The sequence below is a fragment of the Lepisosteus platostomus genome, chromosome 5 (genome assembly GCF_059453375.1).
Source record: "Lepisosteus platostomus isolate fLepPlt1 chromosome 5, fLepPlt1.hap1, whole genome shotgun sequence".
NCBI lineage: Eukaryota > Metazoa > Chordata > Actinopteri > Semionotiformes > Lepisosteidae > Lepisosteus > Lepisosteus platostomus.
The window spans coordinates 23,677,418-23,802,560 of NC_142615.1; the positions used below are offsets into that span (position 1 = coordinate 23,677,418).

Below are 125,143 nucleotides of genomic sequence, written 5' to 3' on the forward strand. Positions count from 1 at the left end.
GGCTTGATTTCACAATTAAAGAACATGTCAGAAGCTGAAACGAGAGCCGTGCGTGAACTAACAGTTTTAATCTAGTAAACCCCTCTGTAGCCTTCCTAAATTTATCTCAGGATTTAAATAAAAGTGAAATAATCTTACAGTGTGCAGTAACTGGGGGACACAGGAGCACAGCTGTCCTGTTTTTAGACTAAAACAGCATAAAGATGTGATATAAAGTTTTCTAACGGGTAACAGGAGGCTACAGGAGAAGGGGTGCAAGGGTTGTGTTTAAAGCAAATATAAGCTGTCACAGTCTGCTTGGGAAAAGATGTACAGTTTCAACTACTGATGTGGGTGGGGGACACCCCAGACCTATTTTAGGCCCAGACCGCAGCATTTTATAAGGAATTACTGCATGAAATAGCATTTATGTAAACTAACTCAATAGAGTTATGTGATATTGTGATTGTTTTACCTAATTACGGAATCCATAAGGCCGGGCTACTCCAAGTATTGGATCTAAAGAGGAAAAAAAGGAGTATAAAACCAACTACATGATAAAGCCAGGGTGAATGCCTTCTCAGAACGAGCTTGTCCAGTGACGTATTGGTTTAAGGGGGGTAGTGCAGTCTAAAGACAAAATTGCCTTGACCCCTGCAGCACAAACTGTTTTTGATGTTTTGAAACAAGCTTTCTTGCAGACACTGGCCCTGGACTGTATTCCCTCAGACTGATCATCTGCATGTAATCTGTCTGTAAGTGAAAGAAATGGGTTGTGAGCCGTTGTGCTGGTGCAGGAGCATGGAGATAGGCATCGTCTGGTGGGTTATTATTATTCAGGACCCCTTGATGCGGTGGCCAAGGGGCCGTGTTTATGTGTTGTGCAGGCTACCTGCCTGGCTGTATAAACTGTGAATAATCTGGTGTAGAACTAGCAGACCGAATGAAAATATTTAATTGAAACTTGTAAATATGCTAAATGGAAAATTGTAGCAATTTATATAGACTGTATATATACATTTGGTGTATGCCACAATTTTGGATGGCAGTGAAGGAATAGGGATTTCCCCAACATGGAAGGGACTCCAATCAAGAATGCTGGGTTTGTCTCTGAACTGTTAGAAGCTTTGCAGCTACTGACTGAAGTAGCTGTGGTAAAGTATAAATCACATAATAAAGAAATGTTTCCAGTACCTCGAGGGAACAACTTTGCAGATGTAGCTGTCAGGTGCACAGTCCTGGTAGAACAGGAGTCTGAGACCCCTGTGAGACCTCTGTTGGTGAAAAGGGGACAGCTACAGGATATTCAGGCTGAGGCCTCTAAAGCAGAGAAAAGGACATGGTTAGAAAAGAGTGTGGTGCTGCCAGCACACTGGACGCTCTGCATGCCCTCACAGCCTAATGCCCTTTGTAGCTCGACTAATGCACTGTGTCGGACACCTGGGTGTGAGTCAAATGGTGTGCTGGTTACCCAAACCTGGGTGGGGACCGTGTTTGAAGCAGTAGCCACTTATGTGGCATCTCAATGTGATGCTTATCAAAGGAACTCAACTACAGTTCAGGTGCAGGTGCTACAGCTCAAAAGGCCTGCTCCTGAGAAACCTTTCATGCAGTACCAAATGTTTACAACCTTGGCTCTTATAATCTGTTTTCCCAGTGGGTTGCTGTCACTGCCTCTGTGTCTACCAAACACTTGATGATGGAGATAAGCCCTTGGTGGGCACTGCCCTACCGCATGTATTATGATCAAGGGACAGGCTGTGGCTGGATTATTCGGGGTGAGATGGACTGAGATCACCCTCAGTCTGCTAGAACAGTGGAATGAAGGAACAGAAAAGATTGACTAGACATCAGACTGAAGGAACACCATGGGATGCGGGCTGGATCAAACAGAACTGTGTAATAGAGCCTGTTTGATATCATCACAGGCCAATCAACGAAACTTCCTAGAGGGATGAATTTGGCTAATGGATTGTTGAATTTGCTAATTCTCTATTGTAGTATTGTAGGTTGTTAATTGAAGTGGTGCACGGGGCTGGTGAACAGGTGCTGGACACTTGGAGACCTCCAGTAGAGGGAAGACACGACCTGATACCTGGCGAGTGGGTGTGGGTGAGGAAGATATACCCTGCCAGATGTTGCAACCCTGCTGGGAAGGACCATATCAAGTGCAACTGACTACCGACTCTGCCATCTGAGTGACAGGATGAGATCGCTGGATCTACGCATTGCGCTGACACCGAACCACTGCACCAGAGACTGAGTGAACATTATTATATTGTCACTGTTTCTGTGTTTGTTGAGCTTCCTGAGGGGGGGTGACAGTGTACCTGTTAAGTGTAAGGAGTTTTACTTTAATAAATGGGGATATGGAATCAATACTTTATCAGTCAGCCACAAATAATAATCAGAGCTCCTGTTGGGATTGTATTGCTATAAAAGATGCTCATGGGAGTAATCCCCTTTGGTAGAGGTGATTATTTAGGTTAATTGGCATGGGTAAATAGCCCTGCTTTTAGTCTGAGTGTAACTCAGATGTATTAGAATGGAAATAACTGTATGCTCCTCGCTATAATCACAGTTTTAGGCCATTCTCTATTAGGGTGATAGACAGCTGTTTAGGTGAGCAAAGACTAAACAGTACTTGTATTCTAGACAATTATTAGCAAATTAATGACTTAGCAAAGCACATCTATGATGAAGAAAAATATATAACATAATTATAATCCAGATGATTGGGGCATTGGTGCATGGCTACAGTCTGTGCTAGGATCCTGGATAGGGTCTCTGGTTCAATGCATATTTGTGTGTCTGGTATTATTCGTTATAATCATACTGTTAATATCCTGCTGGAAAAACATGTGGACTAAAGCTGCTGCTTCTGTGCTAATTGTACGCCCTGAAGGGATCATGAAGGTCAAAAAATGATTTCATGAGAAAGGTTCTCTTATCTAGTGGCAGAACCTGATGGGTAGAACAATATAGTTTTAAGGGGGGGTTACCCTTGGGAGTGATTCCCCTAGATGCACATTATTATTATGATTTGTTTGTTCATAATAAGATGTTTTGCAGGAACGGGCCAATGAGAAATTTTACAACTTCAGCTACAATTGTTCTGCAAAATGGCACAGCTGAGGCAGTGGAACAATGTGTAGATTTTTCTAAGAGTTATTACTCTTCTGGTGAAAGACTTCAGGAAAAAGAAGTGGTGTTCACTCAGGTGGAGGGGGCCGTACCAAGGCTGCTGACCACTGCGACTGCTGTGAAAGTCACGGAAAGGGTGCCCTGAATTCATGCCTCCCACTGTAAAAAGGTCACAAACGAACTGAGCAAAGCGCAGGAGTGATGTCTCCACAGGGATAGATGGGGATCACATGCTTGGGACTGATGTGCCCAGCCTTTTTCCTTTTTATGTGGAAGCCTGTCACCACCCAGAAAGAGGAAGAATCTAAATGCGAAGCCTCTTTGTATACAAACTGGCTGAATGAAACTGATAATGAGGGGGATATGAGTAATTTGTGGTATAAACTTATAAATCATACTGTAAAGTTAAAGAAATTTAATGCATCTTGTTATGTATGTGCTTTAATGCCTCATTCTACAGCTTCACCCATTTCTCTCCTGGTTAGAATCACTGTTTGGGCCAGGGGGAATGTTTTTCTTTAAGTTACTAACACCGATTATAGTAGCTGTGATACTTGTTTCCTGTTTTTGTGTTGCTGTACGACATATTATTCCAATGCTTTGAAATATGGTAATGAATATGTTTGCATATCAGTATGTTCTGATAAGAACGCAAGAATCCGAAGTATGGGAGCCCCCTGGGAGTCCATATTGTAACGCCCTCGCCTGGTGGTGAGGAGGAAGCGCCCCTAGGCGCTCGTAGTACCGCTGGGCATGCTGGGAGTGGTAGCCGGGGAGAGTCTGAGGGTCAGCACGATGACCAGCGGCTGACCCTACCTGTGTAAATAATGTCCTAGTAATTCTAGTGCCCTGTGTAGTCCTGTAAAAGTATAGTGTGTTGTTAGGTAATTACCACCCTAAAGAAACAGAACCCATCGGCAGCGCACATAGGGAGCCTGAGCAACTCCTGGGTGCGACAGGTGGCCACAGCCCTTACCATGGCTATTCAATAGTGGTTCTGCCGGTAGAATTGGGGCGACTGGCCGCTACTCCTGGTCAGCGAGCACCCCAGATAGAGGATACTCTCCCTGCCGGAGCCGATCAGCGATTCCCATACCCATCAGCGCGGGTGCGACCAGGTCGCTACAATGGGGAAGCGCCGTGGGAAATCTACGAGGCGCAGTTCCAGCTCGCGGCCTGGACGAATGGCTGGAGCCGGGCGGAGATGGAAGGAGTGGCCTGCCAGGTGCTCCTGGACGTCCCGGAGGAGGACAGAGGCGAATACACGGCGCTGGCGGCGGCTCTCCAGCTGCGTTTCGGTGTAGAGGAGGCGCCGGACTTGATACGGGAGAGGCTGGCCCTGCGGCGGCGCCGACCAGGAGAGCGACTGGGCCCGGTTGCCGCTGATGTCGCGTTCCTTGCCCGCTGAGGATACCCAACTTTCCCCCGGGAGGCGCAGCGGGAGATGGCTCTCCAGGCTTTTCTCAAGGCCCTCTCACCCGAGGAGCTGCGGCGCCACGTGCAGCTGGCCGCGCCAACATCGCTGGAGCAGGCCTTGGCCCTTGCTACATGGGCTGAGGCCGTGTTCGGGGTGACTGGAAGTGCCAGCAGACGCAGTGCGCCCTGCCGGCTGACCGAGACGGCGACGGAGGAATCCAGCGAGGGGGAAGAGGAGCCAGCCCGGGCAGCGACCCCCGCGGAACAGCCCCGCACGCTGATTTGCAACCGCTGCGGGAAGAGAGGACACCGAGCCCGGTTCTGCCGGGCACCCGAACCTCGCACTCCTCGATCGGGGAAACGGGAATGGGGCGACACCGCGTGGGGAAGGCCGCCCCTCGAACACCTCAACCCCCGCTCCGGAGAGCGCTGTTAAGACCGGCGCCCCTCACGCCACCGTGGGGCGAGTCGGCTGTAGCCGGGGCCTGTACCTCCACTGCAAAATCGAGGACCAACCCTGCCTGGCCCTGCTCGACACCGGTTCATCGGTAACCCTACTCCGGCCGGGCGTCCTCCCCGACACCAAGGGCACCAACCCCCCAGGATGGGAGGCCTCCAGCCTGCGGCTAAGGACCGTGACGGGCCAGCTCGCTGCAGTCCGGGGGAAACAGGTGCTTGCCTTCCGTCTAGGTGCAGCGATGGTGTGCCACCCCTGCTACCTCGCACCCATCCAGGAGGACTGCATTCTGGGGCTGGACGTACTGCAGCGAGTGGGGGCCAGTTTGGACTTGAGCCGGCAGGAGTTGGTGTGGCAGGGGGAGCGACTGCACCTGGTGGAGGGCAGGCCCGGCGAAGGCCGAGGGACGCGGGCTTGCCGGAGCCGGGAGAAAAAGAGGCAGTGGCGGCGGCGGCGGCGGCAGTCGCCGGGGCAGACCAGGCCTGTGAGCCGGGGAGCGAGCGTGCTGGATCCTGCTTCCGAGTCAGCCGGGGGGCCAGACAAGGCGGCGGCGGTGGGAGCCGAGCGTTGCGTGGAAGCGAGGCACGCCGTTGAGGATCTCTACCAGCGGAGCTGCGAGGGCCTCGATCAGGACCAGCGGCAGCGGCTCCAGGCGCTACTCGCCCAGAACGAGGATCTCTTTGCGGCGATAGATGAGGACTGCACCCGCACTGCCCTGGTCCAACACGAGATCAACACTGGCGACGTTCGGCCCATCCGCATCCCACCGGGACGCATGGTTCACGCCAAGCGGACCGCCGCCGAGGAAAAGATCCGGGAGATGGCCGCAGCGGGGGTGATTGAGCCCTCCGCGAGCCCGTGGTCGGCGCCAGCTGTACTGGTAAAAAAAAAGACGGCTCGTGGAGGTTCTGCGTCAACTACCGCAAGCTGAACGAGGTCACCCGGAAAGATTCGTACCCCCTGCCAAGGATAGATGACGCCCTAGACTACATCACCGGGTCGACCTGGTTCAGCTCCCTGGACCTCCGCTGCGGCTACTGGCAGGTACCGCTTGCTCCCGATGCTCGCCCGAAGACGGCCTTTTCTATCGGCCAGGGCCTCTGGCAGTTTACTGTCATGCCTTTTGGCCTGTGCAATGCCCCGGCGACGTTCGAGAGGCTGATGGAGAGGGTGCTGGCATCTGTCCCGCAGAACCAGTGTGTGCTGTATCTGGACGATCTGCTGGTTCATGCCCGGGGCTTCGACCAGGCCTTGACGAACCTCCAGGCGGTGCTGGCCTGCATCCGCCGTGCTGGCCTGAGGCTCAACCCCCGCAAGTGCGAGCTCCTGCGGCGGGAGGTGAGCTTCCTGGGACATGTTGTTGGACCGCGAGGGGTGGCTACGGACCCAGGTAAGGTCGCCGCAGTGAGGGACTGGCCGACTCCACACACCGTCGCGGAGCTCCGCAGCTTTCTGGGGTTGGCCTCGTACTACCGGAGGTTCGTCTGGGACTTTGCCAGCATCGCTGCCCCGCTGCACCGCCTCACCGACAAGGGCCGCCGTTTTGACTGGGACTCGGGCTGTGAGACTGCCTTCGGCCGGTTGCGTGAATCTCTGGTGGGGGCCCCCGTGCTGGCCTACCCCGACCCGCGGTTGCCGTATGTTCTCGACACCGACGCGAGTGACTCGGGGGTGGGTGCGGTGTTGACGCAGGAGGGACTGGATTGGGAGCGCGTAGTGGCCTACTATAGTCGGGCTTTGACTAGGGCTGAACGGAACTACTGCGTGACCCGTCGCGAGCTGCTGGCGGTGATGGCGGCGGTCCACCACTTCAGGCCGTACCTGTTCGGGACCCGGTTCTGGTTGAGGACCGACCATGCGTCCCTCACCTGGCTGCTCCACTTTAAGGAGCCAGAGGGGCAGATGGCGCGATGGATAGAGATCCTGCAGGAGTACGACTTAACTGTCGTGCACCGTGCGGGGTCTCGCCATCTCAATGCCGACGCTCTCTCGTGGCGCCCCTGCGAGGCCGCGGACTGCCACCACTGCGCCCGGCGGGAGCAGCGTGAGGAGGCTGTCCGCACCGCGGCAGGGGTGAGCACCGCGGCCACGGCCCGGGAGGGCGCAGCGTCAGGCAGCTGATCCTGACGTGGGGCCGGTGCTCCGCTGGAGGGCAGCAGGAGTGCGGCCTACGCGAGAGGAGCTCGCCCCGCACCCGAAGTCCGTCAAGGCCCTCTGCGCCCTGTGGGAGGCCTTGGAGGTAAAGGACGGGGTGCTGCGCCGGGGGTGGCGGGTACCCTCCAGTGGCGAGGTACGGTGGCAGCTGGTGGTGCCTCGGTCGCTCCGGGGGGCGGTGCTCCGAGCGGTGCACGGCCAGCCGGGCGTGGGGCACTTCGGCGGTAAAAAAACCCTGCAGCGTCTCCGAGGCCGTTTTTATTGGGGTCTTTGCCACCGGGACGTGCAGCGGTACTGCCGAACGTGTGCGGTGTGCGTGCCGCAGAAGGGTCCCCCCGAGCGCTCCCGGGCCCCCCTCCAACAACACCAGGTGGGGGCTCCTATGGACTGGGACCGCCACCTCCCCCTTGCGCTCTGGGCGTACAGGACCGCGGTCCAGGAATCCACCGGGTGCACCCCGGCCTCGCTCATGCTGGGCCGGGAAATGCGAACCCCGGTGGACCTGGTCTTCGGCCCGCCGCCCGGAGACGGGTCGGCACCGCCGGCTGGACTGGAGTACGAATGGGACCTGCGGCAGCGGATGCAGCGGGTGCACAGCTTTGCACGGACCCACCTGACACAGGCGGGGGTCCGGCAGAAGCGGTACTACGACCTGCGCTGCAGGGGGCCTGCCTTCCAGTCCGGGGACTGGGTTTGGGTGTACAACCCGCGCCGCCGCAAAGGCCTCAGCCCTAAGCTCGCGCCATCATGGGAGGGGCCCGCTGAGGTACTCGGGGTGGTGGGCGAGGTCTGCTACCGTGTCCGGTTGCGAACGCGGGGGAGAGTGGTGGTCCTGCACCGAGACCGCCTGGCCCCCTACCGGGCCCGGGAGGAGGAGCCGTGTGGGGAGGCTCTAGAGGAGCAGCCGGGACTGGAGCCGACCGATAGTGGGGCGTCCGTGGGTCGCCAGCCGTCACCGCGGCGCAGCGGCCGCTCACGCAGGGTTCCGCAGCAGTTGGCCGAATATGAGTACAGCCTGAGGGGGGTGTTCGACGTCGGCGAGACGCCAGACGCTTCAGGTGGGGGCAGTGTAACGCCCTCGCCTGGTGGTGAGGAGGAAGCGCCCCTAGGCGCTCGTAGTACCGCTGGGCATGCTGGGCATGCTGGGAGTGGTAGCCGGGGAGAGTCTGAGGGTCAGCACGATGACCAGCGGCTGACCCTACCTGTGTAAATAATGTCCTAGTAATTCTAGTGCCCTGTGTAGTCCTGTAAAAGTATAGTGTGTTGTTAGTGTGTTGTTAGTGTGTTGTTAGGTATTGTTAGGTATTTACCACCCTAATTATGTGTATGTGTTCCGTCAGTCTCCTCATGTGTGTGTAGACCCTGTGTTTGGTTTTGTGTGGTTGTTAAATAAAGCTAGTGCTTGGTTGGTTAATCGCGTCTCCACTGTTCTTTAGTTCTGAAAAGAACCTGCAAACGCTACAATATATATATATATCCCATGTTTTTACCTTATTCTGGAGCATGATATATATCCAAAATAAACCAGACGTTTATCTCAAGAGCTAGAGACTAGTAAACGTTACTGATTACGTAGTAAATGTTTGAAGAACGAGCGCCAGAAATAAGACGATTTGATTGGTAAAAACCGCTGTCATTCTTTGTATTTTCAGCCATTCAGAGCCCTTAGGGGGTGAGACTTTCTCTAGAAGCTTCAGGCTGCATTTTTAGCTGTCAATCATTGACTCAGAAGGGATAATCAATCAGTTTTTTATCAGTTTCTTATCAGTGCTCCTTTTTTTCACACCAGAAGGCAACTCTGAGGTTTTTTTTCATTGCATAACAGCAGATAAAGGCTCTCTAGCAGTGTCTTAAGGTTTTTATAGCAATTGCAATGGTTTTTATTCTTATTATTTTCTATATTTTTATGATTTTTTATTATAGGCGTGAAATTTCATTCCAGGTCCAGTCTTCACAAAACATGATGTAGAATTTTTTCTAATTGATCAATTTGTCCCAAATTTTATCCAAGCTAGTAGCCACCTAGAACAAGGTTTTCAAATCATTCCCAGGCCCTTGACATGCATATAGTTGAAAAATCTGACATCTGAAGACCAAAAAAAAAATGTTCGCCAGCTTTTTTTTTTTCATATGTTTGTCTGCTGAGTGGACACATTAAGAAATACAAGACATTTGTATTCACACTCAAAGCCATGGGGGTTAGCTTCAATTTAAGACCTGAACCAGGCTCCTGCTATGTTCTGCTGCAGAGATATAACAAATGTTTAAGGGGGAGGAAATTCCAGGCAGACATTGGCTAAATATGTCACTGGTAGTAAAAGGTTAAGTATTCTTGCCATTTTTAGCATATTGTAAGTGGATTTTTTGCAAACATTTTATTTTTTAAATCACATGAAACACAATCAACCCATTGTAACTTCACATTGATAATTCCTGAGCTTTATAACTGTGTATTATTTCTTTTTACCTTGTTTTAATATTTTTTATTATTTTTGCATTTTACAGAGCTTTTTAATATATTGTGAGCATTTTAGTGTCATTTTAAAATAGGACGATCAATGCTCCTGACTTTTAAACCTGTATTTATTCTGACATTATTCTCTCCACCTGCAGATGAGGGAGGTATTTGATTTCAAATTTGTTGATTTGGGGGGAAAATATACATTCATTTCCTTGTATGTATCACCAGTGGGAAACTTGGCATTTTTGGATGAATTGCAATCTTTACTGCAAGGCCTTCAGACTGATATAGAAATGACTGGAGATTTAAATGACACATTTGATAAATCAGACAGGAACTGCATAACATCTAAAATGGCAAAACCCTCTAAAGTACTGAAAACTTTCCGGCACTTTCATAATAAATAAAATTTAATTTAAAGCATAAAATTTGCTTTAAAAAGAAAACCACAATTTTTACGATATCATATTTCAATATCGACGTTCAGATGAAGATTTTGAGGATTTGAATATCAATGGAGAGTACATTGATTTTGGGACAATGTTTGCATCTGAATAATCCTTCCTCCTGGAAAGAAGGAAAAAAAAAAGTTTTGAGTCTCAGTCTTCAGGATCCCCCACAAAAAACGTGCAAATTTGTTTCCGATGTATTTGGATAAAGATATAACTCTCATAGAAGATACATTTTATCAGTTGAATGCAGTCGATACTTTCGACTTTTTATATGATGATAAGACCTACTGTACATTTAGGGCTCAGTACTGATAACACTGCTGCTATTGATGGAGTAGAAATAAGTGATGTACTGGCAGTTTTTTTTCTGAGGCAAGAGGTCCTAGAACACCTCCTATAAAAATGTTAAGATTCAGAGCAAGAAATATTTTTCCACCTCACCTAATGCTATTGCATTAACGAGGCTGAAGTTGGCTTCTTATTCGCCAGCTGCTGCTTTGTGTTTTTCGTTCCATCTTAAATGCTACTGCTGTGATGTTATGTCGTCTTTCGCCTGTAGATGGCTCTCTACAGTCATTTTTAAAAATACTTATCCGGATGTATTATTGTACATTTCCTCAGTAAAGGGGAATATGTAAGTAGAGACTGTCCAAACACATTTCAGAAACACAACTCACAATAAAACAAACTGGCATGTTATACCACGAGTAAATAAGACAAAGGCAAAACGTAAATTCACTGGCACTTCCTGCATATTTTCCACGACCTTGCCTTCTGATCATAAAAAGTCTCAAACTCTTGCATTTTACAAGAAATTTTAATATAGCAGTTTTAAATGGGACATTTAGAACATGCCATATGAGACTATATGGTTAACTGAGGATGAGCAGAGGGTGATCGAACCTACCTCCTGGTTATAAAAATGTCTAAAAATTCTGACACAGATGTGTGAGAGACAATGGAAAAGACTATCAAAATCCTGAACCTCAGGACATTGTACTGTACCGTTTTTTAAATACAACCCTCTGAACATGGCATGAGAGAATACATTGTCAAATGGTAAATGCAATGTTTGCTATATTTCTAGGGCCCTCCCTCCTGATTTTAAAATCGTCTCATATTTCTGACATCAAGGTGTGAGACACAATATAACAGACTGTCAAAATCCTGAACTTCAGGACATTTTATGATACCATTTTAAAAATATGACCCTCTGAGCATGGCATGTGAGAATGCATTGGGAAAAGATGAATGCAATTTCTGCTGAATTGCTATGGCCCTCCCTCCTGATTACAAACTCGTCTCACAATTCTGACACTGAGGTGTGAGACACAATGTAACAGACACTATTAAATCGTGAAGTACAAGAGATTATACTGTTACATTTTTTTTTTAATATTGACCCTCTGGCATGTGAGGACTTCTAGTCAACAATATAGCACACATTCTGCCAATTTACTTTGTCCCTCCTTCCTCGTTACCAAAACATCTTAGTATACCGACACTAAGGTAAATATCTCTAAATCCAGAAGTTAAGTTGTGAAAGTATATTGGAGTCAACCGATACTGATCAGGTTCTGCTGATGCTGAGCCCGCAGCCTTCACCATAAGGTCCAATTCCCCAAGCCTGCTGACCTTATATGTCCATCCCTTTGCAGTATAGAATGAAAAAAAACTCCAATAAACATCGGCCACTGTTGGCGATTTTCCTTTAAGATGGAGTGTATCACTTTCACTGAGATCGAGAAGTGTTAAGCTGTACATGAGTCTTTGTGGCTCGGTTGTTAACCAAAAGGGTGGTGGTTTGAGACCTCCCTGGGACGCTATGAGCCTTTTAATGAACACACCCTCTTCACTTCATTTCTCCATGGCCGGTCTTGTACCGCAATCAAATACAGAGCCCGTAGGGGGCAGTAAGCCCGTATATATAGCTCACTGTGTATATAATGAAGAAGCGGAGGTTAGTTTCTCATCTGCATGTTGCAGAGCCTTACGCAACTCATACCAACAGTTGGGGTTTGATCCCTGCACGGGCTATTAGTTGAAAGACCATTGTAAATGACGTGTAACAGATTTATCCAGCTGGCTTTTATGTTTCATACTAAATTGCTATCTTGAAACCAAAATAATTAGAAATATGGAACACAACCGTTGTTCCCCATGAAGGAAAGCTGTTTTACACTGACGTCACTCCTATTTATTTAATCCAGATTTTAAAAACAACTCCGACCTATCAAAGGAAAATGTTACACAAAAGTTGGAAAGCACACTCTGAATCCATCTGTATATTTGATTTCCGCAATCCGTTCAAGGCTGCCTATGTTAATCGTAAGTGTATAGATGAAACATTTAATATATTGTTCAGTTTAAATCAAAATGCTTTACTACTACAAGAGAGAAGTATAGTATGGAGGATGCGACAAATGTGTGATTTCTTGGAAGAAAACTACTTTTCTTTGCGTTCGAAATTAATTCGAAACAATTGACACACAAACCCTTTGTCTTTTTTAAAGAGATTATATCTTTAAACAGACAAATGTATAAAATGTGTTTTTTTACCTAGAGATTTTGGACAGGGGCGATGTATTACTAGTAGAGGCTGCTGACTAACACTGTACCGTCTGGAGATCAGCTCCATTTGCAATAAAAAAACGTGCGTAACAAAGCTGGAGAGCAGCTGAACTTGTGCTCAGTAGTCAGTATGGTGCTGAGGGTTCAATACTGTCGTTGTTGTATTAGCACGAGCTGCACAGGCTCTGAATCAGACCATTTCAATTAGTCTGATCAGTGCAGGACAAGTTAATGTAGAATTATTGCTTTGTCTGTCTCTTGTTTGTATATAAATGGATGTCTCTGATAACTTAATGTTAGTTTTTATTTTAGTTTTACGATGTAGGTCATGCGTTGATATATGACATGTCTCATTCCTGATTCAGCTCATGTTCCATAGGAGAGAAGAGATTCCTCCTGTTTCTCGTACAACCATATCAGAACAGAAGCCCATGTCACCCAGCTCTGATTCAAGATCGAGTTGCATCTTCAACATTTTGTTTTTGTTTCTGATCATAATTTTCTTTAGTTATGATCAATATTGAACTTTTTCTAAGTAAAACAAAACTAATCAAACATGCAGGCAGATTTTTGAAAAGTATTAGGAGTTGATAGGGCGCTCCTTCGGAATAGTCGTCAGAAAATGTGAGAAAAAGAAAAGTTACGTAAACTCTCACACAGAGCATTAAAGACTGGAATCTGATCATAAAAAAACTAGCTGTCTCCCCGTCGGTAATCAAACCCCGGTTTCCCGCGTGACAGGCTGGGACACAAACAACTTTACTAACTAGGAGCGCTTGCTACCTATTAGGAGGCATTTACTCTTAAATATGTTACTGTTTTGGGTTTCGACTTTAATTTTCCCGATACCAGTTTTTTACAAAAGTAAAGGCACATGGCACGTCCGAGTTTAGTGACAACTACCTCAGAGATTGTAAGCTGGGTAGTTTCAGATCACTTTTTTTTAAAGGTTCAAGCAAACCCGAATACCTTTGTGTAATTGTTTTTCATAAAGTGTCATTGTATTATAGCATGTGCCCTTAATGATTTTCTTGATACGTTATATGTGCTCTTGTTTGTATTGTATGTAGTTTTGTTGTTCAAATAAAACGTAAAAGACACAACTTTCCGGATGCGGCTGCTGTAAAAATAAAATGACATCAAGGGTGCTGTACGCAGAGGTCTGAAACCTGCTCCACAGAAGATCTTTATCCAGAGGTGTTAAAGAAGTCGAGATCTCGCCATGAGAGGGGAAGCATCTCAGAAAAAGCAGGTGCAGTCGGTTCCACGGTCATAACGCCACTAATTCGGGCGACAAGAGCAAAACCCACCTGGCTTCCTCCGGGCAAGTAATGAGACAAAGAGACAGTGCACAGCGGGTAGCGTGGCCGAGCGGTCTAAGGCGCTGGATTAAGGCTCCAGTCTCTTCGGGGGCGTGGGTTCAAATCCCACCGCTGCCAGGTGCTTCTGTTGAGTCCCCCTTTCAGCTGGCTTCAGACGAAGGAAACTGCTTTTTGGCGGTCTCTCGAGAAACTAAGCAAAGTGTTTAAAGATACTTTCTCAGCTTGACATCAAGGCACAAAACAAAAACCTTCTTGCGTCCTCTCAACCCAAAAGCGCTTTGTCACTTTTTGCGTTATGCAGGGAACGATGTCTGCCCAGATCACTTTTGTGTCAATGCAAATCGTAGTGTGCCCTCCGTTTTAATGTTGGCTGTGCTGGCATGCTGCTTCTGTCTGTGAAACTTGAATGTTCTGCTTCTTCACACCAAATCTTCGGCGGGGGTTGAGCTTGTTAAATCTTTGCGCATAGCGCTCCTTTGGAAGTACTTTGTCCAAGTTCAAAAGCAATCGTGGGATTTACTTCATGCGTGCAAAAAGCATGCCTCGCACGACAGATTTAAATGGGGAATGGAGCCTGCTTCTTGCTGTTTTTCCTGTGGTTGCAGTTACAAAGTTGATCGTGCTTTCACATTCTGTTAACAGTATTCACTGGCTGAGCTTCATCAGTTGGTTCGTAAAGGAATCTCTGCTTCGGTTCCAGAAATGTCATCTGTAGTGTGTTTTTTTCCGTGCCCATGGCAGTCTTTTAAAGCTGGTAGTAATGGCGGCGAAGTTAATTTTTTATCCTCTTTAAAAGAATAAGGACGGGCTGGGGCGAGCTCCATTTACCACTCTTTCAGCTAACCGCCGAACTCGCGAACTGATTACACTGCAGAGCCACAGGCGCCTCGCTTTTCTCCATTCTCTGGGTTAGGGTGAAAAAAAAACTTTGCTGGTATTAGCTGGCCTGCTGGGAGTACCTCTTCTTCACTGATAAGCAAGATTTGTGTTTCATCTTTCGCAAGCTGTATAGATTTCTTTCAAAACAAGTTGTTCCAGAAAGGAAACGAACACTTGCATTCACCTGAATTAAAAGGCATGGGATTTGCCCATAAGGATAAATTCTGTACAGTAAGACAGGAAGAAAGGCACCGCTGGGAATCGGACCCAGGATCTCCTGTTTACTAGACAGGCGCTTTAGCCAACTAAGCCACGGCGCCGGCAAAGTGCTGTCCTTTGACAGCCACTTGGACACGTCTCAACTGCTCTGAGACATCTGCGTTCGGTGTGCACCGAGCCTGCTCGCCTTGCAAGTTGCCTCATTTACATGCGATAGTTCCACCACTAAGAGAAAGGATGAGAAATGGCTTTTATCTGTCACTTTTCATGTCAGAGGATCTCAATCTGCTTTCCCTGTACAAGAGGATGTCCAACTCATGTAGCTAAAGACGTAGACGACAGTGCTCCACTGAAATCTTGATCTCACAACCCTCGGCATGACTCCGCTGTGTTCTGCTTTAGACAAAGGGGGGAAAAGACTTCTTTCATCACACGTTTTGCACTCTTTACGGTGTTTGCAGTGCTCTTTCTTAAATGAAAACCAGGAATCGGCACCATATGAGGTGAGACTAGATAATATTGGATCAAGTAGCCTCGCCATTCCATGCGTGATGTGAGCAAAGTGTTATTCCTGTCTTTATAGTGTGCTTGTTAGAGACATAGCTGGCACCCAGAGCGCTTTAAATCCGGGAGTCAGCAGCCCAAGACAAGAGAGTTTCCTTCGTCTATGTTTCTTGCGTGAAGGGGGAAACCATGCGTGTGCTGCAAACGATCTTAGTATCGAAGTGCCGTCCCACATAACCGATCCGAACAATCTGCTTTACAGAGGAGCACTTCCGGAGCTTATCGTTGGCAAACTGAAGACCAGGCTGACCTCTTCTGTGACTCTTGAACACTGAGTCTCATGGTTGTGAATTCAAACTCCACGCTGGTGGGAAATTCCATAGGTAATGATCACATTTTCTTGCATGCTTCTGTAGGGTTTGGTTATTTACTTGGACAATTATTAATTGTAGCAGTAAATCACAAAATTGATTCATTTGATGGCTTTAGAATCCAACCATGCAATATAACTCAAACAACGCACACACACAGGTACTAATACACGAGGATACATTTATTAATACATAGAATATGCATATAAACAGATCTTATCGAGAGGGTTATCAGAATACAAAAGGTATATATTCAGTCAGTTACAAAGAGTTACATATATCAAGAGGACATACATTCAGTATATCATTCATTTAGACCGTTTCGTAATTGAACTTGGTTATAACTTCTACATTAGATACTCAAAACAAGTACATAACTCTTGTTGGGATAACAATTGAATTCTCGAGCAGTAATGCAGTGAAGTTGAATACTCATCCAATCTCTGGGGATTCAGATCTCCTGCGGGCACAAAGAAACAGTTGCAGGCTGTTGCTGTCCAATCCGCGCTCTCTGGCTCGGTGCCAGGCTGTGCTGTGTGGCTTGCGACGGTGCGCTGCTGATGCTCACTGACCGGCTAGTTAGTGTTGGCTTTAACTAGCAAAGTTTGCACACAGGAGAAAAGATGACTGTGAGTCCCAGCAAGTCAGGAAGAGGACCGGTTCGTTCCTGATGAAGAGGTAGTTCTGAATAGTGATTCAGCTGTCCACAGTTCCGACCTGTTCACGAGGCCTGCTGCTGGTGCTAACCTCGGGTGGATCCTCTGGTTATTCTCTGGCAACCTCCGCTCTCGACTCTTAGAACAAAGAAAAGTTCTGGCACTCGGACACACTGGCCGTTCCGTGGTTGTCCGGGCTGAGTCTCAGGATGGTCAGGAGGCGCGCTGCGAGAATGTCCTGCCCTTGGGAGCCTTCTGCTCCTGGGCCGTCCTGCCCTGGAATTCTCCTTTGAATTCCCTTTAGAAAAGTCCACAGAATTCTACACTTAAGGCTCTCTGTGTTGCCTGTTTTTACCTGGAAGAACTTCAGCTCGTTGATTGGCTGAAAGTTCCATGGGCATCAGAGTCCCACGTGGGTTACTCGGCCCTACCAGTCCCTGATTGGTTGATCAAGGTGAGATATGAGTCACTTACTCCTGACACTTAGGAATGCAATCCAGATGTCCATCTGGCACTCCCTAGACAGATAGGCGCCAATGGATGCCTATTGATCATGATAGCCAGGCTTAGCTAAGTGCACCCCCCTTTGGGAGCTGTCCCTTATCAAAAGAAAACATCTTTAAATCAGCCTGCATGAATAGTTTCTCTGTGGCTGCACCACAGAGATGAACAGAGAGATGAGGCCTCATTTGGGAAAGCACTGAAACACTTAATTCTGTCTTATTAACAAGCATTGCCGCTACACTGGGATAGGACATTCCACACTGGAGTATTATTATTGAGAGACAGGATCACTGTCTGTTCCCCAGGCTGGGGCAGGAGATCCCACACTGTATTATTATTACTGAGAGACAGGCTCACTGTCTGTTCTTCAGGCTGGGGCAGGAGATCACATTGTATTATTATTTTTGAGAGACAAGCTCACTGTTCCTCAGGCTGGAACAGGAGATGACACACTGTATTATTATTATTGAGATACAGCCTCAGTGCTCCCCAGGCTGGGTCAGGAGATCACACACTGATCTATTATTATTGAGAGACAAGCACACTTTTTGTTCCTCAGACTGGGACAGGACATCCCACACTGGATTATTATTATTGAGAGACAGTATCACTGTCTGTTCCTCAGGCTAAGAAAGGAGCTCACACACTGGATTATTATTATTGAGAGATAGGTTTACTCTCTGTTCCCCAGGCTGGGACAGGAGATCACACACTGTATTATTAATATTGAGAGGCAGGCTCACTGTCTCTTCCTCAGGCTGGGACAGGAGGTAAGACACTGTATTATTATTATTACTGAGATACAGGCTCACTGTCTGTTCCTCAGACTGGGACACGAGATCACACACTGTATTTTTATTATTGAGAGACAAGCTCACTTTTCCTCAGGCTGGGACTGGAGATCACACACTGTTCTATTATTAGTGAGAGACATGCTCACTGTTTGTTCCCCAGACTGGGACAGGACATTCCACACTGGATTATTATTATTGAGAGATAGGTTTACTGTCTGTTCCTCAGGCTGGGACAGGAGATCACACACTGTATTATTATTATTGAGAGACAGGTTCACTGTCTGTTCCTCAGGCTGGGACAGGAGATCACACACTGTATTATTATTATTGAGAGACAAGCTCACTGTTCCTCAGGCTGGGACAGGAGATCACATTGTATTATTATTATTGACAGATAAACTCACTGTTCCTAACTGTTATTATTATTGAGAGTCTGGCTCCCTGTTCCCCAAGCTGGGACAGGAGGTCACACACTGTATTATTATTATTATTGAGAGACAGGCTCGTTGTCTGTTCCTCAGGCTGGGACAGGAGATCACACACTGTACTATTATTATTGAGAGACAGGCTCAGTGTTCCCCAGGCTGGGACAGGAGATCACACACTTTATTATTATTATTGAGAGACAGGCTCACTGTTTGTTCCTCAGGCTGGGACTGGAGATCACACACTGTTCTATTATTATTGAGAAACAGGCTCGCTGTCTGCTCCTCAGGCTGGGACAGGAGATCACACACTGTATTATTATTATTGAGAGACAGGGTCACTGTCTGTTCTTCAGGCTGGGATAGGAGATCACGCACTGTATTATTATAATTGAGAGACAGGCTCGGTGTCTGTCCCTCATGCTGGGAGAGGAGATCACACACTGTATTATTATTATTGAGAGACAGGTTCGGTGTCTGCTCCTCAGGCTGGGACAGGAGATCACACACTGTTGTAGTGTGCTCTCACGAGGCACCAGTTCTGTAGGGGTTTGGGCATTTACTGGGACAATTATTAATTGTGGCAGTTAATCACAAAATTGATTCTTTTAATGGTCTCAGAATCCAACCATGCGAGATAACTCAAACAACGCACACACAGGTACTAATACACGAGGATACATTCATTAATATATATAACATGCATGTAAACCAAACAGATCTTATCGTAAGGGTTATCAGAATACAAAAGATATATATTCATTCAGTTACAAAGAGTTACACATATCAAGAGGACATACGTTCGGTATATCATTCATTTAGACCGTTTCGTAATTTAACTTGGTTACAACTTCTGCATTAGATACTCAAAACAAGTACATAACTCTTAGGAATTACATTGATATCAACTGGTTGGGATAACAATAGAATTCTGGAGCAGTAATGCAGTGAAGTTGAATACTCATCCGATCTCTGGGGATTCAGATCTCCTGCGGGCACAAAGAAACAGTTGCAGGCTTGTTGCTGTCCAATCCGCACTCTCTGGCTCCGTGCCAGGCTGTGCTGTGCGGCTTGTGACGGTGCGCTGCTGATGCTCTCTGAATACTGGCTAGTTAGTTTTGGCTGAAACTAGCGAAGTTTGTGCACAGGAGAAAAGATGACTGTGAGTCCCAGCAGGTCAGGAAGAAGACCAGTTCGTTCCTGATGAAGCGCTAGTTCTGAATAGTGATTCAGCTGTCCACAGTTCTGACCTTTTCACCAGGCCTGCTGCTGGTGCTAACCTCGGGTGGATCCTCTGGTTACTCTCTGGCAACCTCCGCTCTCGACTCTTAGAACAAAGGAAAGTTCTAGCACTTGGACACACTGGCCGTTCCGTGGTGGTCCAGGCTGAGTCTCAGGATGGTCAGGAGGCGCGCTGCGAGAATGTTCTGCCCTTGGGAGCCTTTCTGCTCCTGGGCCGTCCCGCCCTGGAATTATCTCACAGCCCTGGAATTCTCCTTTGAATTCCCTTTAGAATAGTCTTGGAGCTCTGTGTTGCCTGTTTTTACCTGGAGGAACTTCAGCTCGTTCATTGGATGAAAGTTTCATGGGCATCAGAGACCCACGTGGGTTACTCTGCCCTACCAGTCCCTGATTGGTTGATCAAGGTGAGATATGAGTCACTTACTCCTGACACTTAGGAATGCAGTCCAGATGTCCATCTGGCACTCCCTAGACAGATAGGCGCCAATGGATGACCATTGATCATGATAGCCAGGCTTAGCTAAATGCATCCCCATTTGGGAGCTGTCCCTTATCAAAAGAAAACATCTTTAAATCAGCCTGCCTGAATAGCTTCTCTGTGGCTGCACCACAGAGATGAAGAGAGAGATGGGGCCTCATTTGGGAAAGCACAGCAACACTTTATTCTGTCTTATTAACAAGCATTGCCGCTACAATTAGTAGAAAGAAAGATACAATGTTTTGAAAATGTAATATGTTTTAAAGGATTAAAGGGAAAATAAATACTTTATATACGCAAACTAATTCAACTGAGCTCCTCTTAACAATATCGCCTGAAGAATTGCCAAAGCACAGTGTATCAATTTGGGTGACACTGGGGGAAAAGGATCACAACATTCTACACATTCTCACAATATTACACGCACGGAAACCAATATTTACCACTAGGATAGAATGCAGCATAGAACAGTTGGATAGAAGGTTAGTGTAACTCTATAGTGCATCACAGAGGTCAGTCTCTTCCCCCTCATTATGCAGGCTGACTTCACTGTCCTCCAGCGATAGTCAGCTGTAATCACTGATGCAGACATGATGTTAATACTCTGACAGCATCTTGGCTGATTTGGTTAAAGTGTTTTCCTATTAAACAGGAGATTCTGCGCTCAAATCCCAGCAGTGTCTTTCTTCTTGTCTTGTCTTACAAAATGTATCACTATGGATGATTACATGCAGCTTGATTTTGTTTAATGCAAGTTTTCATTCCCTTTCTGATGGCTCTCTACAGTAATTTTTAAAAGTACTAATCGGGATGGATTACTGTACATATCCTCAGTAAAGGGGAATATATAAGTAGTGACTATCCAAATTGCATTTTTGTGTGAAACACATTTCAGAAAATTGAAAACCAATTTTCAAAACTCACAATAACAAGACAAAGGCAAAACATAAGTTCACTTTCACTTTATGCATATTTACCACAACCTTGCCTTCTGATCATAAAAAGTCTTAATTTTAATATAGCAGTTTTAAATGGGACATTCAGAACATGGCATATGAGAATATATGGTTAACCGAGGATGAGCAAAGGATGATCGCACTTTCTGCTTATTGCTATGAACCTACCCCTGGTTATAAAAATGTCTCAAAATTCTGACACTGAGGTGTGAGACACAATGTAACAGGCTCTCATAATCCCGAAATACAAGAAATTTTACTGTAGCGTTTTATAAATTTGACATTGCATGTCCCTCCTTCCTCATTACCAAAACATCTCAATGTCCCGGCACTATGTACATTTGTAATTACAACACTTCACTGTTTCATTTATGAGTTGTGACATTGTGAACATGGCATGTTAAAGTATATAGAAAATCTAGATCAGAACAGGCTAAATGCAATTCCTAGTGATTTATCATTTTCTTACTTTCTAAATGAAAAAAATATTTTTTCAGTGATTATGACACTTCAGTATGACATAAAATATGCTTCAATGACAGAATAAATAATAATAATAAATAATCATGGAAAAAATACCCAAAGTGGACATTCATAGTTGTGATTATAGAATGTTAGATATCGGGTGGGTAGCTGCGTCAGCATGCGTAGGCTGCAAAGGAACAAGTAAAGGACTATTCCAGCTGAAAAGAGAAGAAAAGAATCACAATGTTTCGGCTGTGGAGCCTTCTTCAGGTGTGAGAAAGACAGGGCAGTAAGCAAAGATAATTTTCTTTTTATCTTTGCTGAATGCAGTTTATCGCTGATGACAACATCAAAGACATTAAGGACATTAAGGAGTTTTTACGGCTAACAGCTCCACATCAACTTCCTTTCATAACTTTCATAACTAACCTCATCAGATCCTTCAACTCTTTTCTTGGGTGAATATGGTTTTCTGGGGAGTTGCGATGTTGGGCATACAGTAACTGGACATTTCCCGGTGATTCTGACACGTGTTAAGCACTCGCATTTCCTGCAAATATTAAAATGGTAAAGGTTTCGCTGAGAAATCCAATCGACCTTTGCGAAGACAATGTTTACATCGCAACAGAAACCCATCCTTTGGTGGACTCAAACCACCGACTTTTCAGTTAACAACCGAATGCGCCACACAGACGGAATGGTGGGTTCGTGTCTCACATCACAACTTTCCGGTTAAAAAAAAATATTTTTTTGCCAGCTGGCAATATTTCTTCTGCACTGATAATCAAGAATTGAATTGAATTTCTCGCAAGCTGTGTGAATTTCTTGAAATACAAGTTTTCCAGAAAGGAAATGAATACATGCATTTAACGAAATCAAGCCCTTTGTGATAGTCCGAAATGGTACGTTATGTACCACAAGATAGGAAGAAATACACGGCTGGGATTTGAACCGCGGTTCTTTTGTTTAATAGAGAAGCGCTTTAACCAACTAGGCTACGGTGACAGGACAACCATCACCTTTTACAGCCGCTTGGACACACCGCTCTGAGACATCTGCGTTCAGTAAGCGCTGAACCTGCGCTCAGAGCAAATTGCCTCTTTTACATACAGTAGCAGCCCCGACACTGAGAAACGAAGAGAACTGGCTTTTATCTGCCATTTTCATGTCCAATGCGTTTGACATCTCCCAAGGGCGACAGAGTTCTTTTGCGACACTATTTCTTCTTCTTTTTTATTTCTGTACGCTTTGATAGAAAACGAGAAATCGTGCAACGGAAAAATATCTTTTTTTCATAGAGAAAACGTGCACCAGGAAATGTTGTGTTGAGAAGAAATGATTTAACATGATACGTGACCTAATTTATCGGAGCAATTGCTCGACCAGCAAGATCTGGAGAGGTTGGAGAGTCTGGTGGATGTGATAATTATACGGTGTTGTGGAAGAAAACAGTCTTTCTTTGAATTCTCAGTCAATCGGAATTTCAGTGCGAAACATAAACCCCTTGTCTGATTTAAAGAGATTATATTTTAAAACTCATAAAAAATCAGAAAACACATGTTTCTCACTTTGAAATTTTAGACGGAGCGGTGCATGACTAGTAGCGGCGCTGAGCACACTTTGGGGGAATTCAGGTCATGTGAAATGCCAGCGGTTTAATAAACAACGCGTCTGATTTCGGATCATAAGATTGTAGGTTCGACTTCTACCTGGTTCGTGTAAATTTTATTCAAGCTCCTCAGTAATAGATGTATATTATGTAATGAACCGCACCTGAAAGCAAACGTTGGGTCTGTTTCCTTTGTTTTCCAGCATGAAATAGCAAATCGTTACAAAAAGCACCTGCTAATGTCCAATAGCGGGTTTTGTTCTCAAATTACAGTTTCAGGCTTCAGACACTTTTTAATAAAACAAAAGTGTCCGGAAACTCATTAACTTTCAGGTTTGCTTGAACCTGTATTAAAAAAAGTTATCTGAAACTTCTGGGATTCCATTATCTGATGTAGCTGTCTCTAAAGTTGGACGTGATGTTAAGCAGATGTGAACTGTGCCTTTTCTCTTAAAAAAAAAAAAAACAAAGTTCTTTTTTCCCCTCCACTCCAATGCTGGAGACTGTAAGCCTGTGTGAGCTCCACACTGCGTGTCCTGTACTGCTCTATTTTGTTTTGATTATCTATGTGGTGTACAGATAGAACTCAACTGCATGGGGTGAATTCCGTGTTCAGGACCAGCAGAACCTGAAAAAGTAACAGCTGACCTCGACATGATTTGAACACGCAGCCTTCTGATCTGGAGTCAGGCGCGCTACCGTTGCGCCACGAAGTCACGGTTGTCAGAACTGTTGAATTTCCCAAAGGAGACAAATCAGCTTCACAAAAAAAAAAATCTCCTGTGAAGAGCGCAGCTCTCCGAAGAGAGTCTCTTCTTCACAGACCACATTTTATTCTTCCTGCGCAGCTCTTGTGCAGGTGTTGTTCTCAATTACAGATCCAGGAACACTGATTTTTTTTCTATTTTTTTTAATTAAGTACCCCATGGTGCAACGGTAGCACGTCTGACTCTAAATCCCCAAGTTCATTTTCAAAGTATATCGGAGTCAACTGATACTGATCAGGTTCTGCTGCTACTGAACCCGCAGTCTTCACCTTAAGGTTCAATTCCTCAAGCCTTTTGACCTTATATGTCCATCCCTTCTCGTCAAAACTCGTATTTTCACAGAGTACCCTTCAGAAATCGCAGTATAGAATGAAAAAACTCCAGTAGATCTCGGCCGCTGTTGGTGATTTTCTCTGGAAATTTTACGGAGTGTATCACTTTCACTGAGACCGAGAAGTGTTAAGCTGTACATGAGTCTTTGTGGTTCGGTTGTTAACCAAAAGGGTGGTGGTTTGAGCCCTCCCAGGGACACTATGAGCCTTTTAATGTACACACCCGTCTCACTTTATCTCCACGGCCGGTCTTGTACCGCAATCAAATACAGAGCCCGTAGGAGGCAGTAAGCTCGCATATATAGCTCACTGTGTATATAATGAAGAAGCAGAGGTTAGTTTCTCATCTGCGCGTTACAGAGCCTTACGCAACTCGTACTGTACCAACAGCTAGGGTTTGATCCCTGCACGGGCTATTAGTTGAAAAGCCATTGTAAACGACGTGTAAGAGATTTATAGATACTGTAGATCAGTAGTTCTCAAACTGTGGTACGCGTACCGGCAGTGGTACGTGGAGTGCCACCAGGTGGTACGCCAAATGACCCTGGAACTGTGTAGTGTGCACTGAAAAATCGGGACGGGTTTTCATATTTTGTATTTTAATACTTGTCGAATACGCAGCCTACATACTACGATACAGTGCGTGCTAATACTTCAGTGGACACAAGAGATACTCTGTAATTCTATACCACTCTATAGGAATGCGTGCTACGGATGCAAGTGACCAATTGTATTTAAAAAAAGCTATTGTATCTCCAGCAAATAGGGAGAAAGGAGAATTAGCGTGATTTTGGAACAATGCCAACATTGTAAACACAGGAATGCATAGAAATACGTGCTACGAACGCAGGCAATCTTGTGAGCACACGAAAGCGTGATAGAAAAATATTTAAGAACTGTTCGAATTTGAGAAAAATACACCGAGCGTCTCTGTGTTTCGCTCCCATGCGCATGAAATAAAAACTTTAAATAAATACGGAAATAAAAACGGAAACGCGGAAAAAGCTTGCGGATTGCTAAAGCAGGTAAGCTACACTATTTTTGAAGAACCTTATTTACAGTTGGCAAAAGAGCTGACACGTATTATGTGTGGAAAAAAAGCTGCTAAACAGCTCGACCTGCTGCCCCCCTCCCCCTGAAAGACACAGTCATTTATAGAATTATTGAAATGAAGGATTATATCAAAAGTACACTGATAGAGCGCGTTAAGATGAGCAGATGTTTTTCACTGCAATTAGATGAGTCTGTAGTCGATTTGGCCAATTTGCTCGTTTACGTTAGATACGAGTTTGAGGGTATGTCCCATGAAGACTTTCTGTTCTGTAGGAGAGCACATATTTCAGCTTCTGAATGAATTTATCGAAGAGAATGACCTCGACTTGATAAAATGCATCTGAGTTTGTACCATTGTTCTCCAAGAAGGAAAGCTGTTTAACACTGACGTCACTCCTTTTTATTTAACCCAGATTGTGAAGACAACTCCACCCTATCAAAGGAAAATGTTGCACAAAAGTTGGAAAGCACACTCTGAATCCATCTGTACTGTATATTTGATTTCCGCGATCCGTTCAAGGCTGCTTGGTGCTTCGTAAGCAAGTCATGTTCAGGGAAGAAACTCAGCTTAGAGAACTACTGGTGCATTTTCACTCATTGAATTTGATCTTTGTACTCTCTTTTCATTCTCAGCTATAATATTTCAAAATTACAGTTCGGATTTGTTGGAAAACTTCACAGGCATTATTAAGTTAGGACTGTACAATTGTATTTTAATATCTTGGTATATTTACCTTCATTTTAATATGGATGTAACCATAAATGTTGTACTTTTGTCGTACATTTTAACTGAGGACGCACGACGACTATTATACCTTGTGATACATGCAAGACATCTGTAAACGAAGATGTAATTAGTCAAATTGGCAATTAACAGAAAACCACAATTGTATAATATTATTTCTCTATGTCGATGATCAGTTGAAGGATTTGAAGAAACTATATATTATTCCTCGATATCGATGATCAGTTGAAGGATTTGAAGAAACAGCAGTGATAGCAGGTGATTTTGGTTTTGAACCCATCTTTACACCTCAATAATCCATTTGTCCTCGAAAAAAGAAAAGACAGGAATGTTTTGAGTCTCATAATGATCATCTTCTCGATCCAAAGAAACATATAAATTTGATTCCTTCCGTAGTATTTTGGATTTTCTTACGAAGATCTCACGAAGTATTGCCAGGATCTATATTTAGCGTTCGGTAGCGATAACACTGCTGATATTGATTGAGTAGAAATCTATGATGTATTGACAACTTTATCTGAAGTGAGAAGTCCTAGAACGCTGTCTATGAAGTGTTAGGATTCATACCAAGATATACTTTTTGTTTTCAACCCAAAATGCTGCTATTGCATTACACATTATATGAACATTACCAGTTTTGGTAGCTTCTCTGCATGATTTTTCAAAACTGAAACTAATTACAAAATTATTTAAGATCAACCATGACAAAAAAATTATAAATCAGGACTAATATTAATATCAACTGATGTTACTACAGAAAAAAAGATTTAACTGAAATATTAATAAGACTATGCAAGCCTAAAAAGTAGAACAATTCAATTTATATAACTTTTTTTTTTTAGAAATGGGCTCACACACCGGAAGACACTAACGTTTCTCTTCGTTAGAGTATGTGCATAACAGTTTAACCCAAAATATTTGGAGTCCAGAGGGAGGACTTGCTCGCTGAATGATCTCTCAAGAAATCCCTGGTGAGATTCAACAGGTGTTTTCTTCAACAGCCACTAAAAGTCTGATGACCTTCTCTGGATTTCCTGAATATGACGTAAAATTAGTTCAAATCATTTGGTAGTTAACACAACGAAATGCTTTGGAGGTACATTTAAAACAGCAGAGCAAGACTGTAGCACTTCGTGTGTGACTGAATTTAATTGTGTAAACCTGGCTCTCTATGAACACGAGCAAAGAGTTCTTACTCAACAGAAGATTGCGATGTGAGCACAATAATATAAGACATCTGGAGACGCCAGAGATTGAACTCAGGACTTCATACATGAAAAGCATGCACTCTACCACTGAGCTACATCCCCTATGGCACAGATGGTGGAACTGACTTAAAGATGTGCATATGTTTACTGACCACAATCCACCCTTCATGAATAATTGAAATGAATAATTTATTTTTATATCCAGTCACATGGGCGACGGTGGTTGATTCTTCAATGGGGGAGTGCGTTTTTCTACCTCCTTACTCGACTGTCTTTCAATTATGTTTTCTTTGAAACCTTTTTGCATCTTTTAAGTGCTTGCAATTAAATTACGCATAGAAAAACAGCAGTACAGTTGATGTTCATGGACTGATGCACACAACTCCAGTGATAAAGCCCTTTTGTAAATATTGTAGAAGAATGTTAAAGGGCGAAACAACGCTCCAACCACGTGAATGGTAACAAGAAGGATCGTGTTCTTATTTAATATGTGCTTTTGAATTGCCTAGTCAATACACACAGGCTTTAGAGATGGACAAATAATTGAGTGAATCAAATTAGTTTTTGTTGGTCGTCTGTGTCTTCATAACTTTGTAGGTGAGAGAGAGGATTGCGAAAATGTGCAGGTGCTTCTCAGAAGTGCGTTGGTGGTATAGGTTCCTTCAAATAACTGAGCCAGTGCATCCCAAATCTTTTCAAGATGATCTGTGATCTGGTAACACATCTCCTGAAACTAACATTCGAGGTAGGAAGTGTGCTCTTAAACACCAAAACACTCAAAAAGGAAGAAGCAGATCTCTGTACACAAGACGGTAGTGCGATATTAGAATTTCAGAGTTCTTGACGGATTCAGGCTCCTTCTCAGAGGTCCTTGCTCGCCAAATAACTTTGCATCTGAGGAAGAGCACCACGGAAAAAAACCCAAATCAACAAGAGAGCGCGTTGGTTGCTCTTGCTCTTAATGCAAGGAGCTGTTTTTTTTTCCTCGCAATAATAATTATTAACCAGAAACAGCAGCACAGGTAGGTCGCATTTGTGATTATGTCACTTCTCTGCTTCAGCAAGGTCAATAAAAGACTCTGAAAGTAGTAAAGCAAAACTGAACTCAAAATCATATTAGGAATTCTGAGCGATATCTCCATACAGGTATTCCAATAAGAACGTTAAAATATTTGAATATCATCTCTCTGTAGATTGCGCTGCTTTTTACCCAGAGTAAAACTATTGGATTGAAGGAATGCTAACCGCTGGGTTAAAATGTATAGTTGTTATTTGGAGAAATCTGTAAACTCGTGATCGACAGTGCTGATTATTTTCCGGAGACGGAGCACCGATGACCTATCCGAGCTAATTGATAAAGCTCACCCAGTGGATACTCTAGCAGAACGTCAAAGAACATTCACCTTTGTATCCAAAGAAACCACAGGAACAACATCAGGAAGCACAATCAATTCCCCTTTTAAATCTTTCCTGTAAGGTATGCTATGTGAATTCATGAAGTTAATCCTCTGATCTCTTTTGATCACGAACAAAGTACTTCTGATGGAGCGCTATGTTCAAAGATTTAATAAGCTTTACCCCTGCCAACAATTCGGCGTGAAGAATTAAAAGTTTCACAGACAAAAGCAGCTCACCACCACAGCCAATATTAAATGTACTGTACTTGCCGGTACACTATCATGTGCACTGCCTCAAAAGTGATCTTGGCAGATGTTGTTCCCTACATAAAGCTGAACGTACCAAAGAGAATTTCTGTTGAGAAAACAAAATTTTTTTTCTGCCTTGATGTTAAGCCTGTCTTTTAGAAAGTCTATCTCTTAACACCTCCTGCAGCCTAACAAAAAGCACTTTTACTGATCGTATTGCAGGTCTTAAAACACTAACATTTGGCAGCGGTGAGATTCGAACCCACGCCCCCAGAGCGACTGGAGCCTAAATCCAGCGCCTTAGACCGCTCGGCCACGCTACCTTCCTCCATGTCCATCTTCCTCACATTGCTGGCTTGGACTGGGGGGCTTCAGCTCTTGTCGTCGGATCTAATGATATCATGACATGTGGAAGTGACTGCACCTTCACCTTCCGAGATGCTTTCAATAGCACAAACGCTACTTTCACCGGCACAAACATAGCAATAACGAAGGAGGTGGGTTTCATCCTTTGTGCTGTTTGTAGGGGCGCAACTCTACGTCGATCTACTGACTTGAAGAGCAAAAATCAAAATCCTCTCCTACTACTATTGCTTTTTACATAGTTTCTTCAAATCCTTCATTTGAACGTCGATTTTGAAGGATATTGATGATAATACCACATAAATTGTGGTTTTCTTGTGATCGCCAATTTTATTCAAATATCAGCCTTTTTTACGGTTCCTTGCGTGTTTCACAAGGTATAATAGCCCCCCTCGCATCCTCAGCTAACATATTTTAAAATTACAATAGCTTATAAAGCATGCATGTTTACATTTATATTAAAATTAAAGTAAATATACAAGAATACATACAGTACTAACCCAATAATTCTTGTCAGGTTCTCCAACAAATCTGCGTTGTTATTTTAACATGTTTCAGCTGAGGGTGCAAAAGGAGTATAAATGAATTTTCCCGCCAGCCATTCAAAGACCAAATTCCATGAGTGAACATTATTTTCTCAGAAGTTGCCGGCATTGGACTTTGCCGGTGGTATTGAATTATGTTCAAACTGTTGTAGTAGTTCCTTCTTGAAATTCGACACGTGCAAAGCACTCGTAATATCATAGGTGTTAAAGTTCGCTGAGTCTATTCGAGTCATGGTGTGTATCCCTGCCTATCATTGGGAGACAGTTAGCTTTTTTACACTCAGATTCCAATCTTCAATGCTTTGTGTGAGAGCTTACATAACTTTCATTTTCTCACATTTTCTGACGACTGTTCCAAAGGGGCACCCTGTCAATTCCGAATACTTTTCAAAAATCTGCCTGCATGTTTGATTATTGTCATTTCATTTAAAAAAAGTTCAATATTGATCATAACTAAAGAAAATAATGATCATGAACAAAAAAGGGATAAAGATGCGAGTCGATCTTGAATCACAGCTGGGTGACACGGGCTTCTGTTCTGATATGGTTGTATGAGAAACAGGAGGAATCGCCAATCTCCTATAGAACATGAGTTGAATCAGGAGTGAGACATTTCGTATACTCGTGCATATGTCAACGTCTGACCTACATCGTAAAACTAACATTAAGAGACAGAGTCAGAGACATTCATTTATATACAAACAAGAGACAGACCAAGTAATAATTCTACATTAGTTCAGGTGGGTAAACCTGAACTAACTAACTAATAAACCTATTAAAACCTATTAATAATTCTACATTAACGTGTCCTACACTGATCAGACTAATTGACATGGTCTGATTCAGAGCCTGTGCAGTTCGTGCTAATTACAACAACGACAGTTCTGAACCCTCATCACCGAACTGAGCACAAGTTCAGCTGTTCTCCAGTTTTGTTACGCATGGTTTTTCATTGCAATTGAGTTCAGAGCTGGAGCTGATCTCCAGACAGTACAGTGTTTTGGGTAAGTTGTCAAAATTCACATGAGGCTGCAGACAACTTACCCAAAGTGTTTTCTATAGCTTTCAGGTGCAGTTCATTTATATAAAAGAATGTAAGTGGTATAAACTCAACAAGCCAGATGGCAGTCGAACCCATAATTTTCTGACACGAGGCCTAACGCGTTATTCATTACGCCACTGACCCTGCTATTATAGTGTTAAAAAAACGCGTTTTCTACGTCTGTTTAAAAATCACTAAAAAAGACAAAGGGCTTGTGTGTTGCGCTAAAATTCTGCTTCATTTCGAATGCAAATAAAAACCGTTTTGTTCCGTGAAATCATACATTTGTCACATCCTTCATACTATACTTCTCTCTTGTATTAGTAAAGCATTTTGATTTAAACTGAACAATATATTGTAACGCAACAAGGGCGCATTAGGTCGGCCCCCCACCGTCGGGGGCTCGAACCCGGGACTCCCATGTCTCTCTGCAGCAACCCAGCCCGGTGAGCTGAAGAGAGATCTCCCCACATCCCACGGGCTGTGGTCCTGCTATCACAGGGAAGGGCAGTGACGTCACCTGCTCTGGTACACCGGCTCTTACACAGTGCCTGTCGGCCGTAAGCGTTACACTATGAAAGGTTTCATCTATACACTTACACATAATAAGTATACGAATAAATACTCGGAAGAAGCCGCAGCTCAGGTATTAGAGAGATTTAAAATCGGATCGGAGGATTTAGAGTCCAGACTGCAAACCAACAGCTGACACAGGTCTTTTATAGAACTGTTTTGATTTCCTCTACTTTGTCCCCGTGACGTCATTGTCCTGCTCGCAGCCGAGCCCGACACACGTCTGGTTTCTGTCGCTGGGCGCATACCCTGCGGTCCATGCGGGTCCTGATACCCCAGTACAATGACGGGGACGCTAAACTGTAAACAGGTGCCGTCCTTCGGCTGAGACGTAAAACCAAGGTCCTGACTCTCTGTGATCATTCAGGAGAATGGTGGTGGTGGCGGGGAGTCCCCATTACCTGTAAAGCGCATTGAGTGGAGTATCCAGAACAGCGCTATATAAGTGTAAGCAATAATGATTATTATTATTATGTAAAATGCAATAAAAAATAAAACAAAATATCAAACTTTGATTCAAAATAGATTAATATAAAACTGATAAAGCTAATGCTTTTTTCAGGGCTATATCTACTTTTTTTTTTTTTAAAGCGAAGTCTGTCGCGACTGAAAGTTAGAGAAGGTATACCAGCGGGTGCCTTCATATCGTGAGCGTCAGTCTCGCCCGTAGCTGCGAGAAGGTTAAAAGCGCACAAGTGATTTGTCTTTCGTCAAAGTAACTGCCGGAGCAGTAAGATGCAGAGCACAATCCAGCAGCTGTAGACGATGTTCGGGGAAGAGCTTATTCTGTTTTCAGCACAGGGAGTGAGAATGAGCTCAGTCCGGCTCCCAGCAGAATCCATCCTGGTTTGGTTACAGTGAGTCTGAGGCTCTTTGGATCGTAACGTAAAAAAAACAATTGCTCACATCGTGTGACTTCCACGACAGGAAGGAAAGATATCACTTAAAAAAATCAGAATTGAAGATTTGGATCCGGGGCCTCATACTTATAAAATTATTAAAATAATAATTATCAAAATATCAGATTGTGTTTCTGCAAAATTTCGTGCACAGTACGCCATTTTTATCTAAAACAGTCACAACGAGGGCTTTACACGCAGTCTGGGGTATTTTCCCCTTTTATATTTTTGCCACTTTAAATCGAACCTGTTATACTCCCAGAAGTGCACAGTAGCTAGTACTTAATAAAAATGTACAATTCACCGCTGGTATAAACAGATGTGTGCCGTGTTTGCCTTTGTAAGCATTTGTTTAAAAAATAAGTTCACAATACGATAAAAACACAGAAAGCACAAACTTTATAATACAACGATACAAAATCAATACCAAATCATTATGCCAATTAAGTAACTATCCTTTGAAAACAGAGAACACCTTTATATCTACAAAAAACTTGACATTTGTATGTATTTTTGAATTACAAAGCAGACAGTGTAGTCCCTTAATTCAAAGATCAGATCTTGGCAAAAAAAAGACAATCAGACGTGGGCTGAATTCGGAACAGGAGCCTTTGCTTAGTCGATTATTGAGCTTTTGATCAATGTCTGAATAAAACAGAGTCGCTTTTTTAACTCTTTGATTAAATTACATGAAAAGCACCTTCCTTCGAGCCGGAATCAAACCAGCGACCTAAGGATTCCCTGTTGACTCCACTACAGTCCTCCGCTCTACCAACTGAGCTATCGAAGAGATGCGGTGGCATTGCTCTCTGGCACATACTGCCCAATGAAGTAAAATGTGAAATGGGTGATTTAAATCCCACTTCGACATCAAGTTTCCAACTCGTTTCCTTAGTCTCATTTACCTTGAATTTAAGCCACCAACCAGGATTCTACTGTATAAACTTCCAGGGATATTACAAAATGTTTGATGGGGCATCAATCATTCCAGGCGGAAATTGATTCCTTTTTTTTCTCGAGGGATCATATTAAACATTTCATTAGTATCGAGAGGAAGATCACCAGTAGACACAAAACAAACAGTTTCTTTCTGTCTTTATTAGAAAGTAGCGTTTGTGCTACATAATATTTTCGTGGAAATAAAGAAGTTGTAAATTTTAAAAATTTATATTTGAATTGAAATGTGGTTTTGAGTTAAATATTAGCGTGTTCATGTAATTAGTTTGTGTTTGTCATTACTATATATATTGCCATGTTACTAGAATTTGTAACTGAAGTTTACTAGTTGTGTTTTTTATGATGATTAGACATTTGAATACAATATTGTATATAATGTATAATTTGAACTACATATTGTTCAGGTGTGAATAATTGTATATTTTAATAATACATTTCTAAAACAAATCATTGGCTTTATTTACTAGTTTCTACACCTATAAAAATCTTTCTTTGATGTATAATAGACATCAAAGAAAGATGTCTATTATACATCAAAGATGAGCAGTGTGTGTCGTGTTCACAGCTGATAACTAGAAGATGTCTGGAAGAGGCAAAGGCGGAAAGGGACTCGGGAAAGGAGGTGCTAAGCGTCACCGTAAGGTTCTCCGCGACAACATCCAGGGAATCACCAAGCCCGCAATCCGCCGCCTGGCTCGCCGTGGGGGAGTGAAGCGGATCTCCAGGCTGAACTACGAGGAGACCCGCGGGGTGCTGAAGGTGTTCCTGGAGAACGTCACCTACACCGAGCACGCCAAGCACGCCAAGAGGAAGACCGTCACCGCCATGGACGTGGTGTACGCGCTGAAGCGCCAGGGCCGCACCCTGTACGGCTTCGGGGGCTAAACAGGAGCGGAGCTTCACTACCGGACCCCGACGTATAAACCCAAGTGACCCAGTGACATTTGTCACTGCTGAGGTTGCTTTATGGGTCTATTTTCTATACTGTGCTGATCAATTGGAAATCAAATGGCAAAAAAGACCCGTTCCCACACCTAAGGTCAAATATTAGGAATCAAAACTGCTTGAGTGTATGGAAGCACACAGCTTTATCAAGATTTCCAAGTGCAAGATCTTTTTATTCATAAAAGACCCTATTTATGTTGTATGAGAAATATTAATATTAATACAGAATCCTTTTTCACCAAATAAATGGGGTTCCTGACTTCAGAAAGCCTTCTAGACAAATACTAAAAGAGCAAAAATTCAATTTGGTAAATGAAATGAAAACACATACCCTACCAAACCTTGAGTACAGGCCATTCAGGATGATAATACAAAACCATTTATAATTCAACAAATAAAACCTGTCAACTGGTAATCACCACTTATCATAAAAAAATAAGTAGCAATACACAGTAGGGGACTCTTGGGTGCAAGTTAAATCCATGCAAGAAGGGGTTTAGTGTTATATTTCCAAATCAGATATGCAAATGAGAGATCTGGCCCAGCCAATCTCAAAGCTCCCATGGTATGGAATGGAGCTGCTCCCCTCTTCTAGTTATTCACACTGGAGTTAGGTTACATATTAGCACAATTCATCTAACAGTTGAAAAGTATGAGGCCCCGGATCCAAATCTTCAGTTCTGATTTTTTTAAGTGATATCTTTCCTTCCTGTCGTGGAAGTCACACGATGTGAGCAATTGTTTTTTTTACGTTACGATCCAAAGAGCCTCAGACTCACTGTAACCAAACCAGGATGGATTCTGCTGGGAGCCGGACTGAGCTCATTCTCACTCCCTGTGCTGAAAACAGAATTAGCTCTTCCCCGAACAGAATTAGCTCTTCCCCGAACATCGTCTACAGCTGCTGGATTGTGCTCTGCATCTTACTGCTCCGGCAGTTACTTTGACGAAAGACAAATCACTTGTGCGCTTTTAACCTTCTCGCAGCTACGGGCGAGACTGACGCTCACACCGGGGTAAAGTTAGCTCGAAGTTCGAAAACGATTTTGGCACGCCTGTAGCGCTTTCACGAAATCTCTTAGAGTTACAAAAACACTTGCTTTGTGTATAAAATACATTGTGGATGCTTTCTCAGCCTTTACTTTTTCGTTTTTATGACATTTTTTTGACCAAGCACGAATATGCTTTTGTCCATATCTCCGCAATGGAAGCACAGAACGCCTTCAAACCAAAAGCATTTTAAAGACCACGACTTGTGGATATTTCCACAGCCTTTACATCAATCTATCGGTGAGCTAATTATCTTTTTTTAAACCTCCGGTTTTTCATCGATGCGTAATTACGCACGAACTGGAACCCGGGGGACCGCTGTGTGCACACGTTCACAAAGCGAGAAATACTGTTCAATACGGCTTCATGCGAAAAACCCGTATATGACCATAGGAAGCAGAACAGCGCGGTCTCCAATTACCCAGACTGTAAGCACGGGAATAAAGCTTTGTTTGATTTCTGAAACCCTTCCTTTACGTCCTGTTTTCATTCAGGTAAGGGTCAACTATATTCACAATACTACTGACAGCAGGAAGATTAAAATATTCTTTACTCAGCAGCTTATTAAAAACAGCTCCCATGATGTTCAAACCGATTTTTTACACAGAACACTGACACAGCTTTGTGTTCTGAATCTCTTTTTCTCTTGCTTTTATTTAATGTGGCACAATGCACTGGTTCACAAACCAATAGCATTTAAACCACAGCACCCACAATGCTGCAGGTAAGTGTTTTGCACACTAAGCAGGTCATCTGACTATTCCCAGCTTTGTTTTGGGTTATGGAACCTTTATTTTTTTATGATTTTCTGAAGATAACACTACAGGTGGGATGGGTGGGTTGTCTTCATGGCTCAATAGCATTTCAAATACAGCACCCACACTGCTGAAACCAAGTGTTTTACACACCAGACAGGCCCCCGAACCTCATACAACCTTACTGTGGCTGTGGCCCCTTTCTTTATTTTGTAATGAGTTTCTGAAGGTAACACTACAGGTAATACACTGGGACGGGTGGGTCGTCTTCATGGCTCAATAGCATTTCAAATACAACAGCCACACTGCTGAAACCAGGTGTTTTACACACCAGACAGCCCCCAGAACCTTATACAACCTTGCTGTGGTTGTGGCCCCTTTCTTTATTTTTTTATGAGTTTTTCAATATGGCACCATTAGACAGGCGGTACATGGGGATAGTACATCGTGCTCTTCACGAGTCAATAGCTCTTCAAGCACAACAGCCACAGTGCTGCAACCAGGTGTTTTACACACCAGACAGCTCCCCTAACCTTATACAACCTCGCTTTGAGTTGTTTAACATTTCTTTCAAATCACTTGGGTTCATCAATCATTTGATCATTTTTCAGCGTGGAATAAACCTATTACTTGTTCCTTGGAGATTACCATCTGCTGATAAGATATGATCGCTATATTGACCATATACAATTTCTTGCATAAGGAATTCATATTTTGCATACACCGATCCCCCCGGAGTCCCAAGTGATTGTGGTTTTGGAAAGCTAAAGGACAATGAGCTTCACGATACCAGGGGGACAGTGGGTGGTCAAGTCTCCCCTAAACAATGGATCTTGTCAGATTATGATGTCAGTGCATTTAATAAATGTTGTTGAACTCTCTTTAGCCCAAATACAGAGGAGCCCAGACCCAGAATGTTACACATACTGACAGAGAGTGATCTCATTATGTGTGTTTGGATTTTAACAACTATTTTTATTGTTTGCTAGAACCAAAACAATCTATGTTAGACATTTTCATCTTCAGCCAAAAATACAAACCTGTTTACGTAGTGTGGTGCAGGTTCTTGTCCCATCCTGCTCTTGGTCCAGGTTGGAGGGTTGCACCGATTCTGAATCTTGTTAGCTGGTATGGATGGGTTTGGGGGTGTTGATACCAGAGTGGTCCAGGAGGGTGATTCAGGTGTCTCGGGGGCATTCTTGTTTTTCTATGAGTTCAGGTTGATTCTGTTGGTTCTGTCATGAATCTCCCTCAAGCAGGCAAGCGCTCCCGCATTCCCTCGAGCTCTCCCCATACCAAACGTGCACATGTCAATCAGTCCTCTACTTAAACCCTCATCTGTCCCCCGGTCATTGCTCACGATTGAGATTCTCTCCCGGAGCTTACCTACTAACTACGCCTTTGCCTTACTATGACTTCTCCCCTGGACCTCGACCCCGCTTTTCCGACAACTGCTTTAGCCACTCGATTTTGTACCTTCGCCTGTTTTACGCTTTCTCGGATCCTGACCCCAGCCTCTCTCTTCATTTACGCCTCTGCCTACCGACGCAACTTCTACGCCTTCCCGGACTCGGGCCCCTGCCTGCTTACTCCGACTACGCCTGCGTCTCGCGCCAACCCTACCAAGGGCACCGCATTGGATCCCTATCCTCAGCAGTCAGCCCCTGCGTGACAGGTTCTGAGTGTCTTGGTTACATCCGTTTGTGTGTATAGATGAAAAAGCTATTGAAGAGCACCCCCACACCCCCCACCCGTCTCGGTGGAAGTTGCCATGTTCAAAAAATCCTAAAAAGATAATTAAAGTTGCACACAACAAAGCATGACTGTGAAAGGTCAGGAGGCCTGCCTAGTGAGCACAACACTCGATTACAGTCAAAAAAAACATTAAAAAATAAAGAAATGTTCCACAACTCAAAGCAAGGTTGTATAAGGTTAGGGGAAATGTCTGGTGTAAAACACCTGGTTGCAGCACTGTGGCTGTTGTGCTTGAAGAGCTATTGACTCATGAATAGCACCCCCCAATCCCCATGTACCGCCTGTCTAATGGTGCCATATTGAAAAACTAAAATTCTTATTAAAAAAATAAATAAAGGGGCCACAACCACAGAAAGGTTGTATAAGGTTAGGGGACCTGTGTGGTGTGTAAAACACTTGGTTTCAGCAGTGTGGTTGTTGTATTTGAAATGCTATTGAGCCATGAAGATGACCCACCTATCGCACTGTGTTACCTGTAGTGTTATCTTCAGAAAATCATAAAAAAATAAAGAAAGGGGCCACAGCCACAGCAAGGTTGTATGAGGTTCTGGGGCCTGTTTGGTGTGTAAAACACTTAGTTTCAGCAGTGTGGGTGCTGTATTTGAAATGCTATTGAGCCATGAAGACGACCCACCTGTCCCAGTGTATTACCTGTAGTGTAATCTTCAGAAAATCATAAAAAATTAAAGAAAGGGGCCACAGCCACAGTAAGGTTGTACGAGGTTCTGGGGCCTGTCTGGTGTGTAAAACACTTAGTTTCAGCAGTGTGGGTGCTGTATTTGAAATGCTATTGAGCCATGAAGATGACCCACCTGTCCCAGTGTATTACCTGTAGTGTTATCTTCAAAAAATCATAAAAAATTAAAGAAAGGGGCCACAGCCACAGCAAGGTTATATAAAGTTAGGGGGCCTGTCTGGTGTGTAAAACACTTGGTTTCAACAGTGTGGGTGCTGTATTTGAAATGCTATTGAGCCATGAAGATGACCCACCTATCCCAGTGTATTACCTGTGTTATCTTCAGAAAATCCTAAAAAATATAAAGAAAGGTTCCACAACCCAAAACAAAGCTGGGAAAAGTCAGAGGACCTGCTTAGTGTGCAAAACACTTCCTGCATTGTGGGTGCTGTGGTTTAAATGCTATTGGTTTGTGAACAGAATACCCCTATCCCAGTGCATTGTGCCATATTAAATAAAAGCATGAGAAAAAGAGATTCAGAACACAAAGCTGTGTCAGTGTTCTGTGTAAAAAATCGGTTTGAACATCATGGGAGCTGTTTTTAATAAGCTGCTGAGTAAAGAATATTTTAATCTTCCTGCTGTCAGTAGTATTGTGAATATAGTTGACCCTTACCTGAATGAAAACAGGGCGTAAAGGAAGGGTTTCAGAAATCAAACAAAGCTTTATTCCCGTGCTTACAGTCTGGGTAATGGGAGACCGCGCTGTTCTGCTTCCTATGGTCATATACGGGTTTTTCATATGAAGCCGTATTGAACAGTATTTCTCGCGTTGTGAACGTGTGCACACAGCGGTCCCCCGGGTTCCAGTTCGTGCGTAATTACACATCGATGAAAAACCGGAGGTTTAAAAAAAGATAATTAGCTCACTGATAGTTTGATGTAAAGGCTGTGGAAATATCCACAAGTCGTGGTCTTTAAAATGCATTTGGTTTGACGGCGTTCTGTGCTTCCATTGCGAAGATATGGACAAAAGAATATTCGTGCATGGTCAAAAAAATGTCATAAAATCGAAAAAGTAAAGGCTGAGAAAGCATCCACAATGTATTTTATACACAAAACAAGCATTCTTGCAACTCTAAGAGGTTTCGTGAAAGCGCTACAGGCGTGCCAAAATCGTTTTCGAACTTCGAGCTAACTTTACCCCGGTATTATGCACTTACTGGAACCCGGGGGACCGCTGTATACATATACTGTATAACTTATGCCGCTGTATAAGTTCACAACGTGAGAAATACTGTTCAATACGGCTTCATGCGAAAAACCCGTATATGACTATAGGCAACAGAATAGTGCAGTCTCCAATTATTCAGACTGTAAGCAAGCGAATAAAGCTTTGTCTGAATTCTGAAACCCTTCCTTTATGTCCTGTTTTCATTCAGGTAAGAGTCAACTATATGCACAATACTACTGACAGCAGGAAGATTAAAATATTCTTTACTCAGCAGCTTATTAAAAACAGCTCCCATGATGTTCAAACCGATTTTTTACACAGAACACTGACACAGCTTTGCGTTCTGAATCTCTTTTTCTCGTGCTTTTATTTAATGTGGCATAATGCACTGGGATAGGGGTATTCTGTTCACAAACCAATAGCATTTAAACCACAGCACACACAATGCTGCAAGTAAGTGTTTTACACACTAAGCAGAGAGCGATGTCTTCCTCGTTAGTATAGTGGCAAGTATCCCCACCTGTCACGCGGGAGACCAGGGTACATCAGGACGCGCATTGAAGTGAAAGCAGGATGCGCTGCGACATCCACTGTGCAGATCCCGCCACACTCAGAGGTGAGTGGGTCTGTTCGATCACAGCGCTAGGCGAATCCCCAAACAGTGTGGGTGGCAACAAACGAAACGGGCCTGTTTCCGCCCGGTTTCGATCTGGGGAAATCGGGCCCAGTAGTGGCGGGATCTGTACAGTGCATGTCGCAGCGCTTCAATGTGCTCAACATTCACTCCTACCCCGAGTGCAGAAAAGACAGCTTCCGCAGCAACAACAGCTCAGGTCTCTGCACAGGAGCTAAGCTGCCCCCATCTCCTCTGCTCTGCGGCTCCTGCGGAGTGGAGTCCTGCCTGGAGCCGTGTTTGCAGGCGGCGGCTCCCCACGCCCTGTCTGGGCGTCGTGTCCAAGAGCTCCTGGGAGGAAGAGAGAGCCCTCCCACTCGGGGGCTTTTCCACGGTCTGTGTGAGGAGGGGCGGGTGTGTCCAGTAGCTTATCGAGCGGAAGCCTGGGGCGGCAGAGAGCTGTGATCGTGCAGACCTTGAGGTGTCACCTCTTTGTCTGCTTTCCCGCCCCCCCTCCGCCCAAGCTCTGCTCCAAAGTAGCCCGGCAACCTCTCACACCTGCAAGTGTCACAACCTAAGGTGCGGTCATGAGACACCCATGGGGTGTCGTTCTGTTCTTGCTAATTGTTTCCTGCCCGTCACAGGCAGGAGTCCATGCGAGGAAGATGCGCTGGACAGAGCTCAGAGGGCGCAGCTGGGTGGCTTTCCTTCTGAGTGACGTTCCTGCAACACTCTCCCGGTACTCTTGGTGCGCTCATGCCACAACACAGGAAGGCTGGAGCAGGTGGCTGTGGGCTTTGCGCACTGCTGAAATAGCTCAGTTGGGAGTTCGTTAGAGTGAAGATCTAAAGGTCCCTGGTTCGATCCCGGGTTTCGGCATTTTGTTTCATCGCGCCCTTTGTTCCTCTCTCCAGCGCCCCCTTCCTAAAGTGACGCGTCCCTTTCTCAGCCCGAAACGCAAGCGAGACACCAGCAGCGGTCCCTGCAGGTTTCCGTAGTGTAGCGGCTATCACGTTCGCTTAACACGCGAGAGGTCCCTGGTTCGAGACCGGGCGGAAACAGCCTCGTTTTGCACGCTCCTGTACTTCACAGAGGTCTTGAGCGACCGGTCATTTGTTCCCAATGTATTTCCGGTGCTTTCGTGCACTCTTGTACCAAACTTACGTTCCTTCTGTATGCGGAGCCGATCATTTGCAATTGGGCTGTGCCGTCAGACCAGGACGAGCTCTGTCGGCTCAAAAGCAGCACAGGACCTGCAAGAACAACAGAAAGATTAGCATCCAGCGAGGGCCTCTTAGTGAGCCCAAGAGCTCATCAAGAATCGGCTCCAGCAACAGGGCTGGGCGCATTGTTCCATTCTCTGCCCACTCTCGGTGTAAACAAGTCCCTCCTGGTCTCTGCTTGAAATGCACTTTCCTGCGTTTGCTTTGGTGTAACTGGCTTCCCCTGCATGGGCGAATGTGAAGAAGATCCTTAGTAAGTCATTGAAGAAAACCGAGAAGAGGTCGGAGTGGCCTCTGTCGTTCATCAACGATCCAGTCAGGCAGTACTCCTCTGTAAAGTGCCGTTCATTCACATCGATTGGCTTTTTTTTGCCTTCATTCGTGCGAGTAGTAAAAGCAGACGCCCCTATTCTGCCGTGACCCGGATTCGAACCGGGGTTCTTGCGGCCACAACGCAAAGTACTGACCACTATACGATCACAGCGAGTTACCGAGACACACGCGGCAGGGTGGAAAGGGCTGTGCTCTCTTCGTGTGACATAATTCGGAAAAGTCCTGACGTTGCATTTCAACTGAGTATACATCGACCCTTCGACACTCTGAGTGACAACTCTCTTGCGTGTTTTCTCATATTTATGTAGTTTGCTTGCATGATGCCGGTGAAGTGGAAATCTAATAAGTAAATTGATTCTTAAAAATGTAGAGAGCTTTGAAAAAATATATTGGTGCTTTTAGATAATATATTTCAAGGATGTAACTGCTGTGCTACAGTGCGTGCAGAATTTTAGAAAACAGTTCGTCAACAAAGTACACTGTGTAGATTAGTTTAGAAGACAATGTACCAAAACAATATATGCTGTCTGGGTCATTAGAATTAGCTGAAAGTAACTGATAAGCTTTGAATAACAAATCTAGTTTTTCTTCTCTCGCTCTATGATGTAATCTGTTTTCTCTTAGAGAAAGGGGAAGTTTTAGAAGGGACCAAGTGCTGAACTTTTTTACAGCGCAACGTCTTATAAAAACCCTGTACTGCTTGTAACAAATTGAGTCTCTGGTTGCACTTTGCAGGGCTCCCAATATTGCAATATTGAAATAAAGACCTTACTCAGGTGAGAACTCTCTCTTGTGGCTTCCTTGATAGTTATATTTCCATGACAATTTGGGGGCTCGTCCGGGATCACAAACCTGAGCGCGAACGGCTGCTGAAACTCCATCCGGACCCGGACAATTTTAGCAAATTGGACGAACCTCGGAGGATAAACTGTTTATCCTTCCAGAGACACGTCTGGAGAATTGGCAGCTGTCTGACGTCAGTAAGTGATCCTTTAAAATTAATAGTTATATTTCCATGACAAGAGAAAAACCATCAACACCCCTACCACCTCCACCAATCCTAACCTTGTTTTTACTATACCCTCTGACCTTTCCCTTTCACCCCTTTGCATCCTCAGCTAACATATTTTAAAATTACAATAGACTGTATAGTATTTATGTTTAAAATTAAGGTAAATATGTCAAAATATCAAAATCCAACTGCACAGTGCTATTGTAAGAATGCTTGTCAAGTTCTCAAACAAACCTGCATTGTATTTTTAAAATATTTCAGCAGAGGATTCAACTGGAGTATAAATGAAGATTCGACGATAATTTTTTTTGAGTGAATATGGTTTTCTGGGGAGTTGCAATGTTGGGCATTATTGGACATTTCCCGGTGACCCTGACACGTGTTAAACACTCGCATTTCCTGCAAATATTAAAATGGTTAACGTTTCGCTGAGAAATCCAATCGACTGAAGACAATGTTTATATCGCAAAAGAACCCCGTCCCTGGATGGACTCGAACCACCAACCTTTCGGTTAACAGCCGAACGCGCTAACCGATTGCGCCACAGAGACTGACTGGTAAGGTCATTTCTCGAATCACAAGTTTTCGGTTAAAAAAAAATATCTTCCCGTTTATTTTGCCAGCCTGTAATATTTCTTCTGCACTGATAACCAAGAATTGAATTTCATTTTTCGCAAGCTGTGTGAATTTCATCAAAAACAAGTTTTCCAGAAAGGAAATGAACACATGCATTTAACGAAATCAAGCCCTTTGTGATTGCCCGAAATGATACGTTCTGTACTACAAGATAGGAAGAAAGACACGGCTGGGATTTGAATCTCGGTTCTTTTGTTTAATAGAGAAGCGCTTTAACCAACTAGGCTACGGTGACAGGACAGCCTTCACCTTTTACAGCCGCTTGGACACACCGCTCTGAGACATCTGCGTTCAGTAAGCGCTGAACCTGCGCTCAGAGCAAATTGCCTCTTTTACTTAGCAGCCCCGACACTGAGAAACGAAGAGAACTGGCTTTTATCTGCCATTTTCATGTCCAATGCGTTTGACATCTCCCAAGGGCGACAGAGTTCTTTTGCGACACTATTTCTTCTTCTTTTTTATTTCTGTATGCTTTGATAAAAAACGAGAAATCGTGCAACGGAAAAATGTCTTTTTTTCATAGAGAAAACGTGCACCAGGAAATGTTGTGTTGAGAAGAAATTATTTAACATGATACGTGACCTAATTTATCGGAGCAATTGCTCGACCAGCAAGATCTGGAGAGGTTGGAGAGTCTGGTGGATGTGATAATTATACGGTGTTGTGAAAGAAAACAGTCTTTCTTTGAATTCTCAGTCAATCGGAATTTCAGTGCGAAACATAAACCCCTTGTCTGATTTAAAGAGATTATATTTTAAAACTCATAAAAAATCAGAAAACACATGTTTCTCACTTTGAAATTTTAGACGGAGTGGTGCATTACTAGTAGCGGCGCTGAGCACACTATGGGGGAATTCAGGTCCTGTGAAATGCCAGCGGTTTAATAAACAACGCATCTGATTTCGGATCATAAGATTGTAGGTTCGACTTCTACCTGGCTCGTGTAAATTTTATTCAAGCTCCTCAGTAATAGATGTATATTATGTAATGAACCGCACCTGAAAGCAAACGTTGGGTCTGTTTCCTTTGTTTTCCAGCATGAAATAGCAAATCGTTACAAAAAGCACCTGCTAATGTCCAATAGCGGGTTTTGTTTTCAAATTACAGTTTCAGGCTTCAGACACTTTTTAATAAAACAAAAGTGTCCGGAAACTCATTAACTTTCAGGTTTGCTTGAACCTGTATTAAAAAAAGTTATCTGAAACTTCTGGGATTCCATTATCTGATGTAGCTGTCTCTAAAGTTGGACGTGATGTTAAGCAGATGTGAACTGTGCCTTTTCTCTTAAAAAAAAAAACAAAGTTCTTTTTTCCCCTCCACTCCAATGCTGGAGACTGTAAGCCTGTGGGAGCTCCACACTGCGTGTCCTGTACTGCTCTATTTTGTTTTGATTATCTATGTGGTGTACAGATAGAACTCAACTGCATGGGGTGAATTCCGTGTTCAGGACCAGCAGAACCTGAAAAAGTAACAGCTGACCTCAACGTGATTTGAACACGCAGCCTTCTGATCTTTAGTCAGACACGCTACCTTTGCACCACAAGGTCACAACTTCCAGCTCATTTGAATTCCCCAAAGGAGACAAATCAGCTTCACAAAAAAAAGATTTTTTTTTCCTCCTGTGAGGAGCGCCGCTCTTCTGAAGAGAGTCTCTTCATCCCTGACCACATTTTATTCTTCCTGCGCAGCTCTTGTGCAGGTGTTGTTCTCAATTACAGATCCAGGAACACTGATTTTTTTTTCCCTATTTTTTTTTTAATTAAGTACCCCATGGTGCAACGGTAGCACGTCTGACTCTAAATCCCCAAGTTCATTTTCAAAGTATATCGGAGTCAACTGATACTGATCAGGTTCTGCTGCTACTGAACCCGCAGTCTTCACCTTAAGGTTCAATTCCTCAAGCCTTTTGACCTTATATGTCCATCCCTTCTCGTCAAAACTCGTATTTTCACAGAGTACCCTTCAGAAATCGCAGTATAGAATGAAAAAACTCCAGTAGATCTCGGCCGCTGTTGGTGATTTTCCTTTAAAAATAAATGAATCTCTGGAAATTTTACGGAGTGTATCACTTTCACTGAGACCGAGAAGTGTTAAGCTGTACATGAGTCTTTGTGGTTCGGTTGTTAACCAAAAGGGTGGTGATTTGAGCCCTTCCAGGGACACTATGAGTCTTTTAATGTACACACCCGTCTCACTTTATCTCCACGGCCAGTCTTGTACCGCAATCAAATACAGAGCCCGTAGGAGGCAGTAAGCTCACATATATAGTTCACTGTGTATATAATGAAGAAGCAGAGGTTAGTTTCTCATCTGCACGTTACAGAGCCTTACGCAACTCGTACTGTACCAACAGCTAGGGTTTGATCCCTGCACGGGCTATTAGTTGAAAAGCCATTGTAAATGATGTGTAAGAGATTTATAGATACTGTAGATCAGTGGTTCTCAAACTGTGGTACGCGTACCGGCAGTGGTACGTGGAGTGCCACCAGGTGGTACGCCAAATGACCCTGGAACTGTGTAGTGTGCACTGAAAAATCGGGACGGGTTTTCATATTTTGTATTTTAATACTTGTCGAATACGCAGCCTACATACTACGATACAGTGCGTGCTAATACTTCAGTGGACACAAGAGATACTCTGTAATTCTATACCACTCTATAGGAATGCGTGCTACGGATGCAAGTGACCAATTGTATTTAAAAAAAACTATTGTATCTCCAGCAAATAGGGAGAAAGGAGAATGTGCGTGATTTTGGAACAATGCCAACATTGTAAACACAGGAATGCATAGAAATACGTGCTACGAACGCAGGCAATCTTGTGAGCACACGAAAGCGTGATAGAAAAATATTTAAGAACTGTTCGAATTTGAGAAAAATACACCGAGCGTCTCTGTGTTTCACTCCCATGCGCATGAAATAAAAACTTTAAATAAATACGGAAATAAAAACGGAAACGCGGAAAAAGCTTGCGGATTGCTAAAGCAGGTAAGCTACACTATTTTTGAAGAACCTTATTTACCGTTGGCAAAAGAGCTGACACGTATTATGTGTGGAAAAAAAGCTGCTAAACAGCTCGACCTGCTGCCCCCCTCCCCCTGAAAGACACAGTCATTCATAGAATTATTGAAATGAAGGATTATATCAAAAGTACACTGATAGAGCGCGTTAAGATGAGCAGATGTTTTTCACTGCAATTAGATGAGTCTGTAGTCGATTTGGCCAATTTGCTCGTTTACGTTAGATACGAGTTTGAGGGTATGTCCCATGAAGACTTTCTGTTCTGTAAACCGCTACCAACAGGAACTACAGGAGAGCACATATTTTAGCTTCTGAATGAATTTATCGAAGAGAATGACCTCGACTTGATAAAATGCATCTGAGTTTGTACAGACGGTGCTAGAGCAATGACAAGCCGACATAACGGTGCAGTTGCACGAATTAGAGAGGTTGCTCCAGAAATTAATGTACGCATTACAACATCCACCGCGAGACCTTTGCCGTCAAGAAAATGCCTGATGATTTAATATCTGTTAGACTCTGTTGTGAATTGTATCAAGGCTCGAAAAATTAATTCACATCTCCTTTGCTCAACTAAATAGGCTCACCCCTCTCACTGAAATGGTGCTTTTTTATTAGTTGTTGTTAATGTTTTTTTTTCTGTAAAATACTTTGAGAAGCCACCTTTAAAGGCGCTATATCAAATAAAGTTCATTATTATAATATTTATTATATGTATGTGTGAGTATGTGCACGTACACTCATGTTGGTCATTGAGAATTTCTGGGGTTCCTATGAGATGATGACTTGTAGGTGGTACTTGGATGCTTTGGTTGGATTAGGGGTGGTACTTGGTCCAAAAAGTTTGAGAACCACTGCTGTAGATACTTTATTGATCCCATGAGGGAAATTAATAAAGCTTATCCAGCTGGCTTTTATGTTTCACACTAAATTGCGATCTTGAAACCAAAATAATTAGAAATATGGAACACAACCATTGTTCTCCAAGAAGGAAAGCTGTTTAACACTGACGTCACTCCTTTTTATTTAACCCAGATTGTGAAGACAACTCCACCCTATCAAAGGAAAATGTTGCACAAAAGTTGGAAAGCACACTCTGAATCTATCTGTACTGTATATTTGATTTCCGCGATCCGTTCAAGGCTGCTTGGTGCTTCGCAAGCAAGTCATTTCAGGGAAGAAACTCAGTTTAGAGAACTACTGGTGCATTTTCACTCATTGAATTTGATCTTTGTACTCTCTTTTCATTCTCAGCTATAATATTTCAAAATTACAGTTCGGATTTGTTGGAAAACTTCACAGGCATTATTAAGTTAGGACTGTACAATTGTATTTTAATATCTTGGTATATTTACCTTCATTTTAATATGGATGTAACCATAAATGTTGTACTTTTGTCGTACATTTTAACTGAGGACGCACGACAGCTATTATACCTTGTGATACATGCAAGACATCTGTAAACGAAGATGTAATTACAGTCAAATTGGCAATTAACAGAAAACCACAATTGTATAATATTATTTCTCTATGTCGATGATCAGTTGAAGGATTTGAAGAAACTATATATTATTCCTCGATATCGATGATCAGTTGAAGGATTTGAAGAAACAGCAGCGATAGCAGGTGATTTTGGTTTTGAACCCATCTTTACACCTCAATAATCCATTTGTCCTCGAAAAAAGAAAAGACAGGCATGTTTTGAGTCTCATAATGATCATCTTCTCGATCCAAAGAAACATATAAATTTGATTCCTTCCGTAGTATTTTGGATTTTCTTACGAAGATCTCACGAAGTATTGCCAGGATCTATATTTAGCGTTCGGTAGCGATAACACTGCTGATATTGATTGTGTAGAAATCTATGATGTATTGACAACTTTATCTGAAGCGAGAAGTCCTAGAACGCTGTCTATGAAGTGTTAGGATTCATACCAAGATATACTTTTTGTTTTCAACCCAAAATGCTGCTATTGCATTACACATTATATGAACATTACCAGTTTTGGTAGCTTCTCTGCATGATTTTTCAAAACTGTACAAAATTATTTAAGATCAACCATGACAAAAAAATTATAAATCAGGACTAATATTAATATCACCTGATGTTACTACAGAAAAAAAGATTTAACTGAAATATTAATAAGACTATGCAAGCCTAAAAAGTAGAACAATTCAATTTATATAACTTTTTTTTTAGAAATGGGCTCACACACCGGAAGACACTAATGTTTCTCTTCGTTAGAGTATGTGAATAACAGTTTAACCCAAAATGTTTGGAGTCCAGAGGGAGGACTTGCTCGCTGAATGATCTCTCAAGAAATCCCTGGTGAGATTCAACAGGTGTTTTCTTCAACAGCCACTAAAAGTCTGATGACCTTCTCTGGATTTCCTGAATATGACGTAAAATTAGTTCAAATCATTTGGTAGTTAACACAACGAAATGCTTTGGAGGTACATTTAAAACAGCAGAGCAAGACTGTAGCACTTCGTGTGTGACTGAATTTAATTGTGTAAACCTGGCTCTCTATGAACACGAGCAAAGAGTTCTTACTCAACAGAAGATTGCGATGTGAGCACAATAATATAAGACATCTGGAGAAGCCAGATATTGAACTCAGGACTTCATACATGAAAAGCATGCACTCTACCACTGAGCTACATCCCCTATGGCACAGATGGTCGAACTGACTTAAAGATGTCCATATGTTTACTGGCCACAATCCACCCTTCATGAATAATTGAAATGAATAATTTATTTTTATATCCAGTCACATGGGCGACGGTGGTTGATTCTTCAATGGGGGAGTGCATTTTTCTACCTCCTTACTCGACTGTCTTTCAATTATGTTTTCTTTGAAACCTTTTTGCATCTTTTAAGTGCTTGCAATTAAATTACGCATAGAAAAACAGCAGTACAGTTGATGTTCATGGACTGATGCACACAACTCCAGTGATAAAGCCCTTTTGTAAATATTGTAGAAGAATGTTAAAGGGCGAAACAACGCTCCAACCACGTGAATGGTAACAAGAAGGATCGTGTTCTTATTTAATATGTGCTTTTGAATTGCCTTGTCAATACACACAGGCTTTAGAGATGGACAAATAATTGAGTGAATCAAATTAGTTTTTGTTGGTCGTCTGTGTCTTCATAACTTTGTAGGTGAGAGAGAGGATTGCGAAAATGTGCAGGTGCTTCTCAGAAGTGCGTTGGTGGTATAGGTTCCTTCAAATAACTGAGCCAGTGCATCCCAAATCTTTTCAAGATGATCTGTGATCTGGTAACACATCTCCTGAAACTAACATTCGAGGTAGGAAGTGTGCTCTTAAACACCAAAACACTCAAAAAGGAAGAAGCAGATCTCTGTACACAAGACGGTAGTGCGATATTAGAATTTCAGAGTTCTTGACGGATTCAGGCTCCTTCTCAGAGGTCCTTGCTCGCCAAATAACTTTGCATCTGAGGAAGAGCACCACGGAAAAAACCCAACTCAACAAGTTGGTTGCTCTTGCTCTTAATGCAAGGAGCTGTTTTTTTTTCCTCGCAATAATAATTATTAACCAGAAACAGCAGCACAGGTAGGTCGCATTTGTGATTATGTCATTTCTCTGCTTCAGCAAGGTCAATAAAAGACTCTGAAAGTAGTAAAGCAAAACTGAACTCAAAATCATATTAGGAATTCTGAGCGATATCTCCACACAGGTAATCCAATAAGAACGTTGAAATATTTGAATATCATCTCTCTGTAGATTGCGCTGCTTTTTACCCAGAGTAAAACTATTGGATTGAAGGAATGCTAATGGAATGGTTAAAATGTATAGTTGTTATTTGGAGAAATCTGTAAACTCGTGATCGACAGTGCTGATTATTTTCCGGAGACGGAGCACTGATGACCTATCCGAGCTAATTGATAAAGCTCACCCAGTGGATACTCTAGCAGAACGTGGAAAAACGTTCACCATTGTAACCAAGGCAACCACAGGAACAACATCAGGAAGCACAATCAATTCCCCTTTTAAATCTTTCCTGTAAGGTATGCTATGTGAATTCATGAAGTGAATCCTCTGATCTCTTTTGATCACGAACAAAGTACTTCTGATGGAGCGCTATGTTCAAAGATTTAATAAGCTTTACCCGTTCCAACGATTCGGCGTGAAGAATTAAAAGTTTCACAGACAAAAGCAGCTCACCACCACAGCCAATATTAAATGTACTTGCCGGTACACTATCATGTGCACTGCCTCAAAAGTGATCTCGGCAGATGTTGTTCCCTATATAAAGCTGAACGTGCCAAAGAGAATTTCTGTTGAGAAAACAAAATATTTTTTCTGCCTTGATGTTAAGCCTGTCTTTTAGAAAGTCTATCTCTAAACACCTCCCGCAGTCTAACAAAAAGCGCTTTTACTGATCATATTGCAGGTCTTAAAAAATTAACATTTGGCAGCAGCGGGATTCGAACCCACGCCCCCAGAGAGACTGGAGCCTAAATCCAGCACCTTAGACCGCTCGGCCACGCTAACTTCCACCAGTTCCATCTTCCTCACATTGCTGGCTTGGAAAATGCCGGAGGCTTCAACTCTTGTCGTCGGATCTAATGATATCATGACATGTGGAAGTGACTGCACCTTCATCTTCCAAGATGCTTTCAATAGCACAAACGCTACTTTCACCGGCACAAACATAGCAATAACGAAGGAGGTGGGTTTCATCCTTTGTGCTGTTCGTAGGGGCGCAACTCTACGTCGATCTACTGACTTGAAGAGCAAAAATCAAAATCCTCTGCTGCTACTATTGCTTTTTTCATAGTTTCTTCAAATCCTTCATTTGAACGTAGATTTTGAAGGATATTGATGATAATACCACATAAATTGTGGTTTTCTTGTGATCGCCAATTTTATTCAAATACCAGCCTTTTTTACAGTTCCTTGCGTGTTTCACAAGGTATAATAGCCCCCCTCGCATCCTCAGCTAACATATTTTAAAATTACAATAGATTATACAGCATGCATGTTTACATTTATATTAAAATTAAAGTAAATATACAAGAATACATACAGTGCTAACCCAATAATTCTTGTCAGGTTCTCCAACAAATCTGCGTTGTTATTTTAACATGTTTCAGCTGAGGGTGCAACAGGAGTATAAATGAATTTTCCTGCCAGCCATTCAAAGACCAAATTCCATGAGTGAACATTATTTTCGCAGACGTTGCCGGCATTGGACTTTGCCGGTGGTATTGAATTATGTCCACAACTGTTGTAGTAGTTCCTTCTTGAAATTCGACACGTGCAAAGCACTCGTAATATCATAGGTGTTAACGTTCGCTGAGACTATTCGAGTCATGGTGTGTATCCCTGCCTATCATTGGGAGACGGGTAGCTTTTTTACACTCAGATTCCAATCTTCAATGCTTTGTGGGAGAGATTACATAACTTTCATTTTCTCACATTTTCTGACGACTGTTCCAAAGGGGCACCCTGTCAATTCCGAATACTTTTCAAAAATCTGCCTGCATGTTTGATTATTGTCATTTAATTTCGAAAAAGTTCAATATTGATCATAACTAAAGAAAATAATGATCACGAACAAAAAAGGGATAAAGATGCGAGTCGATCTTGAATCACAGCTGGGTGACACAGGCTTCTGTTCTGATATGGTTGTACGAGAAACAGGAGGAATCGCCAATCTCCTATAGAACATGAGTTGAATCAGGAGTGAGACATTTCGTATACCCGTGCATATGTCAACGCCTGACCTACATCGTAAAACTAACATTAAGTTGTCAGAGACATTCATTTATATACAAACAAGAGACAGACCAAGTAATAATTCTACATTAGTTCAGGTGGGTAAACCTGAACTAACTAACTAATAAACCTATTAATAATTCTACATTAACGTGTCCTACACTGATCAGACTAATTGACATGGTCTGATTCAGAGCCTGTGCAGTTCGTGCTAATTACAACAAGGACAGTTCTGAACCCTCATCACCGAACTGAGCACAAGTTCAGCTCTTCTCCAGTTTTGTTACGCATGGTTTTTCATTGCAATTGAGTTCAGAGCTGGAGCTGATCTCCAGACAGTACAGTGTTTTGGGTAAGTTGTCAAAATTCACATGAGGCTGCAGACAACTTACCCAAAGTGTTTTCTATAGCTTTCAGGTGGAGTTCATTTATATAAAAGAATGTAAGTGGTATAAACGCAACAAGCCAGACGGCAGGCCAACCTATAATTTTCCGACGCGAGGCCTGACGCGTTATTCATTACGCCACTGACCCTGCTATTGCAGTACTAAAAAAAACACATTTTCTACATTTATGTCTGTTTAAAAATCACTCTAAAAAAGACAAAGGGTTTGGGTGTCGCGCTAAAAATCCGCTTCATTTCGAATGCAAATAAAAACCGTTTTGTTCCAAGAAATCACAAATTTGTCACATCTTTCATACTATACTTCTCTCTTGTATCAGTAAAGCATTTTGATTTAAACTGAACAATATATGAAAGGTTTCATCTATACATTTACACATAATAAGTATACGAATAAATACTCGGAAGAAGCCGCAGCTCAGGTATTAGAGAGATTTAAAATCGGATCGGAGGATTTAGAGCCCAGACTGCAAACCAACAGCTGACACAGGTCTTTTATAGAACCGTTTTGATTTCCTCTACTTTGTCCCCATGACGTCATTGTCCTGCTCACAGCCGAGCCCGACACACGTCTGGTTTCTGTTGCTGGGCGCACACCCTGCGGTCCATGCGGGTCCTGATACCCCAGTACAATGACGGGGACACTAAACTGTAAACAGGTGCCGTCCTTCGGCTGAGACATTAAACCGAGGTCCTGAGTCTCTGTGATCATTCAGGAGAATGGTGGTGGTGGAGGGGAGTCCCCATTACCTGTAAAGCGCATTGAGTGGAGTATCCAGAACAGCGCTATATAAGTGTACGCAATAATGATGATGATGATGATTATTATTATTGTAATGTAAAATGCAATAAAAAATAAAAAAAATATCAAACTTTGATTCAAAATAGTGTAACGCTTACGGCCGACAAGCAGTGTGTGTAAGAGCCGGCGTACCAGAGTGGGTGACGTCACCGCCCTTCCCTGTGATAGCAGGACCACAGCTACTGGGCTGTAGAGAGATCTCTCTTTAGCTCACGGGGCTATGTCGCTGCAGAGAGACGCGGAAGTCCCGGGTTCGAGCCACCTATACTTTGGGCCGACCAGATGCGGCAAGGGCGCCCGCCTAAGCCCCCGTTGCGTTACAATAGATTAATGTAAAAACTGATAAAGCTAATGCTTTTTTCAGGGCTATATCTACGTTTTTTTTAAAAAGAGAAGTCTGTCGCGATTGTGAAAGTTAGAGAATGTGTTCCAGCGGGTGCCTTCATATCGCGAGCGTCAGTCTCGCCCGTAGCTGCGAGAAGGTTAAAAGCGCACAAGTGATCTGTCTTTCGTCAAAGTAATTGCCGGAGCAGTAAGACTCAGAGCACCATCCAGCAGCTGTAGACGATGTTCGGGGAAGAGCTAATTCTGTTTTTAGCACAGGGAGTGAGAATGAGCTCAGTCCGGCTCCCAGCAGAATCCATCCTGGTTTGGTTACAGTGCGTCTGAGGCTCTTTGGATCGCAACGTAAAAAAAACAATTGCTCACATCGTGTGACTTCCACGACAGGAAGGAAAGATATCACTTAAAAAAATCAGAACTGAAGATTTGGATCCTGGGCCTCATACTGCAAAATAATAATTATCAAAATATCAGATTGTGTTTCTGCAAAATTTCGTGCACAGTACGCCATTTTTATCTAAAACAGTCACAACGAGGGCTTTACACGCAGTCTGGGGTATTTTCCCCTTTTATATTTTTGCCACTTTATATCGAACCTGTTATACTCCCAGAAGTGCGCAGTAGCTTGTACTTTTCACCGCTGGTATAAACAGATGTGTGCCGTGTTTGCCTTTGTAAGCATTTGTTTAAAAAATAAGTTCACAATACGATAAAAACACAGAAAGCACAAACTTTATAATACAACGATACAAAATCAATACCAAATCATTATGCCAATTAAGTAACTATCCTTTGAAAACAGAGAACACCTTTATATCTACAAAAAACTTGACATTTGTATGTATTTTTGAATTACAAAACAGACAGTGTAGTCCCTTAATTCAAAGATCAGATCTTGGCTAAATAAAGACAATCAGACGTGGGCTGAATTCGGAACAGGAGCCTTTGCTTAGTCGATTATTGAGCTTTTGATCAATGTCTGAATAAAACTGATTCGCTTTTTTAACTCTTTGATTAAATTACACGAAAAGCACCTTCCTTCGAGCCGGAATCAAACCAGCGACCTAAGGATTCCCTGTTGACTCCACTACAGTCCTCCGCTCTACCAACTGAGCTATCGAAGGTATGCTGAGGCATTGCTTTCTGGAACATACTGCCCAATGAAGTAAAATGTGAAATGGGTTTATTTAAATCCCACTTCGACATCAAGTTTCCAACTCGTTTCCTTAGTCTCATTAACTTGAATTTAAGCCACGAACCAGGATTCTACTGTATAAACTTCCAGGGATATTACAAAATGTTTGATGGGGCATCAATCATTCCAGGCGGAAATTGATTCCTTTTTTTTCTCGAGGGATCATATTAAACATTTCATTAGTCTCGAGAGGAGGATCACCATGAGACACAAAACAAACAGTTTCTTTCTGTCTTTATTAGAAAGTAGCGTTTGTGCTACATTAATAATATTTTCAAATAAATAAAGAAGTTGTAAATTTTAAAAATTTATATTTGAATCGAAATGTGGTTTTGAGTTAAATATTAGCGTGTTCATGTAATTAGTTTGTGTTTGTCATTAATATATATATATATTGCCATGTTACTAGAATTTGTAACTGAAGTTTACTAGTTGTGTTTTTTATAATGATTAGACATTTGAATACAATATTGTATATAATGTATAATTTGAACTACATATTGTTAAGGTGTGAATAATTGTATATTTTAATAATACATTTCTAAAACAAATCATTGGCTTTATTTACTAGTTTCCACACCTATAAAAATCTTTCTTTGATGTATAATAGAAATCAAAGAAAGATGTCTATTATACATCAAAGATGAGCAGTGTGTGTCGTGTTCACAGCTGATAACTAGAAGATGTCTGGAAGAGGCAAAGGCGGAAAGGGACTCGGGAAAGGAGGCGCTAAGCGTCACCATAAGGTTCTCCGTGACAACATCCAGGGAATCACCAAACCCGCCATCCGCCACCTGGCTCGCCGTGGGGGAGTGAAGCGGATCTCCAGGCTGAACTACGAGGAGACCCGCGGGGTGCTGAAGGTGTTCCTGGAGAACGTCACCTACACCGAGCACGCCAAGCACGCCAAGAGGAAGACCGTCACTGCCATGGACGTGGTGTACGTGCTGAAGCACCAGGGCCGCACCCTGTACGGCTTCGGAGGCTAAACAGGAGCGGAGCTTCACTACCGGACCCCGACGTATAAACCCAAGTGACCCAGTGACATTTGTCACTGCTGAGGTTGCTTTATGGGTCTATTTTCTATACTGTGCTGATCAATTGGAAATCAAATGGCAAAAAAGACCCGTTCCCACACCTAAGGTCAAATATTAGGAATCAAAACTGCTCGAGTGCATGGAAGCACACAGCTTTATCAAGATTTCCAAGTGCAAGATCTTTTTATTCATAAAAGACCCTATTTATGTTGTATGAGAAATATTAATATTAATACAGAATCCTTTTTCACCAAATAAATGGGGTTCCTGACTTCAGAAAGCCTTCTAGACAAATACTAAAAGAGCAAAAATTCAATTTGGTAAATGAAATGAAAACACATACCCTACCAAACCTTGAGTACAGGCCATTCAGGATGATAATACAAAACCATTTATAATTCAACAAATAAAACCTGTCAACTGGTAATCACCACTTATCATAAAAAAATAAGTAGCAATACACAGTAGGGGACTCTTGGGTGCAAGTTAAATCCATGCAAGAAGGGGTTTAGTGTTATATTTCCAAATCAGATATGCAAATGAGAGATCTGGCCCAGCCAATCTCAAAGCTCCCATGGTATGGAATGGAGCTGCTCCCCTCTTCTAGTTATTCACACTGGAGTTAGGTTACATATTAGCACATTTCATCTAACAGTTGCTCCAGAAACAAAAACGTAAACAAATGATCTGGAATGTGACCACACCTATAAGAATGTAGTTCAACAGATAACTTGTAAACCTTGTCATAAGATGTTTTGTGTTCTACAAAATATACTTTATTCTGCAAAAAAAACATCTCAAAAGGAACATTAAAGTAAATATACAAGAATACATACAGTGCTAACCCAATAATTCTTGTCAGGTTCTCCAACAAATCTGCGTTGTTATTTTAACATGTTTCAGCTGAGGGTGCAACAGGAGTATAAATGAATTTTCCCGCCAGCCATTCAAAGACCAAATTCCATGAGTGAACATTATTTTCGCAGACGTTGCCGGCATTGGACTTTGCCGGTGGTATTGAATTATGTCCACAACTGTTGTAGTAGTTCCTTCTTGAAATTCAACACGTGCAAAGCACTCCTAATATCATAGGTGTTAACGTTCGCTGAGACTATTCGAGTCATGGTGTGTATCCCTGCCTATCATTGGGAGACGGGTAGCTTTTTTACACTCAGATTCCAATCTTCAATGCTTTGTGGGAGAGATTACATAACTTTCATTTTCTCACATTTTCTGACGACTGTTCCAAAGGGGCACCCTGTCAATTCCGAATACTTTTCAAAAATCTGCCTGCATGTTTGATTATTGTCATTTAATTTCGAAAAAGTTCAATATTGATCATAACTAAAGAAAATAATGATCACGAACAAAAAAGGGATAAAGATGCGAGTCGATCTTGAATCACAGCTGGGTAACACAGGCTTCTGTTCTGATATGGTTGTACGAGAAACAGGAGGAATCGCCAATCTCCTATAGAACATGAGTTGAATCAGGAGTGAGACATTTCGTATACCCGTGCATATGTCAACGCCTGACCTACATCGTAAAACTAACATTAAGTTGTCAGAGACATTCATTTATATACAAACAAGAGACAGACCAAGTAATAATTCTACATTAGTTCAGGTGGGTAAACCTGAACTAACTAACTAATAAACCTATTAATAATTCTACATTAACGTGTCCTACACTGATCAGACTAATTGACATGGTCTGATTCAGAGCCTGTGCAGTTCGTGCTAATTACAACAAGGACAGTTCTGAACCCTCATCACCGAACTGAGCACAAGTTCAGCTGTTCTCCAGTTTTGTTACGCATGGTTTTTCATTGCAATTGAGTTCAGAGCTGGAGCTGATCTCCAGACAGTACAGTGTTTTGGGTAAGTTGTCAAAATTCACATGAGGCTGCAGACAACTTACCCAAAGTGTTTTCTATAGCTTTCAGGTGGAGTTCATTTATATAAAAGAATGTAAGTGGTATAAACGCAACAAGCCAGACGGCAGGCCAACCTATAATTTTCCGACGCGAGGCCTGACGCGTTATTCATTACGCCACTGACCCTGCTATTGCAGTACTAAAAAAAACACATTTTCTACATTTATGTCTGTTTAAAAATCACTCTAAAAAAGACAAAGGGTTTGGGTGTCGTGCTAAAAATCCGCTTCATTTCGAATGCAAATAAAAACCGTTTTGTTCCAAGAAATCACAAATTTGTCACATCTTTCATACTATACTTCTCTCTTGTATCAGTAAAGCATTTTGATTTAAACTGAACAATATATGAAAGGTTTCATCTATACATTTACACATAATAAGTATACAAATAAATACTCGGAAGAAGCCGCAGCTCAGGTATTAGAGAGATTTAAAATCGGATCGGAGGATTTAGAGCCCAGACTGCAAACCAACAGCTGACACAGGTCTTTTATAGAACCGTTTTGATTTCCTCTACTTTGTCCCCATGACGTCATTGTCCTGCTCGCAGCCGAGCCCGACACACGTCTGGTTTCTGTTGCTGGGCGCACACCCTGCGGTCCATGCGGGTCCTGATACCCCAGTACAATGACGGGGACACTAAACTGTAAACAGGTGCCGTCCTTCGGCTGAGACATTAAACCGAGGTCCTGAGTCTCTGTGATCATTCAGGAGAATGGTGGTGGTGGAGGGGAGTCCCCATTACCTGTAAAGCGCATTGAGTGGAGTATCCAGAACAGCGCTATATAAGTGTACGCAATAATGATGATGATGATGATTATTATTATTGTAATGTAAAATGCAATAAAAAATAAAAAAAATATCAAACTTTGATTCAAAATAGTGTAACGCTTACGGCCGACAAGCAGTGTGTGTAAGAGCCGGCGTACCAGAGTGGGTGACGTCACCGCCCTTCCCTGTGATAGCAGGACCACAGCTACTGGGCTGTAGAGAGATCTCTCTTTAGCTCACGGGGCTATGTCGCTGCAGAGAGACGCGGAAGTCCCGGGTTCGAGCCACCTATACTTTGGGCCGACCAGATGCGGCAAGGGCGCCCGCCTGAGCCCCCGTTGCGTTACAATAGATTAATGTAAAAACTGATAAAGCTAATGCTTTTTTCAGGGCTATATCTATGTTTTTTTTAAAAAGAGAAGTCTGTCGCGATTGTGAAAGTTAGAGAATGTGTTCCAGCGGGTGCCTTCATATCGCGAGCGTCAGTCTCGCCCGTAGCTGCGAGAAGGTTAAAAGCGCACAAGTGATCTGTCTTTCGTCAAAGTAATTGCCGGAGCAGTAAGACTCAGAGCACCATCCAGCAGCTGTAGACGATGTTCGGGGAAGAGCTAATTCTGTTTTTAGCACAGGGAGTGAGAATGAGCTCAGTCCAGCTCCCAGCAGAATCCATCCTGGTTTGGTTACAGTGCGTCTGAGGCTCTTTGGATCGCAACGTAAAAAAAACAATTGCTCACATCGTGTGACTTCCACGACAGGAAGGAAAGATATCACTTAAAAAAATCAGAACTGAAGATTTGGATCCTGGGCCTCATACTGCAAAATAATAATTATCAAAATATCAGATTGTGTTTCTGCAAAATTTCGTGCACAGTACGCCATTTTTATCTAAAACAGTCACAACGAGGGCTTTACACGCAGTCTGGGGTATTTTCCCCTTTTATATTTTTGCCACTTTATATCGAACCTGTTATACTCCCAGAAGTGCGCAGTAGCTTGTACTTTTCACCGCTGGTATAAACAGATGTGTGCCGTGTTTGCCTTTGTAAGCATTTGTTTAAAAAATAAGTTCACAATACGATAAAAACACAGAAAGCACAAACTTTATAATACAACGATACAAAATCAATACCAAATCATTATGCCAATTAAGTAACTATCCTTTGAAAACAGAGAACACCTTTATATCTACAAAAAACTTGACATTTGTATGTATTTTTGAATTACAAAACAGACAGTGTAGTCCCTTAATTCAAAGATCAGATCTTGGCTAAATAAAGACAATCAGACGTGGGCTGAATTCGGAACAGGAGCCTTGGCTTAGTCGATTATTGAGCTTTTGATCAATGTCTGAATAAAACTGATTCGCTTTTTTAACTCTTTGATTAAATTACACGAAAAGCACCTTCCTTCGAGCCGGAATCGAACCAGCGACCTAAGGATTCCCTGTTGACTCCACTACAGTCCTCCGCTCTACCAACTGAGCTATCGAAGGGATGCTGAGGCATTGCTTTCTGGAACATACTGCCCAATGAAGTAAAATGTGAAATGGGTGATTTAAATCCCACTTCGACATCAAGTTTCCAACTCGTTTCCTTAGTCTCATTAACTTGAATTTAAGCCACGAACCAGGATTCTACTGTATAAACTTCCAGGGATATTACAAAATGTTTGATGGGGCATCAATCATTCCAGGCGGAAATTGATTCCTTTTTTTTCTCGAGGGATCATATTAAACATTTCATTAGTCTCGAGAGGAGGATCACCATGAGACACAAAACAAACAGTTTCTTTCTGTCTTTATTAGAAAGTAGCGTTTGTGCTACATTAATAATATTTTCAAATAAATAAAGAAGTTGTAAATTTTAAAAATTTATATTTGAATCGAAATGTGGTTTTGAGTTAAATATTAGCGTGTTCATGTAATTAGTTTGTGTTTGTCATTAATATATATATATATATTGCCATGTTACTAGAATTTGTAACTGAAGTTTACTAGTTGTGTTTTTTATAATGATTAGACATTTGAATACAATATTGTATATAATGTATAATTTGAACTACATATTGTTAAGGTGTGAATAATTGTATATTTTAATAATACATTTCTAAAACAAATCATTGGCTTTATTTACTAGTTTCCACACCTATAAAAATCTTTCTTTGATGTATAATAGAAATCAAAGAAAGATGTCTATTATACATCAAAGATGAGCAGTGTGTGTCGTGTTCACAGCTGATAACTAGAAGATGTCTGGAAGAGGCAAAGGCGGAAAGGGACTCGGGAAAGGAGGCGCTAAGCGTCACCATAAGGTTCTCCGTGACAACATCCAGGGAATCACCAAACCCGCCATCCGCCGCCTGGCTCGCCGTGGGGGAGTGAAGCGGATCTCCAGGCTGAACTACGAGGAGACCCGCGGGGTGCTGAAGGTGTTCCTGGAGAACGTCACCTACACCGAGCACGCCAAGCACGCCAAGAGGAAGACCGTCACCGCCATGGACGTGGTGTACGTGCTGAAGCGCCAGGGCCGCACCCTGTACGGCTTCGGAGGCTAAACAGGAGCGGAGCTTCACTACCGGACCCCGACGTATAAACCCAAGTGACCCAGTGACATTTGTCACTGCTGAGGTTGCTTTATGGGTCTATTTTCTATACTGTGCTGATCAATTGGAAATCAAATGGCAAAAAAGACCCGTTCCCACACCTAAGGTCAAATATTAGGAATCAAAACTGCTCGAGTGCATGGAAGCACACAGCTTTATCAAGATTTCCAAGTGCAAGATCTTTTTATTCATAAAAGACCCTATTTATGTTGTATGAGAAATATTAATATTAATACAGAATCCTTTTTCACCAAATAAATGGGGTTCCTGACTTCAGAAAGCCTTCTAGACAAATACTAAAAGAGCAAAAATTCAATTTGGTAAATGAAATGAAAACACATACCCTACCAAACCTTGAGTACAGGCCATTCAGGATGATAATACAAAACCATTTATAATTCAACAAATAAAACCTGTCAACTGGTAATCACCACTTATCATAAAAAAATAAGTAGCAATACACAGTAGGGGACTCTTGGGTGCAAGTTAAATCCATGCAAGAAGGGGTTTAGTGTTATATTTCCAAATCAGATATGCAAATGAGAGATCTGGCCCAGCCAATCTCAAAGCTCCCATGGTATGGAATGGAGCTGCTCCCCTCTTCTAGTTATTCACACTGGAGTTAGGTTACATATTAGCACATTTCATCTAACAGTTGCTCCAGAAACAAAAACGTAAACAAATGATCTGGAATGTGACCACACCTATAAGAATGTAGTTCAACAGATAACTTGTAAACCTTGTCATAAGATGTTTTGTGTTCTACAAAATATACTTTATTCTGCAAAAAAAACATCTCAAAAGGAACATTAAAGTAAATATACAAGAATACATACAGTGCTAACCCAATAATTCTTGTCAGGTTCTCCAACAAATCTGCGTTGTTATTTTAACATGTTTCAGCTGAGGGTGCAACAGGAGTATAAATGAATTTTCCCGCCAGCCATTCAAAGACCAAATTCCATGAGTGAACATTATTTTCGCAGACGTTGCCGGCATTGGACTTTGCCGGTGGTATTGAATTATGTCCACAACTGTTGTAGTAGTTCCTTCTTGAAATTCGACACGTGCAAAGCACTCGTAATATCATAGGTGTTAACGTTCGCTGAGACTATTCGAGTCATGGTGTGTATCCCTGCCTATCATTGGGAGACGGGTAGCTTTTTTACACTCAGATTCCAATCTTCAATGCTTTGTGGGAGAGATTACATAACTTTCATTTTCTCACATTTTCTGACGACTGTTCCAAAGGGGCACCCTGTCAATTCCGAATACTTTTCAAAAATCTGCCTGCATGTTTGATTATTGTCATTTAATTTCGAAAAAGTTCAATATTGATCATAACTAAAGAAAATAATGATCACGAACAAAAAAGGGATAAAGATGCGAGTCGATCTTGAATCACAGCTGGGTGACACAGGCTTCTGTTCTGATATGGTTGTACGAGAAACAGGAGGAATCGCCAATCTCCTATAGAACATGAGTTGAATCAGGAGTGAGACATTTCGTATACCCGTGCATATGTCAACGCCTGACCTACATCGTAAAACTAACATTAAGTTGTCAGAGACATTCATTTATATACAAACAAGAGACAGACCAAGTAATAATTCTACATTAGTTCAGGTGGGTAAACCTGAACTAACTAACTAATAAACCTATTAATAATTCTACATTAACGTGTCCTACACTGATCAGACTAATTGACATGGTCTGATTCAGAGCCTGTGCAGTTCGTGCTAATTACAACAAGGACAGTTCTGAACCCTCATCACCGAACTGAGCACAAGTTCAGCTGTTCTCCAGTTTTGTTACGCATGGTTTTTCATTGCAATTGAGTTCAGAGCTGGAGCTGATCTCCAGACAGTACAGTGTTTTGGGTAAGTTGTCAAAATTCACATGAGGCTGCAGACAACTTACCCAAAGTGTTTTCTATAGCTTTCAGGTGGAGTTCATTTATATAAAAGAATGTAAGTGGTATAAACGCAACAAGCCAGACGGCAGGCCAACCTATAATTTTCCGACGCGAGGCCTGACGCGTTATTCATTACGCCACTGACCCTGCTATTGCAGTACTAAAAAAAACACATTTTCTACATTTATGTCTGTTTAAAAATCACTCTAAAAAAGACAAAGGGTTTGGGTGTCGCGCTAAAAATCCGCTTCATTTCGAATGCAAATAAAAACCGTTTTGTTCCAAGAAATCACAAATTTGTCACATCTTTCATACTATACTTCTCTCTTGTATCAGTAAAGCATTTTGATTTAAACTGAACAATATATGAAAGGTTTCATCTATACATTTACACATAATAAGTATACGAATAAATACTCGGAAGAAGCCGCAGCTCAGGTATTAGAGAGATTTAAAATCGGATCGGAGGATTTAGAGCCCAGACTGCAAACCAACAGCTGACACAGGTCTTTTATAGAACCGTTTTGATTTCCTCTACTTTGTCCCCATGACGTCATTGTCCTGCTCGCAGCCGAGCCCGACACACGTCTGGTTTCTGTCGCTGGGCGCCCACCCTGCGGTCCATGCGGGTCCTGATACCCCAGTACAATGACGGGGACACTAAACTGTAAACAGGTGCCGTCCTTCGGCTGAGACATTAAACCGAGGTCCTGAGTCTCTGTGATCATTCAGGAGAATGGTGGTGGTGGAGGGGAGTCCCCATTACCTGTAAAGCGCATTGAGTGGAGTATCCAGAACAGCGCTATATAAGTGTACGCAATGATGATGATGATGATGATGATTATTATTATTGTAATGTAAAATGCAATAAAAAATAAAAAAAATATCAAACTTTGATTCAAAATAGTGTAACGCTTACGGCCGACAAGCAGTGTGTGTAAGAGCCGGCGTACCAGAGTGGGTGACGTCACCGCCCTTCCCTGTGATAGCAGGACCACAGCTACTGGGCTGTAGAGAGATCTCTCTTTAGCTCACGGGGCTATGTCGCTGCAGAGAGACACGGAAGTCCCGGGTTCGAGCCACCTATACTTTGGGCCGACCAGATGCGGCAAGGGCGCCCGCCTGAGCCCCCGTTGCGTTACAATAGATTAATGTAAAAACTGATAAAGCTAATGCTTTTTTCAGGGCTATATCTACGTTTTTTTTAAAAAGAGAAGTCTGTCGCGATTGTGAAAGTTAGAGAATGTGTTCCAGCGGGTGCCTTCATATCGCGAGCGTCAGTCTCGCCCGTAGCTGCGAGAAGGTTAAAAGCGCACAAGTGATCTGTCTTTCGTCAAAGTAATTGCCGGAGCAGTAAGACTCAGAGCACCATCCAGCAGCTGTAGACGATGTTCGGGGAAGAGCTAATTCTGTTTTTAGCACAGGGAGTGAGAATGAGCTCAGTCCAGCTCCCAGCAGAATCCATCCTGGTTTGGTTACAGTGCGTCTGAGGCTCTTTGGATCGCAACGTAAAAAAAACAATTGCTCACATCGTGTGACTTCCACGACAGGAAGGAAAGATATCACTTAAAAAAATCAGAACTGAAGATTTGGATCCTGGGCCTCATACTGCAAAATAATAATTATCAAAATATCAGATTGTGTTTCTGCAAAATTTCGTGCACAGTACGCCATTTTTATCTAAAACAGTCACAACGAGGGCTTTACACGCAGTCTGGGGTATTTTCCCCTTTTATATTTTTGCCACTTTATATCGAACCTGTTATACTCCCAGAAGTGCGCAGTAGCTTGTACTTTTCACCGCTGGTATAAACAGATGTGTGCCGTGTTTGCCTTTGTAAGCATTTGTTTAAAAAATAAGTTCACAATACGATAAAAACACAGAAAGCACAAACTTTATAATACAACGATACAAAATCAATACCAAATCATTATGCCAATTAAGTAACTATCCTTTGAAAACAGAGAACACCTTTATATCTACAAAAAACTTGACATTTGTATGTATTTTTGAATTACAAAACAGACAGTGTAGTCCCTTAATTCAAAGATCAGATCTTGGCTAAATAAAGACAATCAGACGTGGGCTGAATTCGGAACAGGAGCCTTGGCTTAGTCGATTATTGAGCTTTTGATCAATGTCTGAATAAAACTGATTCGCTTTTTTAACTCTTTGATTAAATTACACGAAAAGCACCTTCCTTCGAGCCGGAATCGAACCAGCGACCTAAGGATTCCCTGTTGACTCCACTACAGTCCTCCGCTCTACCAACTGAGCTATCGAAGGGATGCTGAGGCATTGCTTTCTGGAACATACTGCCCAATGAAGTAAAATGTGAAATGGGTGATTTAAATCCCACTTCGACATCAAGTTTCCAACTCGTTTCCTTAGTCTCATTAACTTGAATTTAAGCCACGAACCAGGATTCTACTGTATAAACTTCCAGGGATATTACAAAATGTTTGATGGGGCATCAATCATTCCAGGCGGAAATTGATTCCTTTTTTTTCTCGAGGGATCATATTAAACATTTCATTAGTCTCGAGAGGAGGATCACCATGAGACACAAAACAAACAGTTTCTTTCTGTCTTTATTAGAAAGTAGCGTTTGTGCTACATTAATAATATTTTCAAATAAATAAAGAAGTTGTAAATTTTAAAAATTTATATTTGAATCGAAATGTGGTTTTGAGTTAAATATTAGCGTGTTCATGTAATTAGTTTGTGTTTGTCATTAATATATATATATATATTGCCATGTTACTAGAATTTGTAACTGAAGTTTACTAGTTGTGTTTTTTATAATGATTAGACATTTGAATACAATATTGTATATAATGTATAATTTGAACTACATATTGTTAAGGTGTGAATAATTGTATATTTTAATAATACATTTCTAAAACAAATCATTGGCTTTATTTACTAGTTTCCACACCTATAAAAATCTTTCTTTGATGTATAATAGAAATCAAAGAAAGATGTCTATTATACATCAAAGATGAGCAGTGTGTGTCGTGTTCACAGCTGATAACTAGAAGATGTCTGGAAGAGGCAAAGGCGGAAAGGGACTCGGGAAAGGAGGCGCTAAGCGTCACCATAAGGTTCTCCGTGACAACATCCAGGGAATCACCAAACCCGCCATCCGCCGCCTGGCTCGCCGTGGGGGAGTGAAGCGGATCTCCAGGCTGAACTACGAGGAGACCCGCGGGGTGCTGAAGGTGTTCCTGGAGAACGTCACCTACACCGAGCACGCCAAGCACGCCAAGAGGAAGACCGTCACCGCCATGGACGTGGTGTACGTGCTGAAGCGCCAGGGCCGCACCCTGTACGGCTTCGGAGGCTAAACAGGAGCGGAGCTTCACTACCGGACCCCGACGTATAAACCCAAGTGACCCAGTGACATTTGTCACTGCTGAGGTTGCTTTATGGGTCTATTTTCTATACTGTGCTGATCAATTGGAAATCAAATGGCAAAAAAGACCCGTTCCCGCACCTAAGGTCAAATATTAGGAATCAAAACTGCTCGAGTGTATGGAAGCACACAGCTTTATCAAGATTTCCAAGTGCAAGATCTTTTTATTCATAAAAGACCCTATTTATGTTGTATGAGAAATATTAATATTAATACAGAATCCTTTTTCACCAAACAAATGGGGTTCCTGACTTCAGAAAGCCTTCTAGACAAATACTAAAAGAGCAAAAATTCAATTTGGTAAATGAAATGAAAACACATACCCTACCAAACCTTGAGTACAGGCCATTCAGGATGATAATACAAAACCATTTATAATTCAACAAATAAAACCTGTCAACTGGTAATCACCACTTATCATAAAAAAATAAGTAGCAATACACAGAAGGGGACTCTTGGGTGCAAGTTAAATCCATGCAAGAAGGGGTTTAGTGTTATATTTCCAAATCAGATATGCAAATGAGAGATCTGGCCCAGCCAATCTCAAAGCTCCCATGGTATGGAATGGAGCTGCTCCCCTCTTCTAGTTATTCACACTGGAGTTAGGTTACATATTAGCACATTTCATCTAACAGTTGCTCCAGAAATAAAAAACGTAAACAAATGATCTGGAATGTGACCACACCTATAAGAATGTAGTTCAACAGATAACTTGTAAACCTTGTCATAAGATGTTTTGTGTTCTACAAAATATACTTTATTCTGCAAAAAAAACATCTCAAAAGGAACATCTCACACATATTAACACTCCATGTAATAAAAAACAACGGCGGAACGGAGATTGATTGTCCGTTATCAATCTTTGCGAGTGGGGGCGGATTTGCACAATTAAGAGAGTCCCTCCAAATCTACCACTTGCTATTGTCCTTTAATCTCTGTATAGGGCCCAAAGTCCATTCCAGCGCTCCCTCGCCGTGGGGAAACCCCATTTGGCGACGTGGTGCTTCGTCCTCTTCCTGAGGTCCGCCAGGATCCTCTCCTCCAGCTCCCTCGCCCCCCACTTTATGTTGTGCCGGATGAGAGTGTTCCTCGCCTTCCACAGTCCTTGTTTTGTGAGGGACAGCAGCAGCCCCCGCAGGTCCTGTGTCCCCTTGTCCAGTCCGGTGGGTGCCAGCCCCCAGCAGAATGTACTGGTAACTGAGCACTGCATCCTTTCCCAGGAGTTGCATAATGTTGTCCATTCTGCCCCACACCACCTTGGCGAAGAGGCAGCTCCAGAACACGTGCTCCTGAGTCTCCTCGACAAAACACGTGTCCCGGGGGCAATGCGGATTCCTGGAGATCGAGTGTCTGTAGAGGACCTTTCTGGTAGCCAGTCTCTTGTGTACAGCCATCCAGTTGAGGTCCTTCAGTTGGTTGTCAAGTTCTTTGGGCTGCGTCCTTTCCCAGTCTTTGTACAAGTCTCTGTGGTTGGTGCAGAGCTCTGGCTGTCTCGTGGCCTCGTACCTCCTGCTCCACTTGACAGCGCGGATGTAGAACTCCGGTCGCCTTCTGCCTTGGGCCCAGTGTTTGACTACTGGACCAAGTGCCTCATTGGGACGGAGAGCCACAGCCTGACAAAGTACTCGTACTTGTGGCCAATGGGCTCCCGCTGCGCCCGACAGAGGTTGCAGTAGAAGATGCAGTCGAGTTTCAGGGGGAAATGTGGGACATCTCGACCCCCTTCCTCGACCGGCTGACACATCCAGTTTCTCGTGATGTACTCGTACTTGCCGCCCCAGACGAAGCCAAAGATCATCCCTTGCAGCTCTCGTCTGAGTCTGGCCAGCAGCGGGTACACCGCAGACCCAGCATCGCATTCACCTTGGCGATCCTCTCGGTCCAGTTGATGGTCTCGTTGTCCTAGCTCTGGAAGGAAACCCCCAGTATTTTGAGAGGCTCCGTGCAGAGCTCGAGACCCTCCGGCTCCGTCTTCCTGTGCTTTCAGGGCCCGGAGAACTTCAGTTTGCTCTTTCGGCGGTTGAGCTTCGACCCCAAGGCTCTGGAGGACTGCTCCATGACCTGCAGGGCCCTTCTTAGCCCCCTGTCCGACCTCAGGAACAGCGTCGTGTCGTCAGCGTACTGGGAGATCTTCAGGGTTTCCCCCGCGCCTCCCGGTATCTCCAGGCGGTTGATGACAGGGTCCCGTCTCACCGCCTCTGCTAGGGGCTCTGTGAAAAGAACATAGAGAAGGGGTGAAAGGGGGCAGCCTTGTCATACTCCGGATTCCTGGGGAATGAAATCCCCCAGGTTTCCGTTCACGTTGACTCTGCTGCCTATGTCAGAGTACAGTATATTAATCCAGTGGCTGAAACTCTCCGAAACCGAAGCGTTCCAGCACCCTAAACAGATAGCCATGGTTCACTCTGTCGAAGGCTTTCTCCTGGTCCAGTCATGGGCATATTCCGGTCCTCGCCCCAGGCGCTGGTGTCTCTGGTCAGCTGGAAGTTCCAGCTGACGGATCGCCCTTCCACCCCACACGTCTGGTCGCTGTGGATGATGTGGGGAAGGGCGGTTCTCAGTCTGGTGGTCAGAAGCTTGGACAGGATCTTTACGTCCATGCAGAGCATCGTGATCGGCCTCCAGTTTTTAAGGTCGTCGGCATCTCCTCCCTTAAAGAGCAGGGAGATGACGCCCTTCCTCATGGTGTTTCCGAGTTTCCCCCGCGGAAGATCTCCTGCACCACTTCCACCAGATCTGCCGCCGGGGTGTCCCAGAAGCAGGTGTAGAATTCCTTGGGGAGTCCATCCGGCCCCGGCACCTTGCCATTCTCCATGGACAAGAGCGCAGCCTTCAGCTCCTCGGCCGTGATTGGACCCTCCAAGTCCTCCCTCACCTCCTCTGGTACTTGTGCCTTCAGCCCCTCCAGAAAAGCATCACCTGCCTCCACCTCTGTCTGCTTTTCTGAAAAGAGCTCCTTGTAGAAAGTGGTGGTCGCTTCTACCTTGTCACTCTCGTCCAGCACTTCCTCTCCATCTCCCCGTCTCAGGCTGTAGATCACCCTCTTTTTCTGGGCTTCTCGGACCTGATTGAAGAAATAAGAGGAACAGGTTTTATTATTTTCATAATGCTCCCTTTGTGCCTTGACCAGGAAAGCCTTGGCTTTCTTGGTGTGCAGCTTGCGGATCCTTTCCTTCAGGTCCCATGCCCAGGCTGAATTGAAGGCTCCTCCCCTGTTAGCCAAGCTGTACTCCTCCTCTAGTTGTTTCGGGAGTTGCGCAGCTTCCTTCCTCTCCCTGGCCGCCTTCCGTCTGCAGTACATCTGCGCCAGCGTTCGGGGCCTGTCCTTCATGAACACCCACCATTCCACCACGGAGCTGTAGCCATCCTTCATGCCGACCCAGCTTGCGTAGTCTTTACTGAACAGTGCCCTGAAGTCGTCTTCCTCCAATATCTCCCGGTTCAGCTTCCAGTACCGACGACCGAATGCCGGCAGGTTGGTGTTAGCCACCACTGTCACGCACTCATGGTCGGAATACCACTCCGGGGACACCGTCGCCGACTCCAGGGAGCAGGTCGTGTGCAGAAAGATGTAGTCCAGGCGGCTGCACACCCCCCGGGAGTTTTTCCCGTCGTTAGGGCGGCACCGTCTGAAACCGTCTACCAGGGAGAACTGCTTGAGTAGCGACTCCAGCTCTGCTGAGCTAGCGTCGCTCCCCTTCTCCCGGTCGACGCTGAAGTCCCCGCCAAGCACCACCTGTCTGTTGGTGGTGCAGCAGCTGGCCAGGTCAGCAAACACTTCCTTCCGGATAGAGGGTTCCGTCGGAGCATAGACATTAATTGCTCTCAACTTCTGCCCCCTCCAGTCGATGTCTATGACCAGGATCCGGCCCTGCACCACCGAGAAGGAGGAAACCAGTGTCATCTCTGGGTTTCCGAGGAGGATTCCCACTCCGGAAGAGTGGATCCCTCCTACGCTCCAGCATGATTCTCCCTTCGTCCATTCCCTGGTGAATGTCAGCTTGTCGCTTTCATCCTTCAGGTGGACCTCCTGTAAGAAACAAACTGAGAAAGACTTTGAGGCCAGATCATGAAAGACTCCCCGTCTTTTCACCGGGTCTCTTAGCCCTCTCACGTTAGTTGTTAGAAAGATAAGTTTCACAGTCATGATTAAACAAGTGAAAGTTGAACCTCCTCTCTTTGTGCTTACAGTGGAAAACTTGGGAGTCTACATCTGGGCACTGTTTAGCCTAGATGTAACTCCTCTTGTTCGGGTCCTGGGGGGAATATACTAGGCTCCCTCCAGGTTTCGCTGGGGACTGAAAAGTAAACATGCTGGACAGGTCCAGCCCTACCATCAGTCCCGGCTCCAGGGCGGCTTCAAAGTAATCCTCGTCTTCCTTGAGGATTCTCTCCACCACTGCTTCGGGAAGGCTTTTTTCTTCCCTTTCTCCAGGAGTTTCGGGGACCTCCAGTTGCTCCTGGGCCTTGGGCCTGGGCTGCCTCTTCCTGTTGTTCCTGGGCCTCAGGGTAGGGGGTTCCGACTTCCTGGGCTGCCTCCTCCTGTTGTCCGTGGGACTCGGGGGAGGGGGGTTCCGTTTCCTGGGCTGTCACTTCCTGTCATCTTTGGGCCTCGGGGGGGAGGGTTTCCATTTCCTGGGCTGCCTCCTCCGGTTGTTCCTGGGCCTCGGGGGAAGAAAGTTCCGTTTCCTCTAGGACGAGGAAACAGTTCTCCCTTACCACTCTTTTCTTTTGTCCTTCCGAAGGTGGATCCTCTTTCCCTTCTTGCTGGGAATTATCCAGGGCCCTTCCTCCGGTCAGCCATTTTGTCCGTCGTCCTGGCGGCCATCTTGAGGCACTGGTGCGGCTTGGGGTGTGGCCTCGGCAGTTTCGGTTCTCTGCGGGGGAGGTGCTGGTTCTTTGTTCTCACCTCTCTCCCTTTGTCTTGAGACCGGTTTCTGCCGGTCGGCTTCCATCACCTGCGCAAACGAAGGTTTGCTTACCTTGCATTAGTGAAGGAGGTGTCCCTTGGCGCCGCATCCATCGCACTTTTTGGCTGCCCGGCAGGTTTTTGCCAGGTGCCCCTCTTTGTTACAGTTGTGACATCTGACGATATCACACGTGTTCTCCTTGTGGCCGGACTGTCTGCACTTCTTGCAGAAATCCGGCATCCTGGGGTAGTAAAGCTACCCCCTGTCGGCTCTGATGTTGAAGTGGGCCGGGGGGTGCTGGAAACCGTCGACGCCCTCTAGGTCCTCTTTCAGGAGGACTCGGTACTGGCGTTTGCCGTACCAGACGCCGCAACTGTCCCTGATCTCCGTCGGTTTGCCCACCACGGTTACATACCTCCCTAGGTACGCTGTTACCAGTGCCATTGGTACGTAGGGGTTGTACGTGAGGATTGTGATGGTCCTCTGGTTTGTCTTCCTCATAGGCTCCGGCCTGAAATCAGAGAAACGGGGGTGCTTACCTTTTTCTCTGATCATTTTCGTTGCCTTTTCATATGAGGCGTCCGTGGCTATGTAGGCCTCCATGTATCTCTCTGCCTTGTTGTCTTGCAGGCAGTAGAGATCTCCGGCCACCAACTGCAGGATCCCTCTCAGGAAGGTAATGAAAAAGGATTTCGCAGTTGGCATCGTCTCTGTTTTCTTGGTCCAGTGGAACCGGATCAGTGTCTTCTTGTCTGCCATCTGGAAAGGAGAAAAAAGAAAAAAGGAGAGAAAGAGAGAGAGCAAGGTCCTGTGGAGAGGAGGGTTTAGCTGCTAAAGGAGCAGCGAGGGAGCCCTGGACTTTGTCCTTGTGGGCAAAGCCCAGCTAGGTGCAGGAGCAGGAGGAGAGAGAGGGAGGGAGCGGATAGTGCTTCCGGGTCTCGAGGAAGAAAGTAAGCACCGCGGGCAGGCCACGAGTACCTACTCCCAGCCAAAAGGCCAAGGAGGCAGAGAGAGAGAAAGGGAGAGGGGAGAGGAGAGAGCAGAGAGAGAGAACGTTGCTGCCGGATCCCACCCAGCTCAGCTGCTGCTTGGCCTTAACCCCCTAGGCTCAACCTAGGGTGATACCAGCTCAAGCGCTCTTCAGGATCTTCGATCGCCTTCTAGAACTTTGGAAAGACAAGAACTGCGGGAATGCCACTTGAACTTGATCTTAGCCAAAAGGCCGATAAAATTGGATTCCAGCTCACTGGCCCTGCAAAACTTAGTTCAAGACTTTAAACTCTCAGACACATATAGATGTATATATCCCACAACAGCAGGATATACATGGTCAGGGAGGAATAGCAGCTCCAGAATTGACTATTGCTTTGTCTCAGAGAGAGTGAAAGTTGTTGGGGTCACTCTTCAGCCTGTCTTCTTCTCAGATCATCAGGCTTTAGGGTGTAGAGTGGAACTCAAGGGCGGGACTGTCTTTGGCCCAGGCCTCTGGAAACTCAACAGAAAGCTGCTAGAGAACGAGGGGATTAGTATCCCGCTACAAGGAGAAACTATCACGGTGGCTGTCCTTGCAGTGTCTGTATGGGTCAGTAGGAGAGTGGTGGGAGGAGGTGAAGGTGAGGACAAAGGCCTTTTTCATGGCTGAGGGAAGGAAGGCTGCTGCCAGACGGAGAGGGGTGCTAGCCAGGAAACAGAGGCAGCTGCAGCGTCTCTACACGATGCTGCACAGTGGCTTCGATGTGCTCAAGGATATCACCCTCTTAAAAAAGGACATCCGGAGCATAGTGAAAGAAAGTAGTCGAGGAGTGCTGTTAAGAAGCTGAGTGCAGTTCTTGGAAGAAAATGAGAAGTGTACTCGCTTCTTTTTCAGGAAAGTGGTAGGCTCCAAGTCTGTCATGGAAAGTGTAGTTGATGAGGAGGGAAGAGAGAGAACAGAGCCGAGTGCTATCCTCTCCTGCACCGAGGCCTTCTACTCAAGACTGTACAGCTCTACAGAGGTAAAGGATGAAGAAATTCATTTTTTTACCTCAAAGCTAGAAAACGTTTTGAGTGAAGAAGATAGGGAAGTACTTGAGAGGAATTTGACAGTAGAAATGCTGAGACAGGCTATGGAGAGCTTACAAAAGGGGAAAAATCCGGGTGCTGACGGGCTCCCTAAAGAATTTTACTGCACCTTTTGGGATCTGCTTCAGGATCCGCTACTGCTCCTATTCGAGGAAAGCTATAAGACAGAATTGCTGCCTGACTCCTTAAGAGAAGGCACTATCTCTCTCTTGTTTAAGAAAGGAGCAAAGAATGACATAAAGAACTGGAGACCCTTCAACCTGTTAGGCATGGACACTAAGATCCTGTCCAAAGCCCTTTTCCTGCTCCTACAAAATGTAGTGGCCTCACTGGTGGGGAAAGAACAGACTTGTGGGATAGCAGGACGCCTGATGAGCGACAACCTGGCCTTGTTGAGGGATGTCTGTCTGTATTCAGAGGATCGCTCCCTCCCTCTGTGCATTTTAGGTGTAGACCTAGAAAAGGCCTTTGACCGCCTAAACCGGCAGTACTTAACATCGGTACTTGAGCACATGAAGTTTGGCCCCATCATGAGAAAGTGGATTAACCTGCTGTACACAGGTAGCAACAGCAGAGTAATGGTTAATGGCAATAGATCACGCCCCTTTGAAGTCTGTTCAGGGGTGAGGCAGGGCTGCCCATTATCCCCCTTGTTATTCGTTTTGGCTATGGAGCCCTTAGCCTGTGCCTTGCGCCAGGATCAGGCCATTAATGGGATACCAGTGCCTGGAAGTGGGGGAGGAGAGGTAAAGACATCTCTATACATGGATGACGTCACCCTGCTCCTCTCTGACAATGCCTCAATTAGCAGAGCTCTGCAGTGATGTGATCGTTTCTCTTTGGCTTCCTCTGCAAAAATTAACAAATCTAAGAGTGAGATTTTTTATCAGAACTGGAGGGAGCCAAAAGAAGGACATGACCTCAGGCTGCAAGAGAAGAGAATTAAGGTCCTGGGGGTGTATTTTGGAGAAGAGATGGGAACAGTAAATTGGCAGAACAAATTGCCAATCTTAAACAAAAAACTGATGCAATGGAAGGACCGAGACCTCACCATGACAGGTAAGGTGCTGGTCATCAAAGCCGAGCTCTTGCCTGTCTTGAATTTTCTGGCTTCTACCTTCCCAATCCGACACCGTGTTGCGGCGGTGCTGAGGAGATTGATGTTTCAATTTCTATGGGGTGGGAAGCAGGAAAGACTCAGAAGGGAAATAATGTACAGGCCGCTACCCTCAGGGGGGAAGTCTGTCCCAGATATTGCTACGAAGCTGCTGTGCATTTTCCTGGCCTCTGTGCTGAGAGGCTTTGCAACAGCACCTGCAGCGCATACCTGGACTTATTGTGCCAGGCTCTGGGTAGGTAGGGAGGTGTTCAGAGTGTGGGGTGTCAGACCCAAGCTGGATGTCCCACTCTCTGACACATGCCCTGCAATTTAGCAGGTAGCCTGGCCCTGTTCATCACCCGAGAGAACTATTACCTCAGAGATCTGTGGAGAGAAAGGAGGGAGGAAGCAGAAAATCTGTGGGAAATAGAGAGCATAGGTCAATATCTCAAGAAACTGTGAAAAACATTATCATGTTTAAGTAAAGAATGTGATTTGCTTCAGAAAAAAGAAATTGTTGCTATGTAACTGGTACCGTGTCAAAATGTAATAAGATGTGATCATATATACTGTTTTAAGTATGTATATTAATGTAAAGCATTTGTGATGCCCTGTATTTGATTGTGAAAAGGAAATAAAAGTTCTTAAAAATCGAAATCGGTTCACCCAGAGCGAGGCTCGGCCATTGCACTCCGGCTGTGCTGACCCCTGCGAATTCCCCAAATGTGGGAATCTCGACTGCATAATTTCTGGTAGTGGGGGACTGTGTTCACCCTCTCCCCTGATGTGCTTGGTCCAATATCAGATACGGAAGAGTTACGACACCACGAGCTGCGATAGGATCCTAGTTCGAAAGGAGTCGATTCCACTGCTGGTTCCCGGTTTCTTTTAGTTAGAGGTCCCGAGAAGCATCTCAAGCTGGTTACACTTCTCCTTCCGGACATTCATTCCCTTTTCAAAGTCAGTCGTTTTGCTGTGGTCTGCATTATTTAGGCTGATTATCGAGGTTAGCCTTTATTTGGTCATGGGGGCCTCAGTACTGTGTGCTAATTCTAAAGACAGTTTCACCTGTTTTCTGATTGCTATGTTCTGTACCAGTTCAGACATGTCAAATAGTGAATGGCTGTACCTCTGTTGTATCCGTGCTCAATGAATGAAACCAGTAATAAATGAATATATTGTAGCATTTATAGGTTCTTTTCAGAACAAAAGACCAGTAGAGACGCGATTAACAAACCAAGCGCTAGCTTTATTTGTTAACAACCACACAAAACCAAACACAGAATATACACGCACATGAGGAGACGGAACACGTACACATCTTTATGGTGGTAATTACTTAACAACACACTATACTCTTATAAGACTACACAGAACGCTAGAAATACTAGGACATTATTTACACAGGTAGGGTCAGCCGCTGGTCATCGTGCTGACCCTCAGACTCTCCCCGGCTACCACTCCCAGCATGCCCAGCGGTACTACGAGGGCCTAGGGACGCTTCCTCCTCACCACCACCAGGCGAGGGTGTTACACTGCCCCCACCTGAAGCGTCTGGCGTCTCGCCGACATCGAACACCCCCCTCAGGCTGTACTCGTACTCGGCTAACTGCTGCGGAACCCTGCGTGAGCGTCCGCTGCGCCGCGGTGATGGCTGGCGACCCATGGACGCCCCACTATCGGCCGGCTCAAGCCCCGGCTGCTCCTCTAGAGGCTCCCCACATGGCTCCTCCTCCCGGGCCCGGTAGGGGGCCAGGCCGTCTCAGTTAAGGACCACCACTCTCCCCCGTGTTCGCAACCGGACACGGTGGCAGACCTCGCCCACCACCCCGAGTACCTCAGCGGGCCCCTCCCAAGACGGCGCCATCTTAGGGCTGAGGCCTTTGCGGCGGCGCGGGTTGTACACTCAAACCGAGTCCCCGGGCTGGAAGGCAGGCCCCCTGCAGCGCAGGTCGTAGTACCGCTTCTGCCGGACCCCCGCCTGTGTCAGGTGGGTCCGTGCAAAGCTGTGCACCCGCTGCATCCGCTGCCGCAGGACCCACTCGTAGTCCGGTCCAGCCGGTGGTGCCGACCCGTCTCCGGGCGGCGGGCCAAAGACCAGGTCCACCGGGGTTCGCATTTCCCGGCCCAGCATGAGCGAGGCCGGGGTGCACCCGGTGGATTCCTGGACCGCGGTCCTATACGCCCAGAGCGCAAGGGGGAGGTGGCGGTCCCAGTCCCGTTGGTGCCGGGACACCAGGGTGGCGAGCGTCCGATTAAACCGCTCCACCAACCCGTCGCTCTGGGGATGCAGCGGTGTGGTCCGCGTCTTAGTGATCCCCAGGCGCTGGCACGCACCCCCAGCCTGGCAAACATCCCCTCCAGCAGTGCATCAGCCACCGTGGGGGCACTCTGGTCCGGGAGGGCGTAGGCCTCCGGCCACTTCGTAAAATAATCCATGGCCACCAAGACGTAGTGGTTCCCGGCCTCGGTGCGCCGAAACGGGCCCAAAACTTCCACCCCCACCCGCTCCATAGGAGCCCCCACCTGGTGTTGTTGGAGGGGGGCCCGAGAGCGCTCGGGGGGACCCTTCTGCGCCACGCACACCACACACGTTCGGCAGTACCGCTGCACGTCTCTGTGGCAATGGCCTCGGAGACGCTGCAGGGTTTTTTACCGCCGAAGTGCCCCACGCCCGGCTGGCCGTGCACCGCGGCCTCACAGGGGCGCCGCGAGAGAGCGAGACCCCGCACGGTGCACGACAGTGAAGTCGTACTCCTGCAGGATCTCTATCCATCGCGCCATCTGCCCCTTCGGCTCCTTAAAATGGAGCAGCCAGGTGAGGGACACATGGTCGGACCTCAGCCGGAACCGGGTCCCGAACAGGTACGGCCTGAAGTGGTGGACCGCCGCCATCACCGCCAGAACCTCTTGACGGGTCACTCAGTAGTTCCGTTCAGCCCTAGTCAAAGCCCGACTATAGTAGGCCACTACGCGCTCCCCATCCGGCCCCTCCTGCGCCAACACCGCACCCACCCCCGAGTCACTCGCGTCGGTGTCGAGAACATACAGCAACCGCGGGTCGGGGTAGGCCAGCACGGGGGCCACCACCAGAGCTTCACCGGCCGAAGGCAGTCTCACAGCCCGAGTCCCAGTAGAAACGGCGGCCCTTGTCGGTTAGGCGGTGCAGCGGGGCAGCGATGCTGGCAAAGTCCCGGACGAACCCCAGTACGAGTACGAGGCCAACCCCAGAAAGCTGCGGAGCTCCGTGATGGTGCGTGGAGTCGGCCAGTCCCTCACTGCGGCGACCTTACCTGGGTCCGTAGCCACCCCTCGCGGTCCAACAACATGTCCCAGGAAGCTCACCTCCCACCGCAGGAGCTCGAATTTGCGGGGGTTGAGCCTCAGGCCAGCACGGCGGATGCAGGCCAGCACCGCCTGGAGGTTCGTCAAGGCCTGGTCTAAGCCCCGGGCATGAAGTATCGGATCGTCCAGATACAGCACACACTGGTTCCGCGGGACAGATGCCAGCACCCTCTCCATCAGCCTCTCGAACGTCGCCGGGGCATGGCACAGGCCAAAAGGCATGACAGTAAACTGCCAGAGGCCCTGGCCGATAGAAAAGGCCGTCTTCGGGCGAGCATCGGGAGCAAGCGGTACCTGCCAGTAGCCGCAGCGGAGGTCCAGGGAGCTGAACCAGGTCGACCCAGTGATGTAGTCTAGGGCGTCATCTATCCTCGGCAGGGGGTAGGAATCTTTCCGGGTGACCTCGTTCAGCTTGCGGTAGTTGACGCAGAACCTCCACGAGCCGTCTTTTTTTTTTACCAGTACAGCTGGCGCCGACCACGGGCTCGCGGAGGGCTCAATCACCCCCGCTGCGGCCATCTCCCGGATCTTTTCCTCGGCGGCGGTCCTCTTGGCGTGAACCATGCGTCCCGGTGGGATGCGGATGGGCCGAGCGTTGCCGGTGTTGATCTTATGTTGGACCAGGGCAGTGCGGGTGCAGTCCTCATCTCTCGCCGCAAAGAGATCCTTGTTCTGGGTGAGTAGCTCCTGGAGCCGCAGCAGCTGGTCTTGATCGAGGCCCTCGCAGCTCCGCTGGTAGAGATCCTCAACGGCGCGCCTCGCTTCCACGCAACCTTCGGCCCCCGCCGCCGTCGCCTTGTCTGGCCCCCCGGCTGACTCGGGAGCAGGATCTGGCACGCTCGCTCCTCGGCTCACAGGCCTGGTCTGCCCCGGCGACTGCCGCCGCCGCAGCCACTGCCTCTTTTTCTCCCGGCTCCGGCAAGCCCGCGTCCCTCGGCCTTCGCCGGGCCTGCCCTCCACCAGGTGCAGTCGCTCCCCCTGCCACACCAACTCCTGCCGGCTCAAGTCCAAACTGGCCCCCACTCGCTGCAGTACGTCCAGCCCCAGAATGCAGTCCTCCTGGATGGGTGCGAGGTAGCAGGGGTGGCGCACCGTCGCTGCACCTAGACGGAAGGCAAGCACCTGTTTCCCCCGGACTGCAGCGAGCTGTCCCGTCACGGTCCTTAGCCGCAGGCTGGAGGCCTCCCACCCTGGGGGGTTGGTGCCCTCGGTGTCGGGGAGGACGCCCGGACGGAGTAGGGTTACCGATGAACCGGTGTCGAGTAGGGCCAGGCAGGGTTGGTCCTCAATTTTGCAGTGGAGGTACAGGCCCCGGCTACAGCCGACTCGCCCCACGGTGGCGTGAGGGGCACCGGTCTTAACATCGCTCTCCGGAGCGGGGGTTGAGGTGTTCGAGGGGCGGCCTTCCCCACGCTGAGCCGCCCCGTTCCCGTTTCCCGACGCCGATCGAGGAGTGCAAGGTTCGGGTGCCCGGCAGAACCGGGCTCGGTGTCCCCTCTTCCCGCAGCGGTTGCCCGGGCTGGCTCCTCTTCCCCCTCGCTGGATCCCTCCGTCGCCGTCTCGGTCAGCCGGCAGGGCGCACTGCGTCTGCTGGCACTTCCAGTCACCCCGAACACGGCCTCAGCCCGTGTAGCAAGGGCCAAGGCCTGCTCCAGCGATGTTGGCGCGGCCAGCTGCACGTGGCGCCGCAGCTCCTCGGGTGAGAGGGCCTTGAGAAAAGCCTGGAGAGCCATCTCCCATGTTGGGGAAATCCCTATTCCTTCACTGCCATCCAAAATTGTGGCATACACCAAATGTATATATATAGTCTATATAAATTGCTACAATTTTCCATTTAGCATATTTACAAGTTTCAATTAAATATTTTCATTCGGTCTGCTAGTTCTACACCAGATTATTCACAGTTTATACAGCCAGGCAGGTAGCCTGCACAACACATAAACACGGCCCCTTGGCCACTGCATCAAGGGGTCCTGAATAATAATAACCCACCAGACGATGCCTATCTCCATGCTCCTGCACCAGCACAACGGCTCACAACCCATTTCTTTCACTTACAGACAAATTACATACAGATGATCAGTCTGAGGGAATCCAGTCCAGGGCCAGTGCCTGCAAGAAAGCTTGTCTCAAAACATCAAAAACGGTTTCTGCTGCAGGGGTCAAGGCAATTTTGTCTTTAGACTGCACTACCCCCCTTAAACCAATACGTCACTAGACAAGCTCGTTCTGAGAAGGCATTCACCCTGGCTTTATCATGTAGTTGGTTTTATACTCCTTTTTTTCCTCTTTAGATCCAATACTTGGAGTAGCCCGGCCTTATGGATTCCCTCATTAGGTAAAACAATCACAATATCACATAACTCTATTGAGTTAGTTTACATAAATGCTATTTCATGCAGTAAATCCTTATAAAATGCTGCAGTCTAGGCCTAAAATAGGTCTGGGGTGTCCCCCACCCACATCAGTAGTTGAAACTGTACATCTTTTCCCAAGCAGACTGTGACAGCTTATATTTGCTTTAAACACAACCCTTGCACCCCTTCTCCTGTAGCCTCCTGTTACCCGTTAGAAAACTTTATATCACATCTTTATGCTGTTTTAGTCTAAAAACAGGACAGCTGTGCTCCTGTGTCCCCCAGTTACTGCACACTGTAAGATTATTTCACTTTTATTTAAATCCTGAGATAAATTCAGGAAGGCTACAGAGGGGTTTACTAGATTAAAACTGTTAGTTCACGCACGGCTCTCGTTTCAGCTTCTGACATGTTCTTTAATTGTGAAATCAAGCCTCTTTCTTACAATTTCTCCCCAAAACACCTTTTTTTTAGTAACTGCACTATTAGCTTATTAGTAGTTTTGTCTTTGGGGTTTTATATCTCGGTATAACATTAAAGTCGCACAATAATTTGGACTAACTGGCGGCACCCTTTTCTCCTCTTTGGGAGTCTTTTTACCTCCCATTTGCAGCGCTCGCACTTCTGCATGCATGCTTCGCGAGTTATTAAATCAAATCTGTCTCCGCTGTCCGTAATATCAGGAAAGCATAGTTGTACATTCTTGGCAACATCATCACTAATTCCCACCCTTCTCCTAGATTCTCTCTTAAGGCGTTCTATTTCTTCTTTTGCTGTTTCTTTTTCTGCATATATAACTTCGTTTCGTTCAGCCATTGCTTTTAGCTTTTCCATCAGAGATTTTTGCGTCTCATCTATGATATTCTGTTGAATTCTCAAATATTCCTCTAAATATTGTTTATTTTTATCCAAATGTTCATACACTTTTCTACATTCCTGTTCAGCCTAAATTCCGTCTGACATATTTCTTTTAAGTTTCACTTTGGATTAATCAAACTTTTTTTTTTCTTCACACCAAACCATTTACATGTCTCCCACGCGCCCCGCGGAACCCCCCAGTCGAGACAAACTGACGAACTATCACAATTCGGGAACACGGACCAGGTTCCAAATCCTGGCTTTAAACACACAGTTGAATCGAGTTACCATTTTCGGCTCTTCTGCGAGTACAGTTCTAGTTACTACCTTCAGCCGTACTGCAGTCGTGTACCAGGATGCAACACCTGGATTGTTTCGCACGGGCAGGGCGAGACGCTATTCCTTCAGGTATCTCTTTTTTTCTACCCCACCTTCACAATACAGGCATCTAAAAACACATACACCATTAACTCATTTTTCTGTTGTACTTGCTTCAGCACCACAGCAACATGGAGAGGACAAGGGACTTTTTAGAAAAGAGGAGTCCTTACCTCTTTTTAGAAGCGGCCGCCTAACTTTTCCTCTCCATGTCCGTGTGGTTTAATTTAGATGGATACTTCTTCATCATTTGGGTCACGTATCCGCCAATCTGCCTCCTCCTTTTTAGAGGACGTTGTAAACCTTTAGGAACAATATAATCTAGCAACAAGGTTATGTCACTGTAATTAGGCTTAAGACAATCAAGAACAAGGCTTGCCTTTCTTCGAAATTCTTTACGGTCATCAGGCAATTTAGGAAAAGACTTAACTAATGCAAATAATTCACTAGGAGACCAATGTCAATGTACATATGCTGGAGTTCCTTCTGGACCTGTAAAAGTGCACATTAGCATTTCACGAACAAGTGAAAAGGCTTTGGCTCCGGACCGCTTTCTAGTTTCGGTGGAGACTTTTTCTTTTTAGAAGGCATGGCCATGACTTTAGCTGCATCTTGCTGTTCTTTAGTTTCAAGACTAGTCTTTTTTGAAGCTTCCCATTATTTCTGTGATTCCTCTTTCCATTACATAAGTTTTCCAATTCACTTTATTTCCTTTCGACTCCTTCTCTTCTAAGTTTCCCCTTCTTCAGGAAACTTCTTTTTCCTAATTCAACTTTCCTCTGTCCATTCTGATTCACTTACAAAGATCCTTCATAGTTATGGGCCCCTAATTATCATATATAAATTATGTGCAAGTTCCCTTACACCTATTACCCTAGCTTTACAGTTCATGAACATAAAACATTTTTTTTACTCTAACCCAGGCTATAATTGTTTCTCTGAATTTGTCGTACATGTACTTTTGCTGGACTGCTCGGTCCCTTTTTCATCTTTGAATTTTAATTTCCCGTTTTTACCGATCGGTGCCTTACTTAGAACCTTATCACATCAACTACTCCGCAGAGCAAAAACCACACGTCTGTGTTAAGATAAGTTCTTTATATGAGTCCCAGACTCATCAAACCCGCGTGAGAACACCCCTGTGGCTCACTTCTCAAACTATTAATTTTTAAGGATCACTTACTGGCGTCAGACAGCTGCCAATTCTCCAGACGCGTTTCTGGAAGGATAAACAATTTATCCTTCGAGGTTCGTCCAATTTTGCTAAAATTGTCAGGGTCCGGATGGAGTTTCAGCAGCCGTTCGCGTTCAGGTTTCTGATCCCGGACAAGCCCCCAAATTGTCATGGAACTATCAAGGAAGCCACAAGAGAGAGTTCTCACCTGAGTAGGGTCTTTATTTCAATATTGCAAGCCCTGCTGCCACTTCGCAAAGTGCAACCAGAGACTCAATTTGTTACAAGCAGTACAGGGTTTTTAAAAGACGTTGCGCTGTAAAAAAGCTCAGCGCTTTGTCCCTTCTTAAAGTTCCCCTTTCCCTAAGAGAAAACAGATTACATCAAAAAGCGAGAGAAGAAGCACTAGATTTGTTATTCAAAGCTAATCAGTTACTTTCAGCTAATTCTAACGACCCAGACAGCATATATTGTTTTGGTACATTGTCTTCTAAAGTAACCTAAACAGTGTACTTTGTTGATGCACTGTTTTCTAAAATTCTGCACGTACTGTAGCACAGCATTTACATCCTTGAAATATATTATATTAAAGCACCAATATATTTTTTGCAAAGCTCTCTACATTTTAAGAAACAATTTACTTATTAGATTTCCACTTCAAGACTTGTTCGGCTGGCGTTCGGGGAGTCGCGTTTTTCAGAATTGTATTGAGATTGTTTTCCACCGAGCTCAGATGTCAAAGCACAGCAGCAGCTCTCCACAGCGATCCTCTATACTCCCGCAGCTCCGTCCTCATTGGAAGGAAGCAAGAGTGAAAGGCTGAAGTGAAATAGAGCGGGGACGAAGGCAGTGAAGAGAGAGAATGTGGGAAGAAGAGAAAAACGCAAGGGAAAAAAAGCAGCGTCATAAAAGAGGTGACGGAGCTGTCCTCTCAATAAGAAGGGTGCAAGCGAGCCTTGCTCTCGCTTACGGCCACACCCCCTTGAGCACACCTGATCTTGTCTGATTTCGGAAGCTAAACAGGGATGGGCCTGGTTAGTACTTGGATGAGAGACGTCCTTGGAATACCAGGTGCTGTAAGCTTTTAAGCATAGGAGGCGCCCTATCCCCGCTCGCTCGCTCATTCCCTTGTTCACACGTGCAGTGCGGCTTGTCCGTCTGTTTATTTGTCAGCTTTGGCGAGACTCGGGTGCTTGTGTATTAGCGTGAGCATTTTTTATTCTATTCTCAGTGAAGAGAGAGAACGTGGAAGAAGAGAAAAACGCAAGGGAAAAAAAGCAGCGTCGTAAAAGAGGTGACGGAGTTGTCCTCTCTATAAGAAGGAGAAGAAGAAGAGGAACAGAGGATTTGTTTGTCTTAAGTAAGACTTTGATTTTTGTGGTTTTTTGGTGTTTTTGGTTGATTTTTGAAGCCCTCCCCTTCAGCCTAGCTCTGTTTGGGGAGGGGAGAGACTTTTGGGGTTTTTTTGTTGCTTTTTTGTTGCTTTCTGAGTCCTGTTTGTGTTTTAATGGAAGGAAAAAACATGGAGGCAGAGAATGTTATTGTAGTGGAGGAGGAGAGTGGTGTAGGAAAGAGAAGGATTAGGAATTCGGACCGACTCCCCCGGCGGGTTTTTGCAAGGGTGCATACTTTTGTGGTGGATGTGAGCGGTGTGGAGAAACCGTGGCGTGGAGATAATAGCGGGTGCTATTATCGCAGCGGTGCACGGCGTCTGTGGGGAGGGCTCTCTTTTTGCCTGCCGCCCCCAGACGCCAAAAGAGTTTGAACTGACTCTGGACTCAAAGGAACATGCAGACACGGTGACTGTGGGGCTGGATGTGCAGGCCACACCCTGCTACTGCCACTGGCTGGAGCGGAAGGAGGTAGTGGTGTCCTTCCTCCACCTCCCGGCATATATCTCAGATTAGACTATCAAGGAGAAGCTGAGTAGCTGGGGGGTGAGAGTGATTTCGGACATCAGGATGCGCCACTAACCCGGGACCACCATTGCTGATGGCACGAGGTTTGTTCGGATTCGCTTTCCCGAGCATGTAGCCTCGTTGCCATACAGCACCCGCTTCGCCACGGCAGAGGGGGGGCAGTACTTCAGGGTCCTCCACGACCAGCAACAAAGGGTGTGTCATGTCTGCCTGGACTCGGGGCACATCGCCAAGGATTGCCCTGAGTTCCTCTTCTATGAGTGCAGACAGCCCGGCCACTGCGCCAGGAACTGCACCACTGCCAAGTGCCCGGACTGCCTCCATGCGCTCATGAGCTGCAACTGCGAGCCGGAGCCGGAAGATCCAGCCGGAGCAGGAGCAGCTGCCCGCAACGCTGAAGGGTTGAAGATGGACTACGGGTGGCCACTGCAGCTGAGCATGGAGAGTTGCCAGCAGCGGTGCCCCAGGACCCCAGTGAGCCAGCAACGCCCCAGCCGGTGATGGGGGAGAGGCAGAGGGAGGCCCCTCCAATCTTGGGTACAGTGCAGCAGAAAGGAGCCGGGGACCAGCCAGCATCTCCACCAGCAGGGGCGCCCCGTTGCCCTAACAATCCTGCTGCATCCCACTCTGTGCCGCAAGAGAAGCAGAGGGAGGTTGCTCCACAACATGCGGCGGTGCAGCGTGGTGCAGCTGAGATCCTACGGGCACCACCACCACCAGAGGCGGCCCCTCAGCGTACCAGTGGGCTTATGACACCCCAGCCTGTGCAGGGAGAGATGCAGAGGGAGGAGGCGACGGCACCAGCACCACCACCACCATCACCGTCAGCGGTTCCCCAGTTTACCGGTGAGCCAGCAGGGCCTTCTTCTGGGCCAGGGGATGAGAAGCCTGCTGGGGTCAGCAAAGGCACTGCTGCGAGGCGTGTGACCAAGCAGCAGCGGCAACGGCGACAAGACCCTGGCAAGGTGGACATAGGCCCAAACGAAGAGATGCCCGAGGACCCAGAGGAGCCTGAGGGGAAGCGCCCAGTTGCCCTGCAGTGGCCACAAGACACCCTGCCAGGTGAGGGAGCCTCTTCAATACTCGGTCAGGCACCGTTGGCAGAGACTGAGGAAGGGGAGTTGGATATGGTCGTGGGAGGAGAGGTAGGGGAAGTGGTGGAAGAAGGAATGGAGGATGGGTGTCTTGAGATGGATGGGGCAGGGACAGAGGAGGGGGAATTACTGAGCATGGAGATGGAGGGGGAAGGGGAGGTGGTGGAGATGGATGGGGTGGAGAGGGAGGACAGGGAGGAGGGGGAGGGGAGTGGGCAAGCCGGGGTACAACTGCCTGGGCCCTCGAAGGCCGGGATCCAGTGGCACCACGTCAGGCCTCAGCCCAACCTCAAGCCCAGTTCAAGAGTTGTCCGCAGACCCATCCCTGATGTCTCTGCGGTGGCGGAGACAGGAGGTGGGGAGGAAGCAGCAAGTGTTGGCAATGAGAATGTGGCAGAAAGGGCGGGGAAACTGTTGTGAGGACCGGAGAATTAACTTCACTCTTATGGCCATATACATGATGGCATCTTTCGCCTCTTTAAATGCCAACGGGCTGAGGGACAGAGCGAAGCTGGGGGCAGTGTTAGCTCTGCTGGGACGGATGGATGTTGTCTGCCTCCAGGAGACCTTCTGGGACAAGGAGTGTGTCCGAAAGGTGCGAGCACAGTGGGACTGGGAGCTGTTTTACAGCAACGCCTCCGGCCTGTGCAGGAGGGGGGGTGGCCGTGCTGGTGAGGAGGGGAGTGTACGAGAGCGTAAGGCTCCTGCACCGCGACACGGACGGCCGGCTCCTGCAGGTCTGTCTCGGGTTTCTGGGACAGTCCGTGTTGCTGAGCAACATCTACGCCCCCAATGGGGAAGCTGAGCGGCTCGCCTTCTTCAAGCAGCCAGGGCTGGTCGTCGGAGATTTTAACTGTGCACTGAGTGCGCTCGATGTCGCGGTTGGGATGACCTTTAAGAGCAGCGCTGCTCGCAGCTTCCTGGAGCGCAGTGCGGAGGCTCATGGGTTTGTGGATGCGTGGTGTCAGGCTTATGGTGTGCGGAGGGACTTTTTTCGGCGGCAGGTCGTTGAAGGTGTCTTGAGACAGAGCCGGATCGACCTGTTGCTGGGGCACATGAGTCTCTTCCCGTGCCTGAGCCGGATGCGGTATGTGTTCACGACCCTGAGCGACCATGCTGTGCTTCACTTCTCTGTAGCAGGGGCACAGGAGGACCGGGGCCCCGGCCCCTGGTGCTTTAATAACGCGCTCCTGGGGGAGGCTTCATTGTGTCAGGGCATAGAAGACCTAATCCGGCAGCAGCTGCAGTGTCCCCTGTATAGGTCAGAAAAGCTGGTCAGGTGGGATAATCTCAAGTACGGCATCAAAGAGTTCAGTATCTCGTATGGCCTGTCCCGGGGGCGGGAGAAGGCCAGGCGGGAGAGAGAGCTTCGGGCTCGGATCACCTCAGAGCTCGGGCTCCTGGCAGATCACGGCGGGGGCTGCGAGCTCTTGCTGGAGCTGAGGGGTGAGCTGCAAGCCCTGGAGGAGGAGAAGTGGAGAGGAGCCAGGGTGCGCAGCAGAGCCCAGTATCTGGCCGAGGGCGAGAAGAGCACGAGGTTCTTCTTCGTCCTGGAGGAGGAGAGGCAGCGCAGCTCCTTCATTGAGGAACTGGTGGGAGAGGACGGTGTGCGGCTCTCTGCCCCCGAGGCCGTTAGGAATGAGGTGTTTTCTTTTTATAGCGTCTTGTTCTGGCCGAAGTGGTGGATGAGCAGCAGACCCGGGCCATGCTGGCTTGGGTGAGTACCCGCCTGTCACAGAGCGATCGTGAGCTCTGTGACAGTGCGCTGAGCTTGGAGGAAGTGCTTGAAGCACTTCGGGGCTCGTCTCCTAACAAGAGCCCAGGGTGGGACGGGCTCTCCTCCGAGCTCTACAGACACTTTCAGCAGTCCCAGGGGCCCCTCCTTCTGGAGGTGTTCCAGGAGATTGCCAGGACCGGCGCTCTGACCCCATCTATGAGAAGGGGGGTGATCTCTCTTGTCTACAAAAAGCAGGGGGATCCCTCTCTTTTGAAAAACTTTCGCCCGATCAGTCTGTTGAACACAGACTATAAGATACTAACTCGTGTTCTCTCCCTCGGGCTCGGGAAGGTTCTGCCCAGGATCCTGTCGCCTTCGCAGACCTACTGCGTCAAGTGGAGAGACATCGCGGACACGGTGTGCTCCATCAGAGATGTTGTGGACCTTATGCGGGAGCAGCCGAGGGGTGGATACGTCCTGAAACTGGACCAGGAGAAGGCCTTCGACAGGGTGGAGCATTCCTTCCTGTTTGAGGTCTTGAAGAGCTTTGGCTTCGGCGAGGCCTTCATCTCCTGGGTGAGGCTCGTGTACAAGGGGATCGTGAGCTGTGTCAAGGTGAATGGTTCCCTCACGAGCTTCTTTCCAGTGACCTTGCCTGGGGGCACCGCCACCTCGTTGATCTACCAATATGCTGACGACACCAGACTGACGTTGGCAGAGGTGGCGGAGATCTCGGCCATTTAGAGGTGGTGCGCTGCCTCGGGCGCCAAGGTAAACTTGGAGAAGTCTGAGGTCATGCCGGTGGGGAGGGCAGACCTTGCCCCGCTCTTCGGTTACCCTTTCAGGGTTGAGACGGGTCACCTGAAGGTCCTTGGCATCTACATTAACGCTGATGAGCAGGCCACTGGGCTTCTCCTGTGGAAGGAGAAGCTCATTAAGATGAGGGCAAATTAAATCGGTGGAGACACAGGTCCCTGACCCTAAAGGGAAGGGTCCTGCTCGTTAACACACTGTGCCTGTCCCTCTTGTGGTACCCACTGTCTGTGATGCCTCTTCCTGAACGGGTAGAGAATGAGATTAGGCAACTGGTGGTGGGATTCGTGTGGGAGGGGAAGCCTCCGCGGGTCACTCATGACACCCTCATTGGGTAAATCTCCAGGGGTGGGCTGAAGCTGTGTGATGTAGGCCTGAAGCTGAAAAGCTTTAGGCTGAAAGTAGTGAAGAAGTTCCTTGACCTGGATAATGTCAGCATTTGGAAGATTGGTATGGGAAGCTACCTCGAGACTTGCGGGGGCTTGGGGCAGGAGACTCTCCTGGTGAGGCTGACTCCGGGGTTGATAAAACATCTGCCCTCCTTTTACAGGGAGGTCCTGCTGGCGAGGGGGTAGTTCATGTCCCAGCATGTCTCCTACACGCCGGAGACCCGGGCCCAGATTCTGGAACAGCCTCTGTTCCTCGACCCCCTGCTGGTGTCTCGATGGAACAGGCAGCTCTACGAGGCTGGCATATCCAAGGTCAAGGATCTACTTTATGAAGTAAAGGACGGATTTCTGCCCACCCAGGCAATTGTCGACGCTGTGCGAGAGGTCAACGACGAGCTGCCTGTCAGTAAGATCCGTCAGGATTACGAGCAGCTCAAACTCGGTCTCCCGGACAGTTGGCTGGAGAAGCTCCATCTACAAGACGGGGCAGCAGGCCCGGCCTGGCCGGAGCTGAGGGTGAAGTGGGGGGACTGTGGGGTGGACCTCCTGGGGTGCACCACCAGCATGTTCTGCAGGCTGATGGTGGCGAAACGCTTCAGAGTGCCGGTCTCAGAGGTGTTCTGGGGTAAGATCTTCCCCCAGCTCGAGCCAGGGCGTACTTGACGGATCTGCTGGATGGCCTGTTTCGCTCTGTTCGAGGAGCTGTTCTTGACGGGGTGCCCTAGAAAGAGCTGTTCCTCTTTGGGTACCGCGGGTCTGAGGGGGGGTGTTAACGCCATTTTAGTGAACGTCCTCCTCAGCCTAACGAGGACAGCTGTCTGGGAGAGGAGGAACCTCATGATGTACAATGGCCTGAAGCCAGACCTTGTCAGGCTGTACATTGCCAGGGTGAAGGACTGCTTCTCTCTCAGCCTGGACTACTGCAGGGCTGAAAGGCAGATGGCCGACTTTCGCAGGATCTTCTTAAACAATAACATCTTTGTTGACCTGCGGGAGGAAGGCTTGTACTTCCGGCTCTGAGATGGGGGTGTCTTTTAACAAAAGACACACACGGCTCCACCCTTTTCCACCCCTGAATAGAATTGGACAGTTGAATAGCATTTAATTCACATCGAATAGCATTGGTCCCTGAATAGCATTGGTGAAGCTCAGCAGTGGGCCACTGGGCACAATTTCCCACCGTTTCCATAGTGTAGTGGTTATCACGTTAGCCTCACACGTGCAATGTCCCCAGTTCAAAACAGAGCAGCTTTTTTTGTTGCCACGCACACTGTTTGGGGATTCGCCTATGCGCTGTGATCGAACAGACCCACTCACCTCTTAGTGTGGCGGGATCTGCACAGTGCATGTCGCAGCGCTTTCTGCTTTCACTTCAATGTGCTTCCTGATGTCGAGTCGTGTGCTGTGCAGAGGCTCTGAAAGCGAGAGCAATGAAAAGGTGCACAGCGCTGTGAAAGAAAACACAGAGAAGTGAAAGGCAGTCCTTTCTCTAAGACCGGGGTAAAGTTAGCTTGAAGTTCGAAAACGATTTTGGCACGCCTGTAGTGCTTTCGCGAAATCTCTTAGAGTTACAAAAACACTTGCTTTGTGTATAAAATGCATTGTGAATGCTTTCTCAGCCTTCACTTTGTCATTTTTATGACTTTTTTTTACCACGCTCAAATATTGTTTTGTCCATATCTTCACAATTGAAGCACAGAACGTCTTCAAACCAAATGCATTTAAAAGACCACAACTTCTGGAAATTTCCACATTCTTTACATCAAACTTTCAGTGAGCTAATTTCGTTTTTCATTGATGCATAATTACGCACTAACTGGAACCCGGGGGACCGCTGTGTGCACATGTTCACAATGCGAGAAATACTGTTCAATACGGCTTCATGCAAAAAACCCGTATATGACCTTAGGAAGCAGAACAGTGCAGTCTCCAATTACCCAGACTGTAAGATGACAAGATGAGTTGATGGAAAGAGCACAAAAGTTCAGCTCGTACAATAGGCAACGAAGGTCCCAGCGTCGTCATCGCACTTGAAAGGACTGCCTTGCAGACCAAGGGCAGTGAGCGGTGCCCGGTAAGAGGGGCAGAGGCGGTAAGACATGATGCCGAGAAGCATGAAGCGAGGAGGATAAACTCAAATGGTAGAGCGCTCGCTTAGCATGCCAGAGGTAGCGGGATTGATGCCCGCATCCTCCAGGTCTGAGTTTAGAGCTCCAGGAGCCTGGTGCTCTCATTTAGCCTCTGTGACTTCTGACAGGTGCTCCTCCGTTGCGGAGAGAATGTCCTTCAATTGTCAAGCGTTGAAGGGCCACACCTCCTTCCCAACCTCAGTCTGCACTATGTGTGTCTCCGGCATTTTCTCGTCCAATTTGTCAGCTTAGCAAGTGAAAAGTATATCCGAGTGAAAACAGTGCTGATAATACTCTCACGAATTGTTAGAAGACATGCTTTTGATCATCGATTGCTTAACAATCACATTCGTTCGACTTGAGCAATCAAGCTCGTAGTTTTCCTTCAAATCTTGAAAGCTCTCAGTGAGAACATCATAGGCTGCAGGACACCCCGTAACTTGATTACTTCAACAGAAAGAAGAGCAGACAGCTCCACAAATATGTGAGGCGCAGAGAGCGCAAGGCGAGCCGCACACGTTTCGGTGGCTGAGAGAGGGCAGTTTTTCCTTCTGCATTTCCCAAGTAAGGACGCATGACAACAAGCGATCGCGGTGCTCATCTACGACATAGTGGTGATGAGTTTTCAGTACGTGTTCTTTTGAACGAGCAATGAGGTTGCCGCCTCGGACAGCTGACTGCACGCTCTCATTGTGCCACGTGATGAGAATTCACCAGGCTCGTTCAGTCATTAGTCACATTCCATCGTTTGCCATAAGCAGACGCTGGGAAGTGATGTGGATATCAGTTCCCAGTCTTGTGGAAGAGGAGGAAAAGAGCACACAAGGGCTCGTCCGGGAGTTAAACCCGGGACCTCTCGCACCCTAAGCGAGAATCATACCACTAGACCAACGAGCCACAGCAGCACTTTCCATTTCAATCTGTCAGCGAGCTTGAGGATGGGGGAGAGGCGTCATTCGCTCGTCCAGTCAGACCTTCATCAATAAGTCAAGAAAGCCGCAATTACACGACTGCCTTGTAGACGAAGGGCAGTGAACTGTGCCCGGTAAGAGGGGAACAAGCGGCACTAGGTGACGCCGAGGCATAAGCCCCAGCGAGGGGGGTTGGTTTGTATGGTACAGCGCTTGCTTTGCATGTGGGAGGTAGCAGGATCAATTCTCGCATCCTCCAGGTGTGTGCTTAGAGCTTGATGTGCCAAAAGGTGTTTGATCCTCACATGGGGCAGGGCTGCTTCCTCTCTTGCTCTTTTCAAACACTTGCGGCAACTGTTTGCTCATAACCACGTCTGGAATGCGTGACCTTTACACGGGCGAGAAGCAACGCCGCATCCCTTTTCTAAAGAACATTCACATTCAGAAATAAGTCAAGAAATTTGCCATTACTTTCGCTCGCACTGCTGTCAGCCTGCCCATGTTGCCAAAGAAAGATTCACTTGGCGTCAACATGACAGAACAGCGATCACTTGAAAACAATGTTCCACACTCCGTAAGCAAGAACTTCAGTGTTTGCAGTCACCCGATATGCCGATAGTCAAAGGAGCGCAAAACACGAAGCGTCAAAAGACAAGATGAGTTGATGGAAAGAGCGTTGAATTGATGAGCACAAAAGTTCAGCTCGTACAATAGGCAACGAAGGTCTAGGCGTTGTCATCGCATTTGAAAGGACTGCCTTGCAGACTAAAGGCAGTGGGAGGTTGCTGTTTTGAGACGGAGGCATTGGGATGGTGGGCCGAGATCTATTCTTCTTAAGGAATTCTTCATCATGAAAGATCGGTCCACAGGTCATCCAACGAACTCAGGGAATCATGTGCTACTGAAGGGAGTGAAGTGCTGAAACAGATGACATGCCCCCTTGATCTCACATGCACAATTCTGCTGCAATATACACAGCTACCGTCCACACCAGGCAGTGGGGCTTCAGCAGAATCTGCTACGCCACCTGTAATTACATATCCAGCTGCACACATATACATGGCCCTTCTGTCCTTTTCAGGATCTCAAAAAAAAGCATAGCGTGGTTTTCCTGCCACATGATTGACCTCATCTCCCTCAGAATGTGCCCCGCCACATTCATTGCTGAAGCAGGACGGAGGCTAACGGACATGTCAGAACAGTGAGGTTCAACGATCTCTCCAAAATATTGTGGTTGTAGTGGAAGAGATATGTTTTAAATTGTACCTTGGTATTTCAAACTCTCTCTAGAATGTTATCCATTTCTATTTTATTTTGACAGGAACTGTTAAAAGGCTAATGACACTAGATGAAAAGAGAAGAAAGAAAACACAACGTTTCAGCTGTGGAGCCTTCTTCAGGTGTGAGGGCTCCACGGCTGAAATGTTGTGTTTTCTTTCTTTTCTTTTAAGCATGGAATAGACCTATTACTTGTTCCTTTGCAGCCTACACATGGTGATGCAGCTCCCCACCTGAACTGCTAATGATACTAGATGCCTGGTAGTTTGTGGTACTTGGTTATTGTCTTATGTTTGCTCAAACTGCATATGTGTTGTAGCAGCGAGGCTTATTAATAAGAAAGAATTAAGTGTTCTGAGCCTTCCCAAATGAGGCCCCATCTCTGTTCATCTCTGTGGTGCAGCCACAGAGAAACTACTCATGCAGGCTGATTTAAGGTTTTCTTTGATAAGGGACAGCTCCCAAAGGGGGATGCACTTAGCTAAGCCTGGCTATCATGATCAATGGTCATCCATTGGCGCCTATCTGTCTAGGGAGTGCCAGATGGACATCTGGACTGCATTCCTAGGTGTCAGGAGTAAATGACTCATATCTCACCTTGATCAACCAATCAGGGACTGGTAGGGCCAAGTAACCCACGTGGGACTCTGATGCCCATGGAACTTTCACCAATCAACGAGCTGAAGTTCCTCCAGGTAAAAACAAGAAACACAGAGAGTCTGTAGTAAGATTCAGGAGAATTCTGTGGACTTTTCTAAAGGGAATTCAAAGGAGAATTCCAGGGCAGGACGGCCCAGGAGCAGAAGGCTCCCAAGGGCAGGACATTCTCGCAGAGCGCCTCCTGACCATCCTGAGACTCAGCCCAGACAACCACGGAACGGCCAGTGTGTCCGAGTGCCAGAACTTTCCTTTGTTCTAAGAGTCTAGAGCGGAGGTTGCCAGAGAGTAACCAGAGGATCCACCCGAGGTTAGCACCAGTAGCAGGCCTCGTGAACAGGTTGGAACTGTGGACAGCTGAATCACTATTCAGAACTAGCGCTTCATCAGGAACGAACTGGTCTTCTTCCTGACTTGCTGGGACCCACAGTCATCTTTTCTCCTGTGCGCAAACTTTGCTAGTTAAAGCCAACACTAACTAGCCGGTCAGTGAGCATCAACAGCGCACTGTCGCAAGCCGCACAGCACCGAGCCAGAGAGCGCGGATTGGACAGCAACAACCTGCAACTGTTTCTTTGAGTCCGCAGGATATCTGAATCCCCAGAGATTGGATGAGTATTCAACTTCACTGCATTACTGCTCGAGAATTCAATTGTTATCCCAACCAGTTGATATCAATTTAATTCCTAAGAGTTATGTACTTGTTTTGAGTATCTAATGTAGAAGTTATAACCAAGTTCATTTACGAAACGGTCTAAATGAATGATATATTGAACGTATGTCCTTTTGATATGTGTAACACTTTGTAACTGATTGAATATATACCTTTTGTATTCTGATAACCCTCTCGATAAGATCTGTTAGGTTTATATGCATATTCTATGTATTAATAAATGTATCCTCGTGTATTAGTACCTGTGTGTGTGCGTTGTTTGAGTTATGTCGCATGGTTGGATTCTAAAGCCATCAAAAGAATCAATTTTGTGATTTACTGCTACAATTAATAATTGTCCCAGTAAATGCCCAAACCTACAGAACTGGTGCCTTCAGAAAGCACACTACAGTGTGATTGCATATTTTTGTGTATTTTCATATGTCAATATTTAATTCACTCACATTCCTGTATGCTTGGAAGGAAGGCAGATTGGATTTGGCACAGGATGCCTGCTCATATATGTTGATCTTTGTTGGGCTGGAAAAACAATGATAAAAAGTGAATGAAAAAAGCTCTCCCCAACATTTCCCTTCTCTTGGCCATGGTTACACTGCCCTTTCTTTCCTTCTTTTGTCCTTCTACAAAGATTCCAGGGCTCTTTATCCACCATAATATCAGAAGCCAAAAATAACCATCTAATGTGTAAACAGTACCAACAGTAATGTTGGTAGCTGGAAGAGGTTAAGTATGTTTGCAAGACGTAATTGATTACACCACAGACTTACCTTGTTTTTTTTTTCTCTTTTAAAGGCTGTGCTGGACTGTACCACTATCATAGAAGATTTTTTTCAAGACACATCGCAGTTCCATAGTAGAATTTATCAATAGTAGAATTCCATAGGACATTATTTATCAACATCTAACATTACCCAGTGTGAGACTCTGCCAGTAAACCTCAGAGCATTGAGTTCTCCACTGGTGAAGATGGCTTTCTGAAGTCATGAAATCCACTGCTGGGATGCCTGAGAGACAGTGACTGAATCCTGTCTGGAATTAGGCTCTCTGTTAGTGTTGATCTGTGGGAATTATGTGGTAAAAAGGGAAAACTCCTTTACTTTAGTCACTTTGAAAGTTCAAATGTACAGATCTTCAGAAACCCCAGTCTGAAGGATGAAGCAGGTTCTGCTCAAGGAGTTGCCTACGTTTTGCTCCATTCAATCCAAGCAGATAGTCCAACATTTGCCTTCTCTTGGCCATGATTACACTGCCCTTTCTTTCATCTTTGTACTTCTACAAAGATTTCAGGACTCTTAATCCACCATAATATCAGAAGCCAAAATTAACCTTCTAACATGTACAAATCATTTGCAATGAAAGGAGGTGGAAGGGTTTAAGAATGTTTGTAAGACCTGGTTGATTACCACACATAGACATACTTTGTTGTCAGTTTTTTTTCTCTTTGAAAGGCTATAGGAGGGGTGTGATGGACTGTACCACTATCATAGAAGATGTTTTTCTTCTAAGGACACTTCTGTAGCGGCAAGGCGTATTTAAAATACAGGAATTAAGTTTGCTGCTCCCTTGCCAGTCCCTCTCTCCCTCATCTCAGTGCAGCTGGATACAGAGAGGCCATTCCATCTGGTTCACATTTAAGGTGTTTTTCTAGCTGATAGAGTTTCCTGATAAGGAACAGCTCCCAAGGCTGAGATTCACCAGCCACCCTAATAAGTGGTCATCTCTGGCGCCTTACTGTCTGGGAGATTCCATGGGAGAGGTTCATCCCAAGGTTTACAACCCTAAGGTCAGAGGTCACTGTTACTCATCCTCCACCTCAATCAGCCAATCAGGAACTGGTAGGGCAGGGTAACCCCACGTGGGTCTCGAATGCCCGCGGAACTTTAAGCCACTGAACTACCGTAGTTCCTCCAGATAAAACAGGCAGCACGGTGCCCAGAAGGTGCCCCTCCAGGACGTTCTCAGACTCAGCTCGGACAATCACGTGACGGCCAGTGTGTCCGAGTGCCAGGACTTAACTTTGTTTTAAGAGTCGAGAACGGAGGTTGCCCACGCATAACCAAAGGATCCGCCCGAGGTTAGCCCAGCAGCAAGCCCCGTGAACCGCGGGTACTCCACCTTCAAAGCTTGCCTGATCAACGAGTGAACTACGGTTGGAACTGTCGACAGCTGAATCTCAGGATTCAGGACTAGCGCTACATCGGGAACGAACTAGTCTTCTTCCCATCTAAAGAGTGTGACTGGCTTGGACCCGTAGTCACTTTCCATGTGCACAAGCTCTGCTAGTTTCAGCCAACACTAACTAGCCGGTCTTCAAAGAGCATCAGCAGCGCATCGCAACAGGAATCTCATCCTCCTCGCCGATTGCACACAACAACAGCCTGCCACTGCTTCTTTATGTCCGCGGGAGATCTGAATCCACACAGATCGGATGAGTATTCAACATTCTGCATTACAGCTCGAGAATTCAGTTGTTACCTCAACCACAATTGATATCAATCTAATACCTATGAGTGATGTACTTGCTTTTGAGTATCTAGTGTAGAAGTTGTAATCCCAGTTCATTTACGAAACAGTCTAAATGAATGGTATACTGAATGTATGTCCCTCTTGGTTTGGAACTCTTCATGATTTAATATATACCTTTTGTATTCTGCTAACCCACACTCTTAAGATATGTTATGTTTATATGCACATTTTATGTATTAATAAGTGTATTAGTATCTGTGTGTGTGCGTTAATGAGTTAACCCGCAAAGTCGGTTTTCTAATAGCCATCAAAGAATCATTTTGTGACTTACTGCTACAATTAATAATTGTCCCAGTAAATACACAAAACCCCTACACACGCATGGAAACCAATATTTACCTGCTAATCCAAAATGCAGCAGAGAACAGTTGGACAGAAGGTTAGTATCTGTCGATACTGCATCACAGAAGTCAGTCTCTTCCCCCTCATTATGCAGGCTGACTTGTTCACGATGAACTGTCCTCCAGTGACAGTCAGCTGCAATCACTGACTCAGACATGGTGTTGATACACTGAGGGCACTTTGGCTGATTTGGTTAACATGCTTTCCTCTTAAACAGGAGATGCTTAAATCCCAGCAGTGCTTTTCTTCCTGTCTTGTCTTACAAAATGTATCACTATGGATGATTACGTACAGCTTGATTTTGTTTAACGCAAGTTTTCATTTTCTTTCTGGAACAACTTGCTTTTCATGAAATTCATACAGCTTGTTAAAGATGAAATACAAATCTTGCCTTGTATATCGCAGGCTGGTAAGAAAAAAGCATTATTTTCTTTTTTTTAAGCTTGCAAATGGAGAAAAGGGACACACGTGAGTCTCTGTTAATTTAAAGGTTAGTGGTTTGAGCCCACCCAGAAATGCACTTCTCATTATTGCAATGTAAACCTCATCTCTACTTATTCGGATTTCTTAGCAAAACCTTAACCCACTTGATATTTGCAAGAAATGTGAATGTTTTTGTTAAACAATTAAGTATGTAAGTCAATATCACTGGGAATGGCCAATAATGACCAACATTCAAGGACATCATATTCAGCCAAGGACTTTGATCTTCGAACGGCTAGCAGAAGAATTCATTTATGCTCTCGATGCATCCTTAGTTAGAATATTTAAAATTACGACACAGATTTGTTGGAGAACTTGACAAGCAAAAAAGACAGTTGGACAGCATGATTATGCTAGGATTGTACATCTTAATTGTAATATACATGTAACCATAAATGCTGTTCTATGTAAATACATTTTGTTGTATTTTATCATATTTTAGCTGAGGGCACAAGGGGGTCTATTATACCTTCCGAAACTTCCAAGACAACTATAACAGAGGCTCATATTTTAATATAATTTGCTTTAAAAGAAAACCACAATTTGTACGATATCATCCCTCAATATCGACGTTCAAATGAAGGATTTAAAGAAGCAACAGCGATAGAAGAGTACATTTATTTTGGACCAATGTTTGAATCTGAACAATCCTTCCTCCTGGAAAGAAGAAAAAACAGGTATGTTTTGAGTCTCATGATGATGCTCTTCTGGATTAAAAAAAAAACAGTGCAAATTTGTTTTGGATGTATTTTGGATAAAATTATAACTGTCATCGAAGAGAAATTTGATCAGTTGAATGCAGTCGAAACTTTTGACATTTTATATGATGACAGGACGTACATTTAGGACTCAGTACCGATAATGCTGCTGATATTGATGGAGTAGAAATTAAGTGTATTGGCAATTTTATCTGAGGCAAGAAGTACTAGAACACCTCCTATAAAAATGTTAGGATTCAGAGCAAGAAATATTTTTCCACCTCACCCAATGGTATTGCATTAACGAGGCTGAAGCTGGCTTCTTATTCGCCAGCTTCTTCTTCTGCCTTTAATGCTGCTGCTGTGTTGTTATGCCGCCTTTCGCCTGTAGATGGCTCTTTACAGTAATTTTTAAAAGTACTAATCAGGATGGATTACTGTATTTATCCTCAGTAAATGGGAATATGTAAGTAGTGACTATCCAAATAACATTTTTGTGTGAAACACATTTCAGAAAATTGTAAACCAATTTTCAAAACTCACAATAACACAAACACAATAAGTAAATAAGACAAAGGCAAAACATAAGTTCACAGGCACTTTCTGCATATTTACCACGACCTTGCCTTCTGATCATAAAAAGTCTTAAAATCTTGCATTTTACAAGAACTTTTTAATATAAATGGGACATTTAGAACATGGCATATGAGAACATATGGTTAACCGAGGATGAGCAACAGGTGATGGCACTTCCTGCTTCTTGCTATAAACCTACCCCCTGGTTATAAAAACATCTAAAAATTCTGACACTGAGGTGTGAGAGACAATGGAACAGACTATCAAAATCCTGAACTTTAGGAAATTTTACAGTGCCATTTTTTCAAATATGACCCTGTGAACATGGCATGTCCCTCCTTCCTCATTACCAAAACATCTCAATGTTCCAACACTATGTACATTGGTAATTACAACACTTCAATGTTGCATTTCTGAGTTGTGACATTGTGAACATGGCATGTTAAAGTATATAGAAACTCTAGATCAGAACAGGCTAAATGCAATTCATAGTGATTTATCATTTTCTGACTTTCTAAATGAAAAAAAAAATCGGTGATTATGACACTTCGGTATGACATAAAATATGCTTCAATGATAGAATAAATAATCATGGAAAAAATACCCACAGTGGACATTCATAGTTGTGATTATAGGAATGTTAAATATCAGGTGAGTAGCTGCGTCAGCATGCGTAGGCTGCAAAGGAACAAGTAAAGGGTTATTCCATGCTGAAAAGAGAAGAAAGGAAACACGACGTGTTGGCCGTGGAGCCTTCTTCAGGTGTTAGAAAGACAGGGCAGTATGCACAGATAATTTTCTTTTTATCTTTGCTTACTGCAGTTTATCTTTGATGACAACATCAAAGACATTAAGGAATTCTTACGGCTAACAGCTCCACATCAACTTCCTTTTATAACTAACCTCATCAGATCTCTCAACTGCACTCTTCCAGTTTCTCACTTCAGAGAAGGATAAAAAACTCAATCATCCTCTACAGAGAAAAACCATCAACACCCCTACCACCTCCACCAATCCTAACCTTGTTGTTACTATACCCTCTGACCTTTCCCTTTCACCCCTTTGCATCCTCAGCTAACATATTTTAATATTACAACACAATTACAATAGATTGTACAGTATTTACAGTTTAAAATTAAGGTAAATATGTCCAAATATCAAAATCCAACTGCACAGTGCTAACAAAACAATGCTTGTCAAGTTCTCAAACAAATCTGCATTGTATTTTTAAAATATTTCAGCAGAGGATGTGACGGGAGTATAAATGACGATTCAACGATCATTTTTCTTGGGTGAATATGGTTTTCTGGGGAGTTGCGATGTTGGGCATTATTGGACATTTTTGACAAGTGTTGAACAGTCACATTTCCTACAAATATTAAAATGGCTATGGTTTAGCTGAGAAATCCAATCGACCTATGTGAAAACAATGTTTACATCACAGAAGAAACCCATCCCTGGGTGGACTTGAACCACCAACCTTTCGGTTAATAGCTAAACACGCTAACCGATTGCGCCACAGAGACTGACTGGTGGAGTCTCTTCTCGAATCAAAAAAAAAATCTCTTACCGTTTATTTTGCCAGCCGGTAATATTTCTTCTGCACTGATAACCAAGAACTGAATTTCATGTTTCGCAAGCTGTGTGAATTTCATCAAAAACAAGTTTTCCAGAAAGGAAATGAACACATGCATTTAACGAAATCAAGCCCTTTGTGAGTGCCCAAGATGGTACGTTCTGTACTACAAGATAGGAAGAAAGACACGGCTGGGATTTGAATCACAGTTCTTTTGTTCAATAAAGAGGCACTTTAACCAAATAAGCTACGGTGACAGGACCACCATCACCTTTTACAGCCTCTTGGACACACCGCTCTGAGACATCTGCGTTCAGAAAGCGCTGAACCTGCTCTCAGAGCAATTTGCCTCTTTTACATACAGTAGCAGCCCCGACACTGAGAAACGAAGAGAACTGGCTTTTATCTGGCATTTTTCATGTCCAATGCGTTTGACATCTCCCAAGGGCGACAAGGTTCTTCTGATTTTGGATCACAAGATTGTAGGTCCGACTTCTACCTGGCTCGTGTAAATTTTATTCAAGCTCCTCAGTAATAGATGTCTATTATGTAATGAACCGCACCTGAAAGCAAACATTGGGTCTGTTTCCTTTGTTTTCCAGCATGAAATAGCAAATTGTTACAAAAAGTACCTGCTAATGTCCAATAGCGTTTTTTTTTTTCAAATTACATTTTCAGGCTTCAGACACTTTTTAATAAAAAAAAATGTCCGGAAACTCCCTAACTTTCAGGTTTGCTTGAACCTGTATTAAAAGAAGTTATTTGAAACTTCCGGGATTCCATTCTCTGATGTAGCTGTCTCTAAAGACGGATGTGATGTTTCGCAGATGTGAACTGTGCCTTCTCTCTTGTGTTCAAGGGTATTCGCTGTGTGAGATCCTAACTGTATGTCCAGTAGGGCTCTATTTTGTTTAGATTATCTATGTGGTGTACAGATAGAACTCAACTGCATGGTGTGAATTCTGTGTTCAGGACGAGCAGAACCTGAAAAACTAAAAGTAGACCTCAACGTGATTTGAACACGCAGCCTTCTGATCTTTAGTCAGACACGCTACCTTTGCACCACAAGGTCACAACTTCCAGCTCATTTGAATTCCCCAAAGGAGACAAATCAGCTTCACAAAAAAAAGATTTTTTTTTCCTCCTGTGAGGAGCGCCGCTCTTCTGAAGAGAGTCTCTTCATCCCAGACCACATTTTATTCTTCCTGCGCAGCTGAAGTGCAGGTGTTGTTCTCAATAACAGATCCAGGAACACTGACTGTTTTTCTATTTTTTTTAATTAAGTACCCCATGGTGCAACGGTAGCACGTCTGACTCTAAATCTCCAAGTTCATTTTCAAAGTATATCAGAGTCAACTGATACTGATCAGGTTTTGCTGCTACTGAACCCGCAGTCTTCACCTTAAAGTTCAATTCCCCAAGCCTTCTGACCTTATATGTCCATCCCTTCTCGTCAAAACTCTTATTTTCACAGAGTACCCTACAGAAATCGCAGTATAGAATTAAAAACTCCAGTAGATCTCGGCCACTGTTGGTGATTTTCCTTTAAAAACAAATTAATCTCCTGAAATTTTAGTGTATCACTTTCACTGAGACCGAGGAGTGTTAAGCTGTACATGAGTCTTTGTGGCTCGGTTGTTAACAAAAAGGGTGGTGGTTTGAGCCCTCCCAGGGACGCTATGAGCCTTTTAATGTACACACCCGTCTCACTTTATCTCCACGGCTGGTCTCCACCACAATCAAATACAGAGCCCGCAGGGGGCAGTAAGCTCGCATATATAGCTCACTGTGTATATAATGAAGAAGCAGAGGTTAGTTTCTTATCTGCGCGTTACAGGGTCTTATGCAACTCGTACCAACAGCTGGGGTTTGATCCCTGCACGGGCTATTAGTTGAAAGGCCATTGTAAATGACATGTAAGAGATTTATAGATAGATACTTTATTGATCCCGTGAGGGAAATTAATCAAGCTTATCCAGCTGGCTTTTATGTTTCACACTAAATTGCGATCTTGAAACCAAAATAGTTAGAAATATGGAACACAACCGTTGTTCCCCAAGAAGGAAAGCTGTTTAACACTGATGTCACACCTTTTTATTTAACCCAGATTGTAAAGACAACTCTGCCCTATCAAAGGAAAATGTTGCACAAAAGTTGGAAAGCACACTCTGAATCCATCTGTACTGTATATTTGATTTCCGCGAACCGTTCAAGGCTGCTTGGTGCTTCGCAAGCAAGTCATTTCAGGGAAGAAACTCAGTTTAGAGAACTACTGGTGCATTTTCACTCATTGAATTTGATCTTTGTACTCTCTTTTCATTCTCAGCTATAATATTTTAAAATTACAGTTCGGATTTGTTGGAAAACTTCAGAGGCATTATTAAGTTAGGACTGTACAATTGTATTTTAATATCTTGTTATATTTACCTTCATTTTAATATGGATGTAACCATAAATGTTGTACTTTTTAAAACATTTTAACTGAGAACGCACGACGACTATTATACCTTGTGATACATGCAAGACATCTGTAAACGAAGATGTAATTACAGTCAAATTTGCAATTAAAAGAAAACCACAATTTGTATAATATTATTTCTCTATGTCGATGATCAGTTGAAGGATTTGAAGAAACTATATATTATTCCTTGATATCGATGATCAGTTGAAGGATTTGAAGAAAAAGCAGCAATAGCAGGTGATTTTGGTTTTGAACCCTTTTTTACACCTCAATAATTCATTTGTCCTCGAAAAAAGAAAAGACAGGCATGTTTTGAGTCTCATAATGATCATCTTCTCGATCCAATGAAACGTATAAATTTGATTCCTTCCGTAGTATTTTGAAGGATTCAGGCTCCTTCTCAGAGATCCTTGCTCGCCAAATAACTTTGCATCTGAGGAAGAGCACCACGGAAAAAACCCAACTCAACAAGAGAGCGCGTTGGTTGCTCTTGCTCTTAATGCAAGGAGCTGTTTTTTTTTCCTCGCAATAATAATTATTAACCAGAAACAGCAGCACAGGTAGGTCGCATTTGTGATTATGTCACTTCTCTGCTTCAGCAAGGTCAATAAAAGACTCTGAAAGTAGTAAAGCAAAACTGAACTCAAAATCATATTAGGAATTCTGAGCGATATCTCCATACAGGTAATCCAACAGAACGTTGAAATATTTGAGTATCATCTCTCTGTATATTGTGCTGCTTTTATCCCAGAGTAAAACTATTGGATTGAAGGAATGCTAACCGCTGGGTTAAAATGTATAGTTGTTATTTGGAGAAATCTGTAAACTCGTGATCTTATATGTTTTAAAAGACAGCACAGGAAAAAACAGTGCTGATTATTTTCCGGAGACGGAGCACTGATGACCTATCCGAGCTAATCGATAAAACCCACCCAGTGGATACTCTAGCAGAATGTCAAAGAACATTCACCTTTGTATCCAAAGAAACCACAGGAACAACATCAGGAAGCACAATCAATTCCCCTTTTAAATCTTTCCTGTAAGGTATGCTATGTGAATTCATGAAGTGAATCCTCTGATCTCTTTTGATCACGAACAAAGTACTTCTGATGGAGCGCTATGTTCAAAGATTTAATAAGCTTTACCCGTTCCAACGATTCGGCGTGAAGAATTAAAAGTTTCACAGACAAAAGCAGCTCACCACCACAGCCAATATTAAATGTACTTGCCGGTACACTATCATGTGCACTGCCTCAAAAGTGATCTCGGCAGACGTTGTTCCCTACATAAAGCTGAACGTGCCAAAGAGAATTTCTGTTGAGAAAACAAAATATTTTTTCTGCCTTGATGTTAAGCCTGTCTTTTAGAAAGTCTATCTCTAAACACCTCCCGCAGCCTAACAAAAAGCGCTTTTACTGATCGTATTGCAGGTCTTAAAACGTTAACATTTGGCAGCAGTGGGATTCGAACCCACGCCCCCAGAGAGACTGGAGCCTAAATCCAGCGCCTTAGACCGCTCAGCCACGCTACCTTCCTCCATGTCCATCTTCCTCACATTGCTGGCTTGGACTGGGGGGCTTCAGCTCTTGTCGTCGGATCTAATGATATCATGACATGTGGAAGTGACTGCACCTTCATCTTCCAAGATGCTTTCAATAGCACAAACGCTACTTTCACCGGCACAAACATAGCAATAACGAAGGAGGTGGGTTTCATCCTTTGTGCTGTTCGTAGGGGCGCAACTCTACAGTGATCTACTGAATTGAAGAGCAAAAATCAAAATCCTCTGCTGCTACTATTGCTTTTTTCATAGTTTCTTCAAATCCTTCATTTGAACGTAGATTTTGAAGGATATTGATGATAATACCACATAAATTGTGGTTTTCTTGTGATCGCCAATTTTATTCAAATACCAGCCTTTTTTACAGTTCGTGTTTCACAAGGTATAATAGCCCCCCTCGCATCCTCAGCTAACATATTTTAAAATTACAATAGATTATACAGCATGCATGTTTACATTTATATTAAAATTAAAGTAAATATACAAGAATACATACAGTGCTAACCCAATAATTCTTGTCAGGTTCTCCAACAAATCTGCGTTGTTATTTTAACATGTTTCAGCTGAGGGTGCAACAGGAGTATAAATGAATTTTCCCACCAGCCATTCAAAGACCAAATTCCATGAGTGAACATTATTTTCTCAGACGTTGCCGGCATTGGACTTTGCCGGTGGTATTGAATTATGTCCACAACTGTTGTAGTAGTTCCTTCTTGAAATTCGACACGTGCAAGGCTCTCGTAATATCATAGGTGTTAAAGTTCGCTGAGTCTATTCGAGTCATGGTGTGTATCCCTGCCTATCATTGGGAGACGGGTAGCTTTTTTACACTCAGATTCCAATCTTCAATGCTTTGTGGGAGAGATTACATAACTTTCATTTTCTCACATTTTCTGACGACTGTTCCAAAGGGGCACCCTGTCAATTCCGAAAACTTTTCAAAAATCTGCCTGCATGTTTGATTATTGTCATTTAATTTAGAAAAAGTTCAATATTGATCATAACTAAAGAAAATAATGATCACGAACAAAAAAGGGATAAAGATGCGAGTCGATCTTGAATCACAGCTGGGTGACACGGGCTTCTGTTCTGATATGGTTGTACGAGAAACAGGAGGAATCGCCAATCTCCTATAGAACATGAGTTGAATCAGGAGTGAGACATTTCCTATACTCGTGCATATGTCAATGCCTGACCTACATCGTAAAACTAACATTAAGTTGTCAGAGACATTCATTTATATACAAACAAGAGACAGACCAAGTAATAATTCTACATTAGTTCAGGTGGGTAAACCTGAACTAACTAACTAATAAACCTATTAATAATTCTACATTAACGTGTCCTACACTGTTCAGACTAATTGACATGGTCTGATTCAGAGCCTGTGCAGTTCGTGCTAATTACAACAAGGACAGTTCTGAACTCTCATCACCGAACTGAGCACAAGTTCAGCTGTTCTCCAGTTTTGTTACACATGGTTTTTCATTGCAATTGAGTTCAGAGCTGGAGCTGATCTCCAGACAGTACAGTGTTTTGGGTAAGTTGTCAAAATTCGCATGAGGCTGCAGACAACTTACCCAAAGTGTTTTCTATAGCTTTCAGGTGGAGTTCATTTATATAAAAGAATGTAAGTGGTATAAACGCAACAAGCCAGACGGCAGGCCAACCTATAATTTTCTGACGCGAGGCCTGACGCGTTATTCATTACGCCACTGACCCTGCTATTGCAGTACTAAAAAAAACACATTTTCTACATTTATGTCTGTTTAAAAATCACTCTAAAAAAGACAAAGGGTTTGGGTGTCGCGCTAAAAATCCGCTTCATATCGAATGCAAATAAAAACCGTTTTGTTCCAAGAAATCACAAATTTGTCTCATCTTTCATACTATACTTCTCTCTTGTATCAGTAAAGCATTTTGATTTAAACTGAACAATATATGAAAGGTTTCATCTATACATTTACACATAATAAGTATACGAATAAATACTCGGAAGAAGCCGCAGCTCAGGTACTAGAGAGATTTAAAATCGGATCGGAGGATTTAGAGCCCAGACTGCAAACCAACAGCTGACACAGGTCTTTTATAGAACCGTTTTGATTTCCTCTACTTTGTCCCCATGACGTCATTGTCCTGCTCGCAGCCGAGCCCGACACACGTCTGGTTTCTGTTGCTGGGCGCACACCCTGCGGTCCATGCGGGTCCTGATACCCCAGTACAATGACGGGGACACTAAACTGTAAACAGGTGCCGTCCTTCGGCTGAGACATTAAACCGAGGTCCTGAGTCTCTGTGATCATTCAGGAGAATGGTGGTGGTGGAGGGGAGTCCCCATTACCTGTAAAGCGCATTGAGTGGAGTATCCAGAACAGCGCTATATAAGTGTACGCAATAATGATGATGATGATGATTATTATTATTGTAATGTAAAATGCAATAAAAAATTAAAAAAATATCAAACTTTGATTCAAAATAGATTAATATAAAACTGATAAAGCTATTGCTTTTTTCAGGGCTATATCTACTTTTTTTAAAAAAAAGCGAAGTTTGTCGCGACTGAAAGTTAGAGAAGGTATACCAGCGGGTGCCTTCATATCGTGAGCGTCAGTCTCGCCAGTAGCTGCGAGAAGGTTAAAAGCGCACAAGTGATCTGTCTTTCGTCAAAGTAATTGCCGGAGCAGTAAGACTCAGAGCACCATCCAGCAGCTGTAGACGATGTTCGGAGAAGAGCTAATTCTGTTTTTAGCACAGGGAGTGAGAATGAGCTCAGTCCGGCTCCCAGCAGAATCCATCCTGGTTTGGTTACAGTGCGTCTGAGGCTCTTTGGATCGCAACGTAAAAAAAAACAATTGCTCACATCGTGTGACTTCCACGACAGGAAGGAAAGATATCACTTAAAAAAATCAGAACTGAAGATTTGGATCCTGGGCCTCAATTTGATCAAATTATTAAAATAATAATTATCAAAATATCAGATTGTGTTTCTGCAACAATTCGTGCACAGTAGGCCATTTTAATCTAAAACAGTCACAACGAGGGCTTTACACGCAGTCTGGGGTATTTTCCCCTTTTATATTTTTGCCACTTTATATCGAACCTGTTATACTCCCAGAAGTGCACAGTAGCTTGTACTTAATAAAAATGTACAATTCACCGCTGGTATAAACAGATGTGTGCCGTGTTTGCCTTTGTAAGCATTTGTTTAAAAAATAAGTTCACAATACGATAAAAACACAGAAAGCACAAACTTTATAATACAACGATACAAAATCAATACCAAATCATTATGCCAATTAAGTAACTATCCTTTGAAAACAGAGAACACCTTTATTTCTACAAAAAACTTGACATTTGTATGTATTTTTGAATTACAAAGCAGACAGTGTAGTCCCTTAATTCAAAGATCAGATCTTGGCAAAAAAAAGACAATCAGACGTGGGCTGAATTCGGAACAGGAGCCTTTGCTTAGTCGATTATTGACCTTTTGATCAATGTCTGAATAAAACAGAGTCGCTTTTTTAACTCTTTGATTAAATTACATGAAAAGCACCTTCCTTCGAGCCGGAATCAAACCAGCGACCTAAAGATTCCCTGTTGACTCCACTACAGTCCGCCGCTCTACCAACTGAGCTATCGAAGAGATGCAGTGGCATTGCTCTCTGGCACATACTGCCCAATGAAGTAAAATGTGAAATGGGTCATTTAAATCCCACTTCGACATCAAGTTTCCAACTCGTTTCCTTAGTCTCATTTACCTTGAATTTAAGCCACGAACCAGGATTCTACTGTATAAACTTCCAGGGATATTACAAAATGTTTGATGGGGCATCAATCATTCCAGGCGGAAATTGATTCCTTTTTTTTCTCGAGGGATCATATTAAACATTTCATTAGTATCGAGAGGAGGATCACCAGTAGACACAAAACAAACAGTTTCTTTCTGTCTTTATTAGAAAGTAGCGTTTGTGCTACATAATATTTTCGTGGAAATAAAGAAGTTGTAAATTTTAAAAATTTATATTTGAATCGAAATGTGGTTTTGAGTTAAATATTAGCGTGTTCATGTAATTAGTTTGTGTTTGTCATTACTATATATATTGCCATGTTACTAGAATTTGTAACTGAAGTTTACTAGTTGTTTTTTTTATGATGATTAGACATTTGAATACAATATTGTATATAATGTATAATTTGAACTACATATTGTTCAGGTGTGAATAATTGTATATTTTAAGAATACATTTCTAAAACAAATCATTGGCTTTATTTACTAGTTTCTACACCTATAAAAATCTTTCTTTGATGTATAATAGACATCAAAGAAAGATGTCTATTATACATCAAAGATGAGCAGTGTGTGTCGTGTTCACAGCTGATAACTAGAAGATGTCTGGAAGAGGCAAAGGCGGAAAGGGACTCGGGAAAGGAGGTGCTAAGCGTCACCGTAAGGTTCTCTGCGACAACATCCAGGGTATCACCAAGTCCGCAATCCGCAGCCTGGCTCGCCATTAGGGAGTGAAGCGGATCTCCAGGCTGAACTACGAGGAGACCCGCGGGGTGCTGAAGGTGTTCCTGGAGAACGTCACCTACACCGAGCATGCCAAGCACGCCAAGAGGAAGACCGTCACTGCCATGGACGTGGTGTACGCGCTGAAGCGCCAGGGCCGCACCCTGTACGGCTTCGGAGACTAAACAGGAGCGGAGCTTCACTACCGGACCCCGACGTATAAACCCAAGTGACACAGTGACATTTGTCACTGCTGAGGTTGCTTTATGGGTCTATTTTCTATACTGTGCTGATCAATTGGAAATCAAATGGCAAAAAAGACCCGTTCCCGCACCTAAGGTCAAATATTAGGAATCAAAACTGCTTGAGTGTATGGAAGCACACAGCTTTATCAAGATTTCAAAGTGCAAGATCTTTTTATTCATAAAAGACCCTATTTATGTTGTATGAGAAATATTAATATTAATACAGAATCCTTTTTCACCAAATAAATGGGGTTCCTGACTTCAGAAAGCCTTCTAGACAAATACTAAAAGAGCAAAAATTCAATTTGGTAAATGAAATGAAAACACATACCCTACCAAACCTTGAGTACAGGCCATTCAGGATGATAATACAAAACCATTTATAATTCAACAAATAAAACCTGTCAACTGGTAATCACCACTTATCATAAAAAATAAGTAGCAATACACAGTAGGGGACTCTTGGGTGCAAGTTAAATCCATGCAAGAAGGGGTTTAGTGTTATATTTCCAAATCAGATATGCAAATGAGAGATCTGGCCCAGCCAATCTCAAAGCTCCCATGGTATGGAATGGAGCTGCTCCCCTCTTCTAGTTATTCACACTGGAGTTAGGTCTCCTCCAGCTCCCTCGCCCCCCACTTTATGTTGTGCCGGATGAGAGTGTTCCTCGCCTTCCACAGTCCTTGTTTTGTGAGGGACAGTAGCAGCCCCCACAGGTCCTGTGTCCCCTTGTCCAGTCTGGTGGGTGCCAGCCCCCAGCAGAATGTACTGGTAACTGAGCACTGCATCCTTTCCCAGGAGTTGCATAATGTTGTCCATTCTGCCCCACACCACCTTGGCGAAGAGGCAGCTCCAGAACACATGCTCCTGAGTCTCCTCGACAAAACACGTGTCCCGGGGGCAATGCGGATTCCTGGTTAGCGAGTGTCTGTAGAGGACCTCTCTGGTAGCCAGTCTCTTGTGCACAGCCATCCAGTTGAGGTCCTTCAGTTGGTTGTCAAGTTCTTTGGGCTGTGTCCTTTCCCAGACTTGTCTGGGAACCTGCAGCCTTTCGTCAGCGACCAAATGCCCCCTCACCTCTTTGTACAGGGCTCTGTGGTTGGCCTCCTGCTCCACTTGACAGCGTGGGTGTAGAACTTCGGTCGCCTCTCTGCCTTGGGCCCAGTGTTTGACCACTGGACCAAGTGCCTCATCGGGACGGAGAGCCACAGCCTGACAAAGTACTGGTACTTGTGGCCAATGGGCTCCTGCAGCGCCCGACAGAGGTTGCAGTAGAAGATGCAGTCGAGTTTCAGGGGGAAATGTGGGACATCTCGAACCCCTTCCTCGACCGGCTGACACATCCGGTTTTCGAGTGATGTACTCGTACTTGCCGCCCCAGACGAGGCCGAAGATAATCCCTTGCAGCGCTCGTCTGAGTCTGGCCGGCAGCGGGTACACCACCGCCAGGTAAACCAAAGCTGGCAGGATGTCTGCTTTCAACACCATCACTTTCCCTGTGTAGGACAGCGACCGCGTTTTCCACAGACCCAGCTTCGCATTCACCTTGGCGATCCTCTCGGTCCAGTTGTTGGTCTCGTTGTCCTGGCTCTGGAAGGAAACCCCCAGTATTTTGAGGGGCTCCGTGCAGAGCTTGAGACCCTCCGGCGCTGTCGTCCTGTGCTTCCAGGGCCCGAAGAACTTCAGTTTTCTCTTTCGGCGGTTGAGTTTCGACCCCGAGGCTCTGGAGTATTGCTCCATGACCTGCAGGGCCCTCCTCAACCCCCTGTCCGACCTCAGGAACAGCGTTGTGTCGTCGGCATACTGGGAGATCTTCAGGGTTTCCCCCGCGCCTCCCGGTATCTCCAGGCCGTCGATGACAGGGTCCCGTCTCACCGTCTCTGCTAAGGGCTCTTGAAGAGGAGATGATGCCCTCCCTCATGGTGTCTCCGAGTTTCCCCCGGCGGAAGATCCACTTCCACCAGATCTGCCGCCAGGGTGTCCCAGAAGCAGGTGTAGAATTCCTTGGGGAGTCCGTCCGGCCCTGGCACCTTGCCATTCTCCATGGACAAGAGCGCCGCCTTCAGCTCCTCGGCCGCGATCAGACCCTCCAAGTCCTCCCTCACCTCCTCCGGTACTCGTGCCTTCAGCTCCTCCAGAAAAGCATCGCCTGCCTCCACCTCCGTCTGCTTTTCTGAATAGAGCTCTGTGTAGAAAGCGGTGGCCGCTTCTACCTTGTCGCTCTCGTCCAGCACTTCCTCTCCATCTCCCCGTCTCAGGCCGTGGATCACCCTCTTTTTCTGACCTCCTCGGACCTGATTGAGTTTGCGGAGCCTCTCCTTCAGGTCCCGTGCCCGGGCTGAATTGAAGGCTCCTCCCCCGTTAGCCGAGCTGTACTCCTCCTCTAGTTGTCTCTGGAGTCGTGCAGCTTCCTTCCTCTCCCTGGCCGCCTTCCGTCTGCAGTACGTCTGCGCCAGGGTTCTGGTCCTGTCTTTCACCGACTCCCACCATTCCACCATGGAGCTGTAGCCGTCTCTCAGATCGATCCAGCTCGCGTAGTCTTTACGGAACAGTGCCTTGAAGTCGTCTTCCTCCAGTATCTCCCGGTTCAGCTTCCAGTACCCACGACCGAATGCCGGCAGGTTGGTGTTAGCCATCACCGTCAAGCGCTCGTGGCTGGAATACCACTCCGGGAACACCGTCGCCGATTCCAGGGAGCAGGTCATGAGCAGAAAGATGTAGTCCAGGCGGCTGCACACTCCCCTGCACACTCTGCTGAGCTAGCGTCGCTCCCTTTCTCCCGGTCAACGTTGAAGTCCCCGCCAAGCACCACCTGTCCTTTGGTGGTGCAGCAGCTGGCCAGGTCAGCAAACACATCCTTCCGGATAGAGGGTTCCGTCGGAGCATAGACGTTAATTGCTCTCAACTTCTGCCCCCTCCAGTCGATGTCTGCAACCAGGATCCGGCCCTGCACCACCGAGAAGGAGGAAACCAGCGTCATCTCTGGGTTTCCGAGGAGGATTCCCACTCCGGAAGAGTGGACCCCTCCTACGCTCCAGCATGATTCTCCCTTCGTCCATTCCCTGCTGAATGTCAGCTTGTCGCTTTCATCCTTCAGGTGGACCTCCTGTAAGAAACAAACTGAGAAAGACTTTGAGGCCAGATCATGAAAGACTCCCCGTCTTTTCACCGGGTCTCTTAGCCCTCTCACGTTAGTTGTTAGAAAGGTAAGTTTCATAGTCATGATTAAACAAGTGAAAGTTGAACCTCCTCGCTTTGTGCTTACAGTGGAAAACTTGGGAGTCTACATCTGGGCACTGTTTAGCCTAGATGTAACTCCTCTCGTTCGGGTCCTGGGGGGAATATGCTGGGCTCCCTCCAGGTCTCGCTGGGGACTGAAAGGTAAACATGCTGGACAGGTCCAGCCCTACCATCAGTCCTGGCTCCAGGGCGGCTTCAAAGTAATCCTCGTCTTCCTCGAGGATACTCTCCACCACCGCTTCGGGAAGGCTTTTTTCTTCCCTTTCTCCAGGAGTTTCGGGGACCTCCAGTTGCTCCTGGGCCTTGGGCGAGGGGGGCTCCACTTCCTGGGCTGCCTCTTCCTGTTGTTCCTAGGCCTCGGGGGAGGGGGTTCCGACTTCCTGGGCTGCCTCTTCCTGTTGTCCCTGGGCCTCGGGGGAGGGGGTTACCTCTTCCTGGGCTGCCTCCTCCGGTTGTTCCTGGGCCTCGGGGGAAGAAAGTTCTGTTTCCTCTAGGACGAGGAAACGGTTCTCCCTTACCACTCTTTTCTTTTGTCCTTCCGAAGGTGGATCCGCCCTGCATCTCTTCTCCCGCTTTCTCTTTCCCTTCTTGCTGGGAGTTATTAGAGCCCTTCCTCCGGTCAGCCATTTTGTCCGTCGTCCTGGCGGCCATCTTGTGGCACTGGTGCGGCTGGGGGTGTGGCCTCGGCAGTTTCGGTTCTCTGCGGGGGAGGTGCGGGTTCTTTGTTCTCACCTCTCTCCCTTTGTCTTGAGACCGGTTTCTGCCGGCCGGCTTCCACCACCTGCGCAAACGAAGGTTTGCTTACCTTGCATTGGTGAAGGAGGTGTCCCTCGGCGCTGCATCCGTCGCACTTTTTGGCAACAAGTAGGGGTTGTATGTGAGGACTGTGATGGTCCTCTGGTTTGTCTTCCTCATAGGCTCCGGCCTGAAATCTGAGAAACGGGGGTGCTTACCTTTTTCTCTGATCATTTTCGTTGCCTTTTCATATGAGGCGACCGTGGCCATGTAGGCCTCCATGTATCTCTCTGCCTTGTTGTCTTGCAGGCAGTAGAGATCTCCGGCCACCAACTGCAGGATCCCTCTCAGGAAGGTAATGAAAAAGGATTTTGCAGTTGGCATCGCCTCTGTTTTCTTGGTCCAGTGGAACCGGATCAGTGTCTTCTTGTCTGCCATCTGGAAAGGAGAAAAAAGGAGAGAAAGAGAGAGAGCAAGGTCCTGTGGAGAGGAGGGTTTAGCTGCTAAAGGAGCAGCGAGTGAGCCCTGGACTTTGTCCTTGTGGGCAAAGCCCAGCTAGGTGCAGGCGCAGGAGGAGAGAGAGAGAGGGAGCGGATAGCGCTTCCGAGTCTCGAGGAAGAAAGCAAGCACCGCGGGCAGGCCACGAGTACCTACTCCCAGCCAAGAGGCCAAGGAGGTGGAGCAAGAGAAAGGGAGCGGATAGCGCTTCCAAGTCTCGAGGAAGAAAGCAAGCACTGCGGGCAGGCCACGAGTACTTACTCCCAGCCAAGAGGCCAAGGAGGCGGAGCAAGAGAAAGGGGGAGGGGAGAGGAGAGAGCAGAGAGAGAGAACGTTGCTGCCGGATCCCACCCAGCTCAGCTGCTGCTTAGCCTTAACCCCCTAGGCTCAACCTAGGGCGATACCAGCTCAAGCACTCTTCAGGATCTTCGATCGCCTTCTAGAACTTTGGAAAGACAAGAACTGCGGGCATACTGCAGCGGGGATGCAGCCTGTTCCCCAGAGGGGCTGCTGGGTATAGCTCACAAACGTGTGGTGGTGTTTCCCCTGTAGCAGATCTCCTTACTTCCACTCCTGCCCTGGTTGGTGTCCGAGACCCTGTGAGCAGTGAAACCACCTAACCACCTCCCTCCTGTCCTACTGGGCTCCAGTGGTCTGGTGCTTTAGAACCTGTGTGGCACAGAGGAATGGGACAAGTTTGGAACTGAGCCGACAAAGCAGTTAGAGAGTAAACTAGCCCCCCTGGCACTGAGCTGTTAAAACATGAACAGCAGATGGAAACGCTGAAGGATGCTAATACGTAGTATTAATACTTATAATTAATGTTAATTAACAGGGGCTCAAACTGATTGGTGTCTTTTACCTGAAGCAGGTACTTGAACTTGATCTTAGCCAAAAGGCCAAAAGGCCGATAAAATTGGATTCCAGCTCACTGGCCCTGCAAAACTTAGTTCAAGACTTTAAACTCTCAGACACATATAGATGTATATATCCCACAACAGCAGGATATACATGGTCAGGGAGGAATAGCAGCTCCAGAATTGACTATTGCTTTGTCTCAGAGAGAGTGAAAGTTGTTGGGGTCACTCTTCAGCCTGTCTTCTTCTCAGATCATCAGGCTTTAGGGTGTAGAGTGGAACTCCAGGGAGGGACTGTCTTTGGCCCAGGCCTCTGGAAACTCAACACAAAGCTGCTAGAGAACAAGGGGGTAGTATCCCGCTACAAAGAGAAACTATCACAGTGGCTGTCCTTGCAGTGTCTGTATGGGTCAGTAGGAGAGTGGTGGGAGGAGGTGAAGGTGAGGACAAGGGCCTTTTTCATGGCTGAGGGAAGGAAGGCTGCTGCCAGACGGAGAGGAGTGCTAGCCAGGAAACAGAGGCAGCTGCAGCGTCTCTACACGATGCTGCACAGTGGCTTCGATGTGCTCGAGGATATCACCCTTTTAAAAAAGGACATCCGGAGCACAGCCGAAGAAAGTAGTCGAGGAGTGCTGTTAAGAAGCTGAGTGCAGTTCTTGGAAGAAAATGAGAAGTGTACTCGTTTCTTTTTCAGGAAAGTGGTAGGCTCCAAGTCTGTCATGGAAAGTGTAGTTGAGTGCTATCCTCTCCTGCATCGAGGCCTTCTTGTCACGGACGTCCAAAGGGACTTACCGTGGGGAACAGGAGAGCGGAAAAAGAGCCATATGCGTAGCGCCGAGACGGGAAAAAGGCCCGGGCTCATTAGTGCAAAGAGTTCAGGAATGCCGTATAGAAACCTGTGCCCTCAGGGAGCGGACGTGGGGCGCCCTGGTGCTAGACGGGTCTCAGGACATCCGAACGTCAATGCTGAGCGAGGACAGAGTGCAAAACCCGGAAATATATAGCCCAAGGGAAAGAGAGGGACAGGAAGGACAGCAGACCAGAAACTAGGGACAGGACAGAGAAGGACCGCCATCTGGCTGCAGAGGGCGTGACACTTCTACTCAAGACTGTACAGCTCTACAGAGGTAAAGGATGAAGAAATTCATTTTTTTACCTCAAAGCTAGAAAACGTTTTGAGTGAAGAAGATAGGGAAGTACTTGAGGGGGATTTGACAGTAGAAGAGCTGAGAGGCTATGGAGAGCTTACAGAAGGGGAAAACTCCGGGTGCTGACAGGCTCCCTAAAGGGGCGTCTGCTTTTACTACTTGCACGAATGAAGGCAAAAAAAAGCCAATCGATGTGAACGAACGGCGCTTTACAGAGGAGTACTGCCTGACTGGATAGTTGATGAAAGACAGAGGCCACTCCGACCTCTTCTCCGGTTTCTTCAATGACTTACGAAGGATTTTCTTCACATTCGCCCATGCAGGGGAAGCCAGTTACACCAAAGCAAACGCAGGAAAGTGCAATTCAAGCAGAGACCAGGAGGGACTTGTTTACACCGAGAGTGGTTGGAGAATGGAACAATGCGCCCAGCCCTGTTGATGGAGCCGATTCTTGATGAGATCTTGGGCTCACTAAGAAGCCCCCGCTGGATGCTAATCTTTCTGTTGTTCTTGCAGGTCCTGCGCTGCTTTTGAGCCGACAGAGCTCGTCCTGGTCTGTAGGCACAACCCAATTGCAAATGATCGGCTCCGCGTACAGAAGGAACGTGCGTTTGGTAAAAGAGTGCATGAAGGCACCGGAAATACATTGGGAACAAATGACCGGTCGCTCAATACCTCTGTGAAGAACAGGAGCGTGCAAAACGAGGCTGTTTCCGCCCGGTCTCGAATCGGGAATCTTTCGCGTGTTAGGCGAACGTGATAGCCGCTACATTTCGGAAACCTGCAGGGACCGCTGCTGGTGTCTCGCTTGCGTTTCGGCCTGAGAAAGGGAAGCGTCGCTTTAGGCAGGGGGTGCTGGAGAGAGGAACAAAGGGCGCAATGAAACAAAATGCCAAAACCCGGGATCGAACCAGGGACCTTCAGATCTTCAGTCTAACGCTCTCCCAATTGAGCTATTTCAGCAGTGCGAAATGCCCACAGCCACCTGCTCCAGCCTTCCTGTGTTGCGGCATGAGCGCACCAAGAGGAGCAGGAGAGTGTTGCAGGAACGTCACTCAGAAGGAAAGCCAACCAGCTGCGCCCTCTGAGCTCTGTCCAGCGCATCTTCCTCACATGGACTCCTGCCTGCGACGGGCAGGAAACAATTAGCAAGAACAGAACAACACCCCATGGGTGTCTCATGACCACACCTTAGGTTGTGACACGTGCAGGTGTGAGGGGTTGCCGGGCTACTTTGGAGCAGAGCTTGGGCGGAGGGGGGGTGGGAAAGCAGACAAAGAGGTGACACCTCAAGGCCTGCACGATCACAGCTCTCCGCCGCCCCAGGCTTCCGCTCGATAAGCTACTGGACACACCCGCACCTCCTCACACAGACCGTGGAAAAGCCCAAGAGTGGGAGGGCTCTCTCTTCCTCCCAGGAGCTCTTGGACACGACGCACAGTCTCTCCAGGAACTAAGCAAAGTGTTTAAAGATACTTTCTCAGATTGACATCAAGGCACAAAAGAAAAACCTTCTTGCGTCCTCTCAACCCAAAAGTGCTTTGTCACTTTTTGCGTTATGCAGGGAACGAAGTCTGCCCAGATCACCTTTGTGTCAATGCAAATCGTAGTGTGCCCTCCGTTTTAATGTTGGCTGTGCTGGCGTGCTGCTTCTGTCTGTGAAACTTGAATGTTCTGCTTCTTCACACCAAATCGTCGACGGGGGTTGAGCTTGTTAAATCTTTGCGCATAGTGCTCCTTTGGAAGTACTTTGTCCAAGTTCAAAAGCGATCGTGGGATTTACTTCATGTGTTCAAAAAGCATGCCTCGCACGACAGATTTAAATGGGGAATGGAGTCTGCTTCTTGCTGTTTTTCCTGTGGTTGCAGTTACAAAGTTGATCGTGCTTTCACATTCTGTTAACAGTATTCACTGGCTGAGCTTTATCATTTGGTTCGTAAAGGAATCTCTGCTTCGGTTAGAGAAAAGTCTTCTGTAGTGTGTTTTTTTCCGTGCCCATGGGAGTCTTTTAAAGCTGGTAGTAATGGCAGCGAAGTTAATTTTTTATCCTCTTTAAAAGAATAAGGAAGGGCTGGGGCGAGCTCCATTTACCACTTTTTCAGCTAACCGCTGAACTCGCGAACTGATTACACTGCAGAGCCACAGGCGCCTCCCTTTTCTCCATTCTCTGGGTTAGGGTGAAAAAAAAACTTTGCTGGTATTAGCTGGCCTGCTGGGAGTACCTCTTCTTCACTGATAAGCAAGATTTGTGTTTTATCTTTCGCAAGCTGTATAGATTTCTTTCAAAACAAGTTGTTCCAGAAAGGAAACGAGCACTTGCATTCATCTGAATTAAAAGGCATGGGATTTGCCCGCAAGGATAAATTCTGTACAGTAAGAAAGGAAGAAAGGCACCGCTGGGAATCAGACCCAGGATCTCCTGTTTACTACACAGGAGCTTTAGCCAACTAAGCCACGGCGCCAGCAAAGTGCTGTCCTTTGACAGCCACTTGGACACCTCTCAACTGCTCTGAGACATCTGCGTTCGGTGTGCACCGAGCCTGCTCACCTTGCAAGTTGCCTCATTTACGTGCGATAGCTCCACCACTAAGAGAAAGGATGAGAAATGGCTTTTATCTGTCACTTTTCATGTCAGAGGATCTCAATCTGCTTTCCGTGTACAAGAGGATGTCCAACTCATGTAGCTAAAGACGTAGACGACAGTGCTCCACTGAAATCTTGATCTCACAACCCTCGGCATGACTCCGCTGTGTTCTGCTTTAGACAAAGGGGGGAAAAGACTTTTTTCATCACACGTTTTGCACTGTTTACGGTGTTTGCAGTGCTCTTTCTTAAATGAAAACCAGGAATCGGCACCATATGAGGTGAGACTAGATAATATTGGAACAAGTAGCCTCGCCATTCCATGCGTGACGTGAGCAAAGTGTAATTCCTGTCTTTATAGTGTGCTTGTTAGAGACTTAGCTGGCACCCAGAGCGCTTTAAATCCGGGAGTCAGCAGCCCAAGACAAGAGAGCTTCCTTCGTCTATGTTTTTTGCGTGAAGGGGGAAACCATGCGTGTGCTGCAAACGATCTTAGTATCGAAGTGCCGTCCCACATAACCGATCCGAACAATCTGCTTTACAGAGGAGCACTGCCGGAGCTTATCGTTGGCAAACTGAAGACCAGGCTGACCTCTTCTGTGACTCTTGAACACTGAGTCTCAAGGTTGTGAATTCAAGCTCCACGCTGGCGGGAAATTCCATAGGTAATGATCACATTTTCTTGCATGCTAATCAAAAGAAATATTAAGAAACTTTTCCCGATACCAGTTTTTTACAAAAGTAAAGGCACACGGCACATGTGTGCCACATCACGTCCGAGTTTAGTGACAACTACCTCAGAGATTGTAAGCTGGGTAGTTTCAGATCAGATCACTTTTTTTATCAAAGGTTCAAGCAAACCCGAATACTTTTGCAAGAGACATTTCATAATCCCAGTCAAATCCAGTAAGATTGCTGGTACCTTTGAATTCGACTGAACTATAGCACAGATCTGCAGTCCACCATTAGAATACTGTGGGTGTGTTGTATAAGCCATACCGCCCAAAATAGTTCTAAAACAGGAGAAGCATCCTCGTTTAGGAATGTGGTATAAAGTGAAATGGTCTGTGAAGAGTCCTACGTTTGAACAGTTCAAAATAGACGTAAAGGGGTATTTACGGACTCTTTCGAAATGTAAGAACGAGCTGTGCGGACCTTATCTTTATTACCGGGGTAAAGTTAGCTTGAAGTTCGAAAACGATTTTGGCACGCCTGTAGCGTTTACACGAAACCTCTTAGAATCGCGAGAATACTTGCTTTGTGCATAAAATACATTGTGAATGCTTTCTCAGCCTTTACTTTTTCGTTTATATTACATTTTTTTGGACCAAGCACGAATATTCTTTTGTCCATATCTTCGCAACGGAAGCACAGAACGCCTTAAAACCAAATGCATTTTAAAGACCACGACGTGGATATTTCCACAGCCTCTACATCAAAGTATCAGTGAGCTAATTATCTTTTTTTAAACCTCCGGTTTTTCATCGATGAGTAATTACGCACTAACTGGAACCCGGGGGACCGCTGTATACACAAGTTCACAACGCGAGAAATACTGTTCAATACGGCTTCATGCGAAAAACCCGTATATGACCATAGGAAGCATAACTGTGCAGTCTCCAATTACCCAGACTGTAAGCACGGGAATAAAGCTTTGTCTGAATTCTGAAACCCTTCCTTTACGTCCTGTTTTCATTCAGGTAAGAGTCAACTATATGCAAAATACTACTGACAGCAAGAAGATTAAAATATTCTTTACTCAGCAGCTTATTAAACACAGCTCCCATGATGTTCAAACCGATTTTTTACACAGAACACTGACACAGCTTTGCGTTCTGAATCTCTTTTTCTCGTGTGTTTATTTAATGTGGCACAATGTACTGGGATAGGGGTATTCTGTTCACAAACCAATAGCATTTAAACCACAGCACCCACAATGCTGCAAGTAAGTGTTTTGCACACTAAGCAGAGAGCGATGTCTTCCTCGTTAGTATAGTGGCAAGTATCCCCACCTGTCACCCGGGAGACCAGGGTTCATCAGGACATGCATTGAAGTGAAAGCAGGATGCGCTGCGACATCCACTGTGCAGACCCGCCACACTAAGAGGTGAGTGGGTCTGTTCGATCACAGCGCTAGGCGAATCCCTAAACAGTGTGCGTGGCAACAAACGAAACGGGCCTGTTTCCGCCCGGTTTCGATCCGGGGAAATCGGGCCCAGTAGTGGCGGGATCTGTACAGTGCATGTCGCAGCGCTTCAATGTGCTTCCTGATGTCCTACCCCGAGTGCAGAAAAGACAGCATCCACAGCAACAACAGCTCAGGTCTCTGCACAGGAGCTAAGCTGCCCTCATCTCCTCTGCTCTGCGGCTCCTGCGGAGTGGAGTCCTGCCTGGAGCCGTGTTTGCAGGCTGCGGCTCCCCGCGCCCTGTCTGTGCGTCGTGTCCAAGAGCTCCTGGGAGGAAGAGAGAGCCCTCCCACTCGGGGGCTTTTCCACGGTCTGTGTGAGGAGGGGCGGGTGTGTCCAGTAGCTTATCGAGCGGAAGCCTGAGGCGGCGGAGAGCTGTGATCGTGCAGACCTTGAGGTGTCACCTCTTTGTCTGCTTTCCCGCCCCCCCTCCGCCCAAACTCTGCTCCAAAGTATCCCGGCAACCCCTCACACCTGCACTTGTCACAACCTAAGGTGCGGTCATGAGACACCCATGGGGTGTCGTTCTGTTCTTGCTAATTGTTTCCTGCCCGTCGCAGGCAGGAGTCCATGCGAGGAAGATGCGCTGGACAGAGCTCAGAGGGCGCAGCTGGGTGGCTTTCCTTCTGAGTGACGTTCCTGCAACACTCTCCCGCTACTCTTGGTGCGCTCATGCCACAACACAGGAAGGCTGGAGCAGGTGGCTGTGGGCTTTGCGCACCGCCGAAATAGCTCAGTTGGGAGAGCGTTAGACTGAAGATCTAAAGATCCCGGGTTTCGGTATTTTGTTTCATCGCGCCCTTTGTTCCTCTCTCCAGCGCCCCCTGCCTAAAGTGACGCGTCCCTTTCTCAGCCCGAAACGCAAGCGAGACACCAGCAACGGTCCCTTCAGGTTTCCGTAGTGTAGCGGCTATCACGTTCGCCTAACACGCGAAAGGTCCCCGGTTCGAGACCGGGTGGAAACAGCCTCGTTTTGCACGCTCCTGTACTTCACAGAGGTCTTGAGCGACCGCTCATTTGTTCCCAATGTATTTCCGGTGCCTTCGTGCACTCTTGTACCAAACGCACGTTCCTTCTGTACGCGGAGCCGATCATTTGCAATTGGGCTGTGCCGACAGACCAGGACGAGCTCTGTCCGCTCAAAAGCAGCGCAGGACCTGCAAGAACAACAGAAAGATTAGCATCCAGCGGGGGCCTCTTAGTGAGCCCAAGAGCTCATCAAGAATCGGCTCAAGCAACAGGGCTGGGCGCATTGTTCCATTCTCCACCCACTCTCGGTGTAAACAAGTCCCTCCTGGTCTCTGCTTGAAATGCACTTTCCTGCGTTTGCTTTGGTGTAACTGGCTTCCCCTGCATGGGCGAATGTGAAGAAGATCCTTAGTAAGTCATTGAAGAAAACCGAGAAGAGGTCGGAGTGGCCTCTGTCGTTCATGAACGATCCAGTCAGGCAGTACTCCTCTGTAAAGCGCCGTTCGTTCATTTCAGCATTTCGCATCTGAACGGAAAACACAAACGACCAACTCAGAATGATTTGCTTTTGACGCTTTTCAAAGCGTTCTTTGTGCACAAAGACTGCGCCGCCTAGCAGATACAAATGGGTTGTACAACTTTGAACTGGCAAATGCAAGAGGGCTAAACCCCCTCTCTTTTAGCCCAGGTTCGATCTGTCTCCCAGAATCACCAGGGCGCACACACACACACACCCGTGCGCCCTGGTGATTCTGGGAGATAGATCGAACGTTGAAGTGCTCTGCTTCATTTCTAAGGGCAACTTAACATTCACTCCTACCCCGTGAAAAGAAAAAAGACAGCGTCCGCAGCAACAACAGCTCAAGTCTCTGCACAGGGGCTAAGCAGCCCCCATCTCCTCCGCTCTGTGGCTCCTGCGGAGCGGAGTCCTGCCTGGAGCTGTGTTTGCAGGCGGCGGCTCCCCGCGCTCTGTCTGTGCATCGTGTCCAAGAGGTCCTGGGAGGAAGAGAGAGCCCTCCCACTCGGGGGCTTTTCCACGGTCTGTGTGAGGAGGGGCGGGTGTGTCCAGTAGCTTATTGAGCATGTTGTGTATCTTAATAAAGAGCCTTTCTTACATGATTTAGACTATTTTATTAACTACACAAATCACGCTCTCACACCATATGTTCCCGCCTTCTACTCTCTCGTTCTGTTGTCTTGCGATGTCTATTCACTATACTACATCCCTTCCTTTGTTATTTTTAAAGTCTATAACTTTACCATACAATTGTAACAATTTTATATCAACACACAGTAAACGGTTATTAACTTTTACAACAAAATGTATATAAACCCTTTCATTTCTATTCAATACATTCATCTTTTTTACAACAATTTCTATGCGTACCAACTCAAATTTTAGTTCAATTTCTACTTAAGTCACTTCTAAATATCACCTCATTTCTAGCAGTCTAAGCAACATCTACATAGATAACACAAACAAAATAGGGCAATTTAACATTTGGAGAGCTATGCAAGTCCTGTATTTTTAAATGTCTCTGTAATGAGCCGGTTTCCTGATAACCCTGCCACTAATGGCTGTTACGTTACTTCTGGGTAAAGTTACTGGCTCTCCTACGGATGTACTCTCCACTGTCTGAGGACTCGGCACTTCCTGCACGTCAGAAAGTCCTGTATTCTCAGCATTTTCTGTTTCTGCAGATTCAAAATCAAGATCCAATGGAGGAGCGTGTCAAAGATGTTTTACATTTCTCATTATTTTTGAGCCATCTTCCACATTCACTAACTCAAAAGAGTTACAAGAGGTGTTTCTCAATAACACATAGCGAGTGTCTTTGAACTTGGCATCCAATTTACCGGTGTCTAGGCCAGCCACAAACACTACGTCACCGACCTTGAAGTTATGATCCGTGTCTGGTCTGCATATAATTTCATTTTGTGTGCATATTCTTCATGATGTCTATGGATATCTTTTGTCTTTTGAATGTCCCTTGACTCTTCTTCTTTCTTCTCCACGTTTGGTAGTTTAGTCCGGATATCACGCCCAAAGATAAGATTAGCTGGGGTTTCTCCAGATGCCCTGTGTGGTGTTGATCTATAAGTCAGCAGAATCTTAGGGAGTTCCTCTCTCTCTTTTTTCCTTCTGTCACAGCTGCTCTTAAGGCCTTTTTCAGGTATCTGTGAAATCTTTCAATTTTGCCATTACATCTTGGATAGTAAGGTGATGCACGGATGTGTTTAATTCCACAATTAGTCAGAAATGATTCAAACAACTGTCCTATGAATTGCCTGCTATTATCTGTTACTACCTCTAGTGGATAACCAAATCGTGCAAAGATGTTCATCAGCTCTCTAATAACTGTGGCTAAAGATATGTCTGATACAACAACCGCCTCAGGTTAAGAAGTATAATAGTCTATGACAGTCAATATGTATTCATTCTGAATGGGGCCTACCAGGGCAATGCCCAATTTTGTCAAACGCCTTGGTGGTAATTCAAGTGGTTGGAGAAGTTGATCCTCCTGCAATGGCTGATTCAACACACAAGTGGAACAATTCCTGATTAGTCTTTCAACATCACTGTCCATGTTGGGCCAGTAAAAGTTGCTTCTCAGGTACTGTTTTGTACGAACTACACCCTGATGTGTCTCATGTGCTATTTTCAGTGCTTGTCTCATTTTTGTTTTCGGTAACACAATCCTCTGTCCTCTTAAAAGCAGTCCATCATATGTAGATAACTCCAACCTACACCTGTGGTATGGCTGCAGTTCGTCTGGAATTGGATTAGGCCATTGTCCTTTTTCCACTATGGACATCAACAATTTCAATGTGTCATCTTCGCTTGTTGCTTGTTTATGTTCCTCAAGTGTCAGTGCATGCAGTTCATAAGTGCTGATTGAAAGCACTTTATCAACATAGGTGTCTACATAACCAGTGTCTTCTGTGTCTGGTAAAGGAAGACGTGACAATGAGTCTGCAACATTGGTTTTCCCTACTATGTGTTCAATTCTGTAATCATACGGCTGTATTCTCAATCCAAGTCTTTGTATCCTGGGTGGTAACAATGTTGCCTTTTTGGGATTGAACATGTAAATGAGGGGTTTATGATCCGTTTGAAGTGTGAACTTGCCTCCCCATAAATATGTCCTTAAATGTTCCACTGTCCAAACACAACCCAAGGCTTCATGCTCTATTTGCGAGTAATGCCTTTCTGTTGGGGTAAGTGAGCAACTTGCATATGCCACTGGCTTCTTCTGGTCTTTGTAGCAATACTGCTCCAAGTCCTACAGGACTCGCGTCACTGATCACTACTGGTGGCGCATCTAGTTTGAAGTATGCCAGACATGGTTCAGTTACAAGTGCTCTTTTCAACTCGGCAATGGCTTTCTCAGTTTCGGATGTCCATTCCCACTTCTGTCCTTTCCTCGTTAGTTTTCTAAGGGGTTCTGATATATCTGCATAATTAGGAATAAATTTCATAAAAAATCCACAAGTTCCTAAGAATGAGCGCAAAAGTGCAACATTCTCAGGTCTCGGCGCACTGCAAACAGCTGTCACCTTTTTTGGGTCTGGTTTTAT

At 45.3% G+C, this 125,143-nt stretch overlaps 4 protein-coding genes, 25 non-coding genes and 2 pseudogenes across 29 annotated transcripts; 10 read left to right on the forward strand and 21 right to left on the reverse strand.

Annotated features, from left to right (window-relative positions):
* The first annotated feature begins 13,991 nt into the window (after positions 1–13,991).
* Positions 13,992–14,073, forward strand: trnal-aag (transfer RNA leucine (anticodon AAG)). Its single transcript has one exon. It is a non-coding gene; the product is annotated as a tRNA-Leu (tRNA).
* A 1,008-nt stretch (positions 14,074–15,081) lies between these two features.
* On the reverse strand, positions 15,082–15,155 carry trnat-agu (transfer RNA threonine (anticodon AGU)). The gene has a single exon. It is a non-coding gene; the product is annotated as a tRNA-Thr (tRNA).
* Positions 15,156–23,702: 8,547 nt separating this feature from the next.
* On the reverse strand, positions 23,703–23,774 carry trnaw-cca (transfer RNA tryptophan (anticodon CCA)). The gene has a single exon. It is a non-coding gene; the product is annotated as a tRNA-Trp (tRNA).
* A 5,276-nt stretch (positions 23,775–29,050) lies between these two features.
* Positions 29,051–29,132, reverse strand: trnal-uag (transfer RNA leucine (anticodon UAG)). Its single transcript has one exon. It is a non-coding gene; the product is annotated as a tRNA-Leu (tRNA).
* Positions 29,133–32,932: 3,800 nt separating this feature from the next.
* trnay-gua (transfer RNA tyrosine (anticodon GUA)) lies at positions 32,933–33,021 on the reverse strand. The gene is given in 2 exon segments: positions 32,933–32,969; positions 32,985–33,021. It is a non-coding gene; the product is annotated as a tRNA-Tyr (tRNA).
* Positions 33,022–33,767: 746 nt separating this feature from the next.
* LOC148665137 (histone H4-like) lies at positions 33,768–34,073 on the forward strand. The gene has a single exon (XM_088633075.1). The coding sequence runs from the start codon at positions 33,768–33,770 to the stop codon at positions 34,071–34,073; it is 306 nt and encodes a 101-aa protein (XP_088489201.1).
* Positions 34,074–34,379: 306 nt separating this feature from the next.
* On the reverse strand, positions 34,380–34,435 carry LOC148665138 (U7 small nuclear RNA). Its single transcript, XR_015939037.1, has one exon. It is a non-coding gene; the product is annotated as a U7 small nuclear RNA (small nuclear RNA).
* Positions 34,436–41,204: 6,769 nt separating this feature from the next.
* trnav-aac (transfer RNA valine (anticodon AAC)) lies at positions 41,205–41,277 on the forward strand. Its single transcript has one exon. It is a non-coding gene; the product is annotated as a tRNA-Val (tRNA).
* Positions 41,278–41,851: 574 nt separating this feature from the next.
* trnah-gug (transfer RNA histidin (anticodon GUG)) lies at positions 41,852–41,923 on the reverse strand. Its single transcript has one exon. It is a non-coding gene; the product is annotated as a tRNA-His (tRNA).
* A 1,338-nt stretch (positions 41,924–43,261) lies between these two features.
* Positions 43,262–43,335, reverse strand: trnan-guu (transfer RNA asparagine (anticodon GUU)). Its single transcript has one exon. It is a non-coding gene; the product is annotated as a tRNA-Asn (tRNA).
* Positions 43,336–44,895: 1,560 nt separating this feature from the next.
* Positions 44,896–44,967, reverse strand: trnaf-aaa (transfer RNA phenylalanine (anticodon AAA)). Its single transcript has one exon. It is a non-coding gene; the product is annotated as a tRNA-Phe (tRNA).
* Positions 44,968–50,880: 5,913 nt separating this feature from the next.
* trnal-uag (transfer RNA leucine (anticodon UAG)) lies at positions 50,881–50,962 on the reverse strand. Its single transcript has one exon. It is a non-coding gene; the product is annotated as a tRNA-Leu (tRNA).
* Positions 50,963–54,772: 3,810 nt separating this feature from the next.
* trnay-gua (transfer RNA tyrosine (anticodon GUA)) lies at positions 54,773–54,860 on the reverse strand. The gene is given in 2 exon segments: positions 54,773–54,808; positions 54,824–54,860. It is a non-coding gene; the product is annotated as a tRNA-Tyr (tRNA).
* A 390-nt stretch (positions 54,861–55,250) lies between these two features.
* LOC148665145 (histone H4-like) lies at positions 55,251–55,920 on the forward strand. Its single transcript, XM_088633076.1, has one exon. The coding sequence runs from the start codon at positions 55,615–55,617 to the stop codon at positions 55,918–55,920; it is 306 nt and encodes a 101-aa protein (XP_088489202.1). The 5' UTR covers positions 55,251–55,614.
* A 306-nt stretch (positions 55,921–56,226) lies between these two features.
* Positions 56,227–56,282, reverse strand: LOC148665146 (U7 small nuclear RNA). Its single transcript, XR_015939038.1, has one exon. It is a non-coding gene; the product is annotated as a U7 small nuclear RNA (small nuclear RNA).
* A 3,797-nt stretch (positions 56,283–60,079) lies between these two features.
* On the reverse strand, positions 60,080–60,167 carry trnay-gua (transfer RNA tyrosine (anticodon GUA)). Its single transcript is given in 2 exon segments — positions 60,080–60,115; positions 60,131–60,167. It is a non-coding gene; the product is annotated as a tRNA-Tyr (tRNA).
* Positions 60,168–60,661: 494 nt separating this feature from the next.
* On the forward strand, positions 60,662–61,228 carry LOC148665148 (histone H4-like). The gene has a single exon (XM_088633078.1). The coding sequence runs from the start codon at positions 60,923–60,925 to the stop codon at positions 61,226–61,228; it is 306 nt and encodes a 101-aa protein (XP_088489204.1). The 5' UTR covers positions 60,662–60,922.
* A 306-nt stretch (positions 61,229–61,534) lies between these two features.
* Positions 61,535–61,590, reverse strand: LOC148665149 (U7 small nuclear RNA). Its single transcript, XR_015939039.1, has one exon. It is a non-coding gene; the product is annotated as a U7 small nuclear RNA (small nuclear RNA).
* Positions 61,591–65,390: 3,800 nt separating this feature from the next.
* On the reverse strand, positions 65,391–65,478 carry trnay-gua (transfer RNA tyrosine (anticodon GUA)). Its single transcript is given in 2 exon segments — positions 65,391–65,426; positions 65,442–65,478. It is a non-coding gene; the product is annotated as a tRNA-Tyr (tRNA).
* A 494-nt stretch (positions 65,479–65,972) lies between these two features.
* LOC148665151 (histone H4-like) lies at positions 65,973–66,539 on the forward strand. Its single transcript, XM_088633079.1, has one exon. It carries the CDS (start codon positions 66,234–66,236, stop codon positions 66,537–66,539), a length of 306 nt encoding a protein of 101 aa, XP_088489205.1. The 5' UTR covers positions 65,973–66,233.
* A 306-nt stretch (positions 66,540–66,845) lies between these two features.
* Positions 66,846–66,901, reverse strand: LOC148665152 (U7 small nuclear RNA). Its single transcript, XR_015939040.1, has one exon. It is a non-coding gene; the product is annotated as a U7 small nuclear RNA (small nuclear RNA).
* Positions 66,902–75,290: 8,389 nt separating this feature from the next.
* Positions 75,291–75,461, forward strand: LOC148665153 (U1 spliceosomal RNA). Its single transcript, XR_015938672.1, has one exon. It is a non-coding gene; the product is annotated as a U1 spliceosomal RNA (small nuclear RNA).
* An 8,292-nt stretch (positions 75,462–83,753) lies between these two features.
* Positions 83,754–83,872, forward strand: LOC148665154 (5S ribosomal RNA; annotated as a pseudogene).
* A 7,803-nt stretch (positions 83,873–91,675) lies between these two features.
* On the reverse strand, positions 91,676–91,747 carry trnap-agg (transfer RNA proline (anticodon AGG)). Its single transcript has one exon. It is a non-coding gene; the product is annotated as a tRNA-Pro (tRNA).
* Positions 91,748–100,446: 8,699 nt separating this feature from the next.
* trnan-auu (transfer RNA asparagine (anticodon AUU)) lies at positions 100,447–100,520 on the reverse strand. The gene has a single exon. It is a non-coding gene; the product is annotated as a tRNA-Asn (tRNA).
* A 1,050-nt stretch (positions 100,521–101,570) lies between these two features.
* Positions 101,571–101,642, reverse strand: trnaf-aaa (transfer RNA phenylalanine (anticodon AAA)). Its single transcript has one exon. It is a non-coding gene; the product is annotated as a tRNA-Phe (tRNA).
* Positions 101,643–104,480: 2,838 nt separating this feature from the next.
* On the reverse strand, positions 104,481–104,562 carry trnal-uag (transfer RNA leucine (anticodon UAG)). Its single transcript has one exon. It is a non-coding gene; the product is annotated as a tRNA-Leu (tRNA).
* Positions 104,563–108,146: 3,584 nt separating this feature from the next.
* trnay-gua (transfer RNA tyrosine (anticodon GUA)) lies at positions 108,147–108,235 on the reverse strand. The gene is given in 2 exon segments: positions 108,147–108,183; positions 108,199–108,235. It is a non-coding gene; the product is annotated as a tRNA-Tyr (tRNA).
* Positions 108,236–108,981: 746 nt separating this feature from the next.
* LOC148665160 (histone H4-like) lies at positions 108,982–109,287 on the forward strand (annotated as a pseudogene).
* Positions 109,288–109,593: 306 nt separating this feature from the next.
* Positions 109,594–109,649, reverse strand: LOC148665161 (U7 small nuclear RNA). The gene has a single exon (XR_015939041.1). It is a non-coding gene; the product is annotated as a U7 small nuclear RNA (small nuclear RNA).
* Positions 109,650–121,487: 11,838 nt separating this feature from the next.
* Positions 121,488–121,560, forward strand: trnav-aac (transfer RNA valine (anticodon AAC)). The gene has a single exon. It is a non-coding gene; the product is annotated as a tRNA-Val (tRNA).
* Positions 121,561–125,143: the final 3,583 nt, after the last annotated feature.

Excerpts from the sequence above, each read along its gene's own strand:
- LOC148665137 (XM_088633075.1), top strand. The coding sequence starts at position 33,768 with ATGTCTGGAAGAGGCAAAGGCGGAAAGGGACTCGGGAAAGGAGGTGCT.
- LOC148665145 (XM_088633076.1), top strand. The coding sequence starts at position 55,615 with ATGTCTGGAAGAGGCAAAGGCGGAAAGGGACTCGGGAAAGGAGGCGCT.
- LOC148665148 (XM_088633078.1), top strand. The coding sequence starts at position 60,923 with ATGTCTGGAAGAGGCAAAGGCGGAAAGGGACTCGGGAAAGGAGGCGCT.
- LOC148665151 (XM_088633079.1), top strand. The coding sequence starts at position 66,234 with ATGTCTGGAAGAGGCAAAGGCGGAAAGGGACTCGGGAAAGGAGGCGCT.